Source organism: Myotis nattereri (genome assembly GCF_964212035.1).
Source record: "Myotis nattereri genome assembly, chromosome: 1".
NCBI classification, from domain to species: domain Eukaryota; kingdom Metazoa; phylum Chordata; class Mammalia; order Chiroptera; family Vespertilionidae; genus Myotis; species Myotis nattereri.
Window position 1 is genome coordinate 130,044,715 of NC_138075.1, and position 141,717 is coordinate 130,186,431.

The 141,717-nt window shown below is 43.7% G+C and overlaps 1 protein-coding gene across 1 annotated transcript; it reads left to right on the top strand.

Annotated features, from left to right (window-relative positions):
* The first annotated feature begins 16,824 nt into the window (after positions 1-16,824).
* On the top strand, positions 16,825-105,024 carry LOC308523125 (gamma-tubulin complex component 5-like). Its single transcript, XM_081096805.1, has 7 exons — positions 16,825-17,485; positions 20,550-20,603; positions 20,717-20,825; positions 101,841-101,955; positions 102,116-102,289; positions 103,535-103,632; positions 104,957-105,024. Exons 1-4 carry the CDS (start codon positions 17,265-17,267, stop codon positions 101,925-101,927), a joined length of 471 nt encoding a protein of 156 aa, XP_080952931.1. The 5' UTR covers positions 16,825-17,264; the 3' UTR covers positions 101,928-101,955; positions 102,116-102,289; positions 103,535-103,632; positions 104,957-105,024.
* Positions 105,025-141,717: the final 36,693 nt, after the last annotated feature.

Below are 141,717 nucleotides of genomic sequence, written 5' to 3' on the forward strand. Positions count from 1 at the left end.
ATTTTGATACAAAACACAGGTTTATAATTAAAAATTGTAAATTTTTTATTGATTCACAAAGTATAAAGTATAGGGTTATGTATGGAATAGCACATCGGGTAAATAGCCTCCACGGCTTTGCTGGCACATACGCAAATCCCTGGTCTTCATTGGTCTTCACTGTCCCTGCTCCTGGGCCATAATTGGTACTTGGTAATGCTTATCAAATTGAAGGGGTTGAAATCAAAGGACAAGAGATATTAGAATCTGATTCAATAAACCAAGTAAAATTAGGCTTTTATTTTTTGTTGTTGTTGTTGTTAATGCTCATGCAAAATTCAAATCTTGCGTGAATTTTGGGACACCCTTTAGAAGGATCATACCTCAACATAATAAAAGCCATATATGACAAACTCTCAGCCAACATCATACTCAATGGGCAAAAACTAAAACCACTTACCCTGAGAAAGAAACAAGGCAGGGATGCCCACTCTCACCACTCCTGTTTGACATAGTACTAGAAGTACTAGCCATTGCAATTAGACAAGAAGAAATAAAAGGCATCCAAATTGGAAAAGAAGTAAAACTGTCCTTATTCGCAGATGACATGATATTGTACATAGAAAACCCCCAAGACTCTATAAAAAAAAACGACTAGACTTAATAAATGAATTAGGCAATGTAGCCGGATACAAAATTAACACCCAAAAGTCTATGGCTTTTCTATATACCAATAATGAACTCACAGAAAGAGAAATTAAAAAAGCAATCCCATTTACCATTGCAACAAAAAAATTAAGATACCTAGGAATAAACTTAACTGAGGAGACAAAGGACTTGTACTCAGAACACTTCAGGACACTAAGAAAAGAGATAGAGGAAGACATGAACAAATGGAAGAGTATACCATGTTCATGGATTGGTAGAATCAACATAATTAAAATGTCCATACTACCCAAAGCAATCTATAAATTCAACGCAATCCCCATTAAAATATCAACGGCATACTTCAAAGACCTAGAACAAATTCTCCAAAAATTCATCTGGAATAAAAAAGACCCCAAATAGCTGCAGCAATCTTGAGAAAGAAGAACAATGTTGGAGGGATCACAATACCAGTTATCAAGCTATACTACAAAGCCACTGTTCTCAAAACTGCCTGGTAATTGCACAAGAACAGACATACAGACCAATGGAACAGGACAGAGAACTGAAAAATCAACACAAGCCAGTATATTCAATTAATATTTGACAAAGGAGGCAAGAGCATGCAATGGAGACAAGACAGTCTCTTCAATAAATGGTGTTGGGGAAACTGGACAGATACATGCAAAAAAAATGAAACTAGACCACCAACTTACACCATACACAAAAATAAACTCAAAATATAAGATGGGAAACCATAAAAATCTTGAGGAAGCCATAGGCAGCAAAATAGCAGACATTTGTCATAGCAATATCTTTACGAATACAGCTCCTAGGGCAGTGATGGCAAACCTATGACACGCGAACTAACTTTTTGGTTGACTTTTCTTTGTTAAATGTCATTTAAATATATAAAATAAATATCAAAATTATAAATCTTTGTTTTACTATGGTTGTAAATATCAAAACACTTCTATATGTGACACGGCACCAGAGTTAAGTTAGGGTTTTTTAAAATGCTGACACACCGAGCTCAAAAGGTTCGCCATCACTTTCCTAGGGTAATGGAGACTAAGGAGAAAATAAACAAGTGGGGACTACATCAAAATAAAAAGCTTCTGCACAGCAAAAGAAACCATCAACAAAACAACAAGAAAGCCCACTGCATGAGAGAACATATTTGCCAGTGCTATCTCAGATAAGGGTTTAATCTCCAACATTTACAGGGAACTCATACAACTTAACAAAAGGAAGATAAACAATCCAATCAAAAAATGGGCAAAAGACCTAAATAGACACTTTTCTAAAGAGGACATTCAGAAAACCAAGAGACATATGAAAACATGCTCAAAGTCACTAATTATCCGAGAAATGCAAATCAAAACAACAATGAGGTATCACCTCACACCTGTCAGAATGGCTACCATCAACAAATGGCAAGTGCTGGCGAGGATGCAGAGAAAAAGGAACCCTCATACACTGCTGGTGGGAATGTAGACTGGTGCAGCCACTGGAAAACAGTATGGTATTTCCTCAATATATTAAAAGTGGAACTCCCATTTGACCCAGTGATCCCACTTCTAGGAATATATCCCAAGAAACCAGAAACACTAATCAGAAAGGATATATGCACCCCTATGTTCATAGCAGCATAATTTATAATAGCTAAGATTTGGAAACAGCCTAAGTGCCCATCAGCAGATAAATGGATTAGAAAACAGTGGTACACCTACACAATGGAATACTACGCTGCTGTAAAAAAGAAGGAATTCTTACCATTTGCAACAGCATGGATGGAACTGGAGAGCATTATGCTAAGTGAAATAAGCCAGTCCGTGAAAGATAAATACCACATGATCTCACTCATTTATGGAATATAAAGAACATTATAAACTGATGAACAAAAATACATAGAGGCAAAGCATCATTGAACAGACTGTTAAACTACAGGGGAAGGTAGGGGAGGTGGGGTGGGGGGGTAAGAGATCAACCGAAGGACTTGTATGCTTGTATATAAACACAACCAACAGACGTAAGACACATGTGGGGTAGGGGGGAGGGCAAGTGCTGGGGGTTAGGGGAGGCCGGAGGGAGATCCATGAGGAAAAAAAAGGAGACATATGTACTACTATTTGTAATACCTTAAACAATAAAATAAAATTTAAAAAAGAAAAATGTGAGTTGCATGCACAGATTTGAGCGCTATAAACATGCAGCTGATAGTTGAAACTAGAGATTATAAATTCCCTTCCATAAAATCATGTCTACTGCTATGATTTTATCCTTTTTTATGGGATCTGTGCCATCATGTGGAGTCTGTTTTAGATAGTTGCTGTGATCTGAATGACCAGGAGTCCCTTATGAAAGAAGCCCAAGTGGGCTCCTCACCCCTTGCATCTGAGGACACAGCAGGAAATCTGCTCCAGGAAGAAGGCCCTCTCCCAATCATGCTGGCAACCTGATCTTGAAGCCCAGCCTCCAGAATTTCTGTTGTTTATAAGCCACTTATTTGGTCTTTTGTTCTAGCAGCCCAAATGAACTAAGGGTATTGGCTATGTTTGTCAAACACAAATCTTAACTTCCACAGCTGAGTCCTTTTTATTATTTTTTATTGATTTAACAGAGGAGAGGGAGAGAGAAACATCCATCAGCTGCCTCTCACACATGCTCAGTCTGATCAGGGATCGAACTCACAACCTGGTATGTGCCCTGACCTGGAATTGAACCTCCTACCCTCAGTGCATGGGATGATGCTCCAGCCACCTGAGTCATACCGCCCAGGGCTGAAAGTCTTTTTAAATGAGTTGAGCCATGTGCTAGCAAGAAAAAAAGGACCATGTCCTGGGGCATGAAGTCTAAGCCACCAGCAGCAGCACTGCGTGCAAAGGCAACATGCTGCCCGTTCTGGAGGTGAGGGCTCTCTATAAGTACACATACCAGGGAGAAAGTTCTAGTTTGTCTTGAGAGAATTTACATCGGCTGCAGATAAGGGGGTGGGGAACGGTGAAGCAGGGCAGCACCGTCTGAAGGAACAGTTACTGCCTCTACTTGGTTACAGACAAGCTTCAGTAAGTTCGTACGCGTGTGGGACACACTGTCCTTGAATGGTGTTGATCCAAAGCCCTAAGACACACACAGGAAGGTGCCCACTGTGAGTGTGACCTGGTCCACTGTCCCTGTCTCTCTCTCACTATCCAGCTGCTGTAATTTAGTTTAGACCAAGCATGTCAAACTCACAACGAATATTTTTGCGGCCCAACCAATATAACGGTATATATGAACGTTTTAATAAAAAATTTATAACTTAATGTTTACAATATCCTGTTACACATAATTATTAAAATGAATGACAACATTCGCTAATGACTACTATAATGGTGTTGCATTCATTTCTCTTATGTGCCTTACTAATACTAGCAGTGAATATTTTAGCAGTTGATTGGCACATCATTAATGTTGTTTGGTGTGCGCCACAGGAAATATTTTGCTTCCGGAGAACAAGAAAAATAGGTTTATTTGCGTTATGCTTATTAATTTGTGCAGTTATTCAGTGTCTGGTAAGTTACTGTTCAAGAAAAAATATTTTTATTAAAATGTTCTATTATTTTATGTTAATGATTACTCGTTTATCTCAGTCCTCTGTATTCAGCATGTCTCTATCGAAATCAAGTGGTAGTAAAAATAAACGAAAAGTTGCTGACGAACATCAGAATTTCCAAGAAAAGTGGGAATTGAAGTATTTCTGCTGTGAAATAAAAAACTAAAGTAATCTACTTGATGTGTAAAAATGCTATTAGTGTACCAAAGTTACACAACATTAATCGTCACTATGAACAACACAAATCAAAATATAATTACGAGGGATTAATGAGACAAGAAAAGTTGAAAGAGCTCAAGTTAGGACTGAAAAAACAACAGTTCACATTTACTAAAGTATCACAAGAAGCGGGGGGTGCATGCAAGCTACATCTTCTCGGAGTTGATAGCTAAAACACTCACCTTTTACTGAAGGTGATTTCATCAAGGAATGTCTAATTAAAGCTGCAGAAATTGTTAGTCCTGGAAATGTGAAGTCTTTCAAATAATCTCTTTGTCTCAAAATACAGTTGCAGACAGAGTTACTGATTTGGCTGACAGTTTAAGCATTCAGATCAAAGCAAAATCACCTAGTTTCAAAGCTTTTCCATTGCCTGTAACGAGAGTATGGACATTAGAGGCGTAGCTCAGTTAGCTGTGTTTTTTCGTGCTTGTGACACGGATTTCAATATTTTTGAGGAATTACTAGAACTAGTACCGATGCATAAAACTACAGGACAAGATATATTTGTTTCTAAACTTCTGCAAAAATACAATCTACCTCTCTCACAATTAACTTCTGTGGCTACAGATAGAGCTCCTTTGATGACTGGAAAAAACAATGGTTTCGTGGCATTACTGCAAAAAGAAAAAGTGAAATTTATGATGAGTCCAAAGATTCATCATATGCATTGCATTATACATCAAGATTTATTATGGGTGAGATTCTGTCCCCACCCTCTTTACTGGGTGTTTGGTGTTTGGTTTATCTATTGGTTCTGTGGTGTTTTCTCTCTCTCTCTCTCTCTCTCTCTCTCTCTCTCTATATATATATATATATATATATATATATATATATATATATAATCTAATAAAAGAGAAACATGGTAATTGGTGTACGACCGCTACCCTTCCCATTGGCTAATCAGCGAGATATGCAAATTAACTGTCAGCCAAGATGGCGGCCGGCAGCCAGGCAGCTTGAAACTAACATGAGGCTTGCTTGCTTCAGTGACGGAGTAAACCAACGTTCCCCGCCTGCTGCTGCAGGCCTCTGAGCCTGCAGTTTCAAACATTGTAACAAATATAGACACTAAACAAAACCCCAGAAACCAGCTTTCAGCTAGCCGGGATCTCAGGCCTGGAGTTGATACAGAGTTTCAATTGTAGAACCAAAACCAACCTGATACCTGCTTTCAGGAGCAGAGGCCTAAGAGCTAAAGCTGGCCCAGAATAAAAAAAAAAAAAAAAAAGAAAAAAAGGAGCAGTCGGGAGCTTCAGTCCCAGCCTGAAAACAGCCATCAGCCCCTCACCCATCCTGGCCAGGCACCCCAGTGGGGACCCCCACCCTGAAGGGGGTGTGACCAGCTGCAAACAGCCATCATCCCCTCATCCAGGCTGGCCAGGAACCCCAGTGGGAACCCCCACCCTGATCCAGGACACCCTTTAGGACAAACCAGCCAGCCCCCACCCATGTACCAGGCCTCTATTCTATATAGTAAAAGGGTAATATGCCTCCCAGCACCGGGATCAGTGGAGCTGAGAGGCCTCCTAGCACCGGGATCAGCGTGACAGGGGGCAGCTCCCAAACCCCCTGATCTCCCTGTGGCTCTGTGTGTGACAGGGGGCGGGGCCACAACCTCCCTATCAGCCCTGCTCTGTTCATGACAGGTGAAGGCGCCTCAACCCCCTGATCAGCCCTGCTCTGTGCCTGATAGGGGGGAGCTCCCCAAAACCCTGATCACCCTGCAGCTCTGTGTGTGACAGGGTGCGGCACCCCAACCCCCTCACCCCACGGGCCCTACTCTGTGTGTGACGGGGTACAGCCATAACCTCCCCATCGGCCCTGCCCTGAGTGTGAGAGTGGAGGCGCCCCAACCCCCCCCCACCCCTCGCAAGGGCCCTGCTCTGTTTGTGATGGGGTAGAGCCATAACCTCCCCATCGGCCCTGCCCTGAGTGTGACAGTGGCAGCGCCCCAATCCCCTGATCGTCCCTACTCTGTGGGTGATAGAGGGGGGCGCCCCAACCCCCCTGATCTGCCTTGCTCTGTGTGTGACAGGGGGCGGTGCGCCAACTCCCCTATCGGCCCTACTCTGTGAATGACGGGGGGAGCTCCCCAACCCCCTGATGGGCCCTGCTCTGTGAGGGACAGGGGGGAGCTCCCCAACCCACTGATGGCCCTGCTCCTTGCGTGACAGGGGGCAGCGCCCCAACCCCTGGATTGGCCCTGCTCTGTGCTTGACAGCGGGTGGCACCACAACCTCCCCATCGACCCTGCCTTGAGTGTGACAGGGGGCGGTGCCTCAACCCCCCAATCGGCCCTACCCTGAGCGTGACTGAGGGTGGCATCACAACCTCCCAATCCGCCCTGCTCTGTGCATGACAGGGGGCAGCGCCCCAACTACCAAATCGGCCCTGCTCTGAGCCCAACCAGGGTCTGCACCTAGGGATTGGGCCTGCCCTCTGCCACCCTGGAGCAGGCCTAAGCCAGCAGGTCGTTATCTCCCAAGGGGTTCCAGACTACGAGAGGGCACAGGCCGGGCTGAGGGACACCCCCTCCCCGCCGAGTGCACAAATTTTTGTGCACCGGGCCTCTAGTATATATATATATATATAGATAGATGGCCTGGTGAACAAAATTCGTGCACTGGGGGGGGGGTGTCCCTCAGTCCAGCCTGCCCCCTCTCACATACTGGGAGCCCTCAGGGGATGTCCTAGTGATGGCTTATGCCCGCTCCCTGCTCCCCTTGGGGATAGGGCCTAAACCGCAGTCTGGCCTCCCTTTGTGGGAGGTGACTGGGCTGATCAGGGGAAGGCACCAGCCCCACCACTGTGCTGCTGCAGCCACTGCCAGTCACCGCAGCCACCAAGGTTTTCCCATCAACACGGACTCCAGTCCTGTCACCATGAAAAAATAACAACTTTCTTTAGGCATTTTCAAGATGTGTCTTTCAAATAATAATAATTTCTTTATTATTTTTTTTATCCTCACCTGAGGATATGTTTCCATTGATTTTTAGAGAATGTGGAAGAGAAAGGGAAAGACAGAGAGAAACATCAAAGTGAGAAAAACACTTTGATTGGTTGCCTCCTGCATGAGCCCTGCCCTGGGCCCCGGCCAGGGAGGAGCCTACAACCTAGGTACATGCCCTTGGTCAGAATTGAACCCAGACCCTTCCATCGGCAGGCCAAGGCATTTTCCACTGAGCCAAACCGGCTAGGGCAGGATATGACATTTCTTAGCCCTCCAGCAGCGGACCTTCATTTTTTTCGCCAGGAGTGTGGTGAAAAACCCTAGATCACCTTTTTGGATTCTTATTACCCAAGTTACTAAGAATAGTACCAGTGGCATACAGGGAGCTTAGCCAATGACAGGTCAGAAAAGGTGTTTCCTCTGTAGTTCACACCGATCCTGGCTTGGTCCCCCTGGCCCAGGCCTGACAACTCTGGACCAGGCTTTAGGCCTGGGCAGGGGACCCCAATCTCCTCCCGATCACCAGCTCCACCCCCCGCCCAGGCCTGACACCTCGGCCAGAGGCATCGATCCCCATCACCCTCCAATCACTGGCTCGGCCCCTTGCCCAGGCCTGACGCCTCCGCCAGAGGTGTCAGGCCTGGGCAGGGGACCCCCATCTCCCCCTCGCCCAGGCCTGACGCTTCGGCTAGAGGCGTCGACCCCCATCACCCTCCAATCGCCGAATCGGCCCCTTGCCCAGGCCTGACGCCGCCGCCAAAGGTGTCAGGCCTGGGTAGGGGACACCAATCTCCCTCTGATCACTGGCTTCTGGGTGGCTTCTGGGGCTTCTGGGGCCGGCCTGCGGCCAAGGATCAGATTCGATCACAGGCGGCAGGCAGGCGGGTACTGGGGTCGCACACGGGGGCCTGGATGGCGTCTCTTGCACTGGTGGCTACACTGTCCCGCCCTGCCTGCAGTATGCAAATTAGCCGCCATCTTTGTTGGTGGTTAATTTGCATATCGTGCTGATTAGCCCATGGGAGGTGTAGCAAAGGTATGGTCAATTACCATGTTTGTCTATTATTAGATAGGATATATTCTTCCTCTTTCTTTTCTCTCCTATATATTTTTTCTTTCTCTCTTACATATCATTTGTGCTCTCTTTTCTCTCCCCTAATTCTCTTTTCTCAGGTGGTTACTTATATTGGGGTTATTGGTGTCGTGAGTACATTCATGTTTTGTTCCCTTTGGGTTATGTCTTGCTAAGGTGAATTTTATCCAGTCTGGCTAAAGTGCTAGAGAGCAAGCCACATAACCAGACACCTGGAAAGGAAACTTCATTAACAAATGGGTCAATTACACCCTAGACCAGCCGTGGGCAAACTACGGCCCGCGGGCTGGATCCCGCCCGTTCGGCTGTTCTATCCGGAACGTGGAGCTGAAAGAGCGGAGGGTTCTCTTGCTCTCCCCTCCGCTCCTTAACAAGCAGCAGTGTTAACATGGCAACGTCGGGAAACACGGCCACAGCTCCTTCTTATGAGTCCAGTTTAAGAACCCATTGTGGCCCTCGAGTCAAAAAGTTTGCCCACCCCTGCCCTAGACCCAGCTACAGAGGCAGGAAGAAAGCGGCAGCGAGGGAGCAAAAGAGGAGTGTGTGGTTGTGTGGTGTGTGTGTGTGTGTGTGTGTGTGTGTGTGACTGAGACACAGTTAAACCCCGCAGGACCTTCAGGGACAGGGCTAACTGGGCAGCCTAACTAAGCAGCTGCAGCTACCATTGCAAAGAGTACTGTGAGGCCAGCTCCTCTTCAGAGGCCTCACCTTTTCAAAGGGAAGAGCTGATGTAACTGAGGGCCCAGCCTCACCTCCACCCAGGGTGCCCTCAGGTAACACCTGGGATTCTACAGCCACCCCTGCCAGGGGCCTGCTACCTTGGCTGTGGTCCCACAGTCACCGAATCTCCAGTCACCCCGGGTGCAGGTACCTGTGAGTTCTGAAGCACGCTCCCCGCTGACCAGCCCAACGCTTTAGTCCAGGGTACTGCAACCACATGAGCAGCAGACACGTGAGCAGCACGCTCCTGTCCAAGGAGCATCAGCCCCATGAGCAGCCTGCCCCAGGCCTAAGAACAGCAGGCTCATGTGGCCTGCCCCTGTCCAAGGAGCAGCAGCTGTGTGAGCGGCCCAGTCCCACATCCGAGGAGCAGCAGCCACATGAGCAGCCAGACCCGTCCAAGGAGAAGCAGCCACATGAGCAGTCTGCCTACGTCTGAGGAGCGGCAGCCCTGCACAGCCCGCCCCCATCCGAGGAGCAGCAGCTGTGCACAGCCCTCACCCTGCACCAGTTCAAGGAACAGCAGCTACGCAAGCATCTTGCCCTTGTCCAAGCAGCAGCAGCTGCACGAACAGTCTTCCCAATCTGAAAAGCAGCATCTGTGTGAGCAGCCCACTCCCTTCTGAGGAGCAGCAGTTCTGTGAGCAGCCTGTCCCCATTCAAGGAGCAGCAGCAGCCCACCCTGGTCCGAGGAGCAGCAGCCACAAAAGCAGACTGCCCACGTCCGAGGAACGGCAGCCCTGCTCAGCACACACCAGTCCGAGGAGCAGAGCCACATACAGCCTGCAGCTGTCCGACAAGCAGCAGCCAGGTGAATGGCCCATCCCTGTCTGAGCAGGAGCAGCCACGTGTACAGCTCACTCCGCTCCAAAGAGCAGCAGTCGTGCGAGCAGCCCACCCCCATCTGAGAAGCAGCAGCCTTGCAATCAACCTGCACATGTGCAAGGAGCAGTTGCCCCACAAAGAGCCCACCACATCAGAGGAACAACAGCAGTGTGAAGCCAGCCCCCATCCAAGCAACAGCAGCCTCCTGATCAGCACACCCTCTCTCTGGGGAACAGCAGCTGTGTGAGAAGCCTCCCCCCACCAGCCAGAGGAGCCACCATGGCAGCGAACAGCACCCACCAGAGGAGCTGCTGCCAACTGAGGAGTAGCTGCTACCACAACTGCCCGAGGAGCAACCGCAGCCCGAGGAGCCACAGCCACCCACGGAGCTACCGCTGAACGACTCAACATCTACATCTGTAGGTGAGATCAAACATGGGTAGACAAAGAAACCCCCAAAGGAAAGAAAAGGAGGACGCGCCAGAAAAGCAGCTAAGTGAAACAGAGGCATGCAACATGTCAGAAAAAGAATGCAGAATAAGGGTCCCAGAGTGCATTAAACAGATGGAGGAAAAAATCAACAACTTATGCAAGAATCAAGAAGAAATGGATGAAAAAAATCAACAACTTATGTAAGAATCAAGAACAAACGAAGAGTGATATAGCTGCAATAAAAATCACCATGGAAAGTTTCAACAGTAGACTAGGAGAAGCGGAGGACTGAATTAGCAAATTAGAAGACAGGGAAACAAAACACACCCAAACTGAACTGCAATTGGAGAAAAAAATTAAAAGACAGAAGGAGAGCCAAAGGGAGCTATGGGACAACATGAAATGAAGAAACATACAAATAATAGGGGTGCCAGAACAACAGGAAGAGGAACAAGGGTTAGAAAACCTATTTGAAGAAATAATGTCAGAAAACTTCCCTCAGGTGGGGAAGAAAAAAGTCACACAAGCACAGAGAGTCCCAAACAAGATGAACCAGAAAAGACCCACACCAAGACACATCATAATTACCATGGCAAGTGTTCAGAACAAAGAGAGAATCTTAAAGGCTGCAAGAGAGGAGGGAAAGGTACATACAAGGGATTTCCCATTAGATTATCAAATGATTTCTCAACAGAAACACATCAGGCCAGAAAAGAATGGACTGAAATTTACAAAGTGATGCAAAGCAAGGGACTGAATCAAAGAATACTCTATCCAGCAAGGCTATCATTCAAAAAGTGAAGGGGAAATAAAAAGCTTCACAGAAAAAAAAAAGGTTAAGGGAGTTTATCACCACCAAGCCAGCAATGCAAGGAACGCTAAAGGGACTGGTATAAAAATAATAAAAAGCTCAGAAAGAACACAGGCACAAAAATAGAAATGGCTACAAACAAGTACTTTTCAATAATAACTTTAAATGTGAATGGACTAAATGCTCCAATAAAAAGACATTGAGTGGCTGAATGGATAAAAAAACATGACCCATATATTTGCTGTCTACAAGAGACCCACCTCAGAATAAGGGACTCACACAGACTGAAAGTGAAGGGATGGAAAAATATCTTTCAGGCAAATGGAAATGAAAAAAAAGCTGGGATAGCAATACTTATATCGGACAAAATAGACCTCAAACTGAAGGCCATAACAAGAGATAAGGAAGGCCACTTCCTAATACTAAAGGGATCAATACAACAAGAGGATATAACCTTGATAAACATATATGCACCCAATGCAAGAGCACCCAAATACATAAAAAAAACTCCTGGACAATATAATGGGAGAGATCGACAACAATACAGTCATAGTAGGGGACTTTAATACACCACTGACATCACTGGATAAATCCTCTAGACAAAAAATCAGCAAAGAAACAGCAATCCTAAATGACTCACTAGATCAGATGGACTTAACTAACATCTTCAGAACATTTCACCCCAAAGCCACAGAATATACGTTCATCTCAAGTGCACATGGGACATTTTCAAAAATAGACCACATATTGGGTCACAAGCAAAGTCTCCCCAAATTCAAGAAGATTGAAATCATACCAAGCATTATCTCAGACCACGATATCATAATATTAGAAATAAACTACAATAAAAACAACACAAAATACTCAAACACTTGGAAGCTGAATAGCATGTTATTAAATATTGACTGGGTTCCAATAAGATCAAAGAAGAAATTAAAAACATCATGGAAACTAATGACAATGAAAACACAACAATCCAAAACCTATGCGACACAATGAAAGCAGTCCTGAGAGGGAAGTTTATAGCTCTACAGGTCTACCTCAAAAAACAAGAAAAAATGGTAGTAAATCATCTAAATCTACATCTCAAAGAATTAGAAAGAGAGCAACAAGAAAATCCCAGAGTGAGCAGAGGAAGGAGATAATAAAGATTAGAGCAGAAATAAATAACATAGAGATTAAAAAAAAACAATACAGAAAATCAATGAAACCAAGAGCTGGTTCTATGAAAGGATAAACAATATTGACAAACCTCTAGCCAGGCTCACCAAGAAGCAAAGAGAGTGGACCCAAATAAACAAAATGAGAAATGATAGAGGTGAAATAAAAACAGACCCCACAGAAATACAAATGATTGTTAAAAAATTCTATGAACAACTATACTCCAACAAACTAGACGACCTGGAGGAAATGGACACATTCCTAGAAAAATACAACCTTTCAAAACTCACTCAGGAAGAATCTAAAAATCTCAATAGGCCAATAACTATGGAAGAAATTGAAGCAGTCATCAAAAAGCTTCCCGCAAAAAAAAGCTCAGGGCCAGACGGCTTCACTGGGGAGTTTTACCAAACATTCAAGGAAGAACTAAAACCTATCCTCCTCAGACTACTACAAAAAATTCAAGAGGAAGGAACACTTCCAAGCTTATTCTATGAAGCCAGAATCACCCTAATACCAAAACCAGGGAAAGACAACACAATGAAAGAGACTTACAGGCCAATATCCCTCATGAACATAGATGCCAAAATCCTCAACAAAATGTTAGCTAATCGAATCCAGCAGTACATCAGAAAGGTCATACACCATGACCAAGTAGGATTTATCCCAGGGATGCAAGGATGGTACAATATCCGCAAATCAATAAATGTGATACATCACATAAACAAATTGAAAGAAAAAAAAACACATAGTCATATCAATTGATGCAGAAAAAAACATTTGACAAAATCCAACAACCATTTCTGATAAAAACTCTCAGCAAGATGGGAATAGAAGGATCATACCTCAACATAATAAAAGCCATATATGACAAACCCACAACCAACATCATACTCAATGGACAAAAACTAACACCATTTCCCCTAAGAACAGGAACAAGACAGGGATGCCCACTCTCACCACTCCTGTTTAACATGGTACTAGAAGTATTAGCCATTGCGATTAGACAAGAAGAAGAAATAAAAGGCATCCAAATTGGAAAAGAAGTAGTAAAACTGTCCTTATTCATAGATGACATGATATTATACATAAAAAACCCCAAAGACTCCATCAAAAAACTAGTAGACTTAATAAATGAATAGGCAATTTAGCAGGATACAAAATTAACCCCAAGAAATCTATGGCATTTCTATACACCAATAGTGAACTTATAGAAAGAGAGACTAAAAAAGCAATTCCATTTACCATCGCACCAAAAAAATTAAGATACCTAGGAATAAACTTAACTAAAGAGGTAAAAGAACTCTACTCAGAAAACTACAGGACGTTGAAAAAAGAGATAGAGGAAGACATAAACAGATGGAAGAACATACCGTGTTCATGGATTGGTAGAATCAACATCATTAAAATGTCCATACTACCCAAAGCAATCTATAAATTCCATGCACTTCCCATTAAAATACCAATGGCATATTTCACAGACCTAGAATGAACTCTCCAAAAATTCATCTGGAATAAAAAAAGACCCTGAATAGCTGCAGCGATCCTGAGAAAGAACAAAGTAGGTGGGATCTCAATACCAGATATCAAGCTGTATTACAAAGCCACTTTTCTCAAAACTGCCTCGTATTGGCACAAGAACAGACATATAGATCAATGGAATAGAATAGAGAGCCCAGAAATCGGCCCGAACCAATATGCTCAATTAATATTTGACAAAGGAGTCAAGACAGTCTCTTCAATAAATAGTGTTTGGAAGATAGACAGATACATGCAAAAAAATGAAACTAGACCACCAACTTACACCATACACAAAAATAAACTCAAAATGGATAAAGACGGGAAAACATAAAAGTATTATAGGGCAACAAAATCTCAGACATATGCCGAAGCAATTTCTTCACCGATACATCTCCTAGGACATTGGAAACTAAAGAAAAATAAACAAATGGGGCTACATCAAAATAAAAGCTTCTGCACAGCAAAAGAGACCATCAACAAAACAACAAGAAAGCCCACTGCATGAGAGAACATATTTGCCAATGTTATCACCGATAAGGGTTTAATCTCCAACATTTATAGGGAACTCATACAACTTAACAAAAGGAAGATAAACAATCCAATCAAAAAATGGGCAAAAGACGTAAATAGACACTTTTCTAAAGAGGACATTCAGAAAGCCAAGAGACATATGAAAACATGCTCAAAGTCACTAATCATCCGAGAGATGCAAATCAAAACAATAATGAGGTACCATCTCACACCTGTCAGACTGGCTATCATCAACAAATCAACAAACAACAAATGCTGGAGAGGATGTGGAGAAAAAGGAACACTCGTGCACTGCTGGTGGGAATGAAGACTGGTGCAGCCACTGTGGAAGACAGTATGGAGTTTCCTCAAAAAGTTAAAAATGGAACTCCCATTTGACCCAGTGATCCCACTTCTAGGAACATATCCCAAGAAACTAGAAACACCAACCAGAAAGGATATATGCACCCCTATGTTCATAGCAGCACAATTCACCATAGCTAAGATCTGGAAACAGCCTAAGTGCCCATCAGCAGATGAATGGATTAGAAAACTGTGGTACATCTACACGATGGAATACTATGCTGTTGTAAAAAAGAAGGAATTCTTACCATTTGCAACAGCATGGATGGAACTGGAGAGCATTATTGCCAAGAGCATTATGTGAAGTAAGCCAGTCAATGAAGGATAAATACTACATGATCTCACTCATTTATGGATAATAAAGACCATTATAAACTTATGAACAAAAATAGATACAGAGGCAGAGCAGCCTCGAACAGACTGTCAAACTACAGCGGGAAGGCCGGGGAGGGTTGGGGGCAGGTGGGGTGGGTAAGAGATCAACGGAAGGACTTGTATGCATGCATATAAGCATCACCAATGGACATACGACACTGGGGGGTAGGGGAGGCCAGGGGATTGTCAAGGGCGGGAAAAACAAAGGGGACATATATAATACTCTCCGTAATACTTTAAGCAATAAAACAATTTAAAAAAATAAAAAATAAAATAACCGTAAAAGATTTATTATGGATGAAGATAATAAACATGGAAAATGTGATGACACCTATCAAAAAATTATCAATTTCATAAGATCTCGAAGTTTAAATCAGGGACAGTTCTCCACTTTCCTAAGTGAATTAGTGAATATTCGGCTTGTCCTACTATGCTGAGGTAGGGTGGCTATCCTGCTCCAAGGTTCTTACGCAATTCTGGGACTTGAAAGAAGGAACATATCAGTCCTTAATAACTAAAAATCAAGACACAAGCCTGTTTTTTGACACTATATGGTCGCAAGATTTATCCTTCATGGATGATATAAAACACACAAATCAAACTTAAAACTGCAAGGAAAAGATCAGATTATTACAAATATGTGTGACCAAGTCAAAGCATTCAGATGTAAGCTAGTTCTTTGGGGAAAGCAGTTGAAAAAGGAAGATTTAACACACTTTCTGACCTGCAACCTGAACAAATTAAGTTTAGGTGAAACCACATCGTATCAAAAATACGCAGAAAAAAAGTTTTGTCCTAGAACTGAATTTTAAACAAGATTTGCAAATTTCAAATGTTTGGAAGACAAGTTTTCTTCGATTTTTTCAATATAGAATCAGTACCTAATCAAATGCAAATGGAGATCATTGAAATCCAGTGTGATTCAGATTTGAAGGCAAAATTCAGTGAAGTTGGTATGCCTGAATTTTACAAATATTTACCTGCCAGGTGTGAAAATACTCTAAAATTCGCATATGAAATTATTTCCATGTTTGGAACTACTTATCGGTGTGAGCAGTTATTGCAATTATGAAAAGAAATACGTCTCCTGTCAGATCCAGAATTACTGACGCTCACCTGGGGTCAGTTTTGAAAGTGATCACTGCGAACAAGATTTCCCCGAAGTAGGAAAGAGAGTAGCAGAGAAGAGATGCCAAGCGTCAGGAAAAAAACATTAATTTTATCATTGCTCTTGTTCTTTTCGTTTGTACAGCATACTTTTCGAATTAAACCTATGTTTCTATGAAAAATGAAGCTTTTGTTTTTTTGCAGCCCACATAAACTTAAACCTTATTTGGCCAGTTAGCCTTTGAGTTTTACATGCTGGGTTTTTAGATTGTCTTGGGATTTTTATCTTGTCACATAACTACAGGAGTGCAGTGTAATAAACCACACGAAAACCTAGTTCCCTGAAAGAAAAAATAAAGGTCAATGTCATAGGTTTCAGAACGGTTATGCGCAATCATTAACAAAATTTAAAGGCACAGTTTTAATTGCGAACAGCAAAGAGGACAGCTTTGGCTCAGGGTGAATAAGACCCTCTCTGGCCACCAGGAGGCGCAGCGCTGGGCGCCGCCAGGCTGGCTGAGGTGCCGCGATCCCGCGGAGGGAATGTCCCCTCCAGGGGAAAACGCTGGGAGAGGGCACCTCGCAAACTGGCCTTTTATTATGTAGGAATATTATATAGGACCCCATGCTGTACTTTACATCCCGGTGACTATTCCATAGCTGCACGCCAAGGCGCCTGAGGAGGCAGGTGGAGGACACTGAATGACAACTAACCAGCGGCTCTCAAAGCAGCAGCAGTGAAACCCACCACGGTCACCCAGGGACCGGCTTCATCCGATGGACAAAAGCGGCGACCTCCCCGCGGACGCTCCTAACTGGACGCGGGGAGACTGGAACACACACCCTGCAGCCGCCAGCGAGGACCCGCCCGCCTATCCGAGAGCAACCTCAGCCTTTCCCACAGCACATGCCTTGGGGCACGAACTCTCGCGAGAGCAGCCTCTAACGCGGAATGCGGTGGCGGAGAGAACTCTCGCGAGAACGCGTGCCACCCCCGAGGGTACTTGGCACCGGGGAGCCGAGAAACTTGCCGCGGCCAGAGCCGTCCTGGTGCAGGCTCAACCCGCAGCTGGAGCGCGACGTGCGGGAGCTCGTGCGCCACGTGGCGGGCCTCCGGGACCACGTGGACCCCAACTTCCAGCTCTGCCTGCGCTTCTCCTGGTCCCACTTCAGGTGTGGGGCGCGGGCCGGGGAAGGAGGGCGGGCGGCTTTGTCCGCGTCCTATCCCAGCACCCGGAAAGGTTCCCGCGCACAGGAGCGGCGCCGCCTCCCGGGCTTCCCATACCGGTTCAGATGCGCCCAGTTTACACTCCTCACCAGCGCTCCTATTTCCTTTACGGAAGATGTACATTAGACAGTCCTGCTGGGATTATTATCTGTAACGGAATTTTATTACTAAAAGAATGTTAGTCGGTATTAATATTATACCGGTTTAATTTCAGTAGAAATCTTGAATACTGAACAGTTTTTCAAAATCAGTGATCTTGAGTTTCAACCTTAATGATCATACATGAAGTTCCTACTTAGTTTACAATGAGAATAGACAGCGAGGTCAAAGCCCGCCAAGTTTCTAAAATAATAAACTCAGTTCTTAGATGTAACTTAACAGAATGTTTTTCTTACAGATTGAATGAATTATTTTTTGCTTTTCTTTTTTTTATTTTTATTGAGCTTATTGGGGTGACATTCGTTAGTAAAATAATGTAGGTTTCAGGTGTACAATTCTATAACACACCACCTCAAGTCAAGTCTCCTTCCGTCACCATTTATTCCCTCTTCTTCCTCCCCCCACTTATTTTTATTTTTCAATTACCGGTGACATTCAATATTGTTAGTTTCAAGTGTACAGCATACTAGAAGTGGTTAGGTATTTGTGTAATTTCCAAAGTGATCTCCCCGTCAGTTTAGTGCCCACCTGGCAGCATGCATAGTTATTACAATGGTGTTGACTAGACTAGAGGCCGACTCCCGGGTCCGCAGCGGACCTCCGCCCTCTCCCAGCCCGGGGGCCTCAGGGGATGCGGGGAGGCAGAGAGGCTCCCGCCACCATCACTAAGCCTGAAGCCATGAGCCCGGCTCCTGCATTGAGCATCTGCCCCTGGTGGACAGTGCACGTAATAGCAACCGGTCATTCGGTTGATTTGCTTATTACCCTTTTATTATATAGGATTCCTATGCTGTACTTTACATCCCTGTGACTATTTCATAGCTGCCAATTTGTGCTTCTTAATCCCTTTCACCTTTTTCACCCAATCCCCCTCTGGCAAACATCAGTTTGTTTTCTGTCTGAGTTTGTTTCTATTTTATTTGTTCATTTTGCTCTTTAGATTCCGAAGATAAGTGAAATCTTATGGTATTTGTCTTTCTCTGTCTGACTTTTTCACTTTGCATAATACATTCTAAGTCCATTGCTATTGTTACAAGTGGTAAGATTTCATTATTTTATTTTATTGATTTCTTTTTAAGAGAGAGAGAGAAACATTGATTTGTTGACCCACGTGTTTATGCATTTGCTGGTTGCTTCTTATATGTGATCAGAGATTGAACTCACTACCTTACTCTAACTAACCAAGCTACCTGGACAGGGCAAGATTTCATTCTTTTTTACTGCCGAGTAATATTCCATTGTATATATGTGCTACATCTTTCTCTAATCATCTACCCATGGGCACTTGGGTTGCTTCCATATCTTTGCTACTGTAAATAACACTGCAAGGACAGAAACTAAAATGTGTATTTAAAATAATTTTTCTATTAATCTTTCTAAATGGCAGTAAGTAGATGGATGACATCATTTTAGAGTTGGGAAAGGACTAAGAAGTTACTACCTCCTTTTATACAGTAAGCAACTAAATTATAATAGGTGAATTAGTGTTCGAGTCAGCCATTTAGGGGATAGAATTAATGTTATTTAGTAGTGCAATTAACTTCAAAGTTCAGATTGTTGGCTTTGATACTAAAAAAGTGGAAAACAAGAGCCAGTGAGCTACACTGTCTGTATATATAAAAGGCTAAGCAACCGGCCAACTAGCTGGCAGGTATGATGCACACTGACCACCAGGGAGCAGATGCTCAACGCAGGAGCTGCCAAGCGACAGCAACTTTGCAGAGTGCCATCTTACACTCCAGGACCCCTCGGGGGATGTCTGACTGCCAGTTCTGGCTCAATCCCCACAGGCCAGGCCAAGGGACCCCACCTGCCGAAGGGACCCTGCTCACTCTGCAGACGCTCTTTGAGCCATGGCCCCAGGTGTGGCCAGCCGGAAAGGGACCACGGGAGATTGGCTCCAGGGCGTGTCCAACCCTTCTCACCCCTCCGGTCACCTTCTAATTTATTTCCTTTCAAAGTGCATGAATCTGTGCACTGGGCCTCTAGTCATTTTATGATGCTTTAATCCATCAGAAATATGACCAATTTGCATTTGCTTTTTTAAAATTGTGGCCATGTTGTAGGCCCTAGAACTTCAGAGAGAGGTGAAATGTAGTGCCTGTCCTTAAGGAAGAAAGAAATGAAAGCTCATTATATATGATGAGGATAGGGGTTCTTAACATGAGGGCCTGAGGATAGAATTCAGGTTCTAAATTTGGACAAGAAAAAGTTCACACTAACCTTTAACTGAAAAGTAGCATTTCTTTCAATTATGAATGAAAGCAACAAACAATATTAGCTTACCTATGAGTGTGTCACTATTAGAAATCACATTTCACATCCTATTATAGTTGCAGATATTTCTAATATTATTTATATCTCACTTTAATGGTAGTTATGGACCCACTGCTAGATCTTACTTAATGCTTTAAAAAGGAATGTTTCTTACTTATCACAAACTTTTAAAAATACTTCACAACTGTATTTCAGTATACTTGGTTTCCTTTGTATTTCATTTTATGAATTAAGAGAGGGGATCCCGACTCTTCCCTGTGCTTCATTATAGCATAAAAAAATTCGGAACAGTATAGGATGTGCTATGCTGGGCTTAAATACAGGGCATTATGGGAAGACAGAGGATCCAGAGGACAGGGTGGGGGTGGCTTGGGATGGCCTGCATTCTGAAAGGCTACTTGAGCACTCTCGGAGATGTGTGGCTGTTTGCTCGGATGGCGGAGGTGAAAAAGCGAGAGAGGTGCACTGCTGAGTGCAGCTGAATGCAGGGTGTTCGGAGACATGGAGGGCAGTGATACCGGTCTGCTTAGCTAGAGGACAGGATTGATGTAAGAATTGCATTTTGTCTTCTAGATTTCATCGTTTCTTGGATGTCAGCAGTCACAAAGTAGAAAAGACAATAGAAGGGTAAGTCAGTTTTATATGTATGAGTCTATGTACATATTCAAAATATATGTATTTTTGTAGATCTTTTTATTTAACTTTGTAACTATCAGTACATTTTTTAAAATATGTTTTAGAATTTATGAAAAGTTCATCATTCATTCTGATCTTGGTAAAGCTGCCAGTTGGAAGAGATTAACTGAGGAACTTCTGAATGCATCACTTCCGAACATAAAGGAAGTAAAGGTGGGCATGATATTGTGAGATTTCCGCTGTGTTTGTTGCCATTTCCAGTCTGATTGCTGTCAGCTATTGTCTGTTAAATAGACCTTCATTTACTTAGTCTCATTCACTGGCTAGAGCAGAACACGCTGGGAACTGACGCAAGCATTGCCATGAAGCCCAGTGTGCTTCAGGCTCAAGGTGAAAGAACAGGCATGCGCTTGTTTATCATCTCAGCCCCAACCTGCTGTGAAAATTGAGATAAGAGCCCTGGCCAGTTTGGCTCAGTGGATAGAGCATCAGCCTGAGGACTAATGGGTCCCAGGTTCGATTCCAGCCAGGGGCACATGCCTGGGTTGCAGGCTTGATTCCCCCCTCCCCCTCCCATAGGGGATGTGCAGGAGGCAGCCAATGATTCTCTGTCATCATTGATGTTTCTATCTCTCCATCTCTCTTCCTTCCTCTCTGAAATCAATAAAAAATATATGTTTTAGAAAATGAAAAGAAAATTGAGATAAGAGATTGACACAAATAATAGCACTGTCTAGCTATCTCAGGTCTTTTAAATGGCTTCTCTGCACTTGGCAATAAGAACTCCCTGTAGAATGCTCATTAGATGCCAGGTGCTGTTGTGAGCACTTTCCCTCATGGGTCCCCCAAGATCACCTTCAGGCTTGATGATGCCCTAGAGATATTCACAAAACTTTAAAAAAGCTGCTCTCGTCACGGTTACGGTGAGGGTACAGTCAACGATGAGCAAAGGGAAAGATGCCTAAGGTGAGGCCCAGGAGAAACCAGCCACAAACTTTAACATATTCCTTTCCAGTTGAGTTGCATGGGAATGCCCTTAATTCACCCAGTGACAGTGTGTGGCCACACATGCAAAGTGTTGCAAACCATGGAAGCTCACCTGAGCCTTGGTGTCCAGGGTTTCTATTGGGGTGTCTTATTGCATGGATGTGCAGTGCCCATGAGGCTGACCTCAGCAACTCAAACTCCAGCCCCACAGCGATCAAACCGAGACCTCTGGCCTAGGAAAACAGGCATGCTCCACAACTCACATTGCTGGCGTGCATGGTCTGGTGCATGGCCCAGAGCCTCTAGCAGACAAATCCCTCTTCTCCGCAGGATAGTCCAAGGGCTCAGGTTCTCGCTGAGGTCCTCTCTCAGGAGTCGTCGAAAGCCAGTCCTGCAGACCTTTGAGGTGTTCACAGTTTGGGCAGTCTATGCCTTCTGAGTTAACTTGTTTAATCTTCATGGAAACCCCTGTTATTATTGTTTTTAATATATTTTTATTGACTTCAGAGAGGAAGGGAAAGAGATAGAAACATCAATGATGAGAGAGAATCATGGATCGGCTGCCTCCTGCATGCCCCCTACTGGGGATTGAGCCCGCAACCCAGACATGTGCCCTTGACTGGAATCAATCCTGGGACCCTACAGTCCCCAGGCTGACGCTCTATGTACTGAGCCAAACCAGCCAGGGCAGTCCCCCCTTTGTCTGCACTGTGAAATTGGTGTCCTAAGGAAGAGAGCTTTAGACAGTTCAAGGAAGGGCTATAAAGGTATTACTGGAAAAGAGAGAGCTGCAGTGTCTGAGTCCATGCCGTGAGGGTGAGCAACGCACCCCATGTATTGTTCCTGCAAAAGAAGAAGGCACATCTTTTTTATATCTCTTGATTCATTGTGGATGGATAGCTTTCTGGGTAGTCTGTAAAATTTAATAAACAGACCCTATGACACCGTCATAGTAATAATAAAAATAATGGCAAATGTTTTTACAGCACTTAGTACGTGCCAGGCACTGTGACTCCCATAACCACCACAATCAGTAGATACTGTTACAGGACTCATTTTGGGAAGGCAAATGCTTTCTATAACCTCAGTTTCATCTATACCATTGAAAATACCTATGTCTTACAAATAATTAAATGAAACAGTGAATGTCACTTATGATTTTTCACCTTGACCTTTTCATGGCCATCCATCCCCGGTCATCCTTCTGTGTACCCCCAGCAGTCGGGCTCCCTGAACACTGGGACCACATCCCTAGTCCTGCGATGGCACATCCTGGGTGCTGCGCGTCAGTGCCCTTCCCTCCTCTCCTGGTGAACCACCCCATGCTTTAATATTAATTTTAGGCACCTAGAACAAAGTAGACAATAAATATTTGCTAAAGAAATAAATCTGTGTGATCCTTTCTGCCTCACTGTCCCTCTCTGCCCCAGTTACACAGGCAGAATTGATTCCCTTTTTCCCTTACTCTGGCACCTTTGACACGTCTGTGGTAGTATAGCAATAACTTACAGTACCTGCCATAAATCCACCCACTGTGAATATACAGGTTACCAATTCTCAATAAATAAGTCATTTCACAGCAGCAGTCCAGTTTTAGAACGTTTTCTATTACCCAAAAGTTTCCCTCACACCCATGTGAAGTCAGTGCGTGCTTCCATGGAAACACCAGACAACTACTGATGTGCTTGCTGTGTTTATGAATTTGCCTTTCTGGACATTTCATAAAAGAGATCATATAATATGCAGTTTTTGTGTCTGCTTTGTCCATGATGTTTTTGAGGTTCATCCATATTCTATTTCTTCTAAAAGCTGAATAGTGTGGCATTTTATGAATATGCCACATTTTTCTTATTCACCTGTGGATGATATTTGGATTGTTGGCAGGTTTTGGTTAGTGTGACAAATGAACTTGCTCATCCAAGCAAACTTGTGTGGACATAAGTTTTCACTCTTCTTGGATAGGTTTCTTATATGGTCAGCTTATGTTTAACCTTTAAAACATAGCCAACTTATTTCCTAAAGTGACTGTATCATTTTATATTCCCATTAGCAATGTATAAGGATTCTAATTTCTCCACATTCTTGCCAACAATTCTTATTGTTACATGTCTTTGTTATTATAGACATCCTAGAGAGTATCTCATTATGGTTTTGATTTATATTTCCCTAATGACTGATGATGTTGGGTGTTTCTTTCATGTGTTTTTTTTTTCTGTTTTATTATTATTTTTTTAATTATATCTTTATTGTTCAGATTATTACATTTGTTCCTCTTTTTCCCCCCCATAACTCCCCTCCTCCCAGTTCCCGCCCCACCCTCCGCCCTCACTCCCCACCCACTGTCCTCATCCATAGGTGCACAATTTTTGTCCAATCTCTTCCCGCATCTCCCACACCCCTCCCCGCCCCCCCCCCCAAGAATAGTCAGTCCATTCCCTTTCTATGTCCCTGATTCTATTATAATCACCAGTTCATTCTGTTCATCAGATTATTTGTTCACTTGATTCTTAGATTCACTTGTTGATAGATGCATATTTGTTGTTCATAATTTGTATCTTTACCTTTTTCTTCTTCTTCCTCTTCTTAAAGGATACCTTTAAGCATTTCATATAATACTGGTTTGGTGGTGATGAACTCCTTTAGCTTTTCCTTATCAGTGAAGCTCTGTATCTGACCTTCAATTCTGAATGATAGCTTTGCTGGGTAAAGTAATCTTGGTTGTAGGTTCTTGGAATTTATCACTTTGAATATTTCTTGCCACTCCCTTCTGGCCTGCAAAGTTTCTGTTGAGCAATCATCTGACAGTCGTATGGGTATTCCCTTGTAGGTAACTGAGTTTCTTTCTCTTGCTGCTTTTAAGATTCTCTCTTTGTCTTTTGCTCTTGGCATTTTAATTATGGTGTGTCTTGGTGTGGTCCTCTTTGGATTCCTTTTGTTTGGGGTTCTCTGTGCTTCCTGGACCTGCAAGTCTATTTCTTTCACCAGGTGGGGGAAGTTTTCTGTCATTATTTCTTCAAATAGGTTTTCAATATCTTGCTCTCTCTCATCTTCTGGCACCCCTATAATTCTGACATTGGTACGCTTGAAGCTGTCCCAGAGGCTCCTTACACTATCTTCGTATTTTCGGATTCTTCTTTCATTTTGCTTTTCCGGTTGGGTGTTTTTTGCTTTGCATTTCAAATCATTGACTTGATTCTTGCTCTCCTCTGGTCTGCTGTTGGGTGTCTGTATAATATTCTTTATTTCAGTCACTGTATGCTTAATTTCTAGTTGGTTCTTTATCACAACATTGAGGGTCTCATTTGAGTTCTTGTAGATCTCATTAAGTTTATCGGCAGTTTCTAGAAAATTATTGAAAGACCTTAAAAGTGCCGTTTTGAACTCTGTATCCTCCATTTCTGTCATGTTTCTTTGTCTCCGCATTTTTTTATGCTTTCTTGGTGCACCCCCTTGTGGTCTTTGTGCGCAGTCTTGTTGTAGTTAAGCCTTGATTGTTGTCGGTAATACTGGGGGTGATTTGACCTCCAGGCCAACTGGCTATGAGAATCAGCTGTGTCTGCAGTGGGCGAACTTCTGTGCTGGATTTCTAGGGCCATGCTAATCTAACTTTTGCCTGTGGCTATCCGGCAAATGCCTCTGTGCAGGGCTTGGGCGGGGCGGGTCCCAGGGGCTCAAGAGGGCGGGCGGAGCGAGCAGTTATGGCTGCTCTCAGTCCCATCCGCAGGGACTCTGCCTCTCAGAGTCCCAGCAACCGCTGCAAACCTCGGAGAGAAAGCTGCCTTCGAGTTCCGACCGAAGCCAGACAGTCCCGCTTCTCCCGTTTGAGTCTGGGTCCCTAGAGACTCGCCCGGATCTGGAGCTCAGAATCTGAAACTCCCTCCCAATTGAAACAGACAACCGCGCCCTCAGCTGTGCCAGCCCGCTCTGCATGCACTCCGCACCTTAGTATTTTACTTCAGCCCTGCGCCTCCTCTGAGTCTCGGTATGCTATTCTCTTTCCTCCTAGTTGTAGAACTTCCACTCAGCCAGCCTTCCTGTGGTTCTGGATGATGTCCATTCCGTCTTTTAGTTGTATTTTTGAAGTGGTTGTTTGAGGCACCAAACTCCGGCTTTAACCTATGCCGCCATCTTGGTTTCCCCTCTTTCATGTGTTTTTTAGCCACTGGTATGACTTTTATGATGTCCATTCAAGTCTTTCATCTAGGGATTTCTTTTTTTTTGTTTTTTTAAGTACAGACTACGTTTTTAATTCATATACTTAAATACCAATCTGGGCAACAGCAAAATGAGAAGCGTCCATACTCTGAAAATATTTTTTTAGACAACCTAGACATTTTTAATACACGAATGAAAAGCTAGTCATCATATCCTTAGCTGCTAGACCTTGAATTTAAAAACTCTTCATTGTTTCCTGTTTTCTCTGTTCATGACTTTCCTTTATCATAATGTTTTCTTCTTTTTGGCCAGTCTACAGCTGAATTAAAATTGACAGTCAGATTTACTGAGCCTGTCAGTCTAAGAAAATTTAGCTGTCCCCCACCCACACTATATACACATCACAGAGATTTTCCATTGTGATTCAAAATAACTGAATATTCTACAGTTTCTTTATTCTAAAAATATAAATTATAGAGCTCTTTTAGGCATAGGTATTTTCAGTACAAAATGGTAACATCACCCGTCCTGTCCACCATAGGACTGCTCTGAAGAGGAAATAAAATGAGAGAGCAACCTAAAGGGGGCACCCACGTTCTCTGTGCACCCGTGTGGACACCAACACACACGCGCGCGCGCTCACACACCTCTCATGATATTTCCAAGATTTGGGGGAAGTTGTGAGGGGCGTTCTAGAAAGTTCAATGACCCTACATTAAAATGAGCTCAGAAAAGGAAAGGAAAGGGAAGGAAAGGGGCAGGAAAGGAAGAGAAAATGAAAGAAAAGAAAAGAGGAAAGAAAAGGAAAGAAAAGAAGGAAAGGAAAGGAAAGGAAAAGGAAAGGAAAAGGAAAGGAGAAGGAAAGGAAAAGGAAAAGGAAAGGAAAGGAAAGGAAAAGGAAAAGGAAAGGAAAGGAAAGGAAAGGAAAGGAAAGGAAAGGAAAGGAAAAGGCCAAACACGCGGATCATTAAGAACTTCAGTTGAAATCGCAAAGTATATACATGATCGAAAATGTGAAGACTGACCAACCTATACATTCCTGGGTTTAATCAAAGAAGTTCTGCATTAAAAAACCAAACGCACAGAATCCAGATCAGTGATATTTCCACTTCTGAGAAAGATTCATTCCAATTTAAGAATTTCATTATTTCTAGCAGTACGCTGTACAATCCAGCTTAGGACTTCACTCAGTACAGATGAGAATATACCTGCATTCTAGGCTTTTCCTACAGGCCACATGGAAGGAGATACTTCTGGCTAAGTTGCCAAAGGATTCTTCTTGCAGTGTCTCAAATTTGTATTTTTATCTATAAGAAACATGTCCTATTAGTTAGCACCTTAGGCTCAAGTGAAGTTTTTTGGCACAGAATTCTAGAGTCTTACTATATAATCTGACTAGAGGCCTGATGCACAAAATTTGTGCAAGGGGCTTGGCCCTCGCAGTCCGGCCTGTCCGGATGGTCGTCTGGATGGTCGTTCTGCTGTTTGGTCTAATTAGCATATTAGCTTTTTCTTATATAGAACTCGAGGCCTGGTGCACAAAAATTTGTGCACTCAGCAGGTGGGGGTGGTTGTCCCTCAGCCTGGCATGTGCCCTCTCGCAGTCTGGGACCCCTTGGGGATGACCCCCTGCTGCTTTAGGCCCACTCCCTGGGGAATTGGGCCTAAGCTGGCAGTCAGACATCACTCTGGCAGCCCGGCAGCCCTCGGGAGATGTCCACTGGCCAGCGGGGAGTAGGCCTAAGCTGCAGTCGGACATCCTTAGCGCTGCTGAGGAGGCGGGAGAGGCTCCTACCACCACCGCTGTATTGGCAGCCATCAGCCTGGCTTGTGGCTGAGCAGAGCTCCCCCTGTGGGAGCGCACTGACCACCAGGAAGCAGCTCATGCATTGAGCATCTGCCCCCTGGTGGTCAGTGTGTGTCATAGTGACCAGTCATTCCCAGTCTTTCTGCTATTAGGATCAATTTGCATATTACCCTTTTATTATATAGGATAGAGGCCTGGTGCACGGGTGGGGGCAGGCTGGTTGGCCCTGAAGGGTGTCCCGGATCAGGGTGGGGGTCCCCACTTGGGTGCCTGACCAGCATGGGTGAGGGGCTGAGGGCCGTTTTCAGGCTGGCCAAGTCCTCTGGCAATGGAAGCTCCGAGCCTCTCATTTTTTTCTTTTTCTTTTTAATTCTGGGATTTATTTACCTTCTATAATTGAAACTTTGTTGCCTTCAGTGGAGCTCAGAGTCAGCGGGAAGCTTGGCTTCCTCCATCACTGGAGCCACCAAGCCTCCTGTTCGCTTCAGCTCCGTGGCTGCCAGCCGCCATCTTGGTTGGGTTAATTTGCATATAGTCGCCCTGATTGGCTGGTGGGTGTGGCTTAAGGTGTAGGGAAGGTACGGTCATTTTGCATGTTTGTCTTTTATTAGATTAGACTAGACGCCCGGTGCACAAAAATTTGTGCACTCGCGGGGAGGGGTGTCCCTCAGCCCGGCCTGTGCCCTCTCACAATCTGGGACCCCTCGGGAGATAACGACCTGGGGATCCGTACCCTGTCACTCACAGAGAAGGGTTGATCAGGGAGTTAGGGAGCTCTCCCCTGTCACCCACAGAGCAGGGCCCATCAGGGGGTTGAGGCGCTGCCCCCTGTCACGCACAGAGGACGGCCCATCAGGTGGGTTGGGGCTCCGTACCCTGTCACGCACAAAGCAGGGCCAATCGGGATTGGGGTGCTGCCCCCTGTCACGCACAGAGCAGGGCCCATCAGGGGGTTGGGGAGCTCACTCCTGTCACGCACATAGCAGGGCAGATCAGGGGGTTGGGGCGCTGCCACTGTCACACTCAGGGCAGGGCCGATGGGGAGGTTATGGCTCTACCCCATCACACACAGAGCAGGGCCCGTGGAGAGGGGGTTGGGGCGCCGCCCTCTATCACCTACAGAGCAGGGCCAATCAAGGGGTTGGGGTGCCGCCACTCTCACACTCAGGGCAGGGCCGATGGGGAGGTTATAGCTCTACCCCGTCACACACAGAGCCGTAGGGGGGGGGGGCCTTGGGGCGCCCCACCCTGTCACACACAGAGCCGCAGGGCGATCAGGGGGTTGGGGAGCTCCCCCCTACCAGGCACAGTGCAGGGTTGATCGGGGGGTTGGGGCGCCTTCCCCTGTCACGAACAGAGCAGGGCGGATAGGGAGGTTGTAGCCCCGCCCCCTGTCAAACACAGAGCCGCAGGCCGATTAAAGGGTTTGGGAACTGCCCCCTGTCACACTGATCATGCTGGTGGGAGGCCTCGTGGCTCTGCTGATCCCGGTGCTGGGAGGCATATTACCCTTTTACTATATAGGGTAGAGGCCTGGTGCATGGGTGGGGGCCAGCTGGTTTGCCCTGAAGGGTGTCCTGGATCAGGGTGGGGTTCCCCACTGGGGTGCCTGGCCAGCCTGGGTGAGGGGATGATGGCTGTTTGCAGCTGGTCACACACCCTTCAGGGTGGGGGTCCCCACTGGGGTGCCTGGCCAGTCTGGATGAGGGGCTGAGGGCTGTTTTCAGTCTGGTGGGTGACTGAAGCTCCCAACTGCTCCTTTTTTTCTTTTTTTTTTCTTCTGGGCCAGCTTTAGCTCTGGCTCCAGCTCTGAGGCCTCTGCTGCTGAAAGCAGATATCTGGTTTGTTTGGGTTCTATAATCGAAACACTGTATCAACTCCAGCTCTGAGATCTCGGCGGGCTGAAAGCAGGTTTCTGGGGTTTTGTTTAGCTTCTATATTTGTAACAATGTTTCAAACTGCAAGCTCAGAGGCCAGCAAGGCAGGCGGGGAACGTTGGTTTCCTCTGTCACTGAAGCAAGCAAGCCTCATGTTAGCTTCCAGCTGCCTGGCTGCCAGCCGCCATCTTGGCTGGCAGGTAATTTGCATATCTCGCTGATTACCCAGTGGGAAGGGTAGCAGATGTATGCTAATTACCATGTTTCTTTTTTATTAGATAGGATAATTCTGGTGTCCTTGCCAGAAAATTATGCATTGAAGTACATTTTAAAAATCCTGGCATCGTTTACATCTTTGAACAAGTCCATTATTTGGAATGGTATTTTTCTTATTGAGCCATCAGTTATTTATATATTCCTCATACAAGTTCTTCATTAGAATAATGATTGGCAAATATATTCCTCCAGTTTCTATTTTATCTTCTCAGTAAAAATGTCTTTTAATATTTAATGTGGATAATGTTATAGATGTCCCCCATTCCCCTCTCTAGCATCCTCCACCCAGCCCCTGACACACCCCAGCCCTTTCCCACACTATTGTCTGTGTCCATGGGCTATGCATATTTGTGTATACTAATATGTTCTTTGGTTAATCTCTTCCCTTCTACCTCCCACTCCTCTGAGTCATTCTGTTCCATGTTTCCATGCCGCTGGATATATATTATTCATCAGTTTACTTTGTTCATTAAATTCCATATATTAGTGAGATTGTATGGTATTTGTCTTTTTCTAACTGGCTTATTTCACTTAGCATAATATTCTCCAGGTCCATCCATTATGTCATTAAGGCTAAGAGCTCCTTTTGTACATTTGCATAGTATTCCATTGTGTAAATGTACCACAGCTTTCGTACCCACTTATCTACTGACTAGAGGCCTGGTGCATGAAATTCATGCATGGGTAAGGTCCCTAGGCCTGGCCTGTGATCAGGGCCGATCCGGGCCTTCCGGCTGCCGGCCGGGGCCTTCCTTCCCCAGCTGCCGGCTGCCAGCAGGGGTCTTCCTTCATTCTGCACCACACTCTGGTGGTCAGCGAATGTCATAGCAAGCAATCAAACTCCCAGTATCTCTGCTGAACTCCTGAGGGGACACTTTGCATATTAGCCTTTTATCTATATAGATATAGATGGGCACTTGGGCTGTTTCTAGATCTTAGCTATTTTAATTAATGCTGCTATGAACATAAGGTTGCATTTGTCTTGAACATATTCTTTCTGATTGGTGTTTTGGGATTCTTAGGATATATTCATAGAAGTGGGATGGGATTGCTATGTCAACAGCCAGTTCCATTTTTAATTTTTTGAGTAAACTTCATACTTTTTTCCATAGTAGCTGCACCAGTCTGCATTCCCATCAGCAGTATACTAAGGCTCCCTTTTCTCCACATCCTCACCAACACTTGTGGCTTGTTAATTTATTGATGATAGCCATTTTGGCAGGTGTGAGGTGATATATTATTATGGTTTTAATTTACATCTCTCTGATGATTAATGACATTGAACATCTTTTCATAATTCTATTGGCCATCTGTATGTTGTCTTTGGAAAAGTGTCTATTCAGGTCTTTTGCCCATTTTTAAATTGGATTGTTTGTCTTCCTGGTGTTGAGTTGTGTGAGTTCTTTGTCTATTTTGGAAATTAACCCCTTGTCATATGTATCATTGGCAAATATGTTCTCCCATACATTAAGTTCCCTTTTAATTTTGTTGCTGGTTTGTTTTGCTGTGTAGAAGCTTTTTAGTTTGATGTGGTTCCGTTTGCTTATTTTTTCCTTTGTTTCTCTAGGCGTAGGAGATGTATCATGAAAATACCTCTACGTGAGATGTCTTAGATTTTTAAGGTTTTGTGACACATTTAAGTCTTTTATTCATTTTGAGTTTATTCTTGTGTATGGTGTAAGTTGGTGATCTAGTTTCATTTTTTTTTTTTTTGCATGTGTCTGTCCAATTTTCCTAACACCATTTATTGAAAAGACTATCTTTACTCCATTGTATTCTCTTGACTCCATTGTCAAATGCTAATTGATATTCGTCTGGATTGATTTCTGGGGTCTCTTTTCTGTTCCATTGGTCTATGTGCCAGTTCTTGTGCCAGTACTGTTTTAATTACAATGGATTTGTAATATAGTTTGATATCCAGTATTGTGACCCTCCAACTTTGCTCTTCTTTCTCAAAATTGCTGTGACTATTTGGGGTCTTTTTTGGTTTCATATAAATTTTTGGAATATTTGTTCTAGATCTGTGAAACATGCCATTCGTATTTTAATAGAGATTGCATTGAATCTGTAAGATTGCTTTGGTAGTATGGACATTTTAATGATACTAATTCTTCCAATCCATGAACATAGTATTTGCTTCTACTTGTTTATATCTCCCTCTATTTACTTTTTTCAACGTCCTATTGTTTTCCAAGTACAGGTCCTTTACCACCTTGTTTATTCCCATGTATCTTATTTTTCTGTTGCAGTGGTGTATATATATAGATAGATAGATAGATAGATAGATAGATAGATAGATATGAGATTGTTTGTCTTAGTTTCTCTGAGAGTTCATTATGGTGTATAAAAGTGCCATGGATTTTTGGGTGTTAATTTTGTATTCACAGATTCTGAATTCATTTATTAAATCTGGTAGGTTTTATGGAGTCTTTTTTTTTCTTAATTTTTTTTAAAATAGTTTTTATTTCTTGAAGTATTACAAAGAGTATTACATATGTCTCCTTTTTCCCCACCTTGACATTCCCCTGGCCTCCCCTACACCCTAGTGTCTTGTGTCCATTGGTTATTCTTATATGCATGCATATAAATTCTTCAGTTGAACTCTTAACCCCCCCACCCCCCCGAAACCCTCCCCAGGCTTCCCACTGTAGTTTGACAGTCTGTTCAATGCTGCTATGCCTCTGCAGCTACCCCTGTTCATCAGTCTATACTGGTCCCCATTATCTGTCCCAACCTCAATGGAGCCATGCCAACCTCACCGGGGCCATTTCATCCTCACCAGGGCCGTCCCGACCTCACCGGGGCTATCCCTACCTCACCGGGGCTGTTTCAACCTCACCAGGGCCGTCTCGACCTTGCCGGGGCCGTCCTGACCTCACTGGGGCCGTCTCGGCCTCACCGGGGCTGTTTCAACTTCACCGGCGTTGTCCCGACCTCACAGGGGCCCTCTCGGCATCACTGGGGCTGTTTCAACCTCACCAGGGCCATCCTGACCTCACTGGTGCCGTCTCGACCTCACCGGGGCCATTCCGGCCCCAGATGCCGTCTCAACCTCACCGGGGCTGTCCCGAGCTCACCAGGGCCGTCTTGACCTCACCGGTGCCATCTCGACCTCGCATGGCCCCAGATGCCATCCCAACCTCACTGGGGCCGTCCCGACCTCACCAGGGCTATTTCAACCTCACCGGGACCATCCCAACCTTACCGGGGCCATCCTGAGCTCACCAGGGCAGTCTCGACCTCACCTGGGTGGTCCCGACCTTACCGGGGCTATCCTGACCTCATCGGGGCAGTCTCGACCTCACCGGGGCCGTCTCGACCTTTCCAGGGGCATCCTGACTTCACCGGGGCCGTCTCGACCTTTCCAGGGGCATCCTGACCTCACCGGGGCCGTCTCGACATTTCCAGGGGCATCCTGACCTCACCGGGCCGTTTCGGCCTCACCGGGGCCGTCCCAGCCTCACCGGGGAAACACGAAGTTTGGCACTCTGTCTCCTGCCGGGCGGCTCCCCGCCAGACAAAATCTTCAGGCGTTCCTGGTGGCTGAACATCCAGCACGCCTGCTCGGACTTCGCCCTCCACCAAGTGCACAGACTGCCCGTCTGCCGTCCCCCAGCGTCCCATGCGAGACCGGAACCGGTGGGCATGCTTGTGCGCCTGCTGGTACAGCGGTTCCACATTGCCTGCCCAGCCGGGCCCGGCCCCAGCCTGCGCCGAACCCGACTCCTCCCCCCGAGTGCGTCCCTCCCGGATGCGAGGAGCTGAAATCTGCACCCTGCTGGGTTGGACTCTGTACTTGGTGCCTCTGCACATGCTACTCAGTCTCAATGCTCTTCTTTCTATGAAAGGAGTTGAAATCTGCAGTTTGTTGTGTTGGGCTCTGTACTTGGTGTCTCTGCACATCCTACTCAGTCTCAATGCTTTTCTTTCTTTCCTTCCAGTTATAGAGCTTCCACTGGGCCAGCATTCCCATGGTTCCGTATGATAGCTGTTTGTCCTTAGTTGGTAGTTTCGATGTTGTTGTGGGAGGCAGCATGCACAGGTCTCTTCCTTACGCCGCCATCTTGATTCTCCTGGGTCTGCTTCTTGAGTGTGTCTCCCATGGGTGCGAGGAGTTGAAGTCTGCAATTTATTGGGTTAGGCTGCAAAAGCGCAGGTGGTTCTTTTTGTGCCCTTGGAATAGCTTGGATGGGGATGTAAATTGATTAGGGCTGGGTCTCAGGGAGTCGCCAGGGCGGGGCAAATAGCAATGGCTGCATCTCTGTGGCTCCTCGCCTCTCCGGGACACCGGGACTTCGCGTCCCCCAGTGCGGGTGAGCAGCTGTGCAACAGAGCCTCCCTCGCTTTCTGACAGCTACAAGGCCGTGCTACCTCTCCCAGTAGGGTCTGCTGCCTCATGATCCTGCCCAAACCAGCTGAGTGGATTCAAGAGTTTGTAAAAGCACAGGCGTTTCCTCTTGTGCCTCTGGCACAGCCTGGATGGGAATGTAAATTGAGTAGGGCGGGGTCTCAGGGAGTCGCCAGGGCAGAGCAAATAGCAATGGCAGCGTTTCCACTGCTCCTCACCTCTTCGGGACTCTGGGACTTGGGACTTTGCGTCCCCCAGTGCGCGCCAGAGCCTCCCTAGCTTTCCGACTGCTGCAAGGCCGTGCTGCCTCTTCCCGTGGGCTCTCGGGCCTCAGAGACCTGCCCCGAGCAATCCAATTGAAAAAAAACCGCGCATCCAGTTGCAGCCCGCCTGGAGCGTGGCTGTGTACCTCTCTTTGGCTCCGCTGTAGCTCCTACTCAGTCTCACTGTGCTTCTTTCTTTCCTTCCAGTTGTAGAACTTCCACTGGGCCAACTTCCCCATGGTTCTGAATGGTGGTTGTTTGTCTTATAGTTGCTAGTTTCAATGATGTTGTGGGAGGCAGCACACACAGGTCTACTCCCTACGCCGCCATCTTGGTTCTCTGTAGTTGTGTCTTGAATGTTATTGTCCCATTCGTGGATGGAGTCTCCTTTCAGGGTGTCTGATTATGTGTCTCACTTCCTACCATGTCGTGCCAGCCATTGAGGAGGTGCTGTCTGAACAGCACAAAATACAACAAGACAAGACACAACACAGAAAGTAGAGAACAAGAAGGTATGCAAGACGCCTATAGCCCCATGACCACCAGAGAAAAGAGAATTAAGAAAGAGAAAAGAGAGCAAGAATGATGGAACAAAAAGAAAAAATATGTGGAGGAACACAACAAAACAAAAACAAATAAAGCAAAAAGCACAAACAAAACCACCCAGAAAAGGTGGGTGGGGGGCACAATTTGTAGATACAGAGCTTTAATAAAGAAAATAAGGTTAAAGAATTAGAGGAATAGGGGAAGGACCATGGTTTTACAGGGGTCCTCAAACTTTTTAAACAGCGGGCCAGTTCACTGTCCCTCAGACTGTTGGAGGGCCAGACTATAGTTTAAAAAAAAAACAACTATGAACAAATTCCTGTGCACACTGCACATATCTTATTTTGAAGTAAAAAAACAGAATGGAAACAAATACAATATTTGTATTTGCATGTGGTCCGCGGGCTGTAGTTTGAGGACCCCTGGTTTAGAATAAAGGGGTGCGGGGCAGGAATGAGAAGACAAGGAAAAAAATTTGGATAGGAGAATAGAGCAGATAGACCTAAATTTATGAAATGAAACAAGTTAAGAAATTAGAAGAAGTAGAGAAAAAGAAGAGAGAAAAATTTTAAAATTGAGTAGTGAAATAAAAAGAAAAGAGAAAGGGAAATTGAGTAGGAATAGGGAAGAGGAAATTAGATATATGAGCACAACAGAGATTAGAATAATAGCAAATCAATATAGCAGATAGGTAAAGATCAATTTTAAAAAGAGGAAGAAAGAAAGAGAAGAAGAAAAAAATGGGAGGAAAACAGAAGAAGGGGGTGCAAAAAATAAGATAAATAAAGTGAAGTCCCATTCACTTCAGCCAAGCTTAGTGCCCCAAGGGAGCTGGCATAGGACCCCACTCTTCTGTCTGCCAATTCTGTGAGGACTTAACCACTGTTGGGCACCATCTTCTGGCCTTTAGCACCTGCTTGAAGCTCCAAGCAATCCACCGCTCCACTGCTTGTGTCTGTTTCCACAGGCCTTGGCTGCAAGCAGGAGGGGCCAGTCTGCTCTGTCTACCAGCTGTCAGTCTTAATCTCTCAAGAGTCTGTTTCTGACAGGGCTTTAGACAGGGGAAGTGCTGTTTCGCTTTCAGGGAAAATGAAGGGTGTGTTTCCTGTGTCAGAGCTACTCCTCCATGAGTGGCCCAAAACGTTACTCTGTCCTCGACTGGACAGGTCTCCTTGTGTGGAGACCAATGAGGTCAGCTACGACCCTGGAGGTTTAATCAGTCTGGTTCTCAGAATAGTCGAGTGGACGGCTCCTCTTCCAGTCCGATCCCCGGGGGCTCCTTGAGACTGCTCAGGCCCGTGAGCTTGGCCTCTGCCTTTGTTTGTCAGTAACCCTCAAAGTGCAGGTGTGGCAGGCTGGATGGGGGGCCCTTTACCTGCTCTCTGGGTGTTGGGAGCAGGGAGCTCCTCCCAGGGAAAATGGCCGTTTTGTTTTGGAAGCCTATGAACAACCCATTGCAGTCCTCCTGGCTCCTGCTTTTCCAGGTCCCCCTGCCCTGCTTCCCTCCCGCCTCTCCTCAGTCACCTCATGTCCACACCTCCCTCCTGAGCCACTGCCTGGGTGTGTAGCTGCAAATGAAGACTCCTGTGCTCTGTGTTTAGAGAAAAAAAGGGCAATGGAAACTGCTGCTCTCTCCCTCACTGGCTCTGGTCTGCTGGGTCTAGACGGCTGCTGCCAGCAGTCCTGCTACCTCTCCTAGCTGCTTGGATGGTACGGGTGCTTCGGGTCACACTGCCACAGGTTGGGAAGCCCCGCCGGTCAGGTCAGCAGCACTGCCACCGCAGGTGGTGTGTGGAGCCCTGCCTGGGCCCCCAAACAGTTCTCCCCGTAGCTCAGCACCCTCCTCTCTGGGCTCCCCACCTCTCTAGATCTTGCCCTTTCTACAGATCTCCAAGTGCCTTCTTTCTTCCGTGTTATAAGTCACTCTTCAGCTGGACCACAGTTGGAAATTCCAGGTGTATGTTCTCCAATTTAGTGTTATTTCCAGCCTGGCCCTGTGATGAGGTGTCCGACAGGTCTGCCTGTTCAGCTGCCATTTTCTCCTGCCATTATTTCTTGGAACAGGTTCTCTATTCCTTTCTCACATTCTGCTCCTTCTGGTACACTATAATGCTAATGTGACATTTCATGTTGTTCCAAAGCTTAGACTCTCCTGCTTTCCACTTTTTTCTCCATGCGCTGCTCTGAATGGCTGTTTTTTTCTACGTTATCTTGTAATTCACTGATACGGTCCTCAGCCTCTTCTAGTCCACTGTTAAATCCTTCCAGGGTATTCTTTATTTCAGCTGTCATTCCTCACTTCCAATCTATTCTCATTAGTTGTTTCAACCTTTGTTTTCATGTTGGTGTAGCTCTCATTAAGACCTGGATAATACTCATTAAGTTGCTTGTAGTTCTCACTGAATTGTTTGACACCCTTGTTACCATTACTCTTTCCTTATTTTTGCTGTCCCTTTGTTTTTGTTTCTGTATGTTAGATGAGACTGCTGTGCCTCCCAGATTTTGTGGGGTGGCCTTATGTAGCAGGTGTTTTGTGGAATCCAGTGGTGCAGTCTCAATTGTCCTGAATTGGGTGCTTTGGAAAGCCCCCCTACTTGAGTTATTTGGGTTCTCCTGTTGTAGTGGGGTCTTGAATGTTGTTGGCCTGTCATGGATAGAGTCTCCTCTCAGGCTAGCTGACTATGTGCTCACCCACAACCACATTGTGAGAGCTGTTGTGAAAGTGCTGCCCAAACAACAAAATACAACATGACAAAATATGAATCAGAAGAAACAAAACAAAAAAATACACAGGACCCCTATAGCACCAACAAAAGCAACCACCAGAGAAGAGAGAATTAGGACAGAGGAAAGAGAGTAAGAATACTAGAAAAAAAGATGGAAAAAGCACGAGGAGAAAAGAAAACAAACAACAAACAAAAGCACCAACACAAAACCACAAGAAAAGGAGAGGACAGAATATGTAGGTGCAGAGCTGAAATAAAGAAAATAAGAATAACGAATTAAAGGATATGGGGGAAGGGAAATGGTTTAAAATAAAGGAAGGAGAAAAGAAAAGAAAAAAATTTGAAAGGGAAAATAGTGTAAAAAGCAGATATCCCCAAAATAAGAAAAAGAAAAAAGATGAGAAAGCAGTAGAATGCCCTGACCGGTTTGGCTCAGTGGATAGAGCGTCGGCCTGCGGACTGAAGGGTCCCAGGTTCGATTCTGGTCAAGGGCCTGTACCTTGGTTGTGGGCACATCCCCAGTAGGGGGTGTGCAGGAGGCAGCTGATTGATGTTTCTCTCTCATCAATGTTTCTAACTCTCTATCCCTCTCCCTTCCTCTCTGTAAAAAAAAAAAAAAAAAAAAAATCAAATATATATATATATTTTTTTAAAAAAAGCAGAAAATGAAAAGAGAGAAAAAAATTGAGTAATGAAAAATGGGGGGGGGTAGGAAAAGGGAAGTGTAACATTAGATATATAAGTGAAACAACAGAGTAGAATAGAATACTAATAAATGCGTAATATGCTAATTAGACTGGACATCTTTCAGATGTCCATCGGACAGAGCCACAGTGGCTGCGAGCTGGTGGTGCAGGAATGGCACCACTGCGGGGGAGGAGGCACCGCCGCCCCTTTCGCAGAGGCGGAGTAGGAGAGGCCTCAGAACAGGCCAATCCAGCACCATGGCCCCTTCCACAGAGGCAGCCACAGAGGCATTGGGCCCATGCCGCTGCCTCTGCAGAGGCTGGGCAGGGTGTGACCTGCTGTGCCTCAACCTCCCACAGCCTCTCCCCCAGCTGGCCTGGCCCTAGATTGCCCCCCACCCACTGGTGGGTGAGGGGTGGAGCCAGCACTAAGAAGCGAGGGCCAATGACTGGCAGCAGTGGCAGCAGCAGCAGTGGGGGTGATGGGGGCAGCGCCTTCCCATAATCGGATGGTTGCCTCCTGCAGAGGGAGGCCAGTCTGAGGCTTAGGCCTGCTTCCCTCAGGGCTCCCAGACTGTGAGAGGGGGCAGGCTGGGCTGAGGGGGGGATTCCCCCCCCCCCTTGCAGGGCACAAATTTTCATGCACTGGGCCTCTAGTAAATCAATAAAGCCGTTAGATAAAGAAAGGAAAGAGAAAAGGAAAAAAAGGGAGAGGAATAAAGTAAAAGTGAAAAAAGTGAAGTGGCATTTGTTTTAGCCGAGTTTAGTGCCCCATGGGAGCTTGCTTTGGACCCCACTCTTCTGTCTGCTGATTCTGGGCTTCCTCTTAGTGCTTAGGTGCTGGCCACTGCCAAATGCTGACCTTTGGCTTTCAGCTCCTGCTTGAGGCTCCCAGCGATCCACTGATCCACTGTTTGTGTCTGTCTCCACAGGACGTGGCTGCCAGCAGGAGGGCCAATCTGCCCTCTGAAGCAGGTGGGTGGTCAGCACACTTCCCCTGGTTCCTCAGGTCCCGCCTCTGCCTGTCAGCCAGCTGCCAATCTTCACCACTCAGAAGTCTGTTTTTGAAGGGGCTTTAGGCAGGGAAGGTGCTGTTCAGCTTTCATGGAATGTGGTGGGTGTGTTTCCCTGTCCCAGAGCTGCTCCTCTGTGAGTGGCCCAAAGTATGACTCTGCCCTTGGCTGGACAGAGGTCCCTGTGTGGAGACCAGCGGGGTCGGCTGGGAGCCTGGAGTTTAGGTAAATTACCATCTGGTTCCGGGATAGTGTGGCGGACGGCCCCTCCCCCAAGCCAGTCACTGATGCCCTGGAGACTGCTCAGCCAGCAGGCTTGGCCTCTGCCTTTGTTTCCTCTGAAAAGCTCACCCTGCAGGGGTGGCAGGTGCAGGGGTGGCAGCAGGGCTCCCGACGGGGGGCGGCTGTGTCCTCAGAGCAGGGGTTTCCCTTTCCCTGCCCTGTGGCTGCTGTGAGTGGCCAGCTCCTCTCGGGAAAAATGGCTGTTTCAGTTTGGGGGCCTACTGGGCCGCGCCAGCACAGCCAAGGGTGATCCTGAGGGGGGGTGATGAAAGGATTGCGAAAAGAGACAGAATGAAAGCTGGGTCTCGGTGGGACACTGCCTCCCTGATGAGGAGACAGCGACAGCGCCCACAAGCCGTGTCTTTATTTTATAGTAGATGCTACGAGGCAAAGTAGGGGTGTGATCAAGATGTTTACAGCATTCTCGTTGGTTTCAATCCTACTCAACTACTTGCACCTGAACTGTATCACACAGGCACGTGGGGCCACATGTTCGGACCACAGGTTCAAGCTTACAACTATAGCTGTTGGCTATAATTGTGCTGGGAAGGCTCTGCCCTCCAGCTGCGACTTGCACGTGGCCACGAGAGGACTGTGCCCTCTCATTAGTCCGAGGCTTGAACCTGTCCAAAACACTGGAGCCGTACCCCATAGCCTACGACCAAATGCTTCCAGCTTCTGCTTTTCCAAGCCCCGCCCCCCCCCCCCCCCCAGTGCTTCCCACCCCAGCCCCTCCTTAGGCTCCTCCAGTCCATGTCTCCCAAAGCTCTGGTGAGTAGCTGCAAATGAAGACTCCTGTGCTCTGGGTTAAAAAACCAAACAATGAAACCGCGGCTTTCTTTCTAACCCGCTCCAGCAGCCCCGCTGCCTATCAGGCTGGGTGTTGCCTGGGCTGCCGGTCTTGGCCCTGCTGCTCACAGCTTGCAGCCCATCCCAGGCTCCGGGCCTACTGGTCTCCAGGTGTTCTCTGTCCTTCATTGATCTATCTCCTCCTCAGGTGGGAATCCCAGGTGAATGTTCTCCAATTTAGTTGTATTTCCAATCTGGCCCTGGGACGAGTTGCACGACAGGTCTTCCTATTCGGCTGCCATTTTCACTCCCACACTGTCTTTATTACTATGGCTTTATAGTAAGTTTTGGAATCAGATAACATAAGTTCTTTAACTTTTTCAAAATTGTTTTTTTTATTCTGAACCCTTTGAATTTCCAGACACATTTTAGGATCAGCTAAATTTCTGTAAAAAGCCTCCTGGTGTTTTGGCAGGCTTTGTGCTGAATCTGTAGATATTTGGTGGAGGGGGGATATTGCCATTAGTTGGCTTGAACTTGGTCCCCCAAAAAATATGTTCAAGTTCTTTCTCCTGATACTTGTGAATGTGACCTTACCAGGTCCTTTACAATGTGAGCAAGTTAGCATCAAGTCATGCTGGTGCGGGACAATTGACTGGTGCCCTTATCAGAAAATAAACATTTGAACTGGCGCAGAGAACACTGTGTGATGCTGAGTCAGATACTGGAGTGGTGCTGCTATGGGAGGAATGGTGCGGCTGCTGGAGGACCACCACGATTGCCAGCATCAGCGGGAGCTGGGAGGGATGGCATCCTCTCCCCTCAGCTTCAGAAGGGCCTGAAACTGCCAACCTTACCCGAGTTTGTTGGAGTAGAGCTGTCCATAGTATTTTTTAACGATCATTTGTATTTCTGTGGGGTCTGTTGTTATTTCACCTCTATCGTTTCTGATTTTGTTTATTTGGGTCCTCTCTCTTTGCTTCTTGGTGAGTCTGGCTAGAGGTTTGTCAATCTTGTTTATCCTTTCAAAGAACCAGCTCTTGGTTTCATTGATTTTCTGTACTGTTTTTTTGACCTCTATGTCATTTATTTCTGCTCTAATCTTTATCATCTCCTTCCTTCTGCTCGCTCTGGGGTTTTCTTGTTGCTCTCTTTCTAATTCTTTGAGTTGTAGAGTTAGATGATTTACTACCATGTTTTCTTGTTTTTTGAGGTAGACCTGTAGAGCTATAAACTTCCCTCTCAGGACTGCTTCATTGTGTCCCATAGGTTTTGGATTGTTGTGTTTTCATTGTCATTCGTTTCCAGGATGTTTTTAATTTCTTCTGTGATCTCATTGGTAACCCAATCAATATTTAATAGCATGCTATTCAGCTTCCAGGTGTTTGAGTATTTTGGGTTGTTTTTTTTTTTGTTTTTTTTTTTTTTTTTTGCTTAAAGTATTACAAAGGGTATTACATATGTGTCCATTTTATCCCCCCGTTCTAGATAGTCCCCCAGCCTCCCCTATCCCCCAGTGTCTTATGTCCATTGGTTATGCTTATATGCATGCATACAAGTCCTTTAGTTGAACTCTTACCCCGCTACCTCCTGCCCCCCAACCCTCCCCGGCCTTCCCGCTGCAGTTTGACAATCTGTTTGAGGCAGCTCTGCCTCTGTATCTATTATTGTTCAAAAGTTTATAATGGTCTCTATTATCCATGAATGAGTGAGATCATGTGGTATTTTTCCTTCATTGACTGGCTTATTTCACTTAGCATAATGCTCTCCAGTTGCATCCATGACGTTGCAAATGGTAAGAGTTCCTTCCTTTTTAGAGCAGCACAGTATTCCATCGTGTAGATGTACCACAGTTTTCTAATCCATTCATCGACTGATGGACACTTAGGCTGTTTCCAGATCTTAGCTATGGTGAATTGTGCTGCTATGAACATAGGGGTGCATATATCCTTTCAGATTGGTGTTTCTGGTTTCTTGGGATATATTCCTAGAAGTGGGATCACAGGGTCAAATGGGAGTTCCATTTTCAGTTTTTTAAGGAAACTCCATACTGTCTTCCATAGTGGCTGCACCAGTCTGCATTCCCACCAGCAGTGCACAAGTGTTCCTTTTTCTCCACATCCTCTCCAGCACTTGTCGTTTGTTGATTTGTTGATGATAGCCAGTCTGACAGGTGTGAGATGGTACCTCATTGTTGTTTTGATTTGCATCTCTCGGGTGATTAGTGACTTTCAGCATGTTTTCATATGTCTCTTGGCTTTCTGAATGTCCTCTTTTGAAAGGTGTCTATTTAGGTCCTTTGCCCATTTTTTGATTGGATTGTTTATCTTCCTTTTGTTAAGTTGTATGAGTTCCCTATAGATTTTGGATATTAGGCCATTATCAGATATGACATTGGCAAATATGTTTTCCCAAACAGTGGGTTTTCTCGTTGTTTTGTTGATGGTTTCTTTTGCTGTGCAGAAGCTTTTTATTTTGATGTAGTCTATTTTGGGTTGTTTTTATTGTAGTTTATTTCTAATATTATGACATCGTGGTCTGCGAAGATGCTTTTTATGATTTCAATCTTCTTGAATTTGGGGATACTTTGCTTGTGACCCAATATATGGTCTATTTTTGAATATGTCTTATGTGCATTTGAGTAGAATGTATATTCCCTGGCTTTGGGGTGGAGTGTTCTGAAGATGTCTATTAAGTCCATCTGATCTAGTGAGTCATTTAGGATTGCTGTATCTTTGCTGATTGTTTGTCTAGAGGGCTTATCCAGTGCTGTCAGTGGTGTATTAAAGTCCCCTACTATGATTGTATTGTTGTCGATCTCTCCTTTGATATCTTCCAGGAGTTTTTTTATGAATTTGGGTGCTCCTGCATTGGATGCATATATGTTTACCAGGGTTATATCTTCTTGTTGTATTCATCCCTTTAGTATTATGAAGTGGCCTTCCTTGTCTCTCGTTATGGCCTTCACTTTGAGGTCTATTTTGTCCGATATAAGTATTGCTACCCCAGCTTTCTTTTCCTTTCCATTTGCCTGAAAGATATTTTTCCATCCTTTCACTTTCAGTCTGTGTGAGTCCCTTCTAATGAGGTGGGTTTCTTGTAGACAGCAGATGTATGGGTCATGTTTTTTTTATCCATTCAGCCACTCGATGTCTTTTGTTTGGAGCATTTAGTCCGTTTACGTTTAAAGTTATTATTGAAAGGTACTTGTTTGTAGCCATTTCTTTTTTTGTGTTGCTGTTTTCTTTCTGAGCATTTTATTTCTTATTTTTATACCAGTCCCTTTAGCATTCCTTGCGTTGCTGGCTTGGTGGTGATAAACTCTCTTAGCCTTTTTTTGTCTGTGAAGCTTCTTATTTCCCATTCAAGTTTGAATGATAGCCTTGCTGGATAGAGTATTCTTGGATTCAGTACTTTGCTTTGCATCACTTTGTAAATTTCTGTCCATTCTTTTCTGGCCTGATGTGTTTCTGTTGAGAAATCATTTGACAATCTAATGGGAGAGCCCTTGTATGTAACTTTCCGTCTCTCTCTTGCAGCCTGTATGATTCTTCTTTGTCCTGAACATTTGCCATGGTAATTATGATGTGTCTTGGTGTGGGTCTTTTCGGGTTCACCTTGTTTGGGACACTCTGGGCTTGTGTGACTTTTTTCTTCCCCACCTCAGGAAAGTTTTCTGATATTATTTCCTCTAATAGGTTTTCTAATCCTTGTTCATCCTTCTGTTGTTCTGGTACTCCTATTATTCGTATGTTGTTTCGTTTCATGTTGTCCCAAAGCTCCCTTAGGCTCTCCTCCTGTCTTTTAATTTTTTTCTCCAATTGCAGTACATTTTGGGTGTGTTTTGCTTCCTTGTCTTCTAATTCACTAATTCGGTCCTCCGCTTCTCCTAGTCTACTGTTGATACTTTCAATGGAGGTTTTCATTGCAGCTATATCACTCTTCATTTCTTCTTGGGTCTTACTTAAGTTGTTGATTTTTTCATCTGTTTCTTCTAGCTTCTTCCATATGTTATCAATTTTTTCATCTGTTTCTTCTTGCTTCTTGCAGAGGTTGTCGATTTTTTCCTCCATCCGGTTTATGCACTCTAGGACCCTTATTCTGAATTCTTTTTCTGTCATGTTGCATGCCTCTGTATTACTTAGCTGCTTTTCTGGAGAGTCCTCCTTCTCTTTCCTTTGGGGGTTTCTTTGTCTACCCATGTTTGATCTCACTGACATATCTAGACATTGAGTCGTTCAGTGGTTGCTCCCTTGGTGGCAGTGACTCCTTGATCTGTGGTTGCTCTTCGGGCGGTTACGGTAGCAGCTGCTCTTCAGTTGGCAGCAGCTCCTCAGGTGGGTGCTGTTCACAGCTGTGGTGGCTCTTCTAGCTGGTGGGGCGAGGTTTCACGTACAGCTGCTGTTCCTCAGCAGAGGGTGTGGTGCTAAGGAGGTTGCTGTTGCTTGGACCTGCTTTCCAGGGAAGTTCTGCTCTTCCCGGCTGCAAACCGTCTCACCAGCTGAGCAAATTCGCCAATTCAGTGTGGGTGTTACTAGTTTCAGCTGCTCACTCCATTTGCTCCGGGACACGACCTGGGACGCGTCTGCCTATATCGCCGCCATCTTCCTTTCTCTCAGATATATTTACACTTTAAAAATTTATCTAAAACTCAAATTTAACATCCTACATTTTATCTGGTAATTCTACCTTTCTTTCAGTTGTGACATTCTTCATTTTTCTCATTAAATAATAAGTTAAATAAAACCATTGGTATGTATTTATTTTACAATTGTATGAAAGTCTTGATTTTACTTTTAAAAATCATCTCATAACAGCTTACAAGTAGTTTATTTGGGTAGCAGGGAAATAAGGAAGTGAGACAAGGTAGGGAAGCCAGCTTATAAATACACATTATGAAGCCAGTTACTACTGTGGGTAACTGCAGGTAACTCTCCCGGGGGCACTCCCAGTCAGTATGGCACACATTCCTCAGAGTTATCTCAGCCCTGGGTAAGGAAGGTGAGCTATTTATCCAACAACCGCTATACTTAACACTCCATCCCAGACCTTTCTTTTGAGCCTAGACCATTTACCTATGATGGAGGGCTGCTTGTGAGGGAGTGGGTAATTTCCAGAATGTCCAGCCTCTCATGAATGTGGCCAAAGAGCCAACTCCAATAACATTTGAGCCAGTGTACACTGCTGTTGTAAAGACAAAGAAATATAGGCAGGCTACCAACAGCTCCCGTTACACCGGCCAAATGTACACATACTTCAAGATAATCACAAATGCCATCTTCTCTATTACACCTTTGTTAGTTCCCAATAGTGGTTAACAGTTCTTGCTTCATGGACTCTTTATGCTTCATAAAGATGTCTCTAATGGAAGCTTTGACAACTATCATACTTATTTTCCTCACTATGTGAATCTCCTCCAAATTGATTTAAAACTTCTGAAGAATAGAGATCAAGTTTTATCTGTATTTATAGACCCAATTCCTGGTAAATAATATAGAAACGTTTGTTGAATGAATGAGTGAATTGAATAAATGGAATAAATGTATAGCAATTTGAAGGAAGAGGTAAATCGGAGAAGGCTTTAGAAAAGAGTTATATCTCAGCAGGGTCTTGAAGGTAAATAGTCTACCAAGACAGAGAAGTCACTTCAAGCAAGAAAATCATTATAAGCAAATAAATGAAGAAAGAGGATTTATATTCGGGTAGATGTTGTTTGGCCTTTTCAGTAGCAACCATTTCTCTTTCCCTGTATATGTTGGGTGCTTTTCCATTCTTGCTCCTGAAGCACTTTAAAAGTCCAACCTTCAGAGAGGTCTTTAAAAAGAATGACAGAGCTACACTGTGGTAGTCTTCATCACAGCTTCTCCCCGAATGAATACAACCAAAAACATCAGCAAATGTTTCATATGAAGCAATTCAGCATTGAGAGGCACTACCACCACTTCCATTTTCCTCCTAGGAGGTCATAATTGCATTGTATCTCCTAATGCAATTAAAATTTTCACACCGCCATCAAGATTGATGCATATGTAAACTAAATAACTTAAAATCATTCTCTTTTGAGTCCTTAGGAGAAACATCTCAAAAAATTCTCTCTTTTATCCTAGTGTAGAATCAGATTTCCCAGCATATAAAATGGCTTGTTTGCCAAAACCGGTTTGGCTCAGTGGATAGAGTGCCGTCCTGCGGACTGAAGGGTCCCAGGTTTGATTCAGTACAAGGGCATGTACCTTGGTTGCAGGCACATCCCCAGTAGGAGGTGTGCAGGTGGCAGCTGATCAGTTTCTCTCTCACTGATGTTTCTAACTATCTCTCTCCCTTCCTCTCTGTAAAAAATCAATAAAATGTATTTTTTTTTAAAAAAAAATGGCTCATTTGTCAACCTAATAATGAAAGCCTGGGTACCTTCGTCACTCATTCCTTGGATTCACCAATTTTTATTTTAAAAGCTTAAAGATGAAAAATAAAAACCTGTGCAGTCTAGCCAATTAAGAAATACTGACATCATGAATAATTACATACATAACTAAGGTAAGATCATTGAAAACAAAAACTTTAGCATAAATCAAGAAATGTTAATTGAGGAATTTAAGATTTATGAAACGTCTCTAATCACATAGAGTATAAGAAATTCAATGCCTATTCATGATGCAATAAGGGATGTGTAACACATTCTGGGCTTTACCAGGAAGCAAACCTACCTGGTCATTTGATAATCAGTTGTGACCAGTAAGACAAGCCAGGAAGCTAGACTCTGTGCCCAAGGCTTAAGGAGAAAAATCCCAATCAACAATAACAACAAAAATGATTTTTGATGGGTTAATCATCAATGTAATAAGCTTCATATGGGAATGTGGCAAATCCAGTCTTGACTGAGATGGGCAATGAAGAAGAATTGTTTGTGTATTGAACATGTGTATGTTTACTGGTTGTGGTCAAGCTCTGATGAAGAACCACATTGTGGATCTGGTAAATTTGTTTATGTTATAGCTTGTCTCCATCCAGTAGACATGTCCAAGATATCAGGATTACAAGTATTCATGGTAGGATTCATTTAGAATTTGAGAAGATCTTTTTTTATTGGACTCAACCTGATCTGGGATAGCTAATCCATTTTCTCTCCTTATTCTCTATTTGCTTGGAATTCAATTTGCTTCAGTGGAATTCTAATAGATTATAACACCTTATATAATTATTTAAGTCTTAAATCAATCCCTGTATAAAAATCCCTTAGCTCAGTCTTTGGAAAATTGTAAGTGCTTGATAATTATTTTTTCTGCTTCTCTAAATCCCTGAAAATTGAGGCAGATAAAAAGTAATATTGATTTGGCCAAAAATGATAAATTTGGAACCTATGGCTGGCTGAAGAACTCTGTAAATACAGACTATAATAGGCCTCCAACCCTTAACAGCAGGTCTAATTTTATGCTTAATCCACACATAGGGTTTGGAAGCACCAAATGCATTGCCTTCCCTAGCCAGAATTCTATTAGGAACTAGGACTGAGACTCCTGGAAAAAAAGGAGATATCTTAGCTGGTCAAGGATGCTTGAATTACTAAACTCTTTATCTAATAAGTTAAATGCACATGAGTAAAAAAGCATTAAAAGGTAACCAAATAAGGAAAAAAAAATTTTTGTTGTTTCACTCTTTCACTTGGTGAAAAAAAAAAAGTTGGACTTAAATTATTTTTACTTATGTTTTGATTAAAAGGCTCAAAACAAGATATTTTCCAAATAACATTTCAAACAGAGCAATGCAGACATCCTCCATAGAATAACATTGTGCCTTTTGGGATGAGAAGTTTTGTTCTGAATACTGTTGCCCACCTTGTCAAGGAGCAGCAAGGTGGTTCTGGCTAATGGTAAACAGACCAGATCAATGAAATGATGGACATCATTCACACTGAAACCACAAGGTCACTGTTGCAGAAGACACTGCTCAGCCCAGATTCTGCTTCTGGACTTTTCCTTTCCACAGAAGTTCCACTAAGGTGAGCCTCTTTATTTGCAGTCATTCACTGACTAAACAAATGCAATTTCCTGGGGGAGATGTGGTGTGCTTTGCAGATAATTGCTATTGTTCTGAAATGGCTTCTTCTGTGCCTACCAGAATCTTAAAGTGCACCATGAAAGCACTTACGTTCTATTTCAAGCATTCAATTGCTTTATAGTATCTTTCTCTCCCTCCTGTAGTCAAAATGTTTAGTTAAATTTGATCAATTTTGTAATTCTCTTTGCATTTAAATTGTGCTCACATTTCCTTCTGTAGTTGGATAAGAGCCATTTGAAAGAGATTTTATGCCAGGTTCATTGTGCATGTATGACTAAATAATATTATAACACAAATAGTACAAATCTGAATAAAGTAATCGAGTAGATATTTTTCCTGCAAAAGGATTTCATGCACTGGTAAAGTTTTAGATATGCTTGTGCTGTACTGAAGACCAAGGGTTTTGTTGGGGAGAAAGTCAGACATGGTTTCAAACCTCACCTTTACCATTGATGGGTTCTATGATCTTAGCTAAATGAATCTTCGTGAGTCACAGTTACAAATACGCTAAATGTTAATGCAGCTCCATCAATTAAGCATGAATGACGATAATAGTACCGACTTCAAAGGGCTGCTGTGGAAATAAAAATGTATTGTATATAAAATGATTGCTCCATAGCAATAAAAATAAATGCTACTCTTATTTTTTTATTTTTATTCTCACCAGGAAAGATAATAAGAAATAAAACTTATTCAAAATACAAGAGATCTACCTCCAAGAAAAAGAAGTCTTTTTCGTCTTAAAAGCAATTTCTAGAAAAGCTGCTATTTAGTTGGTTATACCAGTTGTTGACTAATTGAATCACACCAATAACCAAAATAATAGAAATGAACTGATGAGTCAAGGAAATTTTTTTAAAGCTTTTATTTTATTTTATTTTTTTTATAATTTTTTTTTATTGCTTAAAGTATTACAAAGGGTATTACATATGTGTCCATTTTATCCCCCCGCCCTAGACAGTCCCCTAGCCTCCACTATCCCCCAGTGTCTTATGTCCATTGGTTATGCTTATATGCATGCATACAAGTCCTTTAGTTGATCTCTTACCCCCCTACCTCCTGCCCCCCAACCCTCCCCGGCCTTCCCGCTGCAGTTTGACAATCTGTTTGAGGCAGCTCTGCCTCTGTATCTATTATTGTTCAAAAGTTTATAATGGTCTCTATTATCCATGAATGAGTGAGATCATGTGGTATTTTTCCTTCATTGACTGGCTTATTTCACTTAGCATAATGCTCTCCAGTTGCATCCATGACGTTGCAAATGGTAAGAGTTCCTTCCGTTTTAGAGCAGCATAGTATTCCATCGTGTAGATGTACCACAGTTTTCTAATCCAGTCATCTACTGATGGGCACTTAGGCTGTTTCCAGATCTTAGCTATGGTGAATTGTGCTGCTATGAACATAGGGGTGCATATATCCTTTCAGATTGGTGTTTCTGGTTTCTTGGGATATATTCCTAGAAGTGGGATCACAGGGTCAAATGGGAGTTCCATTTGAAGTTTTTTGAGGAAACTCCATACAGTCTTCCAAAGTGGCTGCACCAGTCTGCATTCCCACCAGCAGTGCACAAGTGTTCCTTTTTCTCCACATCCTCTCCAGCACTTGTCGTTTGCTGATATGTTGATGATAGCCAGTCTGACAGGTGTGAGATGGTACCTCATTGTTGTTTTGATTTGCATCTCTCGGATGATTAGTGACTTTGAACATGTTTTCATATGTCACTTGGCTTTCTGAATGTCCTCTTTTGAAAGGTGTCTATTTAGGTCCTTTGCCCATTTTTTGATTGGATTGTTTATCTTCCTTTTGTTAAGTTGTATGAGTTCCCTATAAATTTTGGAGATTAGGCCCTTATCAGATATGACATTGGCAAATATGTTTTCCAACACAGTGGGTTTTCTCGTTGTTTTGTTGATGGTTTCTTTTGCTGTGCAGAAGCTTTTTATTTTGATGTAGTCCCATTTGTTCATTTTCTCTTTAGTTTCAAGTGCCCTAGGAGCTGTATCAGTGAAGAAATTGCTTCAGCATATGTCTGAGATTTTGTTGCCTTTGGATTCTTCTAGAATTTTTATGGTTTCCTGTTGTACATTTAAGTCCTTTATCCATTTTGAGTTTATTTTTGTGTATGGTGTAAGTTGGTGGTCTAGTTTCATTTTCTTGCATATATCTGTCCAATTTTCCCAACACCGTTTATTGAAGAGACTATCTTGGCTCCATTGTATGTTCTTGGCTCCATTGTATGTTCTTGCCTCCTTTGTCAAATATTAATTGAGCATATTGGTTCGGGCCGATTTTTGGGCTCTCTATTCTATTCCATTGATCTATATGCCTATTCTTGTGCCAGTACCAGGCAGTTTTGAGAACAGTGCCTTTGTAATACAACTTGATATCTGGTATTGAGATCCCACCTACTTTGTTCTTTTTCAGGATTGCTGCAGCTATTCCGGGTCTTTTTTTATTCCAGATGAATTTTTGGAGAGTTCGTTCTAGATCTCTGAAGTATGCCGTTGGTATTTTAATGGGAAGTGCGTTGAATTTATAGATTGCTTTGGGTAGTATGGACATTTTAATGATGTTGATTCTACCAATCCGTGAACACGGTATGTTCTTCCATCTGTTTATGTCTTCCTCTATATCTTTTTTCAACGTCCTGTAGTTTTCTGAGTAGAGGTCTTTTACCTCTTTAGTTAAGTTTATTCCCATGTAGCTTAACTTTTTTGGTGCGATGGTAAACGGGATTGTTTTTATAATCTCTCTTTCTGAAAGTTCACTATTGGTGTATAGAAATGCCTCAGATTTCTTGGGGTTAATTTTGTATCCTGCTACATTGCCAAATTCATGTATTAAGTCTAGTAGCTTTTTGATGGAGTCTCTAGGGTTTTGTATGTATAATATCATGTCGTCTGCAAATAAGGACAGTTTTACTTCCTCTTTTCCAATTTGGATGCCTTTTATTTCTTCTTCTTGCCGAATTGCAATGGCTAACACTTCCAGTACTATGTTGAACAGGAGTGGTGAGAGGGGGCATCCCTGTCTTGTTCCTGTTCTTAGGGGAAATGGTGTTAGTTTTTGTCCATTGAGTATGATGTTGGCTGTGGGCCTGTCATATATGGCTTTTATTATGTTGAGGTATGATCCTTCTACTCCCACCTTGCTGAGAGTTTTTTTATCAAAAATGGGTGTTGAATTTTTTCAAATGCTTTTTCTGCATCAATTGATATGACCATGTGGTTTTTTTCTTTCAATTTGTTTATGTGATGTATCACGTTTATTGATTTGCGGATATTGTACCATCCTTGCATCCCTGGGATAAATCCTACTTGGTCATGGTGTATGATCTTTCTGCTGTACTGCTGGATCCGATTTGCTAAGATTTTGTTGAGGATTTGGGCATCTATGTTCATGAGGGATATTGGCCTGTAATTCTCTTTCATTGTGTTGTCTTTACCTGGTTTTGGTATTAGGGTGATGCTGGCTTCATAGAATGAGCTTGGAAGTGTTCCTTCCTCTTGAATTTTTTGTAGTAGTCTGAGGAGGATAGGTTTTAGTTCTTCCTTGAATGTTTGGTAAAACTCCCCTGTGAAGCCGTCTGGTCCTGGGCTTTTGTTTGCTGGAAGCTTTTTGATGACTGCTTCAATTTCTTTCATAGTTATTGGCCTGTTGAGATTTTTAGATTCTTCCTGATTGAGTTTTGGAATGTTGTGTTTTTCTAGGAATTTGTCCATTTCCTCCAGGTTGTCTAGTTTGTTGGAGTAGAGCTGTCCATAGTATTTTTTAACAATCATTTGTATTTCTGTGGGGTCTGTTTTTATTTCGCCTCTATCGTTTCTGATTTTGTTTATTTGGGTCCTCTCTCTTTGCTTCTTGGTGAGTCTGGCTAGAGGTTTGTCAATCTTGTTTATCCTTTCAAAGAACCAGCTCTTGGTTTCATTGATTTTCTGTATTGTTTTTTTGGTCTCTATGTCATTTATTTCTGCTCTAATCTTTATTATCTCCTTCCTTCTGCTCACTCCGGGGTTTTCTTGTTGCTCTCTTTCTAATTCTTTGAGTTGTAGAGTTAGATGATTTACTACCATTTTTTCTTGTTTTTTGATATAGGCCTGTAGAGCTATAAACTTACCTCTCAGGACTGCTGTCATTGTGTCCCATAGGTTTTGGATTGTTGTGTTTTCATTGTCATTAGTTTCCAGGATGTTTCGAATTTCTTCTTTGATTTCATTGGTAACCCAATCAATATTTAATGGCATGCTATTCAGCTTCCAGGTGTTTGAGTATTTTGGGTTGTTTTCATTGTAGTTTATTTCTAATATTATGCCATCGTGGTCTGCGAAGATGCTTTTTATGATTTCAATCTTCTTGAATTTGGGGATACTTTGCTTGTGACCCAATATATGGTCTATTTTTGAATATGTCTTATGAGCATTTGAGTAGAATGTATATACCCTGGCTTTGGGGTGAAGTGTTCTGAAGATGTCTATTAAGTCCATCTGATCTAGTGAGTCATTTAGGATTGCTGTATCTTTGCTGATTGTTTGTCTAGAGGATTTAGCCAGTGATGTCAGTGGTGTATTAAAGTCCCCTACTATGATTGTATTTTTGTTGATCTCTCCTTTGATATCTTCCAGGAGTTTTTTTTATGAAATTGGGTGCTCCTGCATTGGGTGCATATATGTTTACCAGGGTTATATCTTCTTGTTGTATTGATCCCTTTAGTATTATGAAGTGGCCTTCCTTATCTCTTGTTATGGCCTTCACTTTGAGGTCTGTTTTGTCCGATGTAAGTATTGCTACCCCAGCTTTCTTTTCCTTTCCGTTTGCCTGAAAGATATTTTTCCATCCTTTCACTTTCAGTCTGTGTGAGTCCCTTCTAATGAGGTGGGTTTCTTGTAGACAGCAGATGTATGGGTCATGTTTTTTTATCCATTCAGCCACTCGATGTCTTTTGTTTGGAGCATTTAGTCCGTTTACGTTTAAAGTTATTATTGAAAGGTACTTGTTTGTAGCCATTTCTTTTTTTGTGTGACTGTTTTCTTTCTGAGTTTTTTATTATTTTTATACCAGTCCCTTTAGCATTCCTTGCATTGCTGGCTTGGTGGTGATAAACTCCCTTAGCCTTTTTTTGTCTGTGAAGCTTCTTATTTCCCCTTCAAGTTTGAATGATAGCCTTGCTGGATAGAGTATTCTTGGATTCAGACCTTTGCTTTGCATCACTTTGTAAATTTCTGTCCATTCTTTTCTGGCCTGATGTGCTTCTGTTGAGAAATCATTTGACAATTTAATGGGAGATCCCTTGTATGTAACTTTCCGTCTCTCTCTTGCAGCCTGTAAGATTCTCTCTTTGTCCTGAACATTTGCCATGGTAATTATGATGTGTCTTGGTGTGGGTCTTTTCGGGTTCACCTTGTTTGGGACTCTCTGGGCTTGTGTGACATTTTTCTTCCCCACCTCAGGAAAGTTTTCTGATATTATTTCTTCTAATAGGTTTTCTAATCCTTGTTCATCCTTCTGTTGTTCTGGTACCCCTATTATTCGTATGTTGTTTCGTTTCATGTTGTCCCAAAGCTCCCTTAGGCTCTCCTCCTGTCTTTTAATTTTTTTCTCCAATTGCAGTACATTTTGGGTGTGTTTTGTTTCCTTGTCTTCTAATTCACTAATTCGGTCCTCCGCTTCTCCTAGTCTACTGTTGATACTTTCAATGGAGTTTTTCATTGCAGCTATATCACTCTTCATTTCTTCTTGGGTCTTACTTAAGTTGTTGATTTTTTCATCTGTTTCTTCTAGCTTCTTCCATATGTTATCGATTTTTTCATCTGTTTCTTCTTGCTTCTTGCAGAGGTTGTCAATTTTTTCCTCCATCCGGTTTATGCACTCTAGGACCCTTATTCTGAATTCTTTTTCTGTCATGTTGCATGCCTCTGTATTACTTAGCTGCTTTTCTGGAGAGTCCTCCTTCTCTTTCCTTTGGGGGTTTCTTTGTCTACCCATGTTTGATCTCACTGACATATCTATACGTTGAGTCGTTCAGTGGTTGCTCCCTTGGTGGCAGTGACTCCTTGGTCTGTGGTTGCTCTTCGGGCGGTTGCGGTAGCAGCTGCTCTTCAGTTGGCAGCAGCTTCTCTGGTGGGTGCTGTTCACAGCTGTGGTGGCTCTTCTGGCTGCTGGGGCGAGGTTTCACGTACAGCTGCTGTTCCTCAGCAGAGCGTGTTGGTGCTCAGGAGGTTGCTGTTGCTTGGATCTGCTGCGTTGATTTAAAGGCACAAAATACAACACAACAAGGCACCACGTACCAGGTAGTATACACAAATATATTCACGATATTAATAACCCCAAATAAAGGTGAACACCTGAATTAAGAGAATTAGGGGATAAGGAGGAAGGAAGGATAAAAGATAAAAGAGAAAAAAGAAAAGAAAAGTAGGGACCAAAAAAAAGGAGTACAAAAATGAAATTGGGCAAAAGGAGGGGGGAAAATAAAGGCGAGAAAAGAAAAGAAAAGAAAAAAAAAAGAGCGAATAGAGAGAATGAAGTGGAAGAGGGGAAGAGACTTTTTTATATGAGGAGAATACTCCTATAGAACAGCCATTAATCCCAACAAATTCCAGCAACAGCTCCCTGGAGATGAATGCAAACTAGAAACAACCAATAATATAACGATGAAAATAGAATGGAGAACACTAATCCCAAAATAAAATAAAGAGAAAATAAAATGGCACTTTAAAAAAAATGGTAAAATGGTAGCAGTAATAATACTGGTTAAAAATAAGAAGGTAGTAATTAAAAGGGTAAAATCAGGTGATGGAAAAAAGAAGAAAAAAAAAAGAAGAAGAAAAGAAGAAAAAAAAAGAAAAAAAATTGGTTTCTTAGTTAAAAGGTGAAAAAAGAAAAAAAAAATTGCAGTAGTGAAGGTCCTTCGGTTCTTCTATTCTTCAGTGTGGCTCGCCTTAGACCTGCCAGGTATTCAGGAGAGTGTTGAGTTTCCCTGCGATACACTGTTCCTCTGTGTTGTAAACCACAGTCCTTATTTTAAAGCAAGCCGCGTTTGTTTCCCAGACTGCCTTATTTTGTGTTTAGCAAAGAGTCAGTTTGTGGGTCAGCCTCTGGGTGGCAGTGTTCTGGGGTTGGCCTCTGAGGCTATAGGGCCTCTCTGTCCAGTGGAAGTTCACTGCCCAGAGCTGGCTGCGCAATAGTTAGTTACTGGCGCTTTGTTGTTGCGGCATTGAAAATCCCTCCATAGGCCTGACCCTGTTAACTTGCAGGGACTGATCAGGTTATTTTAATCCTTGATCTCCTACAGGGTGGAATCTGGGTGTGGCTGTGCTCCTTGCTTGGGGGCTGGGGGGAGGAGTCTCACTCTCCAGAGAGAATGGCTGCCCCAGTCCTGGGCTCAGGGGTGTCTCAGCACTCAATTCGCTGCCACCTCTCCCGGCCCTCCCTCTCTCCTCAGTCTCTCCCCAGATTCCACTCCTCTGCACTCTCTCCCTCTCTTCAGCACAGGTGAGTGTCTGTATCCGAAATGTCCCATGAACAGGATTCAGTGAAAACAAACAAACAAACGCCAACCGCGGAAACGGGAAAGGCTTGGTTTCTGTAAGCTTCTTCTCTTACCGGGACTGCATGGTCTGGTCAGCTCTTCAGGCTGCTCCCTTTAGGCTCAGTCCTCTGTGATCACAGAACCCAACTCTCAATTCCCCCGGTGGCGCCAGGAATCCCGCGGTTCTCCTTTCCCCCCGTCAGGGGCTGTGCCTGTCCCAAGGGACGCGGCTGTCTGCCACGTGGTCTCCCTCCGACTCTCTGGGCTCAGAGGTCTGGCAAACTTTCCTGCCCAAATCCCTGGTTTTTTTACCTTTCCAGAGGAGTTCTGTTCTTCCCGGCTGCAAACTGTCTCACCAGCTGAGCAATTTCGCCAATTCGGGGTGGATGTTACTAGTTTCAGCTGCTCACTCCATTTGCTCCGAGACACAACCTGGGACGCGTCTGCCTATACCGCCGCCATCTTCCAAGCAGGTATTTTTAATGTCACATTTATCAGATAGAAAAACTGAAGTGTTGAGGGTAAATTATTTTTCTAAGCTCACTAATATTACAGGTGATGGGGCATGGAATTAAACCTGAGTTATAGTCACTTACTTGAAATGATTAATCTTAATTTTTCATGTTCTCACTCCCAATCCAGTACTCACAGAAATCCTGTTCATCACTTTTCTTTATTCTAACCTCAAGCACACAAGACCGTACCCAAAAGAACAGCTCCATTGCCCTAATGTGCTTTTGGGCGACTGCTTTCACTCACACAGCTATTGTAAAGGTCAAAGCCAGAGAGCACTGTGCAGCCTTCTGGATCTTAGAAAACGCGTTCAAAATTCAATTGTGTGAAACAACAGTTTACTTCTTTCTATTCCTGTGTAATATTATTTTCCTGGACAGACAAAGGCTATATGTTCCCCACTGAACGACACACGGGGGTGTGGTTGGCCACGCCCCTGAGGTCTACCCGCTGCCCTTCCCTGTCCTTACTAACTCCTGTCCTAGGTCCAGGTGGCTGAGACAGACAGAAGGACCATGCTTCTCCTTCCTGCTGTTGGGGCTCAGTCCTGTGGGCAGAGCTGGCTCAGTCAGGGCTGCGGACAGGCACAGTGCCAGCGCTCGGTGCTGGAGGAATGTAGCTGGGCTTGGGCTGCAGCTGCTAGGGGCAGCCAGGGTTGGCCTGGGCAGGCTGTAAATTTTTATTTATTTTTTAATTGATGAGAGAGGGGGCAGGGCTTGAGGGAGGGAGAGAGAGAAAGAGATGTGGATTTGTTGCTCCACATATTTATGCATTCATTGGTCGATTCTTGTGTGTGCCCTGACCTGGATGGGACCTGCAACCCTGGTGCCTGGAAAGGACACTCTATGCACCGAGCACCCAGCCAGGGCCTGAGCGTGGTTCTGAAATCCTCGGGGGCTGGGAGCTACAGCGACAGACAGGACCAAGCAGAGATAGAGTTTGGGGGTCCAGAGACTCCCCGCTTTGGGGGGGTTCACCTACTTGCAGGCGTCCTGGTAGAGGACGCTCCCTCTTTTCCTCAGCTTGTCGGCCTCCGCTGCCATAAAGTAGCCCCGGGCGCGCCTCCCCGGCTCCGCCTCGTGCAGCAGTGGCGTAAAGACCTGCCAGGGGGCCGGAGCGCCTCACGGCACACGGGCCCACGGGCACACACCGTGGCTTCTGTTACATTAGTCCAGCAGAGGCGCTCAAATGGACAGGGGAGCTTCATTTCTTGTTACTGTTGCGGCGTGTCAGGTCCGGCTCTGAATCCTCGGGTCGGAAGAACCCGCCGGGCTTCCTGGCCCTCGTGTGGCTGTGCAGGCCCTTGCACTGCCCACGGGCCTGCAGCTCACTGCGCTTGCACGCTGCCGGGAGCTGTCCGCAGCGTCCTGGCGCTGCAGCCACGGCTCCGTCTCGCACGTACGCAGGGCTTTGCAGCGGAGGAGGAGGAAGGGCCGCTCTGCACAAAGGTCCAGGTGCCCTTCGGTGGCTTCGTCCTCTGTTAGATTCCCCCTGCACGGGCCAGGGCAGCGTTGTTCTCCTACACCTCTGAGGTACATTTCAACCCCTCGGCCTTCTTTTGAGTCCGTGGAGACGGGCTTTTCCATGGCCACCAGACACAGCATCTGCAGGAGGCGGTTCTGCATCACACGTAGGATGAGCCCAAATTCATCGAAGTGGCTTCCGCAGCTCTCAGGACCGAAACGCTCCTTGCAGGTAAGGGTGCGGTTGACGATGTTGTCCTGGCTCCAGATAGGGCCAAGATCCCGTTGGCAAACCTCGGCACCATGGGATTCTGGACCATCTTCTTGCCCAGGTAGCGGTTGATGCGGTAGATCTAATCCTCGCAGAATAGGGGAGAGATATGGGTGGGAAGCTGGTTGGAGTGCTTTTAGGTTCCTCCTGAAGGGCTCCTCCATGATGATGCCGTTCTAGCCTGTCTGATTCATGGATGTCTGCTACATGTTCTTGGTGACGACCTCATAGATGGTGCGGGGCAAAGCCGGGTAGAAAGTTGGCCTGTGGCTCTTGGTGGTAGGTCTCCATGTGGCTGTTGAGCTGCCCTTGGAAGGCCATAATCCTAATGGCCAGCCATGTAGGATTTAGGGCAAAGGATTCCTCCAGCTTGGGCTGCCTCTTCTGGGGTGGCTCTGGAGAAGGCACACTCTCAGGCTGATTCTTTATGCAAACTTAATATTTGAAAATCACACAGCCATGGCAATATATTTTGGGTTCCCTATTATTTTCTTTGTGACCTCAGTTCCCTAATAGATTTTGTAAAAAGTTGTTAATTTTCATATATCTAGCTTTTTCCTTCTTGTAATGCTAGAAGCAATTGGGAGTGACTGAAGCTCCCAAACTTCAAAAATACAAGACATAATCAATAGATTTAATTCTGTCCTCTAGATTTTTCCTGAGGGACATTTAGATTAATATTTTAGCATTTTGTTATTTCAGAATATCTAATTCAATTTAGCAAACTCCTAAGCCTTGGGGTGCCATTGACTGAAAACAGGTAACCATTAAAATGCAAATTAGTTACATTCTTTCTACCAAGAATGGGAAACTGAGAAGCAAGCCTCTTTTTAAAAGTTGTCACTGGCAGGAAATTTATGACCTACCTGCTCTGTTGGGGGAAGGGAGGCTAGCCCTTCCTCTATTAGAAATTGCTTTGGGAAGCCAGCCTTAAATAGAGGGTGTAGCCGTCTTTTACCTGGGCTACATAGATTTTTATAATTAATACTAGAGGCCCGGTGCACAAAAATTTGTGCACTCGGGGGGGGGGGGCGTCCCTCAGCCCGGCCTGTGCCCACTCGCAGTCTGGGACCCCTCGGGATATAACGACCTGCTGGCTTAGGCCTGCTCCTGGGTGGCAGAGGGCAGGCCCAATCCCTAGGTGCAGACCCTGGTCAGGCTCAGAGCAGGGCTGATTAGGGAGTTGGGGCGCCGCCCCCTGTCATGCACAGAACAGGGCGGATTGGGAGATTGCTATGCCAGCCTCAGTCACGCTCAGGGTAGGGCCGATTGGGGAGTTGGGGTGCCACCCCATGTCATGCACAGAGCAGGGCCCATCAGGGGGTTGGGGCACCGCCCTCTTTTACCCACAGAGCAGGGCTGATCAGGGGGTTGGGGCACCGCCACTCTCACACTCAGGGCAGGGCCGAGGGGGAGGTTATGGCTCTACCCCATCACACACAGAGCAGGGCCCATGGCGGGGGGCGGTGGGGAGCTCCCCCCTATCAGGCACAGAGCAGGGCTGCTTAGGGGGTTGGGGCCCCGCCCCCTGTCACACACAGAGCTGCAGGGCAATCAGGGGGTTTGGGCGCTGCCCCCTGTCACGCTGATCCCGGTGCCAGGAGGCATATTACCCTTTTACTCTATAGGGTAGAGGCCTGGTGCATGGGTGGGGCCAGCTGGTTTGCTCTGAAGGGTGTCCTGGATCAGGGTGGGGGTCCCCACTGGGGTGCCTGGCCAGTCTGGGTGAGGGGATGATGGCTGTTTGCAGCTGGTCACACACCCTTCAGGGTGGGGGTCCCCACTGGGGTGCCTGGCCAGTCTGGGTGAGGGGCTGAGGGCTGTTTTCAGGTTGGGAGTGACTGAAGCTCCCAACTGCTCCTTTTTTCCTTTTTTGTTTGTATTCTGGGCCAGCTTTACCTTGAGGCTTGGCTCCAGCTCTTAGGCCTCCGGCTGAAAGTAGGTTTCTGGCCTTTGCTTACAATGTTGCCAATGTGCTGGCTGAAGTCCGGCGGTATTTGTTACAATGTTTCTTAAACTGCCCGCTCAGAGGCCTGCAGCCGCAGGCGGGGAAGGTTGGTTTCCTCTGTCACTGAGGCAAGCAAGCCTCATGTTAGTTTCAAGCTGCCTAGCTGCCCGCCGCTGTCTTGGCTGACAGTTAATTTGCATATCTCGCTGATTAGCCAATGAGAAGGCTAGCGGTTGTACGCCAATTACCATGTTTCTCTTTTATTAGTGTAGATAGTTTAATAATTCTTGAGATTTAAATCCAATTTACTATTTTAAGGCATATTCTTTAGCAAATTTTTGTAACAGAGATAATTTTACTGAATTTCCTTTTTGGCCTTGAAGTTAACATTTTAACATCTTTTATTAGTATTTAACAACTGTTCTTTATTATGGAAATGCCAATCCTGCTGCTAGAATCTAGCCAGCATCTTTTTTCCTTTGGGTTAAATTTTCCATTTTTCTTAGGAAATAATCAGTCTTGGGTTTTATTTTGTATATTTGTAAAGAGATTTCAGCTCAAAACTCTATCTAAATGTCCAAAATCGGACAACGCGCGCCTCAGTTCCAAGCCAGTTTTCTCTTTACACATGTACAGAAATCCCTGACGTATTTTTAAATTTCAGATCTGGTGGCATTTGCTGTAGCTGTATCGGAAATGCAAGGAAACCATCATTTCTTCTCTATGTGGGAGGTTTTAAATCTAATGATATTTTGTTTATTTCAGTGGGCAAGGGCAGCACCCAGGGCAGACAGAGTGTCTTATTCCTATGGATCCAAGGCCCAGCCCGGCGCTTCCGGGGGCTGCTCGGAATAGCTCTTGTATCTGTTTTGCTCTCTGGGGCGGGCTGGGTGCTGTGCAGCCTGCTGGCCTTGAGACAGCACAGGGACAGGAGGGTAAATAGACAATGCCCCTGTTATTTGCCGTGGCTGGGCTGGCCCCTTTTGGTAGTTTCCCGACTTGTGTTGAGGCAAAGAATTTCCCTGGATATCTGTCTTAGATTTACACTCATTTGCCCAATGTTTTCCTTTTTTACATTTAGGGCATAGTCCAGGTTGTTTGGGACCTCTGCCATTTCCTTTATTAACCCCTTTATTAGAAGGACACTGTTTTGCCATGTGTCCTGTTCCTCCACAAGTAAAACACTTGTGTATTTGACTTTTCCTTGGAACTGGTGCCGCACAAAGCAGCGGAGAGCGGCGGGAACGGCCCCTGCGGCTTCTCTTTTTCTTGCCAAGAAGCTTTAATGTTTCTAAAAAGCATTCCAACACTTCCTCTATATCACTGCCCTCTTCAGTTCCAGCAGAAAAATATTCTTCCTCCTCTTTTGCCTGAACAATACCTGTATTATCATCATGACAAAGAACAGCAGCTTCCTCAAACTCCTCCTCATCTTGAGGAGTTAAATTATCCTTAAAAGTTGCATTATTTCTTTTTAATATACTGTCTTTTTTAGACTCCTGTTTTGTGCTATCACACTGTTCTCCTTTTGTTCTGGCTTAAGAGATGGTTGATTATGGTCATGCCTGGGATCCAAACAATCCTGTATTAAATTCGATAAGGAAATGCAGACCTCCTGAATGAATTTTAAAAATTTTTCTACTTGCTTGTCATTAACCTTAGTTCCTCTACTATTGAGCATAAACTTTAACATTTGCCCATAAAGGGCATTTTCTCTAGATTCTAATTGCCCCATACTTTACTCCCGATTACCAAAAAATTGCTCCTTCCTTACCTTAAGGAGTGCACTCTTTCTCCGGAGGAGTTCCTCACTGTCTGCTTCCCTCCTCAGTCCCTGTTCGGGTGCCAGATCTGTCAGGGCCAGCCTGACAGGTTGAGGCGGGCTGAGGCAGGGAGGTGGGAATTGAGAAAAGAAAGAAAGACAGGAAAGCGGGGTCGGGAGGACTCCAGCTGTCTCGATGAACTGAAGCGAGTTTATTAGCTATACAATCCTATTTATACACAACACACTGAATAGGAGGTCTGTCAAGAGGAATGTATTCTTTGTTCCTCTTTTTTTAAAATATATTTTTATTGATTTTTTACAGAGAGGAAGGGAGAGAGATAGAGAGTTAGAAACATCGATGAGAGAGAAACATCGATCAGCTGCCTCCTGCACATCTCCCACCGGGGATGCGCCCGCAACCCAGGTACATGCCCTTGACCGGAATCGAACCTGGGACCTTTCAGTCCGCAGGCCGACGCTCTATCCACTAAGCCAAACCGGTTTTGGCTCTTTGTTCCTCTTAATCTCTAAGGGAGAGACACAGCAGAAGGACAAGTTCTCAGTACAGCATATCTCAGTAAATAGGTACAGACTTCTTGGTAAGCTATGAAAGGCTGTTCTCATTCTACAAATGTTTCTCTCATTCTACTGATAATCGCCATGCAAACAAGTCTGGGAAAACTGTGTGGGTAAGGGTCCCAGCCTTGCTAGCCCCTACAGGTTGCAAGGACCTTGCCAGCTTACATCTGGCCCCCAACAGAATGCAAATGCAGGTGTACAGTAAAACAGATTGTGTGCCAACACTGCCCCAGCAACAACATAACCCATGGCCAAAGGTGGAATAGCACGGCTCTGCGAGGAATCAGACTCCCTCCTCCCTGGTTCCAGGGTGCATCACTGGATAACTAGCTCTGCCAAGTCACTGCAGCTCAGCAGCTCCTGCGTTGAGCATCTCCCCTCTGGTGGTCAGTGTTCATCATATGTACCAGCTAGTCACTTAGCCTTTTATATATATAGATGCTCAAAGTCACTAATCATCTGAGAGATGCAAATCAAAACAACAATGAGGTACCATTTCACACCTTTCAGAATGGCTATCATCAAGAAATCAACAAACAACAAGTGCTGGAGAAGATGCAGAGAAAAAGGACCCCTCTTGCACTGCTGGTGGGAATGCAGACTGGTGCAGCCACTATGGAAACAGTATGGTGTTTCCTCAAAAAATTAAACATGGAACTCCCATTTGACCCTGTAATCCCATTTCTTGGAATATATCTCAAGAAACCAGAAACACCAGTCGTAAAGGATATATGCACCCCTATGTTCATAGCAGCACAATTTACAATAGTGAAGATTTGGAAACAGCCTAAGTGCCCAATAGCAGATGAGTGGATTAGAAAACCGTGTAGACAAGGGAATACTATGCTACAGTAAAAAAGAAGAAAAAATTCTTATCATTTGCAACAGCATGAATGGAACTAGAGAGCACTATGCTAAGCAAAATAAGCCAGTCAGAGAAAGATAAATATCACATGATCTCATTCATATGTGTAATATAATGAACATAAACTGGTGAACAAAAATAGAACCAGAGTCATAGAAGCATTTAACAGACTGTCCAACCTATGAGGGAAGGCAGGGAGTGAGGGGGAAAGAGAGCAACCAAAGGAATTTAATGCAAGGAAATGAGCATAACCAATGGACACAAACAGTAGAGGGGTGAGGGCATATGCTGAGGGGTGGGGGCAGCCGGGGAGAGGTCAATGGGGGAAAGGGAGACTTATGTAATACTTTAAACAATAAAAAATTAAAAAAAAAGAATAAAAAGAAAACATTTACAATAACATTTAGGATTAGATTAAAGTAACGTAAATAGTATTTCCAAGTAACATGAACAGAGAATGATGATGCTTATCTCAAATACATTTAATGATGTGACTTGTGGCTTTTCATAGTCTCGCACTTCATTTAGTGATCATTTTTATGCCTAAATTGCCTGGTTAGACCATCTTATAGAAGGCCACAGTTGCAAGTTTAAACTGCACAGGCTGGTAAACTTTGCAGGCACAAAGCACTATCCATTAGGAATCCATAGTGATTGATCCTTGGTGAGCAAAGGCATGACAATTGAGAATCCACAAATTACAGCACCCTGAAATAGTTGCTATAATAACTCTAGGGAGCAGCTAATGACTTCATTGGGGTCTTTACTGAAGGAGCCAACATCTATCTAATACCTAATATTAAAATAATTCACATATTGTACTCTAATATTTGTAAAATAATTTAGTGTACTCTATACAAACTGATAAAATAGTGTGAAACCATTTTTGAACTTTAACTTATAGGCTACATCTTTACAATCCTCCCCTACTCCCAGCTTTATAGTTTTGAGCTCCTTTGGTATTTTTCTTGTTCCAGTGCCATACTGGAGACATGGCTGCTAATACCTACGTTGCAATCCAGTTATGCCCCAAACAGAAACAACCTTGCTGATCCTGCCCATAATCATTCATTCAGAAAACAGATCAGGGCTTACCAAGTGGCAAGGAATAGAACTACATACATGAGTTAAGGCAGCTCCTACTCTCAAGAACCTAATAATCAAGTGGAGAATATAAAATAGCCTCACATAATCCCTCTTAATTATTAATTCTTTCCTTTAATTATTAGCTCTTTCCTTTAATTCCTTTCAATGCCACATAGGCCTAATTACTTTGATTCTGCATGCCTACTGCATATTAATTAGGGAATGTCAAACATGTTCAAAGACAAAAATATTACCCATTCATTTTCACATTACATATATATAGTTCATATACATATTACCTCAATCTTCTGTTTATAAAGATATCTAACATCTCAACTTTGTTTCTTTAAAAACAAGTCCCTGTAAACTGGGTCTTTGGTCCTATTTCCATCATAGTAAAGATTTCTGGTTTCCCTGGTTGGTTCTTTTTTTATATAAATTTACCTTTATTGTTGAAAGTATTACAGCTGTCTCCCCCTCTCTCCCCTTCCTAAATAAGCACCTCCACCCTATATCTGTGCATTGTAGGTCTTCATCACACTATTGTCTGTGTCCCAGGGCTATGCATGTATACATATGAGTTCCCCTGGTTAATGTCTGCCCACCCATATCCTACCCCTACCTTCCCTCAGATTCCTCAGACTATTCCATGCTTCTATGTCTCTGGATCTATTTTGTCTATCAGTTTACTTTGTTCATTAGATTCACTGGTTCCTTCTTATCTTTGTTTTGCTTTTCAATTTAATTTATTTTTATTGTGGTAAAATATACCTAACATTTATTATTTTAACCATTTTTAAATGTATAAGTCTGTGGCATTAAGTACAGTCATAATATTGTGTAACCACCATCCATTGTCATTTCCAGAACTTTCCTTTATCATTGCTAACAGATATTCTATACAAATTAAACACTAACTCCCAATTTCTTCCTACGCCCAGTGCCTTGTAACCTCTATTCTACTTTCTATCTCTTTGAATTTGTCCACTGTAGATATCCCATATAAAGGGAATCAAACATTTGTCATTTTTCCCCCTGGCTTACTTCATCCTTACCATGTTTTTAAGGTTCACCTATTACAGCATGAATCAGAATTTCATTACCTTTGTAAAATGAATAATATTGTGTTGTATATATATACAACTGTTGCTTGTCCATTCATCTGTTGATGGACATTTAGGTTATTTCCACTTTTACGTTATTGTAAATAATGCTTCTATGAGCCTTGGTGTACACATATCCACTTGAGTGCCAGATTTCAATTACCTTTAGTGCATACCTTAAAATGGAATTGTTGGGCCTTGGCCAGTGTGGTTCAGATTATTGACATCATCCCCTGCACTTAAAGGTTGAACATTTGATTTCTGGTCAGGGCACATACCCAGGTTGTGGGTTCCATCCCTGGTAGGGGCACATACAGAAAGCTACAGGTTGATGTTTCTCTCTAACATCAATGCGCTCGCCCTCCCTTCTTCCCTCCCTCCATCTCTCCCTCCCTCCCTCTCCCATTTTCTCTAAGCATGTCCTTGGTTGAGGATTAAAAAAAACACATGCTGTGGTACATATACACATGGGATACTACTTGGCCATTAAAAAAATGAAATCTTACCCTTTGTGACAGCATGAATAGACCTAGAGAGTATTATGCTAAGTGAAATAAGTCAAGTAAAGAAAGATAAATACTGTATGATTTCTCTTACATATGAAATCTAAAGAACAAAATAAACAAAAAAAATAGAAACAAATACAAAAAACAAAGTGTCAATTGACAGAGGGGATGAAGGTTGAGGGCACTGGGTGAAAAAGGTGAAGGGACTACGAAGTACAAATTGGTAGTTACAGAATAGTCACAGAGATGTAAATTACAGCACAGGGACTAATCAATATCGTAATAACTATGTATATGGCCATGTAGGTACTTGAAATATTGGGGGAACCAGTCTGTAAAATACATGATTTAATAACCACTATGCTGTACATCTGCAAGTAATGTATATATACAAAGCCAGTGACCAGAACGCCCTAATGACTAGAATGGCTGGTTACTATGACACCCACTGCAGCCAAGGAACTGGCCAATTGGGAGTGGGGCCTGGTGGCCACCCTCCGCGGCCCTTCCTCTCAGCCAGCCCCACCCCCAATGGGCCCACCCTGTGCCTGATTGTACCTCCACCCCAATAGGGGGTGGGGCTGGCCAGCCAACCTCCTGCAGCCCCTCCCTCTGGCCAGCCCCATCTCCAATGAGCCCCCACCACCCTGATCGGCCTGCAGCCCCTCTCCCCAGCTGGCCCCGCCCCTGATCACCACCCCAATCCCAACTGGGGGTGGGGCCCAACAGCCAACCACCTGTGCCCCTTCCCCCAGCTGGCCTGGCCCTGATTGGGCCCCAATTGGGGTGGTCTGGCTGGCCAACCTCCTGCATCTCCTCCTCCTGACAGGCCTGGCCCTGATCTGCTCCTTTTGGGGCTGCGCCAGCCAGACCCCACCCATGCACAACTTCGTGCACCGGGCCTCTAGTACAGAATAATATTAAATGTAAACTGTAATTGAAAATAAAAGAAGTATATCTTAAGAATAGGCACGGTGTTAAAAACGTAATTGTCTTTGATCTCAAAGAACTTATAAAGGGGCTGTGAGAGGTAAACAAATGCAACACATTATGGTGTATGCAACTAAATGAGAAGTAGAGTGTGCTCTGCCAACATGCACTAGAGCAGGCTTTAAAGAACACAGAAAAGGCAACCAAGGAACAGTGACATCTAACTTGACAGCTGAATGTATTTCGGCAGATTGCCTGCTAAAAATTTGGAGGGAGTAGAGAGGTAAGTGGACTGCAGAGTATTCCAACCAGAAGGAACTATATAAATGAAGCTCAAAACAAAAAAGTTTGATGTGTTGACAAAACTGAGACTGCAGTATGACTACAGTGTCAGAGTGGAGAGAGAAGGTTGGAGAAAGGAGGCTAAGAAATTAACAGGAACCAAAATCCTGAAGTATTTTGAATTGAATCTGAACATTAATGTCAGTATGCTGAAAGAATCAGATTTGCACTTTGTAAAGGAGGCTCCCTCTGATTACGCTGGGAAGAAGGGATAAACACAGACAAGACTGGAGGCAGGAAGACCACTTGGGAGGCTGCTGTAGGAACCTACACCGGATGTGAAGATAGCCTGGAGAGCAGCAATGGCAAAGGGGAGGAGACAGGGAGAGATTTAGAAGAGAAACTGATTAGTGTGAGGAAGACGGAGAAATTGGTGACACTTCAGGTTTCTGGCTTGGACAAGGAGTGCATGATGGTGGCGGACAGTAGAAGAAGCCATGAGAAAGTCAGACCATCCTCACATGTCAAGTGGGGGGTGACTTGGCAAGAAATAAAGCAGGAGAGCTTGGTTGGGGCCAGATCAAATTTGGCTACTGGTCAAATTAAGATTTTGTGATGTTATTCTAAATGAAATGGGAAGCCATGGGGAGCTTTACTGTTTACATCACTTACTCTCAGGGAAATAAATGAAAATGAAGGCTGAGTAATCCCCAGGTCCGCCATGAATGGCCGAGCAGGCTGTGTGCTGCGCAAGTCCAGGGGATGACACTCACATAGACCATGACATAAATGGTACACCCAAAGTCATGCAAAGCACAGCAGCCATCCTTGACATACCATCTTAAGCGGTCCTCTAGTTTGTTTATATGAATAAATTACTTATCTCCATCTACACTAATAAAAGAGAAACATGGTAATTGGCGTACGACCACTACCCTTTTCATTGGCTAATCAGCGAAATATGCAAATTAACTGTCAGCCAAGATGGCGCCGGCAGCCAGGCAGCTTGAAACTAACATGAGGCTTGCTTGCTTCAGTGACGGAGGAAACCAACATTCCCCGCCTGGGGCTGCAGGCCTCTGAGCCTGCTGTTTGAAACATTGTAACAGATACCGCGGGACTTCAGCCAGCAGATTCGCAACATTGTATGCAAAGGCCAGAAACCTACTTTCAGCCGGAGGCCTAAGAGCTGGAGCCAAGCTTCAAGCTAAAGCTGGCCCAGAATAAAAAAAAAAAAAAAAAAAAAGGAAAAAAGGAGCAATTGGGAGCTTCAGTCACCCCCAGCCTGAAAACTGCCCTCAGCCCCTCACCCAGACTGGCCAGGCACCCCAGTGGGGACCCCTACCCTGAATGGTGTGTGACCAGCTGCAGACAGCCATCATCCCCTTACCCAGGCTGGCCACGCACCCCAGTGGGGAACCCCACCCTTCAGAGCAAACCAGCTGGCCCCACCCATGCACCAGGCCTCTACCCTATAGAGTAAAAGGGTAATATGCCTCCTGGCACCGGGATCAGCGTGACAGGGGGCAGCGCCCAAACGCCCTGATCGCTCTGTGACTCTGTGTGTGACAGGGGGCGGGGCCACAACCTCCCTATCCGCCCTGCTCTGTTCGTGACAGGGGAAGGTGCCCCAACCCCCTGAGCAGCCCTGCTCTGTGCCTGATAGGGGGGAGCTCCCCAACCCACCCCCGCACGGGCCCTGCTCTGTGTGTGACGGGTAGAGCCATAACCTCCCCATCGGCCCTGCCCTGAGTGTGAGAGTGGTGGCCCCCCAACCCCCTGATCGGTCCTTCTCTGTGGGTGATAGAGGGTGGTGCCCCAACCCCCTGATGGGCCCTGCTCTGTGTGTGACAGGGGGCGGTGCCCCAACTCCCCTGTCGCCCCTACTCTGTGCGTGACAGGGGGCAGCGCCCCAACCCCCTGATTGGCCCTGCTCTGTGTGTGACAGGGTACAGAGCCTCAATCCCCCTGATAGGCCCTGCTCTGTGAGTGACAGGGGGCAGTGCCCCAACCCCCTGATTGGCCCTGCTCTGTGCATGACAGGGGGTGGCGCCGCAACCTCCCCATCGACCCTGCCTTGAGTGTGACAGGGGACCGTGCCCCAACCCCCCAATCGGCCCTGCTCTGAGCCCGACCAGGGGCTGCACCTAGGGATTGGGCCTGCCCTCTGCCACCTGGGAGCAGGCCTAAGCCAGCAGGTCGTTATCTCCCAAGGGGTCCCACACTGCAAGAGGGCACAGGCCGGGCTGAAGTACCCGCCCTCCCCCCCCGAGTGCACAAATTTTTGTGCACCGGGCCTCTAGTAGGAAAATAATAAACATATCCAGAGAAGAGCTCGTTTTGTACTTGTTTTCTGTTTCTCAAATTACCTAGCATGGTCCTGAATACACAGCTAGTTCTTATTGAAAAACGTGTGGTCTTGGCTCTCGAAGCCACCACTCACTTTGATTTCACTACTGTAAGCACTATCTGCTCTATCACAGAATAACTCCAACTACGCTTACCAACTTTAGCAGATTTAAAATTTTATTTCTATAATAAGATATTACATTTACAGGAAGCAAGTGTCATGACACTGAAGCAGGTGCTGAATTTTACAACTTGTTCTCAATTTCTTTCACTGGCCATTTTTTATTTGAAAATATTTAAGTGTTCCTCCCTTGCAATTTTTTAGAGTAAGAATTTTTAGGACCTGATTTGGTTTCTCCCATCCTCTATGATTACATACCTCTGGCCACTATTCCTACATTTAATTAAGAAATCATAAATTTTGGTATCACATGTCTATTTGTTTTGTTTTCTGTGAAATACGTTTTCACTGTCATAACTATCAAGGTACTTAGGATTTAAAATTTTCTTAAAACATCAGCTTTTTAAAAATATACGTTTATTGATTTCATAGAATACAGGAGAGGAAGAGAGAGATAAAAACAACAATGATGAGAGAAAATCGTCTACCACCTGCCTCCTGCACACCCTTACTGAGGATTGAGCCTGTAATCCAAGCATGTTTCCTGACTAGGAATCAAAATGTGACCTCCGGGATCATAGGTTGTCACTCAACCACTGAGCCACACCAGCTGGGCATGTCAATTATGATTTTAGATGCTATATCCCTTATAACACAAAGTCTTATAATTTATTTAAAGGGTCAGAATGAATCACAAATCATATGTAGTTTTTTTACATTATGATCCAAAGTAGTCCATTTTCTCCTTTTTAAATTATTCTCATTGTAATTAATACTACAGTTAGCATCTTCTGAATTTTGTTTGGTGATTCACTATTAACTCAGTTGTTTATGAGTGAAGGGCTACCACACCTAATAGGTCATTTTTGGGTGGGGCGAGGTGAAAGGAAGATGAGACCAAGATCACTGACTCACTGAACAAGCTAGCAACTCTTCTAAGAGGGAAAGGAAGTGCAGTATTTATTTATTTATTTATTTATTTATTTATTTATTTATTTAACATATACTTATATAACATTTACCATTTACCAATGAAACCGGCTTATTGCTAGGTTTAGAATGCATACCCAAGGGTATAATCTGCTGAACTGCTATTATCCTACTATTAACATTACTGTAGCTGTCTTCCATGATCCTGTATTAAACTAATTCAACTGTATGACTAGACTAGGTCACAGCCATCACCATGAACTGAGTGAGCATGTAGAGCATACAAGTTATGGTAGGTGCAACTTACATATACTTTAGATAAAATGACTAGAACTTACATGTGTATAATTACATAAAGAAATATATAAATGAGCTTTGACTATAGTTTTCAAGTAAGCATGTAAGTTCCACACATCTAAACCTTTATCCCCCGCTAAGATATCTCTCCTGGGCTCCAGAGCCCTACATATCCAAATTGCTTACCATGGTCACTGGCACATAAATACCCCAGACGCACTACCACCTCAACACTGTTTGAGTGAAATCATTTCCTCCACTTTCTGTATCCTCTTTTTCCACCAATGAATGGCACTAACCTAAGCAGCCAGAAGCCTGGGAGTCATCTTGAACTCACCTCTCTTTACCCGCCACCTGCTCCCTTCTGCTAAGTTACAAGTCCTGCATATCTTATCCAGCTAGACTGGTAGAGCAAACATGCATACCTGGTCTCCCTGATCCCATTTTAATCCCCTCCAATCTGTTCTCTACACAACTGTGAAAATCATCTAAAACTCAAAAGGGATCCCAATGTTCCTCTAATTAAATCTCTCGAATGGCTTTCTATCAATTTCAGGATAAATCCAACCTTCAGATGAGGTCCTTCATAATTAGGCCTGTTTTCTCTGGAGCACTGACGCTTCTCTCTCTAAGAAGCTCCCGTCATACCTGAACATTTGCCTTTTCTATCAAGTACACACCACATTATTTCTGGCCTCTGCCTTTACACGTAATTTCCCTCCAGCTGAATGCAGTTTCCCCTCCCATGTTTGGTCCTAGGAAATCCTCATAAAAGCCTCATATAGACACCAGCCTTCACTCCCAAAGCCTGAGTTAAGTATCCTCCATATGTGCTCTATCTATCTCTAGACATTTATGAAATGGTTATTTTATTTCTATATCTCTCCATCAATACTAATAAAAGGGTAATATACTAATTAGACCGGGAGACCTTCCAGACAAAGCTATGGTGGTGGGGACCAGGCAGAGGCAGTTCGGGGCGATCAGGCCAAGAGGAAAGGGCAGTTGGGGTGATCAGGCTGGTGGGGGGGGGGGCAGTTGGGGGAGAGCAGGCCGGCACGGGGCCAGTTGGGGATGAACAGGCTGGCAGGGGAGGAAGTTGGGGGCAATCAGGACAGCAGGGGGGGCAATGGGGGCAAGAAAGCCAGTGGGGGTGCCAGCTGTGGGTGAGCAGGCCAGTCAGGGAGGACAGTTGGGGGCCATGAGTTTGGCCAGAGAGGGCAGTTGGGGGCCATGAGGTTGGGATGGGAGGGAAGTTGGGGACCATGAGGCTGGCCAGGGAGGGCAGTTGGGGGCCATCAGGCCAGCAAGGGGGGGCAACCGGGGGAGAGAAGGTTGGCAGGGGGCGCAGTTGGGGGAAAGCAGCCCAGCAGGCAGAGTGGTTAGGGGCAATCAGGCAGGTAGGTATGTGAGTGGTTAGGAGCCAGCAGTCCTGGATTTCGAGAGGGATGTTTGACTGCCAGTTTAGGCATGATCCCACCGGCATTCGGACATCCCCAAAGGGATCCCAGATTGGAGAGTGTTTAGGCCGGGCTGAGGGACAAACCCCTGCTGTGCACAAATTTCATGCACCATGCCACTAATTAACAAATAAGATCCTTGAGGGTTTTCTATTTCTACATGATCAGCATCTAAGCATACATCTGGCACTTTGACACTCACTAAATGTTTATTGAATGATGAATGAACAAACTGAAAATTTATATGTAGAGAATAAATAGGACAGTTCTAAAAGGACTGTCTGCTCTAGGAGGTTTCATGAATAATAATTGAAGAGGAAATTTTTGGAAGGCAGTCAGTTAAAAAATATATCTTCAGGTAAAAATAATCTTTGTTTTATTTATATTCTACCTACTATAAATTCTTTTTAGATAGTTCACTCTAAAATACATGTATACAAAGATAAATATTAAGAGCCATGTGGTAGAGACAGGGACCGACAGTTCTATTAGAAACATAGGTTAGGGATAGTTGCTGCAATTGAGCTCTGAACATAGTACTGAGTTTAATAGTAGCAAAAGTAAAAACGGAAAATACTTTGTGAAATAAAAGAAAGTAGGAGCAATCCCTCCCCTGCCCCCCCCACACCCCCGCCGCGAAATTTCATACCAAGAACTAGCTTCACATACAATAGTTAATAAAAATTGGTTGAGCCCTGGCCAGATAGCACAGGTGGTTAAAGTGCTGGCCCAATATGCCAAGGTTACAGGTTTAATCCCTGGTCAAGGGACATACAAGAATCAACCAATGAATGCATAAACAAGTGGAACAGCAAAATCAATGTCTCTCTCTCTCTCTCTCTCTCTCTCTCTCTCTCGCTCTCGCTCTCGCTCTCGCTCTCGCTCTCACTCTCGTCATTTAAAAACGTTTTTTAAAAGATTGGTTGAGTGAAAGAGTAAGTATCTGTATGTTAAAACTTTTAATATCAAAATGGATAATAACTTCAATGATGGATTTTAAAAAGCTATGGGAAAAATGTCCATTTTATTTTTATTTTAATCCTCACTGGAGGATATATTTTTACTTTTTTTTCTTTCTTCTTCTTTTTTATTCTTTTCTTTCTTTCTTTTTTTTTTTTTTAGAGAAAGAGTGGAAGGGAGAGGGAGAGACAAACAGAAAAACATGGATGTGAAGAGACACATTGACTGGTTGCCTCCCACATGCATCATAAGCAGGGCCAGTGATTGAGCTGCAACCAAGGTACATGCCCTTGAGTGAAATTGAGCCTGGACCCTTTATTCCACAGCAACACTCTATCAATAGTAAACCTGCCACTATTATACTAAAACATAATATTCTGTATTTTAAGTATTATCTATACTTGAACATTTATGTATCAATAAAAATAAACCAGCTAGGGCAAAACTGTCTATTTTAAAAATAAGCTCTCAATTTAAAAATTAAAAAGAAAAAATGTTATTAGACTAATTCTCCAAAGACATTCTATGAAAAACTAATCTGGCAAATGTACATAACTTATTAGTGATACTAACTTGATAGAGAAAAGTGGATAGAGATCACTTCCTTTGGATATACATACCGACATACACATGAAAGCAAATGTTATGTGTTTTCACCTGGACTTTTAACAAAACTTGAATAAACAATAAATTTTAAAATGAGCTATTCTTATAATAGAAAATATGGGGCATACGGCAAAACCAAAACTTTATTTTACTTTGCAAATTAAGAAAGTTTAACTTGTGTTCAGATTGGCCATCCCACCCACTGTTAAGGCAAAGCCAAATTTTTCTCAAGGTGTGGCTCTGGAATTCTGTTAGGGTCAGTATATCTCTGAATAGAATTCCCAAAGCTCTGCCCACAAAGAACATGGAATAAAGGTCCTTTACACAAAGTATGATTAAATAAAAAACAAAGGGAAATGTTAACTATATGTTTATATCTATCAAGTGCCTGTCCCTTCACTCTGCACTACCTCATGTCCTCAAAAAACCCTGGAGAGAAGGCAGTCAGGGTTTGAGGGGCATATAGAGACTTCATAACAAACACTAAACTTTTTAATGTTTTTTATATGCTCCTTTGATTTAGAAGGAATAATAGCACAATGAGAAAAATAACTCTAGGTTATAGACACATTGTACACAGTTCTTTATAGAAGCAAGTATGAAATAAAATTATTTTTGTAAAAATATTGTGAAGAATATATCTCGCAACACTTTGTTTGAATCAGTAATTTATTTGGACATATTTAATAAGGCAAATTCTCTCATTTGTACATCAAAAACACAATGAAAAAGAGCAGAGATTAAAATGAAATAAAATCCCATTGATTTTCACCTTTAAAGTTCCTTTCACAATGAATGAATAAAAAAATTATTCACAAAGGAACTATTGATTTATCATGATGCATATATGGAAATGGTTTTCACATTATGTTGAATACATGATATACATGTATTTAAGTAGTTTATCATAAAAGTAAGAAAATGAAACCCTCCCATGGAATGCAGAAATTATGTTAAAGTGAAGAATAAAATGTACTGGTTTCTTAGGCTATCCAAATGAAGTCACATGACTGGGAAAAAAAAACTTGATCAGAATATATAATTGATGCATACATATACTGACTCATTCAAAAGCATTTTTAAATCCAGGTGATTTTTTTAAAAAGAATGAACCATTTGGCCATGGCTGGTGGTTTTCAGTGGTAAGAGCATTGGCCCATACACCAAAGGGTTGAAGGTTCAATCCCCAGGCCTGTGGGAAGAAACCAATTAATGTCTTTCACATCAAAGTTTCTCTCTCCCTTTCATTCATTCTCTCTCTCCCCGTACCTCCCTCCTTTCCACTGTCTATAAAAAGAAATGGAAAAAAATATCCTTGGATGAGTATTTACAACAACAAAAGAATAAACCATTTGAATGTTTAACTTAATTGACTATTAAGGAAAGTTTTCAGCCCTAACTGGTTTGGCTCAGTGATAGAGCATCGGCCTGCGGACTGAAGGGTCCCAGGTTCAATTCTGGTCAAGGGCATATACCTTGGTTGCAAGCACATTCCCAGTAGGCGGCGTGCAGGAGGCAGCTGGTCAATGTCACTCTCTCATTGATGTTTCTAACTCTCTATCCCTCTCCCTTCCTCTCTGTAAAAAGAGACAATAAAATATATTTTTTTTTAAAAAAGAAAAGCTTTCATAATAAAGCTTACAGGTCACTTCTTTAATTTAAAGAATACATATATTGCAATATTCATTATCTGCTTCAATTAAAAAATAATTAAAAAAGCACTTAAGATAGCCAGTTGGCCTGGAGGTCAAATCACCCCCAGTATTGCCAACCTCAATCAAGGCTTAACTACAACAAGACTGCGCACAAAGACCACAAGGGAGTGCACCAAGAAAGCATAAAAAATTCGGAGACAAAGAAATATGACAGAAATGGAGGATATAGAGCTAAAAACCGCAATTTTAAGGTCTTTCAATAATTTTCTAGAAACTGCCAATAAATGTCGTGAGATCCTCAAGAAATCTAATGGGACCCTCGATGTTGTGATAAAGAACCAACTAGAAATTAAGCATACACTGACTGAAATAAAGAATATTATACAGACACCCAACAGCAGACCAGAGGAGCGCAAGAATCAAGTCAAAGATTTGAAATACGAAGAAGCAAAAAACACCCAACTGGAAAAGCAAAATGATTAAAGAATCCAAAAATGCGAAAATAGTGTAAGGAGCCTCTGGGACAGCTTCAAGTGTACCAACATCAGAATTATAGGGGTGCCAGAAGATGAGAGAGAGCAAGATATTGAAAACCTATTTGAAGAAATAATGACAGAAAACTTCCCCCACCTGGTGAAAGAAATAGACTTGCAGGTCCAGGAAGTGCAGAGAACCCCAAACAAAAGGAATCCAAAGAGGACCACACCAAGACACATCATAATTAAAATGCCAAGAGCAAAAGACAAAGAGAGAATCTTAAAAGCAGCAAGAGAAAGAAACTCAGTTACCTACAAGGGAGTACCCATACGACTGTCAGCTGATTTCTCAACAGAAACATTGCAGGCCAGAAGTGAATGGCAAGAAATATTCAAAGTGATGAATAGCAAGAACCTACAACCAAGATTACTTTATCCAGCAAAGCTATCATTCAGAACTGAAGGTCAGATAAAGAGCTTCACAGATAAGGAAAAGCTAAAGGAGTTCATCACCACCAAACCAGTATTCTATGAAATGCTGAAAGGTATCCTTTAAGAAGAGGAAGAAGAAGAAAAAGGTAAAGATACAAATTATGAACAACAAACATGCCTGTATCAACATGTGAATCTAAGAATCAAGTGAACAAATAATCTGGTGATCATAATAGAATCAGGGACATAGAAAGGGAATGGACTGACTATTCTTGGTGGGGGAAAGGGGTGTGGGAGATGCGGGAAGAGACTGGACAGAAATCGTGCACCTATGGATGAGGACGGTGGGGAGTGAGGGCAGAGGGTGGGGTGGGAACTGGGAGGAGGGGAGTTATGGGGGGAAAAAAGAGGAAAAAATGTAATCTGAACAATAAAGATTTAATTTAAAAAACAAACAAAAAACAAACAAAAAATAAAAGCCCTTAAACTGAATGTAGATAACATGAAATATGTTAAAATAAACTTCTAAGGAAAAGAAAAATCTTAGTGTTCCATCAAGATATTATTAAAGTGCAGATAACTTTAGGATATAGTCTTATTCTTTTTGTATTCCATTTGTTTGTGAGTAGAAATAGGTGGCTGTATAAAATATCATATTAGCCTTATGTAGCTCAGTTGATCATACCATTGACCCCATAGCCAACCATGCGGTTCCATCCCTGGTCAGGGCACATACAAGAATCAACCTATGAATGCATAAATAAGTGAAACAACAAATCGATATTCCTCTCTCTCTCTCTCTCCCTTCCCCTCTTTCTGAATTTAATAAATAAAAGTTAAAAATAAAATGTCATATCTAAGTTACTTATACTTTAGAGATTACTTTGCCGATTGATCACATTCCATAAAATATTCTACATTGTCCTTGTATGGGAAGAGAAAACTTGCCACTATTATACTAAAACATGATATTCTGCATTTTAAGTGTTATCTATACTTCCACATTTATGTATCACATTTTTAATATAATGTCACTCAGGTTCCCCTTTTTAGAATGTATTACTTTAGCTGTATATTGTTCAAAAATTAAATGTTTATAAATAGCAAGTGTCCATCCACAAAGGACTTGAAGAGGACTGAGAGAAGAAAAACACACACAAAAAATAAGTGCGTTTAGAAAATGTAACATGCTCTAATACACTTTAACTAATTAGTATACATGGGTTCTGAATTTAATCAGAAGGAAGCCACTGTCCTAATAACACCAGAACCAACCAATACTACATCCCAAGCCCAATCAGTTCATTCAACTGTCAGTTGTGAATTTGATATCAGCAGAGATGAAAATTTGTAAAACTATAAATATAGTGACCTCAGGTCACTATATACTTAACCAGTAACTTAACGAGGATAATACACTCTAAATCACCTGAAAAGTATTTTGTGGTACTTTTTCTGCCAAATAACTAATTTGTTCTTTACTTCTTGAGATGAAACCCTAATAATGCACTTAACTGAAAACTGGACTTATGCCCTATGAAAAACATAGGCTATTACACGGTAAGCAATGACTTAAGCAATATTCTATTAAAACATAATTACAGCCCTAACCTATTTGGCTCAGTGGATAGAGAGTTGGCTTTTGGACTGAAGGGTCCCAGGTTTAATTCCGGTCAAGGGCATGTGCCTTGGTTGCAGGCATATCCCCAGTGGGGGGTGTGCAGGAGGCAGCTCATCGATGTTTCTCTCTCATTGATGTTTCTAACTCTCTATCCTTCTCCTTTCCTCTCTGTAAAAAACCAATAAAATATATTAAAAACAAAACAAAACACAAAAACAACAACAACACATAATTACAAAAAAAATGGCAGTGGAGTAAGTGGATTCTACACAGACATGCTCCCAGGACCAAACTGGAATTACTACTCAAATATCAAAAAAAAACCCCAAAACAAAACACAAAACACCATCTTGAATAATCAACTGAAGACTAGCTGGAGAGAACGCTGATAACCAAGGACAGAAAGTGGAGACTGCATAGAGACTGGTAGGAAGGGCAGAGGAGTGAAGGGACTGGCTGTGCTCTCACAAACAGCAACTGAGCATCTGGGGAGATATCTCAGCTTTGGGGGGTTGCCACTGAGAATTCTGGTGTCTAAACCCAAGTTGGGGACCCAGGTGAGAGCAACAGAACCGAGAAAGATGCCCACATAACATCCGACTATAAAAAGCAGAAGGGTTGCTGTCTGCCAAGGAGAGAGAGCAAGAGATGCAGGCATCCTCTTAAAGGGCCATCACACAAAACTTTGTGTGCAGCCACTCAACTTGGGCTTCAGCAGAGGGAGGGCAGAGTGGACTGGAGCTGTGTGAGCAGAAGCCAGGGTTGGGGGCTCTGGGGTTAGAGCTCGGAAGGCAGACACATTGGTTTCCTGTGCTGAGTCATTCCATCACACTCCTAAGGACAAATTTCTCAGGCAGACCTTTGCTATCCAAGTGTATTTTTCCTGGTTGGGAAGGCAGTTGCCTTACTCTATTCCAGCGGTTCTCAACCTGTGGGTCACGACCCCTTTGGCGGTCGAAAGACCCTTTCACAGGGGTCTCTTAAGACCATCCTGCATATCAGATATTTACGTTACGATTCATAACAGTAGCAACACTATAGTGATGAAGTAGCAACGAAATTAATTTTATTGTTGGGTCACAACATGAGGGACTGTATTTAAAGGGCCAGAAGGTTGAGAACCACTGCTGTATTAGAAAGCCCCTTCCTCCACACATAGAGTTTCTCAGGCCCATTAAGAGACTGAGAATAACAATTAGCCTCTAGGCCAGGGGTGGGCAAACTACGGCCCGTGGGCCGGATCCGGCCCATTTGAAATGAATAAAACTAAAAAAAAAAAAAAAAAAGACCGTACCCATTTATGTAATGATGTTTACTTTGAATTTATATTATTTCACACAAACACTCCATCCATGCTTTTGTTCCGGCCCTCCAGTCCAGTTTAAAAACCCATTGTGGCCCTCAAGTCAAAAAGTTTGCCCACCCCTGCTCTAGGCAATTGCTTCTGCCACAGTCTGTTGAAAAACCTCTCATCCCCACCTGTGGGTGAGAGCTTGAGGCTTCTTGCAACTGAATACAATTGGTCTAGGGCAAAAGTGGGTCTCTGAAGGCTTTGAGTCTTTGCCTGATCTAATGAGTCAAAAATAGCTTTTGATACTGTCCTACACAAGAGATTGGGAAAGGTAGCAGACCTACCTAGTATATAGTCACAAACCCAATAGGAAGCAAAAATGGAGACAAAAAAAACCCCCAAAACACTCTGAAATGAAAGAACAAGAGAATTCTCTAGAAGAAGAGCTAATAGAAATTGAGAAAAAAAAATTTATGAGCCATAGAATTCAGAATAATGATGGCAAATATGATCATAAGCATTAGAAAACATATAGTAGCTATGAAGAATGATATAGCATTAATAAAGAACACAGGGGAATGAATACACAGAAAAGTATGGGAAGCCAAGGATTGGATCAGTGAATTAGAAGATGGCATAAAAAAAATCAATCAGAGAACCAACGTGAAAAAAACAATTAAAATACAGGAGGTCAGCTTAAGGGGGCTACAGGACAACATGAAATGTAATACTATTCATATAATAGGTGTGCCAGAAGGAGAAGAAAGAGAGCAAGGGATACAGAATATGTTTGAAGAAATAATGGCAGAAAATTTCCCTAACCTGGTAAAGGAAAAAGTCAAAGGGGTCCAGGAGACACAGACTCCCAAGCAAGAAGAACCCAAACAGGCCCACACTCAGACACATCATAATTAAAATGCCAAAAATTAAAGTCAAGGAGAGAATCTTAAAGGCAGCAAGAGTAAAGCAATTTTCTACCTTCAAATCATCTCCCATAAGGCTGTCAGCTTGATTTTTCATCAGAAATTCTACAGGCTAGAAGGGAATGACCAAGTTCACAAGGTAATGCAAAGCAAGAATATGAAACCAATATTACTATATTCAGCAAAGTTATCATTCACAATAGATGGTGAAATAAAGAGTTTTCCAGACAAAAACATAAAAGGAGTTTGTCACCACTAAACCAGCACTGCAAAGAAATGTTAAAGGGACAGCTATCATGAGAAGAAATAGAGAGAAAAACAGGCATACAGACTTAAGGTGGCAATAAATAAGTACCGATTAATAATAACCTTAAATGTAACTGCATTTAATTCTCCAATCAAAAGACATGTGGTAGCTGAATAGAAATAAAGAAATATGACCAAATTATATGCTGTTTACAAGAGACTTACCTCAGAGCAAAAGAATCACATAGGGTTACAGTGAGGGAATGGAAAAAAAATATTCCATGCAAATGGAATAATAAAAAAAAAAAAAAGCTGTGTTGGCAATACTCATTTCTGACTAAATAGTCTTCAGAATGAAGACCATTACAAGAGACAACAAAGGTCAGTACATAATACTAAAAGGATTGATCCAACAAGAGGGTATAACCATGGTAAACACATATGCACCCAATACAGTAGCACCTAAATATATAAAAAACTTCCAGAGGACTTTACTTGGAGACATAGATAACAGTATAGTCATAGTAGGGGAATTTAACACCCACTGAGTTCACCGAATAGATCTCCTAGACAGAAAATTAACAAGGAAACAGTGACTCTAAGTGACACACTGGGTCAAATGGATATAATTGACATTTATAGAACATTTTACCCAAAAGCCACAGAATATACATTCTTCTCAAGTGCACATAGAACATTCTCAAAGACAGACCACATGTTAGGACACAAACAAGTCCCTAGTTCAAGAAGACTGAAATCATATCAAGCATCTTCTCAGATGACAGTGGAATGAAATTAGAAATCAACTACAGTAAAAACACCCCAAAACATTCAAACACATGGAGACCAAATAGCATGTTATTAAACAATGATTGGCTTACCAATGAGATCAAGAAAGAAATCAAAAACTTCCTGGAAACAAGTGAAAATGAACACACAACAATCCCAGATCTTTGGGACACAGCAAAAGCAGTCCTGAAAGGGAAGTTCATAGCACTACAGGCCTGTCTCAAAAAATAACAAAAATTAATAATAAACTATTTAACCTCACTAATTAAAGAATTAGAAAAAGAAAAGCCCAGAGTAAGTAGAATGAAGGAAATAATAAAGATTAGAGCATAAAGATGATACAGAGACAAAAAACAACAACAAAACAAACACAAACAAACAAACAAACAAAAAAAACAATGAAACTAAGAGCTGGTTCTTTGAAAAGATAAACAAGATTGATGACCCGTTAGCCAGACACATCAGGAAACAAAGAGAGGACTCAAATGAATAATACCAGAAACAAAAGAGATGATATAACAGTGGACACCACAGAAATACAAAGGCTTGTAAGAAAACACTATAAACAACTATATGCCAACAAGCTAGGCAATGTGGATGAAATGGACAAGTTCCTAGAAAAACACAATATCACAAAACTGAATCACGAAGAACTACAAAAGTTGAATAGGCCAATAAGAACTGATGAAATAGAAGCAGTAGTCAAAAAGCTCCCAGCAAAGAAAAGCCCAGATCCGGATGGCCAATGGGGGGAAAAGGGGGACATAGGTAATACTTTCAAAAATAAATATTTAATTAAAACATAAAAATAAAAACAGAAAAGAGTTTATCAAGCCAAAAAAGTGGGAAATTATAGGTGATCCTATCCCTGCAATGCAAATCTACGAGGGGCAGTGAAAAGAGGATTAAAAAGAAAAAAAGCATAAACCAAAATGAAGATAACTGGTTAGCTGAAGTGAAAAAGTAGAAAAGAGAAAAGGAAACCAATATTCACTTAAAAAGTTAAAGCTGTTGGGTGTTTGACAGATTAAATTATCTTAGGGATAATGAGTATTTACAGGAGAAAACTAAAAACTCTCTCCATGACAGCTTACTAGTAAAGGTTATTGCAGCAGTTCTCAACGTGTGGGTCGCGACCCCTTCACAGGGGTCGCCTAAGACCATCGGAAAACACATATATAATTACATATTGTTTTGTGATTAATCACTATGCTTTAATTATGTTCAATTTGTAACAATGAAATTGGGGGTCACCACAACATAAGGAACTGTATTAAAGGGTTGCGGCATTAGGAAGGTTGAGAACCACTGGGTTACTGGAAAACACAATGCAAGCTAGACATCAGAACTACCTTCTTTTTTCACTTTGGTGACAACTTTCTGAGTTTCTGACCATCATTCCACAATCTCCTTGCATATGTTAAGAAGGGAATCTTCTTCCTGGTTGGAAAAGAAGATCAATTAATTAATTTCCTAGGGTCCCCTCAACCTGAACAAAGCCTATGCAGAGAGCATAGCTGGTGATGAGAAGAAACCAGGAAGAGGGTTTGGGAGCCACACAACAGAGAGTACGTTTCCCTCCGAGGCTCTGGACACAGAAGTAATCCTGTGTGCGAGTCCCAGAATCCACACCTGCTAGGTCAAAAGCACCCACTCCATCCTGACAAGATCCAGAGGAAAGGATTCCCACAACTCAGGGCAGTCTTCCTCATTCTTTTGGAGCAACAACCTGTTGCCTACGTCAAAGCCCTTCTCCTCTGTGAACTCTTCTTTGGCCGATATACTCAACTCAGTATGTTCTTCAAGGTTTATCACCTTCGTGTCAAGAGACTATTAATTGTCTAAGGCAAATTCATGCCTGTCTTAATCAGCAGACATACAGCTCCAAATAATGACACCATGAAAAAAACAGGTCAAGGAGTTGGTACCAATGGGTACCCAAGTTACATCAACTTCTTTTTCATGGAGTATTAGAAACTTCCCAGCTGGAAATAAAAACTAACTAAAATGGCTTACATTCTACTCTTTCCTTCTACAACAGTGGTTCTCAACCTTCTTAATGCCATGACCCTTTAATACAGTTCCTCATGTTGTGGTGACCCCCAACCATAAAATTATTTTTGTTGCTACTTCATAAGTGTAATTTTGCTACTGTTATGAATCATCATGTAAATATCTGATATACAAGATGTATTTTCATTGTTACAAATTGAACATAATTAAAGCATAGTGATTAATCAAAAAAACAATATGTAATTATATATGTATTTTCCGATGGTCTTAGGCGACCCCTGTGAAAGGGTCATTTGACCCCCAAAAGGGTCGCGACCCACAGGTTGAAAACGGCTGCTCTACAACCTATACTGTCAGGGTCCAAAAAAACAGAATTGATCCTACTGTGTTGTATTTCCACTGAACTCATGAGCTGCATCACAAGCTGTGTTAAGGCTTTCCCAAAAATAAGCCCATCTCACCGGAGCGTGCTCTGGGGCCTAGCCAGGAGGTCCTGGGACAGCTGCATCAGTGTTACTTTGCAGCCATGCACCTGATCAGTACGTTACCCTTTCCCAATGTGTTGGTGGAGATGAAGGCAGCAGAAATGAGGAAAAGCAGACAATTTGATGGCCCCCTATTAAACACAGCTTAAAGTACACATTTCTGAATTCTTGAATCTGCCTCTAAGAGGCTAAGGGCCAAGTATTTCTTTCTTTTTAAAAACTCTGATCTCTTATTCCTACTCCCATTCACCCCCCGGTATTCCCCCCACACACAGCAATGACTACTGCATTTATAAATACTATCCTATCCTATATAATAAGCCCTATATAATAAAAAGCTAATATGCAAATCGACCGAACAGCAGAAAGACCAGTCACTATAATGTGCACTGACCACCAGGGGGCAGACGCTCAATGCACTAGTTGCCCCCTCTTGGTCAGTGCCCTCCCACAAGGGGAGCACCGCTCAGGGCTTCTTCCTAAGCTGTCAGTTGGGTGCAGGCTGAGCTGAAGGCCCCCCCTTCCCCCTCCCAAGTTCATGAATCTCTGCACTGGGCCTCTAGTAAAAGATAAAGCACCAGATACCTTCACTTCTGCCGGGGCCTGGAAACCTCTACCGGGCTCACCTGTTTGGACTCCTCCCTCCAACATAGGAACAAGAGGTTTTCTTCCTGGGAAGCCCTGGCACCCCCTCCTCCAGGACAGAGACAGCCCGGAGCACCTTGTCCCCCTCTGCCACTGCCAGAGGATGGGAATGAGACTGGGCGTCAGACATTGGTGGTAAACTCCCAGGTAGACATTTCAACGCCTCCCGAAGAAGGCTCACCACGGGCATCGGGAGCCTTGTCCCCAGGACATGGAAAGCCATTCCTCTCTGTGCACCGACAACCTTCCTGCTTCCTCACACCCTGAGAAGGAGGACCCCCTGCCCCCAGGCCCAGAACTCGGGAAGAGTGCTCCTCTCCCAGGAAAGGCTGCTGATCCTCTGGGACACGGGGTAGGGAACGGGGCTACAAAGACCTGACAGGGGCTGCCAGAGGCTCAAGAAATGAGCCCCACCCCGCTTCTCACCAGGACAGCAGAGGCCATGCCCTGCAGAGTGTCCAGCTCCTCCTCCCCCTCTTCCTCCTCCTTCTTCAGGAGGATGTAGGTGCCTCCAACCATCCATCCCATCCACACAGCATACAAAGCTGCTACCCTCTGGCCGAGGCATTGGGCCTGGGTAGGGGACCCCCAGCTCCCTGCGATTGCCGGCCCCGCCCCTGCCCAGGCCAAACGCCTTTGGCAAAGGCATTAGGCCTGGGCAGGATACCCCCAGTTCCCCGGGATTGCCAGCTCCGCCCTTGCCCAGGCCTAATACCTCTGGCTGAGTTGTTAGGCATGGGCAGGGGCCCCCTCGGCTCCAATAGAAGGCTTGGCTCTGCCCAGGAGCCCCCTGGCTCTGGCCCTTTCTAGGCTGCTCAGGGCCCACACGGGGCCTACCTCTGAGTGACCTGGGTGCTGATGATGTTCCCGGGACCCAGACCGCTGGGTGCCTATGTATGCAAATTAACCGCCATCTTTGTTGGATTAATTTACATACTAGTCCAATTGGCTGGTGGGTGTAGCAGACAGACAGTCAATTTGCATGTTTGTCTATTATTAGGTAAGATGTTCCATACTAAAATATTAATCATGTTAATAAGAATTGTTCTATTTTCAGGGATAATTACTAAGATAATTCTATTAGCTATAAAAATAAACTGATGAAGTTCTATAAAATTGATTTTATTTTACTAGAATATAAAATTCAAACTTAGTTTATTATAAGATTTGTGGAATCACTAAAAGGTGTTAAGTATAAAAATAATTAAAATAAGGTTGAGGATGATTAGAGTACATGAAAATAATAATACTTTTTGAAAGTAGGATGGTTTAAAAAATTCAAAGTGGCATATTAAACGGTAACTTATAACAATAATTTTATAAAAACGTTATTGGGAGAAAAATATGAAAATATCTAGAAAAACTTATTTTAATTGAAAAAAGGCAAAAAATAGAGTGGGTAATTAGTATACATTCTTGGGATATAAAAATACAAAAAATGTAGTGGACACTATCCTCACTCAGTAAGTATTATGTTTAAGATTTAAAGTAACTAAATCACCAAGTCATTCATATTACGAAGTTATATTTCTTGAGAAATAACAATTGAAGAATTTTGAAAACTAATATTGACCTGCCCAAACTTGGGCACATCAACTCAGTTTTTCAACAGAATGAAAATTTGCCATCTATAGGCCAGAAATTGACTGTATTCAGAGAAACAAAAGGCCTCTAAAGTATCGGTGGTTCAGCATCTAACAAAATCTGTTGTCATTATTATTTTCTCCATTCTTTTTGGTTAGTAATCAGCAATTCTAACTTTATTGGCATTCCAGGCAGGACAAATTCAAAGAATTATAGCAATTCGCTAATTGCTCTTTTAATGACAGACATAATGTAGTGCAATAATCTCACTTTACTGGTAAATTATCTCAGGTTCAGAGAGGTTAAAGCAACTTATTCAAGACCATCCTTCCTCTAGTTAAAGTCTCCCAAATACCCAGAAAAGACACAAGTATTGAATAATACTGTAAGAATTATTACGGACTGATGGTCCAAAGATTATGTTCAATTTCTTTGACCTTTCACACAGGAAATACCATCTGGAAAACATGACACATTTTTAGTGGAACCTCTGTTAATTTTGCCAGCCAGCATTACTGTGCCATTCCAGTATTGCAGTGAGGCCAGAGGAAAATTGCCACTGGGGGCTTATGCAAGGGGACAAAGGCTCTCTTTCTGAAATTTCGATTTGAAGGCCTAGACTTCAAAGTTGGAAGCAGTGTGGGATCCTTGCCTTGTTTAAGCCACATTATACCACCAGAAACAATACCCTGGGGAGTAATAAACTCATGTGACCTTTCCTCTCTGTTACTTTCCTCTGTTACTCCATTTCTCTTTCTCTAACGGTCACACTGAATATTCTTTTGAACCACTTTGCTGTGAATGTCTAGGAAACAGCACAGTTATGGTATGACTGGTATGAATAATAAGAAACCCCTCCCCAGAGGAAAATGAGAGGTACACTGAGCAAAGTTTTCAGTGGGGCCCTTGATCTGAGGCCTTCCAGTGTATCAGGCATCTTACTACTTTCCTTCATGCTATAAAACCACACCCTGGACATTAATTTCCAAGCCAAATTACAAACCTCTGCCTGGTGTCCATATTTTCCCTCTATCTTCCTTCAAGACAAAAACATCCCAACAATTTGGAAGAAAGTTATTTTTAAAAAGAAGAAACAGTTGTCTGAAAGTTCTCAAGGCAGGCAACTCAAATTGTACAAGACTTGCATTTAATCTACAGCGCCCAGAAATGCCCCAGGAATCCCTTCCAGTTGGCTGGGCTTCTGGACCTGGGGGACAGACAGCGGTTCCTCCCTGTTCCTCATGGGAACTTGTAGCAATTTTCTGGGTAGGAAATCAGTCAAATCTGATGAAATCCGGTGTGGGGAAGTCCAGCCTCAGCCCCAAACTTCCATGGAGCTGGGTCAAGTGCAGACATCAGTGGTGGGACCATGGGGAGCGGGTCTAAGAGGAGGTGGGAGCGCTTGTTCCTCTGAAACGCTGTGTGAGGCCTGGGACCCCAGGGGCTTGACACATGTTGAGGGGAGAGCCCCAGGGTGCTGGTTGCAGCTCCCTTTGCTCCCAGGCCTGCCTGCAGTGCTTACATCCAAGGCTGTAGGGGGACCTGGTGGGGGTGCGGGCAGGGTGCTGGTCGGCCTTGGACTCCTGCTGGGTAGGCAAAGAGATGGACTAGGCTGCACCCAGCTGAGGTCCCCGCCTCAGGGAGGAAGTGCATCAGCTCAGCTTCTCGTCCTGGTACAAGGGGGACACCTGGTTGGAGACACACAGGGAGAAACGCAGCTGGAGAACCACTGGGAATAATCAGGGCTGATCTGTCCTCCTCATTGGATTTGTACCTCAATTCCTCTTACTTGCCCCCTCTACACTACAACCTTGATAACCTTGAAGAAAAGAGGTGTTTTATTCTTGTTTGTTTGTTGTTTCAAAAATTCTGGTGAAGTTGTGCCTTCCTGGCTCATCCCTTCCTTACTGGCACCAAGTGCCCCTTCTCTCAGGAGTGACCCTGGTGAACCGACCCCTCTGTCGCCTCAATATATTAGTGGAAAATGGCAAAGGAATTTGGGGCCAGAAGATGGTTTGGCCACAGCCCGAAGACCAGATTTCTTTCTAAACTGTCTTTCTAAGTGTTTACTTCAGTCCTTCCTGTGTTTCCTCTGTCTGGCCAGCTGTGCAAATGCCCCTTCCTGGCTGTGCATCCCACCTGGGGCAGGCAGCTTCAGAGTGGGGAAGGGAGCTGCCCATGCATTCCACCTGTGCACGGGGTGGGGACTCACCTGCTGTTCCTTTGCCCTCTGGTTGGAGATCAGCTTGCCTCTATGGGACCTGGGAGTGGCTGGAGGGATTGGAGTAGGGGTGGGAACAGGTGCACCCAGCAGAGGCCATTACTTAAGGATCAGATTGACAACCTTCTCACCCCCAAAGCTTAACCACACTCAGATGGCATGTGAGGCTGTAGCCTCTCACATATTTGGTGGAAATCCAAAATAGTAATGGCATGAGTTCTAGGGGTGGGGATGGGAGTGGTGTTAGGCAATAGCTAATTAATTTACATATGGAATTACAACTTTGACGCAGAGATCACATTTCTAAGAATGTATTACAGAGATTAAGTGATGAAAAGAAGTAATGCATATGCACAGGGTCTTTCTGGGCACTCCTATTTTTAACAGCCAAGGACTGAGTGGAAATAACCCCAGTGGCCTTGGGGAGGGGAGTCTCCTGAGAGAATGAGGGGAGATCTGAAAATACAGCAGTTAAAATCCATTACAATTTGTAAATAGGGTTGCAGTAACCTCCTCCTCTTCCCCTATACAGCTGTCTTCAAGTATTTCCATGTGGAGAGGTGGTAGAGACATAAATTAGACATATGTTAGGCAATTTCACAGTTCAGTCATTTAGTTAATGAGAAACTATTAAGCATCTACTCTTCTAAAAGCAATGAAGATAAATAGCAAAGAAAATAATTACTTTTCTCATGGATGGTACATTCTAGTTGGGAGAAAGTAGACAATAAACAAATATTTAACAGGTCAAGTGTGAACAAAAAAGTGACCACATACTAAACCTGACAAGCTCATGGCAGGTGCATGGCAGGCCTTACAAACTCAGAGACCTAAAGTAACCACCCAGTGTTATCAGTCCCCTTCCCCCTGGGTGCTTGGAGTTGAGTCCTTACAATACCTGAAGAAAAAGAAATTTCTGAGACTCACACAGGAGGAGGAGTGATTTACATCCCTGGGTGTGCAAAGTCCAATTTCCCTTCATCCAGGCCTAGAAAATGTGCAGCTGGGGACTCGGCAGAGCTTGAAGCAGAGCCAGTGTCCAGAGTTTCCTTCCCACAGTGGAGCTGGTTGCTGCATAACATCAGGCTACTTGCAGTCCATTAGTCCATTGTGTGTGGGGGCCACATGGCCTTGGCCTATGTGGGCAAATGCAGGAGCATGAAAGTCCCACAGGCCAGGAGGGTGGGCGTAGCAAGAGAGAGAACTCCTTTGTTTAGGAAGTAAGTGTCTCAAATCTTCTCCACTTGTGAGGGCCACACCTACTCTAGCCCATGACCTGTTCTCAGGTGTTACTGACAGTCTCTTTCCCTCTTTCACTGAGACTTGCCTGGGCATGCAGTCACTAGTACTCTTCCCCTGTCCAGTCCCTTCCCCCCACCATCTGTGGGGACTAGCCCTGGGGAGGGTTAAATTGCAGTTTTCTGGCAAAGCTGCGTAAAAGACATGCCTATGAAATTCGGCCTTCCCTTTGCTCCTCTCTAGTTATTTGTAACTGGGTTTATTACAGAGGTATTACTGATGCAAAAAGAAGCTGACCATTCAATGGATAACAACAGAAAATTTCAAAACCAAAATCATAACTTGAGAATTTAATCCACAGTAAAGTGACATTTTCAACGAGGCGAGAAAAGGTGGCTTGTGACAGGTGAATAGCCATTTTTAACAAAAAGTTCTTAAAGGTTAACACCATGCGCCAAAATACATCTTCGATTGAGTAAAACATTTATTTGACGGAAATAATACATAAGTGTAAGAGGTGGGCCCAAGAGGAGATTAGGAGGATTGCAGAAAGGGGTTTCATTTCATAAGCAGAACAGGCACTGGTTTCTCATAAATTTACACTTGCAGACACATGTTGCCACAATCTCTGAAGCCATGAAAACGTCCGTCTGTTCTTGCATCAGGTACATTCCCTGGAGCTTGGCTGGGGCACAAAAGGATGAGGAAGAGAAATAAACTGAGTCACAAGGAGATTTAGAGATGTTTTTAAGGGGAGTTTTCTGGGGCACTAGACCTTGAGTATCCTGAAGTTCCATACCACCCTAGCCCTTGTCTTAGGCACAGACTGCTTTTTAACTGGGGTGAGTCACCTTTGTAAGCATCTGGAAACACTTAGCCAACTCCCAGGGGTGTTTGAACAGAACCCACACTTGCTCACAGGCAGTTCCTGGGATTTGAGAGGCTTGGGCCTTGGGCATGGGCTCTGGCTGCCCTTGACCACAAGGCTCTGTGCACATGGGCAGTTATGTCAGAGGCTGTTGCTTGGTTACTATGATTCTGAGCTGGGAGATTCCAAACTGCCAAACTGTCAAACTGCTGAACTGCCATGCTTGAATGCTGTGGCATGAGGTGGTTGGCAAGAGAGCTAGTTTTGGGCTCAGAAGGTGCGAAAAGTGGACGGAGGGTGAGGCTTCTCTGAAGCCTGGACTCTCTATCATGAAGAAGGTGTCTTCTGTTTTGAAGGAAGCTGTCAGGCTGGATGTGGAATCGCGTAGTGCCTGGGCCACGGTCTCCCCTACCAGTGGGGCAAAGGTATCCCCTACCAGCGCGGCCATGGTCTTCCCTACCATTGGGGCAAAGGTCTCCCCTACCAACGGGGCCACAGTCTTCCCTAGAATTGGGACAAAGGTATCCCCTACCAGCAGGGCCATGGTAGCCCCTACCAGTGGGGCCACGGTGTCCCCTACCAGCAGGGCCTTGGTTGCCCCTACTAGTGGGAAAATGGTCTCCCCTACCAGCCAGACCAAGATCTCCCTTATCAGTGGGTCCAACGTCTGCCCTACCAGTGAGGCTTCTCTGAAGCCTAGACCCCCCACCACGAAAAAGGTGTCTCATGTTTTGAAGAATGCTAAGGTGACTGTGAACACCCCTATCGCCGGGGGCATGGTCGCCCCTACCACTGGGGCCACGGTCGCCACTCCCACTGGGCCCACGGTCACTCCTTCCAGTGGGGCCACGGTATCCCCTACCAGCGGGGCCATGGTTGTCCCTACTAGTGGGAAAATGGTCCCCCCTACCAAACAGACCAAGATCTCACTTACAAGTGGGACCAACGTCTGCCCTACCAGTGAGGCTTCTCTGAAGCCTAGACTCCTCACTAGGAAAAAGGTGTATCCTTTTCTGAAGGATGATAAGGTGGCTGTGAACACCCCTATCGCCGGGGCCATGGTCGACCCTACCACTGGGCCCACGGTCTCCCCTTCCAGTGGGGCCACGGTCGCCCCTACCAGCCGGCCCTCCGTATTCCCTAAAATTGGGGCAAAGATCTCCCTTACCAGCGGAGCCATGGTCCCCCCTAACAGTGGGCCCACAGTCGCCCCTACCAGTGGGGCCACAGTCTCCCATACCAGTGGGGCCATGGTTGCCCCTACTACTGGGAAAATGGTCTCCCCTACCAGCCAGACCAAGATCTCCCTTACCAGTGGGTCCAACATCTGCCCTACCAGTGAGGCTTCTCTGAAGCCTAGACCCCCCACCACGAAAAAGGTGTCTCATGTTTTGAAGAATGCTATGGTGACTGTGAACACCCCTATCGCCGGGGCCATGGTCGCCCCTCCAACTGGGCCCACGGTCGCCCCTCCCACTGGGCCCACGGTCTCTCCTTCCAGTGGGGCCACGGTATCCCCTACCAGCGAGGCCATGGTTGCCCCTACTAGTGGCAAAATGGTCTCCACTACCAGCCAGACCAAGATCTCACTTACAAGTGGGACCAACGTCTGCCCTATCAGTGAGGCTTCTCTGAAGCCTAGACTCCTCACTAGGAAAAAGGTGTATCCTTTTCTGAAGGATGATAAGGTGGCTGTGAACACCCCTATTGCCGGGGCCATGGTCGCTCCTACCACTGGGCCCACGGTCTCCCCTACCAGTGGAGCCACGGTCGCCCCTACCACTGGGCCCACGGTCTCCCCTACCACTGGGCCCACGGTCTCCCCTACCAGTGGAGCAAAGGTCTCCCCTACCAGCCGGCCCTCCGTATTCCCTAAAATTGGGGCAAAGATCTCCCTTACCAGCGGGGCCATGGTCCCCCCTACCAGTGGGCCCACGGTCGCCCCTACCAGTGGGGCCACAGTCTCCCATACCAGTGGGGCCATGGTTGCCCCTACTAGTGGGAAAATGGTCTCCCCTACCAGCCAGACCAAGATCACCCTTGCCAGTGGGTCCAACGTCTGCCCTACCAGTGAGGCTTCTCTGAAGCCTAGACCCCCCACCTCGAAAAAGGTGTCTCATGTTTTGGAGAATGCTATGGTGACTGTGAACACCCCTATCGCCGGGGCCATGGTCGCCCCTACCACTGGGCCCACGGTCTCCCCTACCAGTGGGGCCACGGTCGCCCCTACCACCGGGGCCATGGTCTCCTCTACCAGCGGGGCCACGGTCTCGCCTACTAGCAGTGCCATGCTCTCCCCTACCAGCGGGGCCACAGTCGCCCCTACCAGCGGGGCCATGGTCTCCCCTACCAGCGGGGCCACGGTCGCCCCTACCAGTGGGGCCACAGTCTCCCATACCAGTGGGGCCATGGTTGCCCCTACTAGTGGGAAAATGGTCCCCCCTACCAGCCAGACCAAGATCTCCCTTACCAGTGGGTCCAATGTCTGCCCTACCAGTGAGGCTTCTCTGAAGCCTAGACTCCTCACTAGGAAAAAGGTGTATCCTTTTCTGAAAGATGATACGGTGGCTGTGAACACCCCTATCGCCGGGGCCATGGTCGCCCCTACCACTGGGCCCACGGTCTCCCCTACCAGTGGAGCAAAGGTCTCCCCTACCATCCGGCCCTCCTTATTCCCTAAAATTGGGGCAAAGATCTCCCTTACCAGCGGGGCCATGGTCCCCCCTACCAGTGGGCCCACGGTCGCCCCTACCAGTGGGGCCACAGTCTCCCATACCAGTGGGGCCATGGTTGCCCCTACTAGTGGGAAAATGGTCCCCCCTACCAGCCAGACCAAGATCTCCCTTACCAGTGGGTCCAACGTCTGCCCTACCAGTGAGGTTTCTCTGAAGCCTAGACCCCCCACCTCGAAAAAAGTGTCTCATGTTTTGGAGAATGCTATGGTGACTGTGAACACCCCTATCGCCGGGGCCATGGTCGCCCCTACCACTGGGCCCACGGTCTCCCCTACCAGTGGGGCCACGGTCGCCCCTACCACCGGGGCCATGGTCTCCTCTACCAGCGGGGCCATGGTCTCGCCTACTAGCAGGGCCATGGTCTCCCCTACCAGCGGGGCCACGGTCGCCCCTACCAGCGGGGCCATGGTCTCCCCTACCAGCGGGGCCACGGTCTCCCCTACCAGTGGGGCCACAGTCTCCCATACCAGTGGGGCCATGGTTGCCCCTACTAGTGGGAAAATGGTCCCCCCTACCAGCCAGACCAAGATCTCCCTTACCAGTGGGTCCAACGTCTGCCCTACCAGTGAGGCTTCTCTGAAGCCTAGACTCCTCACTAGGAAAAAGGTGTATCCTTTTCTGAAAGATGATACGGTGGCTGTGAACACCCCTATCGCCGGGGCCATGGTCGCCCCTACCACTGGGCCCACGGTCTCCCCTACCAGTGGAGCAAAGGTCTCCCCTACCATCCGGCCCTCCTTATTCCCTAAAATTGGGGCAAAGATCTCCCTTACCAGCGGGGCCATGGTCCCCCCTACCAGTGGGTCCACGGTCGCCCCTACCAGTGGGGCCACAGTCTCCCATACCAGTGGGGCCATGGTTGCCCCTACTAGTGGGAAAATGGTCCCCCCTACCAGCCAGACCAAGATCTCCCTTACCAGTGGGTCCAACGTCTGCCCTACCAGTGAGGCTTCTCTGAAGCCTAGACCCCCCAGCACGAAAAAGGTGTCTCATGTTTTGCAGAATGCTATGGTGACTGTGAACACCCCTATCGCCGGGGCCATGGTTGCCCCTACCACTGGGCCCACGGTCTCCCCTACCAGTGGGGCCACAGTCGCCCCTACCACCGGGGCCACGGTCTCCCCTACCAGCGGGGCCACGGTCTCCCCTACTAGTGGGGCCATCGTCTCCCCTACCAGTGGGGCCACGGTCGCCCCTACCAGCGGGGCCACGGTCTCCCCTATTAGCGGGGCCATCGTCTCCCCTACCAGTGGGGCCACAGTCGCCCCTACCAGCGGGGCCATGGTCTCCACTACAGGCGGGGCCACGGTCGCCCCTACCAGCGGGGCCATGGTCTCCCCTACCAGCGGGGCCAAGGTCGCCCCTACCAGTGGGGCCACAGTCTCCCTTACCAGTGGGTCCAACGTCTGCCCTACCAGTGAGGCTTCTCTGAAGCCTAGCCCCCCCACCACGAAAAAGGTGTCTCATGTTTTGAAGAATGCTATGGTGACTCTGAACACCCCTATCGCCGGGGCCATGGTCGCCCCTACTACCGGGGCCATGGTCTCCCCTACCAGCGGGGCCACGGTCGCCCCTACCAGCGGGGCAATGGTACCCCCTACCAGTGGGCCCACGGTCGCCCCTACCAGTGGGGCCACAGTCGCCCCTACCAGCGGGGCCATGGTCTCCCCTACCAGCGGGGCCACGGTCGCCCCTACCAGCGGGGCCATGGTCCCCCCTACCAGTGGGCCCACGGTCGCCCCTACCAGTGGGGCCACAGTCGCCCATACCAGTGGGGCCATGGTTCCTCCTACTAGTGGGAAAATGGTCTCCCCTACCAGCCAGACCAAGATCTCCCTTACCAGTGGGTCCAACGTCTGCCCTACCAGTGAGGCTTCTCTGAAGCCTAGACTCCTCACTAGGAAAAAGGTGTATCCTTTTCTGAAAGATGATACGGTGGCTGTGAACACCCCTATCGCCGGGGCCATGGTCGCCCCTACCACTGGGCCCACGGTCTCCCCTACCAGTGGGGCCACGGTCGCCCCTACCACCGGGGCCATGGTCTCCCCATCCAGCGGGGCCAAGGTCTCCCCTACTAGCGGGGCCATGGTCTCCCCTACCATCGGGGCCACGGTCGCCCCTACCAGCGGAGCCATGGTCTCCCCTACCAGCGGGGCCACGGTCGCCCCCACCAGCGGGGCCATAGTCTCCCCTACCAGCGGGGCCAAGGTCGCCCCTACCGGTGGGGCCACAGTCTCCCTTACCAGTGGGTCCAATGTCTGCCCTACCAGTGAGGCTTCTCTGAAGCCTAGCCTCCTCACCACGAAAAAGGTGTCTCATGTTTTGAAGAATGCTATGGTGGCTGTGAACACCCCTACCACTGGGCCCACGTTTGACCCTCCCACTGGGCCCACGGTCTCTCCTTCCAGTGGGGCCACGGTCTCCCCTACCAGCGGGGCCATGGTCTCCCCTACCAGCGGGGCCACGGTCGCCCCTACCAGTGGGGCCACAGTCTCCCATACCAGTGGGGCCATGGTTGCCCCTACTATTGGGAAAATGGTCTCCCCTACCAGCCAGACCAATTTCTCCCTTACCAGTGGGTCCAACGTCTGCCCTACCAGTGAGGCTTCTCTGAAGCCTAGACCCCCCACCATGAAAAAGGTGTCTCATGTTTTGAAGAATGCTATGGTGACTGGGAACACCCCTATCGCCGGGGCCATGGTCACCCCTACCACTGGACCCACCGTCGCCACTCCCACTGGGCCCACGGTATCTCCTTCCAGTGGGGCCACGGTCTCCCCTACCAGCGGGGCCACGGTCTCCCCTACCAGCGGCGCCATGGTTGCCCCTACTATTGGGAAAATGGTCTCCCCTACCAGCCAGACCAATTTCTCCCTTACCAGTGGGTCCAACGTCTGCCCTACCAGTGAGGCTTCTCTGAAGCCTAGACCCCCCACCACGAAAAAGGTGTCTCATGTTTTGAAGAATGCTATGGTGACTGGGAACACCCCTATCGCCGGGGCCATGGTCACCCCTACCACTGTACCCACCGTCGCCACTCCCACTGGGCCCACGGTCTCAACTTCCAGTGGGGCCACGGTCTCCCCTACCAGCGGGGCCACGGTCTCCCCTACCAGTGGGGCCATGGTTGCCCCTACTAGTTGGAAAATGGTCTCCCCTACCAGCCAGACCAAGATCTCACTTACAAGTGAGACCAACGTCTGTCCTACCAGTGAGGCTTCTCTGAAGCCTAGACTCCTCACTAGGAAAAAGGTGTATCATTTTCTGAAGGATGATACGGTGGCTGTGAATACCCCTATCGCCGGTGCCATGGTCGCCCCTACCACTGGGCCCACGGTCTCCCCTACCAGTGGGGCCACGGTCGCCCCTACAAGTGGGGCCACAGTCTCCCATACCAGTGGGGCCATGGTTGCCACTACTAGTAGGAAAATGGTCCCCCCTACCAGCCAGACCAAGATCTCCCTTACCAGTGGGTCCAACGTCTGCCCTACCAGTGAGGCTTCTCTGAAGCCTAGACCCCCCACCACGAAAAAGGTGTCTCATTATTTGAGGGATGCTATCATGTTGGCTGTGAACACCCCTGTTGCCGTGGCCAATGCCGTCCCTACCAACGGGGCCATGGTCTCCCCTACCACTGGGCCCACGGTTTCCCCTACCACTGGGCCCATAGTCTCCCCTACCACTGGCCCCACAGTCTACCCTACCTGCCAGACCAAGACCTGTCCTACCAGGGGGGCCATGGTTTCCCCTACCAGCGGGGCCATGGTCTCCCCTACCACTGGGCCCACGGTCGCCCCTACCACTGGGCCCACGGTCTCCCCTACCAGCGGGGCCACGGTCTCCCCTACCAGTGGGGCCATGGTTGCCCCTACTAGTGGGACAATGGTCTCCCCTCCCAGCCAGACCAAGATCTCCCTTACCAGTGGGACCAATATCTGCCCTACCAGTGAGGCTTCTCTGAAGCCTAGACTCCCCACCAGGAAAAAGTTGTCTCATTTTTTGAGGGATGCTATCATGGTGGCTGTGAACACCCCTGTTGCCGTGCCCAATGTCGCCCCTACCAACGGGGCCATGGTCTCCCCTACTACTGGGCACACGGTCTCTCCTACCAGTGGGGCCACGGTCTCCCCTACCTGCCAGACCAAGACCTCTCCTACCAGGGGGGCCCTGGTTTCCCCTACCAGCAGGGCCATGGGTTCCCCTACCAGTGTGGCCAATGCCTCCCCTACAAGCCAGGGGCACAGTCGCATGGAACCCAGGAGGCCTAGCTTTCAAGACAAAGATTTGAATGTGATCCACAAGGCAGCCAGAGAGGGCAGCCGGCAGCTCCTGAAGCACATCCTCTTTTTCGGGATAAGTGACCTGAATTCAAGAGATAAGAAGCGCAGGTAATTGGGACTGCAAGGCTGGGGGTCTGAGGTGCCCTGGGAAGAGGTGGGTGGACCTGGGAGAGGCACGCCCTTGCCTGGCTCAGCAGCTGGAGAGCAGCCTCCTGTCAGCCAGGGCTCTGGGCTGACTTCCCTCCTGGGACCCCGCAGCACCTCCCTGCTGGACACCTAACCTGGGGGATAGCGCTCAGACCAACTTTATGAGCCTCAAAACATAAAGACCCACTCATAATTCCTCTTACAGAACACTTTCCTGACAACTTTAAAAAAAATATTTTATTAGTTTTTTACAGAGAGGAAGGGAGAGCGATAGAGAGTTAGAAAAATCAATGAGAGATACATCCATCAGCTGCCTCCTGCACACCCCCTACTGGGGATGTGCCCGCAACCAAGGCACATGCCCTTGACAGGTATCCAACCCGGGACCCTTCAGTCCATAGGCTGACACGCTATTCACTGAGCCACACTGGTTAGGGCTTTATTGACAACTTTTAAGTGATTGAACTATATATCAATAATTGAAATGAAATTGAATATATACAGCATTTTATATTTGATGTACACATTTTTATACCATAATGTTACACACCTTAGAAAATTAAATAAACAGAGAGAGAATTCCCATAGTAGATCAACTACTAGGCTAAAAGTTGTTTAGGTAAAATCTAATAATCACTTTATATCAGTGTACATGTATATGTTCTTTACTAAAAAAATATTTTTATTGATTTCTGAGAGGAAGGGAGAGAGAAACATCAATGATGAGAGAGAATCATTGATTGGCTGCCTCCTGTATGCCCCCACACTGGGGATTGAGCCAGCGACCCTGGTATGTGTCTTTGAAGAGAGTAAAACCTGAGACCCTTCAGTGCCTAGCTGATATACTGTCCACTGAGCTAAACTAGTCAGGGCTATTTATACTTTTTTTTAAATGATTACAAACACTTCAAAAGCAAGATTTCAGGAGATTGATTGAGCAATATAAAAAATTCAAACCCTCTGTCAGAAAATAATATGAGCAGGGTAACAGCAAAAGTAGTAGCAAAATATTTGCAATGAATGTGTATCAGAGCAAAAAAAAAAAATGTCTTCATGTTACAGAGAAGTTTTTGAAATCAACAAGAAAAAACTAACTTGAAAGTAGATTAAGTACATTTTGGATATGTGCAAGTGACCAATGGACACAGGAAAAGTACTTAGTATCCTTGGTAGGAAAAGGAATTTAAGTTAAAAGAGGAAAATAATATTTTCCATCCACAAGGTTTGTGAAGATGACCAGTGATTATCCTTATACTGCTGCTTAAAGTTTAAGTTGCTTTTGACTTTTCCATAGGCAATTTGGTACCGAGTACCACATTTAAAAATATATGTATATTCCCTACACCCATCAATTCTATTTATACTAAAGTATCTTTATGAAATAATTAGATAAATTACATAGTTTGTTTCATTCAGCACTGCTTAAAAGAGCAATATAATAATAAGAAAAAAATCAATTTGGTTATACATACACACAAACAGATTATGATCTTGTCTTAGCCAAAAATAGGTGCAAAATAAGATAAAATTTATTTCTGAGCATTTGTATTAAAAATGAGCATTTCTTTAAAAAAATCTGATTTCTGCAATGAACATGTACAAAAGTTCCAGTAAATATTATTATGAATGAAATCATCCTGGGTAAGAGCAATAATATGAATCCTGCACAGATAAAATTGATTGCTCACTTCCTGTTTTGTGGACTTATTTTTGAAATTCTTTTGAGGATTGGTATCTTCAGAAGGAAAGGGAATCTTTTTTACATTTATTTTTATTGTTGACACTGTTACAGATGTTCCCCTTCCTTTCCCCCCTCTTAGTGCCTTTCCACCCAGCCCCCTTCAGCCTTCACTTCATAGTTGTCTGTGTCCATGGGCTATGCAAATATGCATATATGTTCTTTGGCTAATCTCTTTGAGTCCCCCCAATTCCCTCCCTCCCTCTGAGATCTGTCAGACTGTTCCATGTATCCATGCCTCTGGTCCTATTTGTTTGTTAATTTATTTTGTTCCACAGGTAAATGAGATCATATGGTATTTGTCTTTCTCTGACTGGCTTATTTTTGCTCAGCATAATAATCTCTAGGTCCATCCATGTTGTCACCAAGCATATAAGAGTTCCTTCTTTTGTACAGCAGCGTAGTATTCCACGGTGAAAATGTACTACATCTTTATCTACTCATCTGCTGATGGGCACTTGGGCTGCTTTTTGTCTGTGCCTGTAGAGTGTATGCATACATCTAATTACACACATATGTGTTTTACTTTATATAGCTTTACTATACATAATATGTAAATGATTATAGATTAATCATTTTAGTTGTGTACTTATGAAAATCAAAAATGGCGCCCAGTATAACTCCATTGGTTGGAGTGTTGCCTGGTACCCCTCTAGTACACTCAAAGGTCGCAGGTTCATTCCAGGTCAGGACACATATCTAGATTGTGGGTTTGATCCCTGGTCGGGGTACCTATGGGAGAGAACTGATCGATGCTTCGCCTTCACATAGATATTTTTCTCTCTCTCATTCCCCTCTCTTCCTCCCTCTTTCTCTACAATTAATTAAAAATATTTTTAAGTTAAATAATTTATTTTTGTCTTATTTATGACAGATGTCTCCTATTTGTTCCATTTTTGTCCCCCTCAACCCAGCCTCCACCCCACCACAGGCTTTTCCCATACTACTGTCTCTGTCCATGGCTTATGAATATATGTATATATGTTCTTTGGTTAATCTCTTCCTGTTCCCCCATCTCCACCCTGAGATCTGTTACTCTGTTCCATGCATTCATACCTCTGGACATATTTTGTTCATCAGTTTATTTTGTTCATTAGATTCCACATATAAGTGAGATACGTGATATTTGTCTTTCTCTAACTGGCTTATTTCTTTAAAAAATAGAACATATCAGTGATTATTCCTATTCCAGAAGTGTCATTTTAACTTATAGAAGTTTTCTTAAAAAATATTGAACTCTCCCACTATGTTTATTCATTCTTTCAATCCATCTTTACATGAAACATAACCTGAATATCTATTATGGAGCAGACATAGTCTACACAGGACCCTTCCAGTCTATCTACCAGGCCCTTTTTTCATCCTTAAAATGTTCATGTTGGCCAATATGAGCAAAATGAGAAACTGAAAATGAAAGTATTAGGACTTAGTCACAGTTGAAGCTTTTTTCTCCCTGGTTTCAAACAAAAGTATTTTTGAAGGTAGGAAATTGTAAGACCTTTTCTTGCCCTTTTGAAAAGTATAATAGTATCAAATAATATTGATCATTGGGAACATCTGTTTTCCATACAATCTGTACATTCAAATATTGGACAAAATGAATCATCCTATTTATTTGAATCCTGCATTTCCTTTGGCTTAAGTTTTCTTGAACATCAAATTACTTTAAAAAATTATTATTTTGCTTTTTTAGTCCTCTTTCCCCCACAAGTTTTTTAAGAACTAAAATTTATTTAAATGCCAACCATTGATTAGAACTGCAAGAGCTCTGTTGTATTCACCATTATTTCACTTAATGTAAAGTACCATGGATGGAATGATGCCAGTATTTTATGTATCACTAAAATTTTTTAATGCTGTCAATAAGTTTTAACACATTCTGAATTAAAAATTGGATTCCAAAGTCAGAAATGTTAAAGTGTGAGAAGATAAGCATGTTAGAATCATTGAAATACTGTCTTCTTTCTGATCCTTAAAACAGGTCTGCAGAATAGATGTAATGATATCATTTTACTTAATTGAAATGTTGTCTTTATAAAGTGGCAGTAATAGTAATAATGATACTAATATTATCTAACAATTATTTTGCCAGTTTTTTGTGTGTGCTAAGAACTATAGTAAACACTTTGCATAGATTCCCATTAAGCAAACAGTGGTGTCCTGGGAAATAATTATTTTTATCTCCATTTTGTTGATGAGGAAATTAAGGCCAAGTGATAGCTAATAAGTGACAGTTAAAATAGGATCAGACTCAAGTTGAACTGAATTCCCAGGTCATGCTCCCTCTAGTCAAATAGGCTGCTCCTTCATTAATGTGGAGAGAAACAAGAATTAATAAATAGTGTACTGTTTTCAGAAGAAAACGACATATTTGTTTTGAATCATAGGGATAAATGTTTACAATTACATGGATAATTTATGTTTTGAGATAGTGCCCTCTAATTTCCTAACGAGTCCTCTGACTCCCATAGGACTCCTCTCCATGTGGCCTGTGCCTATGGCCGTTCAAGGATAGTGAGACTCTTAATAGAGAGACAATGCCTATTGGACCTCCGTGACAGTGAGAAAAAGACAGCTCTGATTCAGGTATGCACTCGCCAACTATGTCAACATGAGATGGGGTTCATTTAATTATTTAGAATAAAATTCAATTCATCTCATTTATCTAAAAGTCATTGGTGAAATTGTGAAATGTTTATTTTGGTTCCTAGAACTTATAATCTCTTTCTTGGCATAACACTGACAGGCCCTACAATATCAGAATGTGAAATGTGCAGCTATTCTGCTAGACTCTAGTGCAGATCCGAATGCAATGGACAACGATGGCAACACCGCTCTGCACTATGCTGTCCTTGGTCACAATAAAGCTATAGTGGAAAAGCTGCTTGTGTGCAAGGCAAATACTGAAGTGAGAAACAAGGTATAGCTCAAGTAACCTTATTTATTAAATATTTGAAATACATGTGTTTAGTTTAGTTAAAGGCATCTTTTTTTTTTTTTAAAAAAGTATTTTTGTATTGAGAGAGGAAGGAAGAGAGAGAGAGAAACATCAATGATCAATGATGAGAGAGACTCACCCATTGGCTGCCTCCTGCACATCCCCTACTGAAGATTGAGCCCACAAATCCGGCATGTGCCCTGACCTCTCATCAACCATGTCCTCTAGGTTCTTGGGTCTACACTCAAACACTGAGCCACACCAGCTGGGCACAAGCATTTTCTTTCTCACATACATATACTGAATGTAATATATCAGGCCCTGTCACCATGGAAACACTCCAAAGCCCAATCAGGGGGCTGGGGAAATGTAGTGTCCACCGTAGGGGGCAAAGCTCTGTCTCCCTTCCACCCCAGAAGGAAGAACTTCCTGTTAGTGCCTGGGAGTGGGAGATAGGCTCAGAGCCCACTAAGGCTGAAGGCCTGGGGGAGTGAAGTGATGCTGGGGACTGGCTGCTGTGCTGCCAGGGGCTTAGGAAATGGTGCTGCTGGGGATGGGTGGGAGGAGGAGGCCCAGTACCCAGCAAGGGGAGCTGGGTGAGTGCAAGAGGGAAGAGGAAGCCCCAGTCCACAGGCAACAAAATAACAACAGGATAGCACGATAGGAACACAGATTCTTGGCACCCGTACTGTAAATGTTGGAAGTGAGATTTGACAAATGATGTTGCAGTTAATCTGTTGAAGGGAGAATGGAGGGCATTTTAAAGGGAAGAACAGTCAGTGACTGCACAGAGGTGAGAAGAAAGGGGCTTTTTTTTTTTTTAATTCTCACCAGAGGATAGTTTTCCCCATTGATTTTAGAGAGAGTGGAGTGGAGGGAGGGAACAGATGAGAGAGAGAGAGAGAGAGAGAGAGAGAGAGAGAGAGAGAGAGAAACATCTATGTGTGAGAGACACATAGACACATCGATTGGGTGCCCACCCCCCATAGGGCTGGGGATCCAACCTGCAACCAGGGACTTGCCTTTGAATGGGAATCTAACTCCCAACCCTTCCATGTGCAGGCTGACACTCCAGCCATTGCGTAACACTGGCCAGGGAAAAAATTGGATGCTTTTTATTTACTTTCTATATTATATGTGTAAGTTCAGAGGATCTTTCATAATTTTTAATATTCAATTTGGATATATGTAATTTCTTAAATTATAAATTGTTTTTGCTGCTTACAGAGTGACCTCACACCACTTGCACTTGCTAAACTTGCAAACAATGATGAAATGGTGGAATTACTAGAAAGCAGAGCTGCAAAAGACGATCAGAGAAAAAGGTACAATAGTTTGTTCTTTTAAAAATTTTATTTGGAGAGTACATTTATTGAAGCTGGGGACAGTGAAACAGGAAGCACTTCGGATAGAAGAAGAGGGTGTTAGTTGGGACCATCCTAAGCTGCCAGAGAGATTCAAATAAGGCTGCAGGAAACGACCAGACGTTCCTTTGTCCTGTGTTACCAGATCTGTACTCCAAGGCCACTCTCTATCTCGTGGAGCATCTTTGTTTAGGGAGTGGAAGGTCGCATAAGGCCTTTCCAGAATAGTGAGCACCAGCTTGCCTGAGGTTCCATAATTGAGGTTGTCCCCTCAAATGATCTCTTTGCCATAACAATGAAACTTTACCTCAGGTTTCAAAATTTAAATTATGCCTCACATGGAAGCCAGTCAACAGAAAGCTCTGAATCAAAAGTAGGTTATTGGTCCTTAAAATTGCTAAGGGCCCATCCATGACTCATCAGTATCCGTGGGTGACCAGTAGGATTGCATCTTCCAAGCCAGTTGGGGTGGACAGGGAGAGTAAGCGTCGTTCTCATGAAGATCTGCTGGCTCACAGTGAGAGCAGGTAGAGGAGGAATAGTTGTCCTGGCTTCTGTTAGTTTCCTTTCTGCTGCTGGTGATTCGCTGCAGAAATACAGGGAGGGAGGTGCTGTCTGACTGCAGGAGGTCACGTGTTTGTACAAACACTCAGCTGCCAGTTACATAGCAGCTGAGATGCATGAGGTACAGACCACCAGGTGAGGACAGGTGACAACCAGAATTCATAACATCTGAAAACTGCAGCATTTGAATGTTAGAAGCCATGAATAGCCCACATTGGGGTTGATTTGGGATTCCAAAATAGTTTCGACAAATAAAGTTCATAACTAGATTGTTTTCTTTCTTTCACTATTTTTCTGATCATGTCATTTTGCTGTCTTATCTCATTTCATCCTCCTAACAACCTTCTTAATAAGGTAATAAGATTCTTATTTTGTAGTGGAGGGTCTTGAGACAAAAAAAATGACTCATTTGAGAACAAATGGCTATGGGTTATAGAACTAGGATGTGTGAGTTCAAGACATTTATGATATGTCAAACTAACTCTAATTGATTCACTGAACTATACTGCCCTGAAGTCATGACTATTACACCTTATTTTCTTTAATTACATGCTTCATAACACACTTGTAGAACTTACGTATTTAAAGTGTATGGTATAATTAAAGTTTTAATATTAGTTCTGATATTATGTGAAATATTCTATGAATTTAGTATATTTGGAAAATATTTTGTGTTGATATTAAGAGAGTAATACTATTTATCACCATTTTTTGTACATAGGAAGCAACCACTAATTTATGAACATAAAGAAGAAAGAAGACCCGAAACATTTCAAAGTAGCAATCTTGGTAAGACTTCAAATACTGAATTACTCTTGGTGCCCCTAACATAGATGAAGTAAGAGTAGGAAAGTTTTGATAATGGAAGAACACTGTAAAAATACAAAACAATATGTAAGGTGCATATATAGTTTTTCTCAATGTATTTCTTAACAGCATAGTATTCAGTATTATTAACAAAGTTAATTGTAGGTAATTTAAAATCTGGTGCAATATTATTTGGAACGAAATTCATTTATTTAGAACTGACCCCTAAAATCCTATATGATACCTTTATGTAAAAAAGAAAAAAATCATAATTTAAGATGTTGTGCCAAAACCGGTTGGCTCAGTGGATAGAGCGTCGGCCTGCGGACTGAAAGGTCCCAGGTTCGATTCCGGTCAAGGGCATGTACCTGGGTTGCGGGCACATCCCCAGTGGGGGATGTGCAGGAGGCGGCTGATTGATGTTTCTCTCTCATCGATGTTTCTGACTCTCTATCTCTCTCCTTTCCTCTCTGTAAAAAATCAATAAAATATATTTAAAGAAAAAAAAAGATGTTGTATGTTTCTACTGTATTCACATGATAACAAATTGGACTTTTTCTAAAAATGGATCTTACCTTTAGTTTTTATAGCAAATGGATTACATGTAGTAAATGAACACTTGGTAATACATAGGGATTTGTCTCACTAAAAAAGTAACTAAAACTAGAAACGCAACAATATTTTTGGGGTACCACAAAGAAACAGCAAACCATAAGAGTTACAGCAGTTAGCCAGTGTGCAACATCCCAATGAGATTGTTTCTTAAAAGAGTTCTACCCATAGTACTGAAGTCAGAAAGAAAATGCCTGTAGAGAAGCATTGTGGATTTGACATATTATACCAACAAGGTCTCACTATTATCAGCTTCATTGCTCAGAACTCAAAACAGAATGAGATATGTTGACTTAATTAGTTGGATTATTGTAATTTCTCTAGAATATGATGCTCTGTAGCCATTGGTCAGTAGGTAATGATAATAACTATTCAAAGAGCCCAACCTGGGACTCAGGAAATGATAATAGCCCTAACTGGTTTGGCTCAGTGGATAGACCATCAGGCTGTGGACTGAGGAGTCCCGGGTTCGATTCTGATCAGGGGCATGTACCTTGGTTGCGGGCACATCCCCAGTAAGGGGTGTGCAGGAGGCAGCTGATCAATGTTTTTCTCTCATCGGTGTTTCTAACTCTCTATCCCTCTCCCTTCCTCTCTGTAAAAAATCAATGAAATATATTTTTTTTAAAAAGTACAAAGGTGTTTCACAATAACAAAAATGCCAGTGTGCTACCCAGATGTGGCACAGTGTGCTACCCAATGTGTGCAATTGGAAATGTTTGAGGACACCTTGGACTTAGTGGACCTTTATCAGAGGACTTGTGTAGGTTGGTTTGCAAGTTATAGGAAATACAAGGATGGACTAGCGTTTTGACCTTGAAGGTGTGCATAATATGAGAGAGCTGTCCCTGGTTCATTTCTGTGTTGTTGTTTTTTTAACAGAATTTTCAAAGAAAATGTCAAAAATAAGTCATTCATTTGTCCACTGAATGGTCTGCTATTTAACTCTCAGGTGTCTTTTAGGTGCTCAGTGTTATTCTGATGTTGCAGAATGGGAACATTTTAACAACACAGTCCTTGCCCTCTAAGAGCTTGTTAGTATCATTGTCACTTCTATTATTCACATTACTTCATTCAGTGCTACTAGCTGCCAGAGTGCACTAGGAGCTTATAATTACCCTTGTTTATTCTTTTGTATTGGCATGTAGGATGCCAGCCTCTTTAAGTCCATGATGAGAACTAAAGTTTTAAACATGTGGGTGAGGCCTTGGCATGGTGGTTCAGTTGCTTAAAGTGCTGTTCCTGATATGCCAAGGTTGTGGTTTTGCTGCCTGGTTATGGCTCATATCAGAATCACCTAATGAATGCATAAATAAGTGGAACCAATACTCCTTCTCTCTCCCTGTCTCTCCTCGTCTTTCTAATGAATTCTTTTAAAACCTTCAAAAATAAATTAAAAAGTGGGTATGTTTTTGTTGTTTTTTTCTTTATTGATTAAGGTATTACATATGTGTCCTTACCCCCCAATGCCCTCCCCCCAAACCCCCTCTCGTCTCTCACCCCTGGTGTCTGTGTCCATTGGTTAGGCTTATATGCATACATACAAGTCCTCTGCTTGATCGCTCCCCCTTGCCCCCACTCTCCCCTACCTTCAGAGGTTTGACAGTCTGATCAGTGCTTCTCTGTCTCTGGATCTGTTTTTGTTTATCAGCTTATGTTTTTCATTATATTCCACAAATGAGTGAGATCATGTGGTATTTATCTTTCTCTGACTGGCTTATTTTGCATTATACCAATGCTCTCCAGTTCCACTTATGCTGTTGCAAATGATAAGAATTCCTTTTATTTATTTATTTTCTTTACAATAGCGTAGTATTCATTGTGTAGATGTACCACAGTGTTTTAATCCATTCATCTGCTGATGGGCACTTAGGCTGATTCCAAATCTTAGCTATGGTGAATTGGGCTGCTATGAACATAGGGGTGTATATATCCTTTCTGGTTGGTGTTTCTAGTTTCTTGGGATATATTCCTAGAAGTGGGTTCACTGGTCAAATGAGAGTTCCATTTTCAGTTTTTTGAGAAGGCTCTATACTGTTCTCCACAGAGGCTGCACCAGTCTGCATTGGTGGGTGTGTTTTAAAGTAACGAACACAAATAGGTTTGCCAGGTAACGAGACAGACGGTGATGTTTGGCAGGAGGAATCTTTATAGAGATTACATGTTTGACAGCAGGAGCAGCAGAGCAAGGGCTAAGGTGTACACATGAGCTTTGAGGGATTTAGGAGCAGTACTCTTTTGATGGGGCCCAATGTGCGTTAAGGGAATGGTTGGGAATGAGGTATATATGTAGCTAAGGCAGCCTTATGAAAGTCTTTAGTACCACAGAAAGGACTAGATGTTTTTTCTTTTATAATTTTGTTTTGTTAAAATATATTTGGCCCACAATAGATTACATTCAGGTATATGACAGAGTAATTTATGTTTCTCATGATGTGTTCACAATGATAAGCAAATGATAACCATCTTACTGTGCAAAGTTATCGCAACTTTGACACGCTCCCTGTGCTGTGCACTAGATCCCTGTGGCTTATATATTTTATAACTGGAAGTTTGCACTGCTTATTCATATTCTTCCTTTTCATCCAAATCCTCAACTCACTACCCTCTGGCAACCATCAGTTTATTCTCTGTGGCCATGGGGTCTGTTTCTGGTGTTTTAGATTGCACCTGTAAGAGAGACATTATGGTGTTTGACTTTCTCTCTCTGATTTAACTTAGCATAGCACCTTCTTGGTCTATCAATGTTGCCATAAATGGCAAGAGTCCATTCTTACTTATGTCTGAGTAATATTTCTTTCTTTCTGTATATGTACACACACATCCCACATCTTCTTTATTCGTTTATCTATGGAGGGCACCTAGGTTGCTTCCATATCCTGGCTACTGTAATTAATGCTGCAGTGAACATTAGGGATGCAGATATCTTTTCAAATTCCTGTGTATGTTTCTGTACAATAAACACCCAGAACTGGAATGGCAGTTGTATTTCCAGTTTTTTGAAATAGCTCTGTGCTACTTTCCACCGTGACTGTACCAATTTACAATCACATGGACAGTGCATGAGGCTTTCTCTGTTCTCCATATCCTCGCCAACACTTGTTTTCCATTTATATTTTGGTGACAGCCATTCTGAGAGGAATGAGCTGGTACTTCATTATGGCTTTCATTTGTATATTCCTGATTAGTGATGTTGAGCTATGTGTTTCCTGTAATTGTTTTAAAAATATGTTTTTATTTATTTTTAGAGAGAGAGGAAGGGAAAGGGAAAGTAAGATAGAAACATCAATGAGAGAAACATCATTTCGATAAGCTGCTACCTGCTGCCCCTGCTGGGGAAGCAGCCTGCAACCCGGCCTGTGCCCTGACTGGGAATCGAACCAGTGACCTCTTAATGCAGGGCACAATGCTCAAGCCTCTGAACCACACTGGCCTGGCCTATATGTTTCTGTTAAATAGGGAGAAAAGGGACAGACTTTCAGTTGACTCCCTCTAAAGTTTTATAGGCCTGAGTTATATCACATGCTCATTCCTAAACCAGTTATTGGTAAAGTAGGTACTGTGATGAGCTCAGTATAATCACTTCCCTTTTTGGAGCTGGGGAGATGCCACCTTCTTTGTGTATCAGGACAGTCAATGTCCAGATAGAGATGTGGTTCTCCAGCAAGAATGAAGACTGAGGCAGGGAGCCAGCAGTGCATACTGCAGGGATGCATTGGAGTTTTGAGCAGAAAAGTAATAAGATTAGGTTTGATTAGGGCCCTCTGGTTGTGATATGAAGCAGGGATAGCAAAGTTTTCCTTGAAAAGGGCCTGATTTTAGTCCATGTGGTCTGCCTTATCTACTCAAGTCTGCTATTGCAGTGTGAGGGCGGTTCTAGAGAATTTGCAACTGAGTAGGCACAGCTATGTTCCAGTGAGACTTTATTTGAAAAACCAGATGGCAGCTTCTATTTGGCCTGTGGGCCCTAGTTTGATGAACCCTCATGTAGAGAACAGATGGAAGAAACCACGTAAAGAGACTGGGAGACGAAACTAGCTCTTGACTTTTTGGACTAGCATCAGTCCATTATGAAGTTTCCATCCATCCATGCTAAATGTGTCAGGAAGCTCAATTTATTCCACTTAAAATGTTGGAGTTTTTATAGGTCTATGTCATTTTTATTCATTTTGCTTTCAAAATATTAATAATTTAAGGAGGAACAATAACAGTTGTTAGTATTTTCCCCCATGTCACAGCCACCTGTTAAGAGCCCATGTTTGACTAGGGCTGCTGACAGTAGCAAAGTAAAAGCAGAGGGAGTAGAGAGGTCTAGGTCATATGATTTCGTGATGATTGCAAGTGAAGAGTGATCAGGGAGAGAGAAATCCTAGGTGATTCATAGGCTTCCAGTCAGTGCACTGGCATTTAGATTGGACGTGAAGAATAGGACTTTGTCAGAGGAGCAGGAAAGAACAACAGTTCAAGAGCAAAGACCAGTACTTTTCCATACATGTTGAGTTATTTTAAAATATATTTGTATTGATTTCAGAGGAAGGGAGAGGGAGAGAGAGATAGAAACATTGATGTGAGGGATTCATGGGTCGGCTGCCTACTGTAGGCCTTGTACTGGAGATTGAGCCTGCACCCCAGGCATGTGCCCGGACAGGGAATCCAACCTTGACCTTCTGGTTCACAGGTCAGCACTCAATCTCTGAACCATGCTGGCTGGGCCATACATGTTGAGTTTCATAGAATATCCATGGATATGTACATTTTGGGTACAATTTTTTTGACTTTTTGACTTGTCCTGTCAAGAACTGCCTTTAATAGGTGAGCCATGGTTTTAGTTTAATAACATTTAAAAAAAAAAAAGATTAGGAACAAATAAAAAGAACTTTGTAATCACTAGAACATTATTTTGGAATATGTGATCATTTTTACTTTTCTACAGTTATTGTAAAGAGGAATTCAAACGTGTTTAGTTGGAGAGAATTGTCAGTGTGATTTTTTTCTTTTCTTTATTGGAACGTTCATGCTATAGAACTTGTTGTCAATCATTAGGATCCTGTATTTTCTATTCTGAGTAAAAGTACTGTTTCTTGTTTCATATTATTTTCTGACATCATTGTTTCATTCATCCCTTTTCTGCCTTTATTCCAATAGCTATGAATCTACAGGAATCTCCTAAATCACCACAAACCGAAACAAAATCAAAGACAGGTATTCTGTGAAATCAGCTTCTGACTGTAATCATGTATAATATATCAACCCAAATAATAACAATTCCACATAATGCAATTTTGTTAGAGGTTCTTAAACCCACACCTAGGTTTGTTTATTCACTAGAAAAATTTACAGGACTTAGCATATAGTTGTTCTCATACCTGAGATTTATTACAGTAAAAGTCCAAAGGAAAGTCCCCAAAGAGAATTGGTGTGTGTGTGTGACAAAGGGTGGAGGACACCAGGCACAAGCTTCCAAGAGTCCTCTCCCTGTGGACTTACCAGGAGGTCGTCATTACTCCAGGGTCAAATTCTGACAACACACGTGAACTGTGTCATCTACCAGTCTGGTTAGACTCAGTGCCAAAGTTTTTATGTCACTATAGTCACATGGGCATCTGCCCCATAGCCTGTACCTAAATTCTAGATTCCCAGAAGGAGAGCAAGTGTTTGTCACGAACCCTGTAAGTTGTAGGAAGTATTTAGGCACAGGGGGCCACTCTTCTCAGTTAGGGAAATGAGGAAACCCTCCCCAGATTCAGGTTTTCAGACTCCAACTGAAGGGTAGCCTTTTAAGCAGGACTTTCTATGGATAGGAGTCTTAGTCCTGCGGCATGAAAATTTTCTGCACAGCAGTTATAGCCTTGAATGAATTTTTGGTGTTGACTTGAAAATTTATTTTTAAAGCAAGTAATATTGTAATATAAAATGGCACTGGTTTCAGTTGCATCATCCATAATTGCTTGCAATGTTGGTTACTATTATTACTCTTAGTGAGTATTTAATAGCTATTTATACATAAATTACTAGTGCAATATCAGGCAATTATAAACTTTCCTTTTCATCCAATTAATGTTTCAAGGTAATGTTTAGATAAAATCTGTATGACAATTTCTGTATTAAAATTAGAATAAAAAGTGTCATTTAATTACATGGATGATTCAGTTGATATTGCACTAACTCCCCACTTATAATGATAAAACAAGATATTCAACCGTATTTATCAGTTATTTTCTTGCCCTAGTATACAATTATAATTATTGGCTTTATTTATGTATTTCCATATGCTTCACTTTATTGTGGGGATAACACCCTTATTCTTTTTAAAATTCTTTATTGTTGAAAGTATTACATATGTCTCCTTTTCCCCCCTTGATCTCTCCCTGCCTGCTTCTGCCCCCATCACATGCTCTCATCCCCCTATTGTCCGTGTTGATTGGTTATGTATATATGCATGCATACAAGTCCTCTGGTTCATCTCCTAGGCCTCCCCTTCACCCTCCCTAGCCTTCCCTCTGTAGTTTGAAGGTCTGTTCCATGCTACTACATCTTTCAATACCCATATTCTGATACTTGGATCTTCATATTAATTTCTAAGGTGACTATGTCTTGAAAATAGCATTACTATGTTGATATATGCTAATAGTAGTTTCAGCAAATACCTATTTTTAAAGAAAACTTCATAATTCTTAGCTTTTAGATGAGTTTTAGGATCACAGCAATATTGAGGGGAAAGTACAGAGAGTTCCCATAACCTCCACATCCCCTACACAAACAGCCTCGCTCATTTTACATCCTGTAATAGAGCGGTGTATCAACAAAAGTCCATAGTTTACATGAACGTTCACTCTTGCTGTTGTATATTCTATGGGTTTTGACAAATGTATGATGACATGTATCCCCCATTACAGTATCATATACCATCCTTTCACTCCCTTAAAAATCCTCTATGCTCTGCTTATTCATCCACCCCTTCTCCCTAAACAGTGGACACCAGTGATAGTAGCTTTATCTTTTCCTGAATGTTGTATAGTTGGCATCATACCGTAGGTATCTTTTTGAGTGTTTAAAAAATTAAAATTTCAAGGTAATTGGATGCATTTATCCAAGATGTTTTTTGTCCTTTGTGGTTTTCTGTTGTTGTTCTTTAGCTTAGGCTCTGATGACATGTGCCATATGCACTCAGGTAGCATGATTTCTCTATTAGACACCTAATGGGGAAGGTTGAGAAAAATGACCTCACACACTACTGCAGAGCACTGACTGTTTGGACCATCCTTCTCTATGAGGTGGGTCCAGAGAGACTTTCACAATGAAAGGAGACAATCTCAAGTAGTTCTACTTTATACAATTGGAATCCCAAGGTCTCTCATACTTATTTTGCAATTGGAAATGGGGCAGAAAGAGTTTGGTTCCTATGTTTTGCTGTGCTGCAAAATGGAGGGCCTATCAACCAAGCTTCCTGGTGATGGACCGTTTCATCCGAAACTGGCTAGGCTTCACTGAAGAGCTGGAGAAGCTGTATGTGTTAGGACAAAATAAATATACTCTCTTCCAACTACTCTAAAAGGAGGGAGTCCAGAAAACTCATGTTATGTACGTTTGATACTGTTATTCTATGATTCTATTTGCACTAATAATATCATTTTCTTTCTGTCTGATGGGGTTTGATTAGAATGATATTCATTGTACATAGTTTAAAGGTAGGTAGATCCGATTTTGATAGATCCCATTCTTTTTCTTCTTGCATTGAAAAAGAGAAAGTAAATGTTCTTAATGTATTAAAGGCCTACCCATACTATCATTAATATTCACTCTAGTATAGTCTTCAGGTGTGGTCCCAAAGGAATATTTTCCAACAAAACATTAGTTGGGGACTTTTAAATACCTGCGTTTTTTATTATTGTTTTAAAATGTATTTTAATTTTTTCTTTAATAGTGGATGAGATCTCTGCAGAAGGCTCTTTAAACAGGTAACATTTTATGGATTTTTAAAAATTATATGTTAACTTAGGGAATGCTGAGAATAGAAACTACCATTTCTAGAGTGTTCTCCTGTGGACTAGACCCTATTTTATGTAATGAATTTGTGTAATATAGTCATCATAATAACTCTGCAAAGGAGGTGTGCTATTTAGCCTATTTTTTATTAATGAGGCAACTGTGGTTCAGGGAGGTGGATGCATTGACCCATGATTTCATAGTTAGCAAGTTGCTGACCCATGATTTGACTGTCAACTAGCTTGGCTCCCAAATCTACTGTGTTGTCCCTCAACATACACTGATAAGTTCCTGTGTACCACTGGCATGGAGATACATATGAGAATCACATCAGCTCAGTGAAATCTGCTTGTGTGTTAACTCTGATAAGGAGTTTTTCTGAGAGGCCAGGCTAGTCCAAGCATTTAACTTACTATCCTTGACAATTGTATTGGTAAATACGACCTTGTTCTTCTCACCAAACCTTTTAGAGCCCATTTCAGTTAGCTATGGCCACAGAACCAAAGTTTTTACTTATGCAAGGCCTAATCAGGAAAGCATTTTTAGGTACAATAATATCTATTCTTCTTGAGATGAATTATTTATCTGTAAGTAAAGAATATCTTTGTATAGACCATGTTATGTTAATTTAACTCAGAGTGTATTTAGAAGATATTTCTAATTGATGTCTCGAATTACTGACTTCCCAGTCTGGTTTCTTTTCAGGATGGTACCTTTGCCTACCTGTGTGAAGTTTTTTCTTTTTTCCTAGTCCTTTCTTCCTCTTCCATGACTTTTAATGATTTTTACTTCTTCTCTGCTTTTTTTTTTGGTGTTTCTTTCAGTGTGTTATTTTTTCTACTTCTGCAAGCTCCAGGGTTCTCCATTTCTCTATATTCAGAATCAAAGTCATGTGAAATTTCAAGAGTTTAAGGAAGTCCAGCAATCTATAATAATAAAAGCATAGCATGCTAATTAGACTGAACAGCTGACCAACTTTCTGGACATCATTCCGGATGCCCTTCTGGACGAAGCCACGGCAGCGAAGTCTGAGTCAGAGGCGATTATGGATGATCAGACAGGCAGTCTGAGTGGTTAGGGGCAATGAGGCAGGCAGGCAGAGTGGTTAGAGGAAATCAAGCAGGCTGGCGAGTGGTTAGGAGTGATCAGGCAGACAGGCAGGTGTGCGATTAGGAGCCAGCAGTCCCAGATTCCGAGGGGGTGCACCGGCAACCCTCCCATGTACAAATTTCATGAACCGGGCCTCTAGTTAATTAATAAAAAACACCTTATTGTACATTAGCATGTGTTTAAAATCCTAGCCAGTGGTGGATCTTCATTAAATCTTTCCCTACTTCAGACTAGTGACCTCAGCATAGTTGATTATAGGTTAGACTTTAAATTAGCAATACGCAAGTGGGGCAAGAGGCATCCATTTTGTCCCTTCATTTTGGCCTTTGAGGTAACCCACAAAGATGAGCACTTTGGCATGTAAATGGGCCACTCTAGACAGACACACAGGGCATTAACTCGGGGAGTACACCAAATTCACTGTTTAAATAGTTAGCTGTATTGAAGATGCTGAGAGGGAAGTGATCTCTGTGTTACATGCACAGCCCTCAGGCTTGCTAGAAATGATGAGTCCACAAGTACAACCAGGTTTCCTCTTCAGCAAGGTACTGATGTCTTTTCTCAAGGTAACTGTAGGTGGACTTTCGAAGAATATGCTTTTGTGAGTGGTGCTAATTCGTGTTTGTTTTAAAATGGTGTTTATGACTAAATTGAGGTTTAAAATAGCTTCCCTGTTCCTTCCTATGTACCAGGTGAGATTTCATAGTTTAGTTCAGGCAGTTTAGGAATAGCAGTGGGTTACTGTCGTCTTCAGCCAGAAACCAGCAAAGGCTCAACTAGTTAGGATGAGCAATGAGCCAGACTCTTATCTCAGAACTTTTAAGATCTTTATCCATTTCACTCCAAGTAGAACCTCTATGCATGTGATTACAAATAAAGTCTCATCTCTGATTTTTCTAATTCATTATGTGCGATTTTGACTTGTTCTCTTTAGTAGAAATATCTGTGTTTTCTGGAGGTTATCGCCTACTCTTCCCCTTGAATTCTTTAGGAACATAAGGGATTCCCTAAGTCCAAGGGAGACAATCTTCTTTCACAAGTCAGATGCAGAGGTAAAAAGAGGACATTCTAATTGTTCTGTCATTTCCTTTGATCTTATTGCTGCAGTCGTGCCACTGAAACTGGTCCTGTAGTCATGATTGATCTTTGCTCCTGGATTGTCCTTGCTGATCCAGATTCCTGAGTCTTCATGTTCATTCTCTCTTGGATTTGAGGGTCACAGCTTTTTATTAGTTCATATCCATATGCTGTTATACTAAGCCACTATTTCAATTACCACCATCTTATATTGGTAGCTGAGCCTCCTAGCTTTAGCACTCAAAGCTCAAAGTCTTCCCCCAACTCTCTCTCACACACACACGAACACACACACACACACACACACACACACACACACACACACACTGGAAAGCCTACATGGTGCTCACTTCCTTGCCGGGACCTTTGTGGACTACTTACCTTTGAGCTTCTTGTTTGTATTTTTCTGCTTGCAGGTGTTAGTCAGACCCGTTCTGAGCTGTCAAATAAAGGTTCAAATAAAGCCTCAGGAAAAGGCCAGACATTCCTTTCTCCTTTGTTACCAGTCCTGTACCTTAGGTTCACTTTAAATCCTACAGAGAATCTTTGTTCAGATAGTGGAAGGTCCCATGTCACAATTCCCAGAGTAGTGGGCAACACCCCGCCTGAGATTCCATAACTGAGGTTGGCTCCTCCAGTGATCTCTTTGCCATAACATTGAAACATGCCCAAGTGATTTGAATTTACCTCAGGTTTCAAAATATTTTAAATTTTGCCTCATATGGAAGCCAGTTAACCTAAAGCTCTGAATCAAAAGTAGGTTATTCTGAAGATCTTATATGCATATGTGCATAATCCATGGACTTAGACAGTGGGATGGAGAGGGCCTGGGGCCAGGGGATGGCGGAGAGTGGTTTGGAGGTGGTTAATAGAGAGAAGCAGGGGACTTATGTAATAATTCCTATAGTAAAGAGTTATTTTTTAAAAATCCAATAAATAAAAGTAGGTTATTGGCCCATATAATACCTAAGCCTCCATCCATGACTCATCAGTATCCATGTGTGACCAGTAGGATTCTATCTTCAAAGCCAATGGGGGTGAACAGGGAGATTAAGGATCATTCTCAATAAGATCTGCTGGTTCACAGAGTGAGTAGGTAGAGAAGGGATAGTAGTGGTCCAGACCAGGTCGTGATTTCTATTAGTTTTCTTTCTGCCATTGGTATGATTTGCTGCCAAAATAAGGGAGCATTGTGTTATCTGACTTCAGGAGGTAATATATTTGTAGATAAATTTAGTTGCAAGTTAGATAGTAGCTGAGATACCCTGATTTACAAAACACAAAGAAAGAACAGGTAATAATCAGAAGTAATAACATTTTCTGAAAACTGCAACATTTTATGTTAGAAATGTTGAAAACCCCACAATGGGACTTATTTCAGATTCCAAAACAATTTCAACAAATAATGTTCATGAACTGATTTTTGCTTGACTTTACTGTTTCTCTGAGCATTCTTTTTTTGCTGTCTTAGCTCATTTAGTCCTCCTAACGACCTTCTAAAATAAGGCAGTAAGATTGTTATTTTGAAAGGAGGACCTTGAGTCAAAGAAAAGTGACTTGAGAACAAATAGCTGTTGATTATAGAACTAGGATGTATGAGTTCAAGACACTTGCCCTTATGATAAGCTAACTCTAATTAATTCATTAAACTATACTGTCCTAAAATCATGACTATTTCAGTTTACTTTTTTTAAAAAATTACATGCTTCCTAAAAAGCGTTATAGACCTTATGTATTTGAAATGTATCATATAATTGAAGTTTTAATATTAGATCCAATATTATCTAAAATATTCTAAGAATTTACTACATTTGGAAAATATATTTATAATAGTGACCCAGTGCACAGATTTGTGCACATTGAAAGGAAATTAATTAGAAGGTGGTTAGGTGGGACTGAGCGAAACGGGACAGACACACCCTGGAGCCAACGTCCTGCAGACCCTCCCTGGGGGGCCACACTAAGGGTGGGGTCCTTCTGGCAGGTGGGTTCCCTCCGCCTGGCCATTGGGGGATCAGGTCAAAACCAGCTCTCCAATATCTCCCGAAGGGTCCTGGATTATGAGAGGGCAGTTTTCGGGTGATGCACCCAGGAATCGGGCTCCGTCCTTCCTTGTTCTGGGTGCATCACCTGAGAACCAAAGCTGCCAAGTCACCGCAGCTCAGCAGCTCCTGCACTGAGCGTCTGCCTCTGGTGGTCAGTATGCATCATAGCTACCGGTTAGACAGTCGAAAGGTCGGATGGTCACTTAGGCTTTTATATATAGACTAGTGGCCCGGTGCACAAAAATTTGTGCACTTGGGGGGCATCCCTCAGCCCAGCCTGCCCCCTCTAACAGTCTGGGAGCCCTCACAGGATGTCCTACTGATGTCCCTGTGAGGAGTGGGCCTAAGCCACAGTCTGGCCTCCCTCTGTCGAAGGCAACTGGCCAATCAGGTATATAGATACTTTCTGAAGGCAGCACAGACTCCTTCCTTATTTCTTTCCTCTGCGGTTGGAGAACAGGGGACTAAAAGGTGGACACAGAACTGTGGCCGGGCCTGGGGCTCTTGTAGGCAGCAGAAGGAAGGAGAGGGCTGGGAAAGTCTAGACATGGTTTTCTTCAATTGTCCTCCCTTCCTCCGGGCCCCTCGCTTTGTTCTCCCCTTGTCGTGGTGGACGCTTGGGCCTCGGACTGACAGGAGCCCAGCGATGGTGGAGTTCAGCCCCCTCACTTCTCAGCTGAACATACAACCACCTCACATTCCAAGTGGAGCTGTTTTCAAGTGGCTACAGTGCTGGCAATTCATGCCTCCCGGCCTTTCCCCTCTCGGGTTTCCTCCTTGGGTCATTTGCAAACTTCACCGAGACCCCGAAGCAACTGTGCCCTGGTACTTCTGCACCGGCCCCTGCCAGGGCCCACACCAGGAGGATCCCAGCTAAGGTCCCCTCCCTCCACCCAGCGCTCTCCTCCCTGTCCTACCACTGGGGAAAGGGAACAGCTCACCTTCTCTGGACCCTGCCAACCTGGCAGGCTGAGGCACAGGCCAGGCGGTGCAGCATAGGGTGCTGGTGGCTGCGAGCCTTCTCCCCATCCCTGAAGCATGGGGTGGGGTTGCAGCAGCTCACAGCCGCCCCTGGGCACCATGCATGGAGATACCACTCTCCACTGAGCCACCGTCTGCCCAGGACCTGTGGGGGTTGGGGTAGCCTCGGGCTCCCACTGGCCCCACTGTAGCCAGACTTGGCTTGGCCAGCCACCCCCACTGCCGGAGGGCTGTGCATGCCCCATGGGCCTCATCGCCCTCGTGAATCCCCGTGGTCTGGCCATCCCATCCCAGGAAGTGGCCATCCTGATTGCCATAGCTCACTTTCTGGTGCAGTTGGGCCTGCCCAGCAAGCATGTAGGCAGGAGTTGGGCCTCTGAGGGGAAGGAGGAGGGATGTGGGCCAGGGAAGAAGTGGGGAACTTGGTGGTGTAAACACAATCCCCACCCCCACCTCATTCTGGCCCCTCACTTCTCTGCATTCCGGAAGCACTGGGTGCCTCTGCCCAGCACTGTGCTCTAGGGCCTGGGGTGGGGATGAGGGACCTGGAGCTGCGGCCTGAATCACAGTGGTTGATCAGGGAGGGATGCGGGGTGCCAAATTCCGCCTCTCTCTCTCTCTCTCTCTCTCTCTCTCTCTCTCTCTCTCTCTCTCCCTCTCCCTCTCTCTCAGAGGGCCCAGTGTCTGGGTGGGCTGGCGGGGCTCAGGCCCTGCTCACCATTGTATTGCTGCCTGCTCTGTTGCTGCTGAGGCGGCGGCGGGGGCTGCTGACCTGGCCCAGGCCCGTGGCCAGCCTCCTGCGCCTGGACCCCAAGCAGCAGCGGAGCTTCCAGTAGCCAAAGCAGCAGCAGTAGCCAGCTGGGGGGTGGCGGCGGTGGTGGCCAGAGTCCCAGCTCCCCTGTGCCATGGCCCCACCGGGAGCGCCAGTCACAAAGTTCCCAGCTCCCAGTGCCAGCGGCTGGGGACTTCCTAGGTGCCTCCTCCTCCTCACCGCCCTCGCTTCATGAATCGCAAGTTTCCCCAGAGGCAGCGGCTGCAGGGCCCAGAGCAGGAGACAGGGGAGCAGGCTGAGTGTGGCTCGGGCTGGACAGAGGGCACTGGGACAGAGGAGATCTCCCAGGCAGCAGGGGGAGTCGCTGCCCCCTGGGTAGATCTCCTCCACGAGCATCATCGGTGCCCTCTATCAAGCCCGAGCCAGAGCCGAGCTTGGCCCACTCCCTTGTCTCCTGCTCTGGGTCCTGCAGCCTTTGCTCAGTGGAAAATTGGGATTCATGAAGTGCGGACAGCTGGGAGAGCCGGGTGGCTCCAGCGCTCCAGGGTTGCCTCCTGCCTTCTTGGCCCTGGGCTGGATGGCTCCTGGCGGGCGGGCGGGGCTCATGCTAAGGCAAGCAATGCTGCCGATCCCCCGCCCACCCCCGGGTCGCACACAGGAATGGGCCCCGAGTCTCTGGTAGGCGGGCGAAGCGATAGCTACTGCTTGCCTTGGCCCAGCCCCCACCCACCCCCGGGTCACACACAGGAGTGGGCCCTTGTCTCTCATAGGCTGGTGAAGCAATCGGCACCACTTGCCTTGGCCCCAGCCCCCACCCGCCGCCCAGATCGCACACGGGAGTGGGCCCCCTGTCTCTGGTAGGCTGGAGAAGGAATTGGCACCACTTGCCTTAGCCCCACCCCCCCTCCCCCCATGGCATACAGGAGCCTGGATGGCGGCTTGCGCTGTCCTACCCTGCCTTCAGTATGCAAATTAGCCGCCATATTTGTTAGCAGTTAACTGCCATCTTAGTTGGCAGTTAATTTGCATATCGCCCTGATTAGCCAATGGGAAGGGTAGCGGAGGTATAGCTAATTACCATGTTTCTCTTTTATTAGATAGGACTAGAGGCCAGGTGCATGACATTTGTGCACTGGAGGAGAGGGTGTCTCTCAGCTTGGCCTGCACCCTCTCACAGTCTGGGACTGCTTGGGGGATGTCCCCTCAGGGAGCAGGCCTAAGCCGGCAGTTGGACATACCTTGAGGGGGATCCTTAGTGCTGCTGCAGAGGCAAGAGAAGCTCCCACTGCTGCACTCGCCAGCCATGAGCCTGGCTTCTGGCTGAGTGACCACCAGGGGGCAGCTCCTGCATTGAGCTTTTGCCCCCTGGTGGTCAGTGTGCATCATAGTGAACAGTCTTCTACTGTTTGGTTTATTTGCATATTAGCCTTTTATTATATAGGATTTGTATTAAGGCACTAATATTACTTATCACCATTTTTATTTTTTTGTGCACAGCAAGCAACAACTAACTTCTGAATATCAAGAAAGAAGGAGATCTCACACATCTGAAAGTACTCATCGTGGTAAGAATTCTGATAGTGAATTACTCTTGGTGCTCCTAACATAGATGCAGTAGAATGAGGAAATTTTGATAATGAAGGAGCAGTGAAAAAAAACAAAACAATGTGCAACTTGCATGTAGTTTTTCTTTATCTCATTCTTGATAGAATAATATTCAGTATGATCAAAAATGTTAATTGTGGGTAATTTAAAATCTTGGGGTATTTTGTTTGAAAACAAGTTCATTTATTTATTCTGACCCCTAAAAGCCCATATGATATCTTTATGTAAAAAAGAAAAAAGATGTTAAGTTAGAATGTTGTATGTTTCTACTATATTCACATTATAACAAATTGGACTTGTTCTAAAAATGGATCTTTTGTTTAGATTTTGTACTGAATGGATTACATTTAGTACATGAATTCTTATTATACACAGTGATTTGTCTTACTAAAAAAGTAACTAAAAGTAGGGACTCATCATTACTTCTTAGAAGCACAAACAAATGGCAAATGATAGAGTTACTTACTTAGCCAGTGGGCACGGATTTCAATGAAGTTGTTTTTGAAAGATATGTACTCATAGTACAGAAGTCAGAAAGGCAATATCTGTTGAGCATCATAGGGTATTTTACATATTATACCAACTAGGTCTCACTGTTATTAACTTTACTCTTCAGAAGTCAAAACAGAATGAGATATGTTGATTTATTAGAACATGTTATCTTTGTTTGTTAAATAAATGTCAGGACACTAATTTCTTTAGAACAAGGTGCTCTGTTGCCATTGGTCAAAAGATAATCATAAATATTCAGATAGTCCCACTCGGGACTCAGCAAATTATCATAAAAGTACAAAAGTGTTTCACAATAACAAAAATGTCAGTGTGCTACCCAGATGTGGCACATAGTTCATTGTGTAATCTGAACTGTACGAGGACAACTTGGACTTAGTAGTCCTTTATCAAAGGAATTCTGTTGGTTTGTTTTGCAAATTATGGAAAATGCAAAGATAAAGTAGTGTTTTGACCTTGAAGGTGCTCATAATATGAGAAAAATGTCCTGGATTATTTCTGTACTTTTTAAACAGAATTTTCAAAGAAAATATCTAAATTCAGTTAATTCATTTTTCTGCTTAAGGATCACACTATTTACATCTCAGGTGTCTTTTAGGTACTAAGTATTATTTTGATGATACAGAATTGAAATATTTTAAAAACACAGTTCTTACCCTCTAAGAGTTTATTATTATCATTTGTCATTTCTATTATTTACTATGGTTTATTCAATTCTTATTATGTGCCAGAGTGCACTAGGAGCTTATAATTATCATTGTTTATTCTTGTGTATTGTGTGTAGTGTGTGCCAGCCACTTTAAGTCCATGATGAGAATTGCAGTTAGAAAAATGTGGGTGAGGACTTGTCCAGGTATCTCCGTTGCTTAGAGCCTTGTCCCTGATATGCCAAGGTTGTTGTCTTGATGCCTGGTCAGGGCATAATCCAGAATCACTCAATGAATGCATAAATAAGTGGAACTATAAACTAGTGTTTCTCTATCCCTGTTTCTGTCTCTGTCTCTCTCTAATCAATGTTTTAAAAATATTTTTAAAAAATAGAAGTAAAAATGTGGATGAGAGTTTAAGTAAGCATGCAGACCACAAAGAAGTTTTCCAGGTAAAGTGGCAGAAGGATGATGTTTGGCAGGTGGAACCACTATTGAGATTACAGGTTTGGCTGCAGGAACAGCAGTGCAAGGGCTGAGATGCACTAGTGAACTTGGCGGGGTTTATGAGCAGAACCATTTCAATGTGCAAGATGTGTGCAATGGGAATGTTGGGAATGAGGTGAGTGCCTAGCTAAGGCAGGCTGATGAAAGTCTTTAGTGCTACAGAAAGGACCTGGTCTTATCCTCTAGGACAGTGATGGCAAACCTTTTGAGCTCGGTGTGTCAGTATTTTGAAAAACCCTAACTTTACTCTGGTGCCGTGTCACATATAGAAATTTTTTGATCTTGGCAACCATAGTAAAACAAAGATTTATATTTTTGATATTTATTTTATATATTTAAATGCCATTTAACAAAGAAAAATCAACCAAAAAATGAGTTCGTGAGTCACCTCTAACACGTGTGTCATAGGTTCACCATCACTGCTCTAGGACTTGGGAAATTTATCAGATAGAATGCTTTTAGTTTCAGATAATAGGTGGTCTAATTAACAGAGGCTGAAACATTAGGAACCAGGATTGTTTTTGTGGTTCAGTAATGTCATCAGGATCCTAGTTGTCCTTTTTTTCAGCTGTGAGGTTGTCAGTGTTTATGTCTGCTTACCTGGTCCGTATTTAGCAATGGTGCCAAAGCATCCTATTCTCATATGGCAATATGTGAAGCTGAAAGGCCTGCTTTTCCTGAGGCATTCTTTTTCCTTAAACTTCTTGTTACAGTAGAGTTGGCACACATTATATTGCTTTCAGGTGTGTATCCATAGTGATTTGAGATTTAGGTACTTCATGATGTTTTCACAATGATATGTCTAGTATTCATCTGTTATTGTGCAGGCCCTGCCGGGAGCCAGTCCATGCTTGCTGTTTCAAGGGACCTGGCATATATGGCACACTGTTCTTAATATGTTTGCTCACCTTCTAGGCACTATGTGTTTTAACCAAGGTCTCTGAGAAAGGTTGTTTCCCCAGGTAGGGATTTTCCCCTGAAGTTAGGGAGGGAATAAAACCTCTTAACTAAGTGCCAGGTGGGTAATTAATCACTTTACGAACAATCATGCTTAAGCTACATAATCTTTACTCCCTGGAATGGAGATAAGAAACGCCCTAACCTTTGAAATAGAGATTGATAGGATTGGAATCAACTGGTATAAATACAGATGTAAGAAGACAGAACGGAGAGAGACAGAAATTGGCACAGAACCTACACAGAACGTTCTCTAGAGACAGAAGAACTTCGCTAGAGAGAACATGGCAAAAGATCCTGGACAGAAACTGGCCTCAGAACCTAGAGACAGAACCTAGTGAGAGAACATGGCAAAAGATCCTGGACTGAACCTGACTACAGAAATTGGCAAGAGAACCTGACTAGAACCTGGTGACTGAACCTGGCTGGAGAACCTGGACAGAACCTGGCTGGAGAACCTAGCGAGGGAACATGGCTACAGAACCTGGCTGGAGAACCTGGAGAACCTGGCTGGAGAACCTAGCAAGAGACCATGGACACAGAACCTGGCTGGAGAATCTGGAGAACCTGGCTGGAGAACCTAGCAAGAGACCATGGACACAGAACCTGGCTGGAGATCCTAAGCAGAACTTCGCTGGAGATCCAGACCAGAACTTGGCTGGAGATCCTGGCTAGGCTGCTGATCAACTGAACGCTGTCTCCGTGTCATTCCTTCTTCGCCGACTCCGTCCACACCTTTGGGGACCCCTGGACCCGCTGGGGTTGGACCCCAGCAAGGCCCGGTGCACGAATTCATCCCTCAGCCTTGCCGGTGATCAGGGCTGATCAGGGCCTCTCTCACCCAGTCCTGATTGGGCCAATTGGGGCTGGGAGGTTGGCTGCCTGGGGGAGGTTGACTGTGGAAGCACACTGACCACCAGGGGGCAGCTCCTCCGTAGAGCATTTGCCCCCCAGTGGTCAATGCACATTATAGCTACAGAATGGTTGTCCAATCATTCAGTCATAATGGTCTCTTAGGCTTATATATATACTAGAGGCCCGGTGCACAAAAATTTGTGCACTCGGGGTCCCTCAGCCCAGCCTGTGCCCTCTCGCAGTCTGGGGCCCCTCGGGAGATAACGACCTGCTGGCTTAGGCCTGCTCCCGGGTGGCAGAGGGCAGGCCCAATCCCTAGGTGCAGACCCTGGTCCGGCTCAAGGCAGGGTTGATTGGGGAGTTGGGGCGCTGCCCCTGTCATGCACAGAGCAGGGCGGATCAGGAGGTTGCGATGCCACCCTCAGTCACGCTCAGGGTAGGGCTGATTGGGGGGTTGGGGCACTGCCCCGTGTCACACTCAAGGCAGGGTTGATGGGCAGGTTGCGGCGCCACCCCCTGTCACACGCAGAGCAGGGCCAATCGGGGTTGGGGCATTTCCCCCTGTCACTCACAGAGCAGGGCCCATCAGGGAGTTTGGGGCTCCGTACCCTGTCACGCACAGAGCAGGGTCGATCAGGGGGTTGGGGAGCTCCCCCCGTCACACACAGAGCAGGGCGGATCAGGGGGTTGGGGTGCCGCACCTTGTCACACTCAGGGCAGGGTCGATGGGGAGGTTTTGGCTCTACCCCGTCACACACAGAGCAGGGCCCATGGGGGGTGGGGGGTTGGGGCACCACACCCTGTCACACACAGAGCAGGGCTGATCAGGGGGTTGGGGCACCGCACATTGTCACACACAGAGCAGGGCCGATCAGGGGGTTGGGGCACAGCAGCCTGTCACACACAAAACCGCAGGGCAATCAGGGGGTTGGGGAGCTCCCCCCTATCAGGCATAGAGCAGGGCCAGCTTTAGCCCTGAGGCTCCAGCTCTTAGGCCTCCGCTGCTGAAAGCAGGTTTCTGGCCTTTGTTTACCTTCTGTATTTGAAACAATGTTGCGATCCTGCTGGCTGAAGCCTGGCGACTAAAGCAGGTTTCTGGGGTTTTGTTTAGCTTCTATATTTGTAACATAGTTGCTTAGAGTTTCAGCTCAGAGGCCGTCAGTGGCAGGCGGGGAACGTTGCAGTCCTCCGTCACTGAAGCAAGCAAGCCTAATGTTCACTTCCAGCTGCCTGGCTGCCGGTCTCCATCATGGCTGACAGTTAATTTGCATATCGCCCTGATTAGCCAATGGGAAGGGTAGCGGTCATACGCTAATTACCATGTTTCTCTTTTATTAGATAGGATAGATTTGACACATTCCCTGTGCTGTACACTAGATTTCCGTGGCTTATACGTTGTATAATTGGAAGTTTGCACTTGTTATACACATTCTTTATTTCATCCCTCTCCTCAACTTACTATCCTCTGGCAAGTAAGGGATCAGTTTGTTTTCTGAAGCTATGGGTCTGTTTCTATTATATTCTTTTAGATTGCACATGTAAGTGAGAACCTATCGTCTTTGTCTTTCTCTGTCTTATATCACTTAGCATAACACCCTCTCAGTCCACCCATGTTGCCATAAGTAGCAGGAATTCATTATTTATTATGTCTGAGTAATATTTTATTATATATAAATAAAATATATATATATATATATGCATGTGTATATGTATATACTACCCACATATTCATTATTCATTTATCTAAGGAAGGACACCTACATTGCTTCTATATCTTGGCTATTGTAAATAATTCTGTAGCAAACATACAGCTGCAGATATCTTTTCAAATTAGTGTTCATGTTTCTGGTGGATAAATACCCAGAAGTGGAATGGCAGTTCTATTTCCATTTTTTTGAAGCATGTCTATGCTGCTTTCCACAGTGACTATACCAATTTTAAACACCTGTACAGTGCATGAGGCTTTTGCTTTTTTCCATATTCTCACCAACACTTGTTATTTATTTATATTTTGATGACAGCCATTCTTAGGTAATGAGCTGGTACTTCTTATGGTTTTCATTTGCATTTCCCTGATTATTGATGTTGATCTGTGTGTTCCCTTTAACCTTTTTTAAAATAAGTTTTTATTGTCTTTAGAGAGAGGGCCATAGAAACATGGAGACAGAGCGCCATCACATCCACCGGCTGCCTCCTACACGCCCCCTAATGGGGGATCAAGCCTAACTGTGCCCTGACCTAGAATATAACCAGTGACCTCATGGTGCATGGGAAAACGCTCAGTCCTCAGAACCACACAGGCTGGGCCTATGTGTTTCTTTTCAAATAGGAAGAAAACTGAGTGGCCTGCAGCTCACTTCCTCTAACATTTTATAGGCTTGGGTTACATCCCCTGCTCATTCCTAAACCAGACAGTGGTCAACTTGTTACTGTGATGAGCTTAGTATAATCATTTCTCTCTTTGGAGCTGGAGAGATACCACCTTCTTTGTGTATCAGGACAGTGAATGGCCAAATTCAGTTGTGGTTCTCCAGCAAAAATGAAGACCTAGGTAGGGAGCCACCAATATTTGCTGCAGGGATTCATTGTAGTTCTTGGGAGAAGAGTAAGAAGATTATATTTGATTAGGGCCCGGTGGTTGTGGTATGAAGCAGGGATCAGCAAGCTTTTTCTGGAAAGGGCCTGATTTTAGTCCATGTGGTCTGCATATCTACTCAAGTCTGCCACTGCAGTGTGAGGGCAGTCCTAGAGAATCTGCAAGTGAATAGGAATGGCTGTGTTCCAGTGAGACTTTATTTACAAAACCAGATGGCAGCTTCTATTTGGCCTGTGAGCCCTCCTTTGCTGACTGACCCCTCATGTAGAGCATAGATGGAAGGAAAGCACATAAAGAGACTGGGAGACAAATGAAGATTTCTCCTCCTTGGACTACCATCAGTCCATTATGAAGTTTTTACCCATTTACTCGTATGTGAAACGAGTCAGGAAGCTCAATTATTTCCATTTACAATGTTAACTTTTTTCTAATTCTATGCCTTTTTCATTTGTTTTGCTTAAAATATCTTATTAATTTTATTAATTTAAGAAAGAACAGTAACAATTAGTGGTATTATCCCCCTGTGAGAGCTATCTGTAAAGAGCTCATGTTTGACTAGGGCAGTTGACAGTAGCAAAATAAGTGGAGACAGTAGGAGGCCGAGTTCATATGATTTCCTGGTGATTGCATGTAAAAAGTGGAGAGGAGAAAGAAATCTAAGGTGACTGACAGGTTTCCAGGTAGTGCACTGGCATTTAGATCAGACATGAAGAATAGGACTTTTATCAGATGAACAGGAAAGAGCCACTGTTCCAGAGGTAAGACCAGTATTTGTCCACACATGTTGAGTTTAGTAGAATATCCATGGATATCTCTAAAGTTTGTATACAATACCTTTGACTTTTTGACTTGTCCTGTGAAGAACTGCTTTTGATAGGTGAGCCATGATTTTAGTTTAATAAGAAATTTGTGAAACATTAGGAACAAATAAAAAGAACTTTGAAATAACGAGAACCCTATTTTGGTATATATGATCATTTTTGTTTTTCTACAGTTCTCCCAATATCGATTGATTCATGACTATTGTAGAAAGGAATTAAACCCTGTTTAGTTGTATAAAATTGTCAGTGTGATGTCTTCCTTTCCTTTATAGGAACTTTGATAGTATAGAACATGTTGTCAATCATTAGGATTCTCTATTTCTTATTCTGAGTAAATAGTAATGTTGCTAGTTTCACATTATTTTCTGACATCATTGCTTTCTTTATCCCTTTCATGTCTTTATTCCAATAGTTATAAATCTTCAGCACACTCAAAAACAAGCATGGACCGAAACAACATCAAACACAGGTACTCTGAAATCAATTTCTGCCTATCATCATGTATAACACACCAAATAATACCAATTTCACATAATGCAATTTTGTTAGAGGTTCCTAAACCTACACCTAGGTTTGCTAATTCCCAAGAAAAATTTATAGGAGTCAGCATATAGTTTTACTCTTAAAAAAAAAAAAAAAGGTTTATTTTTGGGAAAGGCCAAAACAAAATCAGAAAGAGAAAAGGTGTGTGTGAGAAAGTGTGGAGGACACCAGGCACACGCTTCCAAGAGTCCTCTCCCTGTGGAGTTACCAGGATGTGCTGAGTTACTCCAGTGTCTAATTCTGACAACACACATGAAGTATGTCATCTACCAGTTTTGTTAGACTCAGTGCCAAGGTTTTTATGGCACTATAGTCACCTGGACATCTTCTGATAGCATGTACCAAACTACTAGATTCACAGAAGGAAAGGAAGTGTTCAGCATGATCCCCATTGGTTGTACAAAGTGTTTAGATGCAGGGAGCCACTCTTCTCAGTTAGGGAAAGGTGGAAACCCTCCCAGATTCAGGTTCAGACACCAACTGAAGGGCAGCCAGTTAAGCAGGACTTTCTAAGGATAGCAGTCTTGAGCCTGCTGTAGGAAATGTTTCTGCACAGCAGGTATAGCCCTGACTGAATTTTTGGTGTTGACTTAAAAATTTATTTTTAAAACAAGCAATATGATAATGTAATATGGTACTGGTTTGTCACAGCATCCATAGTTGCTTGCAATGCTGGTTACTTCTGTGATGCTTGGTGGCTATTTAACAGGTTTTTGGCCATAAATTACTAGTGTAATTTTAGGCAATTTTAAGGTTTCCTTTTTGTACAATCAACTTTTCAAGACAATTTTTCTGTAAAATCATAATAATGATTTTTTACTTAAAATTAGAAAATATCCTTTAATTATATGGATGATTTAATTTTAATTTATGTCATGCTAAATCCCCATCTACATATATAAACAGGGAATATGATAGCCGACCATCACCACCACTGAGCAGGAGGCTGCATCATGACAGCTCATGTGGAGCTGAGCAAGCAGATGGGCGGGAGGGGACTGCTTACCGCCCCACCCCGGTGGCCAGGGGGAGGCTGGGGCTGAGGGCGGGCCAGAGTGGAGACACAACACATGGAGAACCTGAGGAGAGGGCTGGCCACAGCTGAGACACAACACACAGGAGCACCTGCCCCACCCCAGCGGGCACAATGCTGGCGGCCGGCAGGGTGGGGGGGGGGGCATTTTCCTAGTGGCTGCTGCTTGGCTCAGAGCATAGAGCAGGCCCCCACCCCAGCCACACAATGCGGTGGCTGCTGCTATGCTGGTCAGGTGCAGGTCCTGGCCAGCAGGGCGCCTCCTCCCGTGATTACAATCGCGCGCTGGGCCTCTAGTTTATAATAATAAAGCAAGATATTCAATCATATCAGTTATATCCCTGCCCTGTACACAGTTAAAATTATTGGCTTTATTTATGTTTTTTCCGTATGTTTCACTCAATTGTGGGAATAATGCCAATTTTCTGGTACTTGGGTTTTTCTTAATTTCCAAGGTGACTGTGTCTTGAAAATAGTACTAATGTGGTCATGTATGCGAATAACACATTTTTCACAGAAATTCATAATCTTACTTTTTAAAGCAGTATTAGGTGCACAGTAAAACTGAGCAGCAAGCACAGAAAGTTCCCTTAAACCCTACATCCCCTACACACAGCCTTGCTCATTTTTGACATCCTGCACCTGAAAGGTACATTTATTACAATGGGTAGATGTGCATTGATGCATCATTATAAACCAAAGTCCATAGTTTATATTAAGGTTCACACTTGGTGTACATTCTATGGGTTTTGACAAATGTATAATGACACGTATCCCCCGTTAACAGTACCATAGAGAATCACTTAACTGCCCTAAAAATCCTCTGTGCTCTCTTATTCATCCCTCCCTTCTCCCTAGTCCCTGGAAATCACTGATCCTTTTTACTGTCTCCACAGTTCTGCCTTTTCCTGAATGTTGTATAGTTGGAATCATACAGTGGGTATCTTTTTAAATGCTTAAAAATTACATCCAAGGTATTTGGATGTAGTTATCCAAGATGTTCTTTGTCCTTTGTGCTTTGTTGTTGTTGTTCATCAGCACAGGCTCTGCTGACATATACTGTACAAGCTGAAAAAATGACCTCACGCACTCTTGCAGAGCACTAACTGTTTGGACCATCCTGAGCTATGATGTGGGCCCCGGTAGACCCTAGCACTGGAAGGGGACAATCTCATATCGTTATATTTTACACAACCGGAATCACAAAATCTTTCCTACTTATCTTGCAGCCGGTAATGCGGCCATAAACACTGTTTCCTATGTGTTGCTGTGCTGCAGAGTGTAGTGCCAGCGGCCAGGCTTCCTTGTGATAGGGTGCTCCGTCCTGAACTGGCTGGTCCTCACTGAAGAGCGGGAGGAGTTGTGCTGTGTTAGAGCAGAGTGAGTGTCCTCTCTTCCAACCGCTCTCAGTGGAAGAGGTCCAGAAGACTCATGCTATTTACAATTTCCATTGTCAGTCTATGGTTCTGCTTCAACTAGTGAAACAATTTTCTATCAGTCTGGTGGGGTTTGGCTAGGAATATGTTCATTGTAAATAATAGTTCAAAGGTAAGTATAAAATTTTGATGGATGCCATTCTTTTTTTTTCTTGCATTTGATATATTTTAAAAGAGAAAGTAACTGTTCTTAATACGTTCATGGCCTACCAATAATGTGATCCATATTCACTCTAGTATAGTCTTCAGGTGTGGTCCCAAAGGAATACTCCCTAACAAAGCATTACTCCAGTACTTTTAAAGTCCAGTTTTTTTTATTGTTTTAAAATGTATTTTATGTTTTTCTTTAATAGTGGATGAGAGCTCTGAAAAAGACTCCTTAAGCAGGTAGGATTTTATGGATTTTTAAAACTATATGTTAACTAAGGGAGTGCAGAGAAAAAAACCTAACATTTCTAAAGTGTTCTGCCATGAGCCAGTCACTACTTCATGTTATTAACCCGTGTTATAGTGTTCACAATAGCTCTGCAAAGTAGCTGTGCTATTTAGCCTACTTTTTCTAGTGAGGCCACTGTGGTTCAGGGAGGTGGATGAATTGACCCATGATTCCATAGTTAGCAAGGGGCTGACCCATGGTTTGATTGTTAACCAGGCTGGCTCCCAAATTATTCTCTTGTCTCTCAACATACACTGGTAAGTTCCTGTGTAGCACAGGCATTGAGATATGGATGGCATTCAGATAACTCAGAAGTCAAATCCGATTGTGTATTAACTCTGACTTAGAGTTTTATTAAGCGGCTCAGTTAGTCCAAGTATTTATCTTACTGTACTTGAACATTGTAGTGGTAAATAGGACCTTGTTCTTCCCACCAAAGCTTTTAGGGCACATCTCAGTTAGCTATGGCCACAGAACCAAAGGTTTTACCTCAGCAAGGCCTAATCAGGCAGCTGTTTTTACATAAAATGATATCTACTCTTCTTGACATGAATTATTTATCTGTAAGTGAATAGTCTCTATGTATAAACCATGTTATGTTAATTAAATTCAGCATGTATTTAGAGGATATTCCTAATTGATTTCTCTATTTACTGACTCCCACTGTGGATTTTCCTTCAGGTTGTAACTTTGTCGAGTTGTATGAAGTTTTTTTCTTTTTCCCTAGTGCCCTCTTTCCTCTTCCATGACATTTATTTATTTACTTATTTATTTATTTTACTTTCTTCTCTGCTTTTTTTGGTGTGTCTTTTATTGTGTAATTTTTTTTCTACTCTGCCAGCTCCAGTGTTCTTCATTTTTTCATAGACAGAAAGACAGGCACGTAGAATTTCAGGACTTTGAGGAAGGCTATCAATTAATTCATCAAAACTCCCTGTAGTACTTTAACTTGTTTAATATCCTGGCCCAGTGGTTGTTCACATGGACTCTTGGAAACTGGTTTAAATTGACTCATGGGGATATAAAAAGTGGTGGAATTCATATGTAAATTCAGGTTGCTAAGTGTAGTACTCTTCTTGATCATTCTGTTGGCGAGTTTTAATAATAGACATACAGAGCTTGGGTAGTGAACACAGTCAATAGAGGATAAGAATGGAATTAGCAGGACTGTCTAAGTTTCAAGAGGAACAACACTGGGTGAAGGTTGAAATAAGAGTTTTGGAAAGGAGATGAGAATATTGGGGTTTGTGACAAGTTACAGAAAAGTATTAAGAAGGAAGGCCATAGGGTGTCGGGAGTTCTCTAGAAAGGCAGATTAAAATATGGGGCTCAAAGAAGTCCTGACAAGTTTGCTGCTCTTCTGTTAGTTTGTTTAATTGGAGGAACTAGCAACATTCAAGTTTTCTTTAGAAAGATATTTAAAAACTGGGAGCTACTGGAAAGATCTTTTGATCGCATAAAGGATTGTGATGTTAGCTACGTGAATGCTGATTCACAGAGTGGGGCTTAGGTCTCCTTGAGGCCTAGGGGACGGGGATTGCTGAACTACATAGATCTATGCCCCAAGGCAGGTGTCTTCTCACTGCTACCTGTTTTCCCAATTAGCTGATGTGCTTCTCATCTACACGGAGGGTTGGGCAGAGGTAGGACTAGATGTCAGATCAGTAATGGAGTTGGTAGCACGCCTATGTTATGCGTGAATTACTGAGACTCCATTTAGATTGTTTTCAAGGAGCAAGGAAAATTGAGAGCTCCTGTTCTTTGTCATTTGAGCCTGTCCTTGTTTCAGGAGTCTGTGCCTCACAGGCTGAAGATGTAAATGTTGGAGACTGGCATGGAGCCTGCAAAGGGTGATCTGGGATACATTTGTTCTTTGACATTTGGACTTTTAACTTTCAACCACTTCAGGGAACTTCCTATACAGTTTTAGGATAAAAGGAAGGAATAGGTTCTCCTTAACAAGTGGTTTCCATGTTAAAGAAGCAAAACTGCCATTTTTTCTGACGTTGATTAGTCTTTGAATCAGGGACAGATGTTGAAGAAGGATCAGTATATCTTCCTACCTGGACGTAGGCCATCAGATGTGTTCCAGTTCAGGGAGCAAAACTTATGTCTGCCCTTAATTGGTGAAAACAAATTAAGCTCAAGCAGAGTGTACCTTCATTAAATTGATCATAGGTTGGGAGAGGTGGTGGCAGAAATAGGTAACTAAAATATTTTTTAAAACAGAGGTCTGGTGTTACTTGTATCAAGAAACTATTTCATTTATAGGTAGCTGATCTTTCACTTGGATTTTTTGTTGCTTCTTAATTGTTTTTCCCTTTTTTATTGTTTAAAATTTTACATATGACTCCTTTTTCCCAGCTTGATCTCCCCCGCCCCCTTTTTGTTGCTATTTTACAGTATTAACTCACTCGTTTTTGTTGTATATTTTACTGTAAAGACTTTCCAAAAAATCTGGCATTGATGATGCATGGCCTGTATCACACAATGAAGACTTCAAGGTAACGTGCTCCCTTGTGAAAGTAATTTTCCTGATCTCAATATAATTTTATGTAGCCTAACTTAAAATTTTGTAGTGGCCTACCTGTCATTGTTTTATGTTTGTAATATAAAATGAGTCTTTTGTTGTTAAATCCTCAAGTGAGGGTATATTTTCTTTAATTGATTTTAGAGAGAGAGGAAGGGGGAGGGAGAGGGAGCCACTGAGAGAGAGAGAGAGAGAGAGAGAGAGAGAGAGAGAGAGAGAGAGAGAAGTGAGAAAGAAATATTGATTGGCTGCCTTCTGCATGGGTCCCAACCAAGATTGAACTGGCAACCTGAGTATGTACCCTGAGTGGGAATTCAACCTGTGACCCTTTGGTGCATGCGATGATGCTCCAACCAACTGAGCCATGCAGGCCAGGGTGGAAAATATGTTCATTTTATTATCTGATTACTTTTATATGTAATTTTGACAATAAGTTAATTCATAGATGACTTTGATAGGAGGAATAGGGAGTTCCTATTTCATGGTAATGAGGTTTCCTTCTGGAGTGATGAAAAGTTTTGAAACTAAATAGAGGTGGTCATTGCACAGCATGGTACATGTACCAAATGCTACAGGATTTCTCGCTTTAAAGTGGTTTATTTTCTGTTTGGTGAACTTTACTATCTAAAAAAACAAGAATACTATCAGAATAATAGTCAATCAAGTGATCGAATTAAGATCATATTGTTCTTTTACAACAATGCAATAGGCTCATTTAAAACATGTCTTCTGATGAAGTTACATTATAAATTTGAGATTTTTCTTGTTTCTTGAGGTAGGCCTGCATTGCTTTGAATTCCTCTCTTAGGACTGCTTTCACTATGTCCTATTGGTTTTTCATGTTTTCATCTCATTTGTCTCAAGGAATCATTTGATTTATCCTTGATCTCAATGTTAATTTATTCACTGTTTAGTAACAGGTTATGTAGCCCCCATGTGTGTTTTCAGGTGTTCTTTTGTGTGTGTGCGTAATTAATTTTTAGTTTGATACCATTGTGCTTGATTTTTTTGGGAAGATCTACCTATTGGTGTCAATGGGGTGTTAAACCCCCAACTATGATTGTATCAATATTTTTTAGACTCTGAGTCTAATTTTTAGACTCAGCTCCTATGGTAGGTGAATAATTGCTATTTCCTGTTACCTTGTCTTCTAAATTAAAGATTCTATTCTAACCCAGTTGTCATAGCTCAGTGGTTGAGTGTCTTGTTGGATTGACCCCATTATCATTATGTAATGGTCTCCTTTGTCACTTGTTAAAGTCTTAATTTTAAATTCAAATTTTTTGAATAAATATTGCTATCTAGCTTATTTTTGTTTGCATTTGAATAATTTTTTAAAATTAATCTTCATTGTTGTGATTACTACAGATATTCCCCCTTTCGCCCCATCCATCCACCTGGTTTTCGCCCCACCTTAGGCCGTCAACACCATATTGTCTGTGTCCTTAGGTAATGCATACATGCATATAAAATCTTTGTCTAATCTCTTCCTACACCCCCCACACATCCTTTCCAATGAGAATCATCAATCCATTCCATTGCCATGCCCCTGATTCTATTCCATTCACCAGTTTATTCTGTTCATCAGATTTTTTATTCATTTGATTTTAGATTCAATTGTTGATAGATAGGTATTTGTTATCACTTCCTTGTTTATATTTTTTATCTTTATCTTCTTCTTTTTAAAAAATCCTCTTTAGCATTTCATATAATCCTGGTTTGGTGGTGATGAACCCTTTTAGCTTTTTCTTGTCTGTGAAGATCTTTATCTGACCTTCAATTCTAAATGATAGCTTTGCTGAGTAGAGTAATCTTGGTTGTAGGTTTTCCCTATTCATCATTTTGAATATTTCTTGGCACTCTCTTCTAGCCTGCATAGTTTCTGTTGAGAAATCAGCTGACAGTCATATGGGCACTTCCTTCTATGTAACTAACTTTTTTTCTCTTGCTGCTTTTAAGATTCTCTCTTTGTCTTTTACTTTTGGCATTTTAATTATGATGTGTCTCGGTGTGGTCCTCTTTGGATTCCTCTTGTTTAGGGTTCTCTGTGCTTCCTGGACTTGTAAGTGTAATTGTTTCACCAGAGAGAGAAGTTTTCTGTCATTATTACTTCAAATAGGTTTTTAATATCTTGCTCTCTTTCTTCTGGCACTCCCATAATTCGGATGTTGGTACACTTGAAGTTGTCCCAGAGGCTCCTTACACTATTCTCAGATTTTTGGATTCTTTATTCTTTTTGCTCTTCTGGTTGGGTGTTTTTTGCTTCCTTATATTTCAAATCATTGATGTGGTTCTCGGGATCCTCTAGTCTACTATTGAATCCCTGTATTTTATTCTTTATTTCAGTCACTATAGGCTTAATTTCTGACCGAACCTTTTCTCTTTTTTTTGGCATTCTCAGTAAGATCCTTGAAAGTTTCCCTAAGTTCCTCAGAAGTTTCTAGAAGATTCTGGAGTAACCTTATAACCATGGTTTTGAACTGTATATCCAGTAGTTTACATTCTTCTGTTTTTTTTATTTGTGACATGTTTCTTTGTCTCTGCATTTTGGCTGCTTCCCTGTGCTTGTTTCTATGTATTGGGTAGCTGCTAAGTTTCCTTGAGTTGATAAAATGGCCTTGTGTAGTAGATGTCCTATAGGGCTCAGTGGCTCAGCCTCCTCAATCACTTATGGTGGACACTCTTGGTGCACCCTTTTGTGGGCTGTGTGCACAGTTTTGTTGTAGTTGAGCCTTGATTTCTATTGGTGTTTCTGGGAGGAATTGACCTCCAGGGCAATTGGCTGGGGGGATTAGTTGCAACTATAGTGGGAGAGCTGCTGTTCTGGAGATACCCTTATGAAGCAGGACTGGCTTCAGTGGGGCTTTGGTGGTCACTGAGTCTGTCCCTTGAGTGTGACATTTATGGATGTGAAGACTTATCATCTGGTATAGTCTCACACTGACCACTGGTACACTGGCTCTTGGGTCTCCAGAGAGGTACAAAGTCAGCCATTGCCTGGGGCCATCCAGCAGGAGCTACAGAGAAATCTGAAGATTCCTCTTCTTTGTATCAGATTTGGAAGTGCCCAGATGAGACCCAACTGTGAAGCAAGGCAGGCTGGCACTGGTGCTGGTTCTTGAGACTTTTATAGATAGGTTTGGGGCTTCCTGGCCCAGCTGCAGCTTGTTTGACAGATTTTTAGCCTGAGAAAGGACAAATCATTCATATGTAAAAGCCATTGAGCACAGCTTGGAGGTTGTAAATTGGGTTGGACTGGGTCTCAGGGAATCACCAGGGCAGAGCAAACAGAAATGGCTACCAGTCAGCCCTGCACCGGGGAAGTCTCAGCACGAGAACAATGACCTCTTTAAGCATCTCCATCTGGAAGAAAGCTGCCCCCGAGTTCCTGCCCCAATACCAGACAGTCTAGTTCTCCCCTTATGTGTCTGGGTCTCCCAGAGCCTTGCCTGGCATTGGAGCTCAGAGGAATTGGGAGCTTGTAAATGCAGTTCCTGGTGCCAGCCTTTTAAGAGGAGCAGCTGTGCTACCAGCAGCCTGTGTGTCACTCAGCCCCAATCCACACTGGTTTTTACAGCCCATAGTTCTTACTGCCCATAGTGACTTCTTTCCTGAGCTCTGGAACCCTGGGCTGGGGGTTTGGTGTTGGGCTGGGATCCCTCACTCCTCTGGATGGCCTCTGCAGAGGCAGTCTCCCTCCTGATTAAAAAAGTGACACATCCAGGTGCCGGACCAGCCTGTTCTGAGCCTCCGTGTCTCCTACCAGTCTCAGTGTGCTTTCTTCTTTACTTCTCTAGTTGTAGTACTTCCACTCAGACAGATTTCCAGTGGCTTTGGATGATAGCTATTCTGTATTTTAGTTGTAATTTTGATGTGGTTGTGGGAGGCAGCAAGTATAGGCATTTACCTATGCCACCACCTTGATTCTCCTGAATAATGTTTTGTTTTTTTTACTTATTGAGAAAAAAGAAAGAAGAGAGAGTGAGAGGCAGGCAGATAGACAGGAAGAGAGACACACACAGAGAGAAAAACATTGATTTGTTGTTTCACTTATTTATGCATTCATTGGCTGCTTCTTGTATGTGCCCTGATGAGAGACTGAACCTACAAACTTGGGACAATGTTCTAACTAACTGAGCTACCAGGACAGGGCCTTTTTACTTTGCATTTTCAAGAAATATCTTTTTCCATCACTTTACTTTCGGTCTGTGTGTATCTTTTGCTGATGTGGTTCTATTGCAGACAGCACATATAGGGGTCTTGTTTTCTTGTCCATTCATCTACTCTGTGTTTTTTTTTATTGGAGCGTTAAAGCCATTTATATTTAAAGTGATTATTAATAGGTACACACTTATAGTCACTGGACATGATGTGTGAAATGATTTCAATCTTTTAAAATTTACAAGGGCCTGTTTTATGGCCTAACATGTGGTCTATCTTGGAAAATGTTCCATGTGCACTTGAGTAAAATGTATACCTTGCAGTTTTAGGGTGTAATACTCTGAAAATATCAATGAAATTCTTCTGGTAAAATGGGTCCTGTAAGGGTGCTGTTACCTTTCTGATTTTTTTTTTTCTTTAGAAGGTCTATCCTTTGATGTCAATGGGGTATTTAATACCCTAACTATGATTGTATCAATATTTGCATTATATATTCAAATGCTCCTCTGGTGGGTACATATATGTTTATAAGGGTTATTTCTTCTTGTTGGATTGATCCCATATCATTATGTAATGGCCTTCTTTGTCTCTTTTTATAACCTTAGATTTAACTTCTATTTTGTCTGACATAAGTATTGCTACCCAGGCTTTTCTTTGTGCTTGAAAAAAATTTTTTTTAAATATGTTTTATTTTATTTTTGGAAAAATACATTTTTCATGTGCCTTGAAGAGAATGGAACACGGGACTCTTCAGTCTGCAAACTGACACTGCCCACTGAACCAAACTGGCTAAGGATGTGTTATTGATTTGAGAGAGACAGTAGGGAAGAGGATAGAGAGATATAAACATCAATGAGAGAGAAACATCAATCCTCTGTCTCCTGCATGCTCCCTATTGGGGATTGGGCCCATAACCCGGGCATGTGCCCTGACCAGGAATCAAAACAGTGAACTCTTGTTTCCTGGATGGACACTTGATCGTTGAGCACACTGACAAGGCAAAAATTTGTTTATTTTTTTTATTTTTTATTTTGAGAGAGAGGAAGAGGGAGACAGACAGAGAGATAGAAAGAAACATCAATTTGTTAGATTTATTTATGCACTCATTGGTTGCTTCTTGTATATGCCATGATGAGAGATTGAACACACGAACTTGGCGTATTGGGACAATACTCTAACTAACTGAGCCAGCAGACCAGGGCCTTTTTTGCGTGCATTTTCAGGAAATATCTTTTTCCATTTCTTTATACTTTCAGTGTGTGTGTATCTTTTGCTGAGGTGGATCTTTTGTAGACAGCACATGTAGGGATCTTGTTTCCCTATCCATCCATCTACTCTCTGTCTTCTGATTGAAGCATTTAAGGGATTATTGAAAGTACTCACATATTGCCATTTTATTCTTCATAATTATTGTTACCCTTAATAATTATGTCTCTGCCTTTTTTCTTTTTCTTTATATAGAAGTCCCTTTAATATTTCCTCTAACGCTGCCTTTTTTTGAGATGAACTCCTTTAAGTTATGTGAAAAGCTCAATTTTACATGATAGCTTTGCTGGGTAGAATAGTTTTGGTTGTAGGTCCTTCTTTTTCATCACTTTGAATATTTTGTACCAATCACTACCAGCCTGAAAAGTTTCTGTTGAGAAAGTATCTGATAGATTTATGGTGCCTCCCTTGTAGGTAACTATCTGTTTTTCTCTTTTAGCTTTTAAGATCCTCTCTTTGTCACTGTCTATAATTATACAGTGTCTTGCTGTGGGCCTCTTGTATGGGACTCTCTTTGTGTCGGGCACTTGTGTCTCCTTTTTCTTCACCCAGTCAGGAAAGTTTTTAGTCATTATTTCTTCAAATCATTTCTCTCTCTCTCTCTCTCTCTCTCTCTCTCTCTCTCTCTCTCTCTCTCTCTTTCTCTCCCCTTTCTGGTACCCTATAATGTGGATGTTACTATGCTTTTTGTTGTCCCAGAAGTCCCTTAAACTAGCCGTATTTAAAAAAAAACACCATTTATGCTCTAATTGGGTGTTTCCTGATACCTTGTCTTCTAAATCAAAGATTCTATTTTCACCCAGCTGGCATAGCTCAGTGGTTGAGTGTTGACCTATAAACCAGAGGTCACGCTTCGATCCCATGTTAGGACATATGCTCAGGTTGTGGGCTTGATCCCCAGTGTGGGGCATGCAATGATTCTTTCTCATGATGGATGTTTTTATCTCTCTTTCTCCCTATACCTACCTCTCTGAAATCAATAAAATATATTTTTCTAAAAATGAGTCTATTCTCTGCTTCATTGAATCTGCTATTGATTCCTTTTTGTGTATTTTTCATTTCAGATATCGTATTCTTTATTTCTGAGTGGTTATCTTATGTGGTTTCTTTGTCCTTTTTTTATACTTGCTACCTCTTTGTTGATGTTCTCACTATGTTCCTTGAGGATCTTTGTAACCATATTCTTGAGCTCTGTATCTTGCCTTCATTTCATTTAGATTTTTTTTCTGGGAATTTCTCCCATTCTTTTATTTGCGGCATCTTTGTCTCTCCATTTTGGCTGCGACGTGGTACTTGTTTCTGTGTATTGGGTAGATCTGCTTTGCCTCCCAGTCTTGGTATAATGGCCTTATGAACTAGGTATCTAGTGAGGCACATTGGTACAGTCTTTCTGACACATGATGTAGGTGCTCCAAGAATGTCACTTGTGTTTTATTGTGTTATGTGAGCCCTCCTTTGGTAGAATTTTCATTGCTGTTGGCCTGTTCATGGGTGGGGTTGATCCTCATGCCGGCTGACTACACAGCATACAAGCTTTTGTTCAAAGATCGACCCCATGTGAAGTAATTCATGCCAGCTCGGTGTGGTGCCTGCCCAGATTTCTGTTTGCGTGTTCTGCTTGTGAAGCTAATTGGGTCATGCTCTGAAGCCCCCCACTGAGTGTGTTGGTTCTGGGGCCTCTTGGGAGGGACTCTCTTGCAAGTCAATGTCAGTCTCTGCCTGTGATTTCCCCTGGGCTACCTGTGTGGAGCTACAAAGCGATCCAGTTTGTGACTGCCTCTGCTGGGCCTGGGTGCACCTGGAAGGGGCCAAGCTGCACAGCAATGCTTCCTTCTACCAGCACCAAGCCCATGGGGCAGCTGAGCAAAAAGCCCAAGTCACTCCGAGATCCACCTCCACCTACCAGCTTTCTGTTGGGGTCAGTCACTGAAAGAGCTCCTGTTGGTATGTGAGTTGCATGAGGTAAGTGAGTCATCAGGTAGGTGCAAGTGGTGTTTACCTGATTGATACAGATTTAAACTGGGCTTCATTTCTGGGTGTGAGGCCACTCAGCACAAGTCCCAGGGTATACAAATGCCAGTTATCACCCACCGGGGACCTGTGGACCTTTCTGGTAGGGTGGGGCCAGCAGAATTCATCAGGCCCCAAGTATCAAGATTTGGCTGTGTGAAGAGAGGGCTTGGCACTAG

Coding starts and splice junctions, on each gene's coding strand:
- LOC308523125 (XM_081096805.1), top strand. CDS start 17,265: ATGCGGTGGCGGAGAGAACTCTCGCGAGAACGCGTGCCACCCCCGAGG. Junction 20,604..20,716: donor GTAGAAAAGACAATAGAAGG/GTAAGTCAGTTT, acceptor AATATGTTTTAG/AATTTATGAAAAGTTCATCA. Junction 20,826..101,840: donor CGAACATAAAGGAAGTAAAG/GTGGGCATGATA, acceptor TGACTCCCATAG/GACTCCTCTCCATGTGGCCT.